At 36.4% G+C, this 105,663-nt stretch overlaps 1 protein-coding gene across 4 annotated transcripts; it reads right to left on the bottom strand.

The window, feature by feature from the left end:
• Positions 1–37,895: 37,895 nt before the first annotated feature.
• WASHC3 (WASH complex subunit 3) lies at positions 37,896–95,506 on the bottom strand. 4 transcript variants are annotated; one of them, XR_012482814.1, is made up of 8 exons: positions 95,335–95,506; positions 92,532–92,630; positions 83,767–83,832; positions 77,322–77,444; positions 73,401–73,508; positions 52,291–52,355; positions 38,886–40,294; positions 37,896–38,298 (listed from the first exon to the last, which is right to left on the bottom strand). XR_012482814.1 is itself a non-coding variant. In XM_074271399.1 (7 exons), the coding sequence occupies exons 1-7, from the start codon at positions 95,383–95,385 to the stop codon at positions 40,210–40,212; spliced, it is 597 nt and encodes a 198-aa protein (XP_074127500.1). In that variant the 5' UTR covers positions 95,386–95,506; the 3' UTR covers positions 37,896–40,209. The 4 variants fall into 4 exon arrangements, 2 of the variants coding, with proteins under 2 accessions (XP_074127500.1, XP_074127499.1); XR_012482813.1 differs by having other exon boundaries at positions 73,401–73,511; positions 95,335–95,505; XM_074271399.1 differs by having other exon boundaries at positions 37,896–40,294.
• Positions 95,507–105,663: the final 10,157 nt, after the last annotated feature.

A 105,663-nucleotide genomic window follows, 5' to 3' on the forward strand; every position in this document is an offset into this window, starting at 1 on the left:
TGAAACCTTTCCCAAACCTCACAACTGCTAGTGTTCTACTAAGCACTCTGAAATTATCCACTTTGTATTTATTTGTATTTACTAATTTTAGATTTTTTTGCACATACTTATACATGTATTTGTTGCTTTCCCCTCTAGAGTAAAAGATCTTAGAAATTGAGATAGTTTCATTCATTGTTGTAGGACTCATCCATCCATCTATCCATCCATTCATCTATCTATCTACCTACCTATTTATCCATCCACCCACACATTCACCCATCTACCCATCCAAGCATCCATCCAAGCATCCATCCGTCTATCTATCTATCTATCTATCTATCTATCTATCTATCTATCTATCTATCTATCTATCTATCTTTAAAACTCTCTCCTTTGGAGCTAGGAGCAATGTCCTAACCATGTCCCCCTTCAAGTTAGGCTAGTTTTTCCTTAAACGCCATTCACACCATCCTCCAGACTTAATCGGCTTTTGTTGTTGTGCAGTTGTATCTGACTCTTTATGACCTCATTTTTGGGGTTTTCTTGGCAAAGATAATGGAGAGGTTTTCCATTTCCTTCTCTAGCCCATTCTCGAAATGAAGAAACTGAAGCAAACATGGTTAAGTGATTTGCTTAGGGTCACACAGTTGGTTAAGTCTGGATTTTAACTCATCAAAATGAGTCTTTTTGATTCCAAGCCCAGTACTCAATTCACTGTACCATCTAGCTGCCCTCTTAATTGGCTTAGGGGACTAGATTCTCAAGCCCTAGACAACATTTCCTGGTTGCTGGACTCCAAAATAGTCATGAGTCAAGAGCTTCCTGATACTTGGCTGGTAAACTGCCAAAAATAATTCACAGGCAGGGGGAGGTCTGTTCAACCAAGCTGTGAATCAACTGTGTCCTGTGTCTTCAATACATATTCTTTTGGAATATCATTCCTTTGCTATGGCTAAAATATCTCTTTTTCTGAATTGCTAAATGGCCTTCACAGTATCTCATTTTGCTCCAATCCTGCATAATTTCTGGGAGGGGGGATAGTTTCAAATTCGTTTTTAGAATGGTTAGACCAATTCTACCAACAATGCACAGGTCTAACTGTTTTCTCAGAGCCCCTCAGTTTTCCACTCAATTGTTTTGACCTGGGCATGTCTCAGAATAATAGTTCCTGGCAATTTAAGTATAATTTGGGATGAAATTATATAAGCTCATGTGTATGTACATATATATATATATATATATATATATATATATATATATATATATATATATGTTTCTATATAAGTCTATAAGCTCATCAACAGTTAACAAAAGATTTACTTATATGTAATAGAAGAAGGATATTCAAGAAAGGATGTGCTTGGAGAATATCAATTGATTGTGATGAGCAAAGTTCTGTTGCCTCTGAATTGCCCATCCTACTGTACTCCACTAACCATAAGTGAAACAGCTCCAAGCTGATTTGTACTCAGGTGACTAGGAAATGTTGACAGCAACAATTTTTAAAGTTTTGAGGAAGGTTTTAATAACTTTTTGAAAAATGTTTTAATTTTTCTCTATTACATATAAAAAACAATTCAGATATTTTCATGCCTAATGTTCTTTTAAAAAGGAATTTAATATATTATTTTCCCAATTACATGTAAAAACAATTGTTATTATTTGTTTTTTTTTAATTCTGAGTTCCAAATTCTCTTCCTTCCTCCCTTCATTTTCCTGTTCTTGAGAGTGCAAGCAATTTAATATAACCTATACATGTGCAATTGTGCAAAACATATTTGCACATTAGTTATTGTGTGAAAGAAAACAGATAAAAGAAAACCCCCCAAAAGGAAAATAAAGTTTTACAAAATATGCTTTGATCTACATTCAGACTCTACCAGTTCTTTCTTTGGAGGAGAATAGCATTTTTCATTATAAGGCTTTGGAATTGTCTTGGATCATTGTATTGCTGAGAATAGTTAAGTCATTCATAGTTGTAATATATTGCTGTTACTGTGTATACGTTCTCTTGGTTCTGCTCATTTCACTTAGCGTCAGTTTATGTAATTCTTTATTGAATCACTTATGATTTCTCTTTTATACTTACCTTTTTCTGCTTCTCTTGATTCTTGTATTTGAAAGGAAATTTTTCTATTCAATCAATTCTATTCAATTTTCTATCAAATTCAATTTCAATTCAAGTTTTTTCATCAGGAATACTTGGAAGTACTCTATATTATGGAATATTCATTCTCCCCCCACCCTCAAAGGATCATACTTATGTCTGCTGAGGAGGTGATTCTTGGTTGTAATGCTAGCTCTTCAGAATATCATATATCAAGCCCTCCAATCTTCTAATGTACAAGTAACTAAATATTGTGTTATCCTGACTGTGGCTCCACGAAATTTGATTTGTTTCTTTCTGTCTGCTTGCAATATTTTCTCCTTGACCTGGGAGCTCTGAAATCTGGCTATAATATTCCTTGAAGTTTTCAATTTGGGATCTCTTTCAGAAAGTGGTTGGTTGATCCTTTCAGTTTCTATCTTATCCTCTGATTCTATAGTATCAAGGTAGTTTTCCTTGAAAATTTCTTGAAAGATAATACCTAGACTTCCTTTTTTTTTTGATGATAGTAGTCCAATAATTTTAAAATTATCTATATTGGATCTATTTTCCAGGTTTTTCCAAAGGTGTATTTCACATCATCTATTTCTTTGTTCATTTTCTTGATTTTGCTTCATTGTTTCTTGATGTCTCATGGAGTCGTTAGCTTCCACTTGCCTAATAGTAATTTTTAATGAATTATGACCATTTGACCTATTCTGTTTTTTAAGGTGCTATTTTCTTTAGCAGTTTTTGGGGGCCTCTTTTCCCAAACTGTTGACTCTTTCTTCCATGATTTACTTGTATCACTCTCATTTGTTTTTCCCAATTTTTCCTCTATCTGTCTTATTTGATTTAAAAAATCTTTTTGGAGTTCTTTCTGGAATTCTTTTTGGGCCTAATACCAATGAACCTTTTTTTAAAAAAAGGTGTTAGATGAAGCACTTCTAATTTGTTTTCCTTTTCTGAGTGTGTTTTGATCTTTCATATCACCAAAGTAACTTTCTATGTTCAAAGTATTTTTGTTTGATCATTTTTCTAGTTTATTTCTTGACTCTCAACTTTAAATTACAGAGTTAGGTTTCTAGAGCAGTTGTTTTCAGAGTTATTTTTGTGCAGTCATTTTCTGGGGGTCTATAGATTTTCAGTTCCTCCAAGGTGGTATATTATAAGGAGAGATGCTGGGCTCTGTTCTATAAGTGACTACAAGCACTTTTTTCCTGTAGTCCCTGGTGTGCTAATGTTCCTCCTTGGCCTAGGAATGGGATCCAAAATTGCATATGGGTAATACAGCAGAATCTTGCCCCCAATGCCAGCTAAGGGATCCCTGTAGCCTCTTTCTGACCAATTGCCTGACCCCCCCCCGCCCCCTCTTACCATTTGTGAGGTGAGACCTCTGAAAGATGCTGCTGCTGCTGGCTTTCAGAACATTGCCTATGCTGGTCCAAGATCCCCTTTCATTCCAGTGGGACAGATCTTTCCTGCTGACCTTCTAAGTTGTCTTGTTTCACCCTGTGCTTTTGTTGGTTCTGCTGTTCCATAATTCCTTTTCAGGCATTATTTTAAAGTTGTTTGGAGGGGAATTTGGGAAAACTCCGGCAAGTCCTTGCCTTTTTTCTACCTACTGGCTATGTCTTTCTTTTCTATAATTTGTTTTTTTTATAGCTTTTTATTGACAAAACATATGCATGGTAATTTTCCCACAATGACCCTTGCAAAACCTTCTGTTCCAACTTTTCCCCTCCTTCCCTCCACCCCCTCCTCTAGATGGCAGGTAGTCCAATACATGTTAAATATATTAAAGTATATGTTAAGTACAATATATATATATATATACATATTTATACAGTTCTCTTGCTGCACAAGAAAAATCAGATTTAGAAAGAAGGCAAAAATAACCTGGGCAGAAAAACAAAAATGAAAGCCAACACTCTAAAATGTTTAAGGAAAAACCTAGAGTAACTTACACAGAGGAGGTCAAGGGAGTAGAGTAGGGTAGTGTTTCTAAATTACCTTCTATCCAGTTTCAATTATAAGGGACAACTAGGACTTTTCACCTCCAGTGTGATAATATTAGAGGAGATTGAATGCAAAGTTTACAGAACATTAATAGCACTTACAAGCCTTTGAGACACAGATCCAGCAGTGCTTAGGAGATAGTTAGCAAAGATACAGAAAACCATCCACTCTTCTTCCTTTCTGTCCTAGTCTGCATTTCCATCTATGTAACTGTAGTAGCCTTGGAACCACTCTTTCAGGACCTTTGTGATTTCTCTATGACATTCTTTTCCCCTTCAAATGAAGTCCTGTCTATGCTATTTCTCTGAAGAAGTTATCCTACTCTGACCCTTAGATCTATATCTCTCTCTCACATGTAGGTGCTTGTGTTTTATTTTTTCATTTATTTTTTGTTTTTTCAATTTAATTCAATTCATTTTTTGTTACACTTTAAGTTCTGTACTGCCCTTCCTCACTCTATATTTATAATATATGAAAGCGTCCAGGCCCAGTCCCATAAACTTTATAGGACTCTAATTTTATTTAGGACATTTTTCTTATGACCCTTTCACCAAACCTTGCTAAGAACTATTTGAGAGATCTGGGGCACATTTCTGTTTTTAGGCCATAACTAGCAGTTTTTGGTGGTTCTTTTTCCCAAAGACAGCAATGGAAGGCATCCCAATATCAGGTCACAAGAGGGGAAACCAAAGCTGCACAGGAATATTTGCACTTTTAATATCCCAAATGCAACCTGAGCTTCGGATAAAGATCCAAATACATTACCCTGACATCCTATCAAATCTAATCAGTCTTGTCTTTATTCTAAAAGTTGGTGGTACTCTGACTTAATAAATTGAAGTAAACAATAAATTCCACTGGTCTGTCGAGACTGCGGTTAGGTTCCCTGGCCAGAAATGATTTTGATTATGGAGTTGGCATCTTTAACACTTCCTCCATCCCCCCACCCCAGCATTCCGAAATCAGAGGTTGGCAGCAATGGGATTCCAAAAGAAAGCAGGGAAACAACAACAACAACAACAATAACTATATACAAAATCCTTGCATCTTCAAAGACCTTTCCACGTTAATGGATTCCTTATGGGTAATATATCCAGAACTGTCAACTAGGACAAAGAATGAGAAAGAACCTTCTTTCTTAAAAGAAACAAAAAGGGGGGAAAGGGCTCCACTTGAGGGGAAAAAATCATTTTGAAAAGAGAGCAGGAAAAATCCCAACAGAATGGAACTCTTCAAAATGTGTTTCAGTAACACAACAGGAAACTGGGCTGAACATGGGCTAGGCAAGCACACAAAGCCAGTAGTAAATGCCCGTTCTCACTTGACCCAGCTGACAAAAAACAAGACAACTAGTAGTAAGAGTCCAAATGCCAATTCATACTACGGGGGAAGTGAGGTGGGGAGTGTGTAGAAAGAACATTTAAAGGCTCACAACAACAGGCTGCTCGTATCAAATTCACAAAATCGGGAGAAGGAAGTCTGCTTATGTTGTTGTCCGATTCACCCTAAGTCGTTCAAATTTCCACATCCTGGCCAATGACCCACAAACAATTCTCTTCTTCATAACATTCTCCCTCCATGGTCACTTGAAAAATAAGGAGTGAGTTTCACAGTTTATAAAACCCCCACTTACGTCAGAAGGGCTCGAGAGGTCATACTGGGACATTTCAAGTAATTGGGGGCAAGGTCTGGATTTACCCTTTGGCTCTGGTGCTCTGAATGTGAGATGGCTCTTGATCCCATGAACTGATGGTTGGCTGACATTTTGGAACGAGAGTTTGGAGGAGATTGGGGGTGGGGAGGGGAAGGAGTTCTGATGAAAAAGAGGCACTTAACGGATGGGGGAACAGAGGATTGAAAGTGACAGCTCCTAAGTTTGAGGAAGTTTTATTTTTAGAGGCAGGATTAATGGTAGAAGTTAGAGAAAGATTTCTGAGACCTGGTTTGAGGAACTGACACTGAGATGGTGACATATCCCATCTTAGGCTTTAACGGATCTGATCAACTCAACTGCCACTAAGGATAAATAATAACTGTATACACACAAACACACGTGTAGATACTTCCATGTATAGATTTCTACACACATATATTACCTAAATATAATATAATAATAAATATAATTTCTACACACATATATCTACCTAAATATAATATAAATAAATATAGTAAAGTAAATTACTTACATAAATGTATGTACATATTCTTACACATATATGTAGATGGAATTATAAATATAGATAGCTATAGACGTAGATATATTTTTATCATTTTATCTTTTGTTTTTACGTTATTTATACTCATCCCAATGCTCGAATTTTTTGACTCTCTCCATTCCACATCTGCTCTTCTGCCTGGTTTCAACTCCATGGAACAAGATGCCTCTGGATCTCTCCCCACCCCTGCTTTCCTCCCTCCTTTTCTGCGCTGCTGCCTTTCATTAGATGGTAAGCTCTTCAAGGACTGGGAAAGTCTTTTTATTAACTGTATCCCCAGTACTTAGCACAGTGTCTGGCACATAGGAGGTGCTTAATAAATTGAAAAAAAGAGAGGAACATATTTAGCAAAAATAACCAATATATTGGAAAAATCTGGCATTATATGTGGTGTTCAATACCCATAGAGAAGCAGGGGGTTGCTTTTCATTTCTCTTTTCGGGGACCATTAATTCATCCTAATTTTTGCAGCTTTCAATTTCAATCACTCTATTGTTTTTGCTATTTTGATTTATATTGTAGTTTTTGCGTTATATAGTTTTCCTGGTTCTGTTTCCTTCACCCTGTATCAGTACGTGTAAGTCTTCCTATGCTTCTTATTTTTTATTTATTTATTTTTTGCTGAGGCAATTGGGGTTAAGTGACTTGCCCACACAGCTAGGAAGTGTTAAGTGTCTGAGACCAAATTTGAACTCAGGTCCTCCTGACTTCACAGCTGGTGCTCCATCCACTGCGCCCCCTAGCTGCCCCCCATGCTTCTTAATATTCACCATATTCATCATTTGCATCATTTGGTACAACCCAGTCATCACATGCATGTGCCATAGTTGGGTTAGCCATTTCTCCAATAAATTGCCTGCTTACACATGAAAAAGAATTACATGAGGATGAGGGGGAGTGTTGTCTTGAGGATTGAAGACAATGAAAGAGAGGATAACTGTCATTCAAATAATACATGGTTATTATTTTGGTATAGTGGATACTAGATTAATCTATTTTTCCTACCTGTGGGTTCTTCTATTTGAACGTATCGTATTCTACTTCCTCATCTTATGGTTGGCTTCTAGCCATGTCCCCTGATAAATCCTCCAAGCAGGGGGTTCACAGCTGATAGTATTCTATCATTACTCATAATAATAACATTTTTTATGATACATTAAGGTTTTTAAAAAGGAAAAGGGAGTGGGGTCTACAATCTATCCAGTGGTGAACTTATCTTTAATTCCTGGCAAAATTCTTGCACCTATTACTAAAGGGATGCTTAGTAAAAATCCAGAAAAGGAAGTAGTGATCATTTGGAGCCAAAAAGATTTCATCATGAATAAGTAATGGCAGGCTAGGTCAAAGGAATGACAAAGATATAGTTTACCTAGATTTTAGTAAAGCATCTAACAGTCTCAAATTCTATTCTTGAAGATAAGAGAGAGAGATGGACTGGAGGATGCTATAGTTATTAAAAAAAAACTGCTAGATTCAGATCTGGTTAAATGGGCAGATTCAAAGAGAGTGTCACGTCAGCTGGGAATGTGATGTTCAGTGCAATGCCCCACGGAGCTGTGCTTTGTATACTCTACCAATCGTTATTTTATGGGCAGCTAGGTGGCGCAGTGGATAGAGCACCAGCCCTGAATTCAGGAGGACCAGAGTTCAAATCTGGTCTCAGCCACTTAACACTTCCTAGCTGTGTGACCCTGGGCAAGTCACTTAACCCCAGCCTCAGGGGGGAAAAAAAGGAATAAAAAAAACTAGTCATTATTTTATAAACGACTCAAATAAAAGCGGAGATGCCACATTTGTGAATTGGCACATGACATTAGTTTAGGTGGCAGAGTATGAGTCAGCTATGCTGCCATATTGCCTTAAATATATCTTCATTTTAGTTTATTTCCAACTTAGTTACCAAAGAAATTTTTCTACAGCGCCAATCTATCATCCTATAACTCAATAAATTCCACTGGGTCTCTATGACCTCCAGGATCAAATATAGTCTTTTGGCATTTATTTCTCTTCACAATCTATCTTTCTGGTCTTTCTACTCTATACTCTACTTGTTGATCCTCACACTTGACCCTCCCTCATTCAACTTCATGTATTTGATTGGACATCTCCCTCTCTAGAATTCTCTTCCTGTCCCCTCTGACTCTCAGCTTTCCTGTTTCCCTTCAAGATTCAGCTCAGATCTCACCTTCTTCAGGAGGACTTGCCCAGTTGGCTCTGTGGATCCTTTCTTCTGTCATTGTCTTTCATTTACCCTGTGTAGCTCTTACACATACATAATTGTTAGCACATTATCTCCCTCAGGAGAGTGGAAGCTCCTTGAGAGCGAGGACCACTTCTGGCCTTTCTTTGAGAAGCTCAGCACTTAGAATCGAAGATAATAAAATTTACTACTGTTACTATGACTGCTGCTGCTACTGTTACTACTACTGCTGCTGAGATTACTACTATTACTACTACTATTACTATTGCTCTACTATTACTACTACTACCACTACTATTACTACTACTGCTACTGCTATTACTAATTATTACTACTACCATTGCTATTGCTGTTATTACTATTACTACTACTGCTGCTGCTGCTACTAATACTACTACTGCCACCACTATTACTACTACTACTGCTGCTATTACTAATTATTCCTGCTACTATTACTATTGCTGTTATTACTATTACTACTATTACCACTACTACTGCTGTTGCTACTATTACTAATACTACTACCACTATTATGACTACTATCACCACTGCTGCTGCTATTACTAATTATTACTATTACTACTGTTACTACTATTAATACTACAATTATTACTAGCACTATTACTACTGCTGCTATTACTAATTATTCCTGCTCCTATTACTACTGCTCTTATTACTATTACTACTACTACCACCACTATTACTACTACTGCTGCTGCTATTACTAATTACTACTACTATTGTTACTACTATTAATGCTACAATGACTACTAATATTACTACAGCTGCTGCTACTACTATTATTTTGATGGCAACTACTACTACTATTACTATTAATACTACAATTACTACCACTACTACTGCTGCTGCTATTATTATTACTACTGCTATTACTATTGTTGTTGCTACTATTACTACTACCATTGCTGCTATTACTAATTAGTACTACTATCATTACTATTGCTGTTATTACTATTACTACTATTACCACTACTACTGCTGTTATTACTATTACTAATACTACTACCACTATTATGACTACTATCACCACTGCTGCTGCTATTACTAATTATTCCTGCTACTATTACTACTGCTCCTTATTACTATTACTACTACTACCACCACTATTACTACTACTGTTGCTGCTATTACTAATTACTACAACTCCTGTTACTACTATTAATACTACTATTACTACTACTATTACTATTAACACTACAATTACTACTACCACTACTACTGTTGCTGCTATTACTAAATTACTACAACTCCTGTTACTACTATTAATACTACAATGACTACTACTATTACTACAGCTGCTGCTACTACTATTATTTTGATGGTGACTACTACTACTACTACTATTACTATTAATACTACAGTTACTACTACCACTACTACTGCTGCTGCTTTATTAATTATTACTACTGGATAATTACTAATTGCTGTTACTATTACTACTTACTACTGCTGCTGCTATTACTAATTAGTACTACTACCATTACTATTGCTGTTATTACTATTACTACTACTACTGCTGTCGCTACTGTTATAACTACTATCACCACTGCTGCTGCTATTACTAATTATTACTACTACTACTGTTACTATTAATACTACAATTACTACTAGCACTACTATTACTACTGCTGCTGCTGCCATTACTAATTATTCCTGCTACTATTACTATTGCTCTTATTACTATTACTACTACTACCACCACTATTACTATTACTCCTGCTGCTATTACTAATTACTACTACTATTGTTACTACTATTAATATTACAATGACTACTACTACTATTACTATAGCTGCTGCTACTACTATTACTTTGATGGAGACTACTATTACTACTACTACTACTACTATTAATACAATTACTACTACCACTACTACTGCTGCTGCTATTATTAATTATTACTACTACTACTACTATTACAATTGCTATTATTACTATTACTACTATTACTGCTGCTGCTGTTGCTACTGCTTACTACTATTACTATTAACTACTGCTGTTGCTACTACTACTAATTTGATGGCAACTACTACTACCACTACTATCATTACTACTACTACCAATGATAATGTCAGCTAGCATTTAAAAGGTAATTTAGTGTTTGCTAAACCATTTACAAATATCATCTTGTTTGATCCTCATAACAATCCTGAGAGGCAGGTGCTATTATTAGTTCCATTATACAGATGAGAAAACTAAGGTTGTGGTTCAGTCTGACTCTTTGTGAGCCATTTCAGGTTTTCTTGGCAAAGATGCTAGAGTGGTTGACCATGTCCTTGTCTAACTCATTTTACAGGCAAAGAAGCTGAGACAAAAAAACTAAGTGACTTGCCCAGGGTCATACAGCTAATAAGTGTCAAGCTAGACTTGAACTCAGGTCTTCCTGACTCCAGGCCTGGCACTCTACCTACAATGCTACCTAGCTTCTCCCACAGATAATTGATGTACAGTGAGGTTAAGTGAATTGCCCAGAATCATATAAATAGTAAAATCTCTGAGGCTAGATTTGAACTCAGGTCTTTCTCATTCCAGACTCAGCCCTGTAATACTTTAACTTAAAGATAGAAAAATAAATATGTGAATAAATAAAAATTTTAAAAATTAAAAAAAAATCAACTTCATGTGTACAAAAAGGAAGAGGAGTTGTTAAGGGGTAATTCAGCTAAAAAGATCTGTGGTTTCTAGTGGTCTGTCCGCCCAATGTGAGTGAGTCAAGAGTATGATAAGGCAACCAAAGCTCATGCAGTTTTGAACTAATATTAAGTGATACACTGTCCCGAAATGGAAATATCATATGCCTCCTGAAATCTGCCCTGGTCAGCCCTTGGGCTGTTTTTAGTGTCTGAGCACATTTTAGGAAGCAAATTGATAAACCAGAAAGGGGCCAAAGGAAATCTATGGGGATGATAAAGGCAATGGAGGTCATACTACTTGTGAATTGATTCAAATAATGGAGGATTTCTAGTTTGGGGAAGAGACAACTTGGAATGAAGGTGAGGTAACAGGGGAATTGTCTTCAACTGGCCACACAAAAAAAGATTACAGGAGTGCTGTGTGAGAGGAACAGAGAGACAAGGCCAGTTTGACCGAAACTCAGAGTGTACATGAGCAAATGATACCCTGAAAAGTGGGTTGGGGATCAGGTGGTAAAGGACTTCAAAAGCTAAAAAGAAGTTTAGAGTTTTTTCTAGATGCAATAGGAACTCACAAGAGTTGATTGAGTAGTCACATGGTCAGATCTATGTTTAAGGAAAATTATTTTGGCAGTAGTGAGAAGGATGGAATGGAGTGTAAGGAAATTGGAAACAGAAATTCAAGTAGGAGATTGTTTCAATAATCTAGGCAAGAGGTAATGAGGGCCTAGACCACGGTGGTGACTTTGGGAGGCTAGAACGGTCTGCTCCAAGAGATGTGGAGGCAGGAATGACAGATCTGGTTGGATATGTGCGGTCAGAGAAAGTTGTGTCTAACACCAAGGTGGGACATCTGGGAGACTGTAAGGATTGGGATGCCAAAGAGAAGTTTGGGATAATGGAGGGCTTTGGATTTCTTAACATAGGGTTCATGAACTTGATTTTTAAAATATGGTTTAACCTCTCAGATTGACTAGATGACAGAAAAAGATAATGATGAATATTGGAGGGAATGTGGGAAAGCTGAATAAGGGAGCTGAAGTTTAAGAAAGAGGTTGGAGCTTCGGAACCAGGAAGAAGCTTGAGATGTCTTAAACATCATATTGGGTTGTTCCTTACCTGGAAAATCACATCCAGACTCTATCCCTAATATTCACATAGATATTTCACAACTTCCTGCTGTGATCAATAAACATAGATGGCATAGTAGATAGGGCGATGGGCCTAGAATCAGCAAGGCTCATCTTCATGAGCTCAAATCTGGGCCTCAGATATTCACTTGTTATGTGAGCCTTGGTAGTCACTTCACCATATTGGCTCAGTTTCCTCATTTTTAAAAGAATCTGGGTAAGGAATATATGAGAAGGAAAAAGCAAACCACTCCAGTATCTCTATCAAGAAAACCCTAAATGGGGTCATGAAGGACTTTCCTATGGATTAACTGTCCTTTCCCATGGATTAATTCTCCCTTCCCACATGAATGCAATGAATAAACAATGACAACAACAATAACAATAACAAATCAATAAATGTCCAGGGATGCCCTGAAGCCAGTTCAAACTAACTAAAAAAAAAAACCACTTGTAGAATTTTCATTCATCTTTCGAAAATTAGAAATGCTACAGATCAGAGCTTGATTTTTGTTATATTTATCCAAATATAAAAACACTGATAACATGGCATCAATTTAAAAATGTATATTCAGTGTTTTGGAAAGTCGGTTGTTAAACATTTACCAGGACTTCTCTGTGTATGTTTCACCTCTCATACATGATAACTGCGACTCTGAGTAAGTTACACAATCTTTCTGTGTGCTAGGCAACTCTCTAAGATGCAGAGAAAGGACATCCTGTTTTGGTCTAGTTTCCTGTCCTGGAATATCAAGAAAATCACAGCTCCAGGCCTATCCTGATTTACGTGGAACAACAAAGGATCCTATTTTGGAGTCTTGGAGGTGGGAAGGGACAGTTAATCCGTGGGAAGTTAAAAATGATTTTTTAGAAAGAGAAAAAAACATTAATTACACACGTACACAGAAAAAGTGAAGAAAGTGAAAAGAAAAGGCTCCAAGAGAGAGGCTTTGGGGTCACCCAAGAATAGGAAACAGGAGATATTTATTGGACCAACCAGCAAAGGAGAGATTAAGAAGATTTAGTCAGACAGGTAGGAAGCTAAACAGAGTAGCTGTGCTTACAAGAACTAATCTCCTATCTTCTGGTGATGGAGTCTTCATGAATTTATCTAGGCTGATCCTCTGATGAAGAGCACTCGGTCTTTCCAGCTTGGAAACACTAGTCAGGACTTGGGATTCTCTACCCTATCTTTGCAGTATCTAAAGTGACCTTCATATAGAATTATAGATTTAGAGCTAGAAGTGATGTTAGAGATCATGGAACTGAGGTAAGTCACTTCATTCTGTTTCCTTATCTATAAAGGAGATAGGAGAAGGAAATGGCAGTATCTTTGCCATGAACTCACCAAATGAGGACACAGAAAATCAAAAACATTTAAAACAACTAAACAATACAATTGCAGACTGAGAGGTGATTTGTTCATTTGTACAGTTAGTAAGTGACTGAAATGAGATTCAGATCCATCTTACTGATTCTAAATCCATTATTCATAGGGTCATAGGTTTAGAACTAGAAGGAATAAAAGGCTAAAGATACAGAGAAAATGAAATCAAGTGACTTATTCTGAGTTGAATATTTAGTAAGTATCTGAGATAAGATTTGAATGCTAGTCTTCCTAACTTTGAATTCAGCCCCAATCCAACTTTACCATCTATGACCTCAATCTAAGACGTGATGCGAGTTCGAGAGATTCATAGCAAGAATAATGTGATAGGCTATTTTCACATGCATTCAGATGAGACATTGGGAATGTTCCAAGATCTTACAAATATTTATTTTTGGAAGATTTTTTCATCGAGAGTTGAGCGCTTTCTCAGTTTTCTGTTGTGTTATTCCTAGTAGTCTGCATAAGGAAAAACATCTGCTTTTATTTCTCTCCTTTGACAAGGATTCTAAATATTTGTACATTAGAGGAAATGATGATAATTGTAAGAGGTTTTGGATGTGAAGGAAAAAAGAAGAGGTTTTGCAAGCTAGCCTGATAATAGTTATTGTGTAGGGAAACAACTTTTAAAAAAAACCAGAAAACAAGAATGGGGGAGATTTTAGGGATCAGCTAGTCAAAGCCCTCATTTTACAAATGAGTAAATTGAGACCCAGGGAAGTGAAGGCACTTGTGATTGTTTTCATTGTGGCAGTCACAATTTGTATCCCAGTCTAGTGGGATAATTAAAAAAAATCACAACCATCTTTTAAAATATTTTAATAATCTTTTAGAAATTATGTAATATTTTGTTTCCCCCCATCACATTTAACTGTTTTTTAATTCTTATAATCGTCAACAAAAATCAAATAAGTACGTGAACACACCAAACATGGACTTACATCTTCATGGTATTTAACAAAATGGAACCCAGAAATGAATAGGCAACAAGTAAAAGCAGCATCTGCTGATTTTCCCTTCTGGGTTGGTCTGGGAAGCCAGAGAATGAAGCATACTTTCTTCATTTTGGCACACAAACAAATACAAGGGAAGAAGGATTTTGATGTTGCTGGATGTAAATGCTGTATTGTTTGGGAATAGTTGATTTTCCTTGGGGCACCTCCCCCTAACTCAGGGGGGTGGGACCCCCAGAGAATAATTACACTTGTAGGGTTGGAGGGATATTCTGTAACACCTATAAGATGGGAGATTGGCCTAAATGGCTTATAAAGTCCCTTCCAGTGCTAAATCTATGTTCCTATGATCCTATGATTGACCATGTCTGATAGTTGCATGCATGATTCCATATCCATACTTCCCCATTTTAGCAAACAAAGGAGGAAAGTGCATTTTCTCAATTTTCCCCCAGGGCCAAGCTTTGTCATAAAATTCTGTAGATTCTTTAAATATACAAATAGACATTACTATGTGCTATACATTGCTCTGGGAAAGATAAAAAAGAGAATTACATGGATCTAATGACTCTCTTGGATCTTATTTGGATCTTAAAATTCAATAACTGATGAGAAATAATTTTATAGATCAGAGGTTACTATATGGGCTACTCAATCTAGTAGTCTACCTCTGACAAGAGCACAGAGGAATGTTTTGTGAGAAAAAAAGTTTATCTTCAAAAATTAGGGATATATCCCAAAATATTCCTCATACTTCTTAAACACATGTGATGGATCTGCCATCCATATCTAAACCCTCCTTGATCCTAGTTCCATTTTTGTTCTGGACCATCCCTCAAAATAATTGAATACTTTATAATATACAAATAAAACAAATATAAGTAAAGAAACAAAAGAAATGTGATAAAATAAATAATTGTATGATAATTTATAACATTTAATAAATAATAGAATAAGTTAAAGCAATAATATTCAGTAATTAAAATAAAAACAATTATCATATACATACATGTATATATGTAATATATATTGAGGCAGCTTTAAAGTTTGCAAAATGTTTTTTATTATCAAATTTTTATCATTACAACAACCTTCAGAGGTAGGTGCTACAATTTTCTCCAATTTCCAAATGAAGAAACTGAGACAGAGAGAAGTGAAGTTACTTGTCAAGGCTTACCCTTAACGACTAGTGAGTGTCCTATAGCAGGGTTCAAACTCAGCTCTTCTTGACTCCTGATTTAGAACTCTATTCATTGCACTGTCTAGCTGCCCCTTTCAGAATTAGAAAGGACCTTGAAGTCCATCTAGGCTAACTCATCTGTGAAGAAGAATCTCCTGTACAACATAGTCAAAAAGTCAGTCTTTATCCTTTGCTCAGAAACTTATAAGCAGGGAGAAAACAACTACTCCCCAAGATAGCCCTTCAAATTCCTGGATGCATCTGCATTTACTCCTTAGATCTTCTATTTACTAGGCTAAATATCCCTAGTTGAAGGGCATTCTAGCAATACAGATGAGTAAGACATTTGTAAAAGCTCATTCACCACCTCAAAACAGCTAGAAATGTGCCAAAAAAACTAAAAGAAAAAAACAACTAAAAAAGAGGAAGTCAAATAAATTCCCAATAGACAAAAATAGCAGAGTGATGGAAGACATAAGTGAGCAAAGCCAAAAACAAAAAGGTCTCAATACAATGAAGAAATACCATGGGATGTAAGAATGCCAGTTCTCCAGTAGAATACAATAATTTTGCAATAACTAGTTCTAGAACCTAAAAAAGAAAAAGGACTGGCTATAAGAACTTTTTAGCAAGATTAGAAGACCCAATAAAAGAATCTAAGGAAGAGTTATGGAGTGCAATGAGAGCTCCTGATGAAAAAACTCAAAAGGAAAATAAACATTTTAGAACAGAAGCTGAAAAACCCTAGCAAAGTAGTGAAAAGCACGAAAGGAAAAATAACAGAGAAGCTGTAAATCAAAGATGCAATGATACAAGAAGAATCTTTAGCATAAAATTGGAAGAATATATATTTACTATCAAAACCTATTTGCCTGGAAAACAGGGCTGCTAAGGAAAACCTACAGCCTCCAAAAAAAGCTTGTTATAAAAAACAAAAACTTGAATACCATATTATAGGAAATCATAAAAGAAAATTGTCCAGAAATATTGGAACCAGAGGGCCAAACATGGAAAGTCTGGTACAGAGGAAGCAATACTTGTGCTTGGAATCAGATGATTTTCATTCACCTTTATGACTTGAGCAAATTCTTTCCATTTCTAGAGATTTTAATTTGCATTTATAAAATGAGGGGTTTGGACCAGATGATTTGTAAGATTTTTCCCAGTTCTAAATCTATGATTCTAGGGTCCAGTCATCTAATCCATATGATGCTACCCCAGAGGAATCCCAGTAGATTAGGATTAGAATGTTAGAAGCAATATAAATTATATAAATATAAATATATATATATATATATATATGCATATATAAATACAATTATCTAGTACAGGTTTAATTTTTCAAAAGGGGAAAAAAGAAATATAACAAGATTTAATGGATTAAGCAAACTTAATAGTTATAATCATGAAATCAAGTGGTTTAAACTTGCCTATAAAATGGAAGAAAGTGGCAGAATGAATGGATTGGTATGCGGAACCCCATAGTTTGCTACAGATGGACTAGAAATATATTTAAAACATCAAGATTCAAACTTCCAATTCATAAAAATTCAAACTTCAAACTCAACTTATGGTCACCAACTATCTCTATCATATCATAGGGACTGACACATTTTACCCTTGAAAGCCAATACAACTCAAATATTATGAAACAAACAACAACAAAACTCAAATCTTCATGTCTTCCCCCATTCGTTTTTTTAACCCAAGTTTATTTATCAAAAGGATTTCTTGGAGGGAGCAAGCATCCCATACAGCAGCAGTTCTCAAAGGCTATGTATGGCATGAGCTCTCACCAGGTGTCCCATAAATCTCATGGAATATACTCTTAAAGTCCCCGTGTTTTGAATCTCTTGACCCTCCTGTAATATGCCTCAGTTCTCCATGGCAAAGAATAACAATTTCCTGAGGGGGAAAATGTTTTAGAACCATTGCTGTGTAGTATCACTGGAGGCAGAGGTCAGTGATTGCATCAGAGCTCACCCCCATTGTTTCTTCCAAAAGAGATGCTGGTAATTGCATGGGTAACTTTGCCTAGATTTTCAGTGCTTTGATGTCATTTCTTGTCTTTTCTCAGAAGATCTGGGGGTCTGTGGGTAAACTAAATGAATTTGCCTCCAGTCACACACATGCTTGTGTTCTTCCAAGCCAGGAAGAGGGATCAGGGCCAGTGGATGAAGCAAGGGTAGGAAGGGTCAAAAGGTTATTGTTAATGGGGAGGGGAACTGCTAATAATTTGGCTATCTTTGCATATTTTCTTGAGGATATTTCTGAGGCTGGACTCTCTCTATATAAACCCACCAAGAGTATGCACATACCCCAACCATCATAACAGACCTGTTAGAAATAGGGTCATTTCTCTAGAACTTTGTATGTCAGCCATAAAATTTATTGTGCAATATAGTTTATCCATCTGTTTAAACCATCCTGTTGTAAGCCCCTGGACACACTCCTTGGGAATAGAAAACATACTCAACTAATTTTCAGTTTCACATAAATTCTATGAAAACAAATAAAAGAATGAAATCTCAGAATTTCTCTATTCTTTTCTGCCACATGTGTTTCTTTGAGGTTTAATAATATTATAAATAAAGCAGCTTCAAGAGGGAACACAAAACAGTGAATACCGATTTAAAAGAATCTGGAAACAGTGAACTTTCTCCATATACCACTGTGCGGGGGATGGTAAACAGAGCAAAGATTCTTATTAGTTGTATAGAGAAACCAGAAATACTGGCTTGGCATTAAAATAACCTCTTTACAGCTGTACATTGGCATTCAAATATTTTTTTTAATTCTTAAATTCCCAAGGAAATGAAAAAAGTGAATTCCAGTCATATATACTTATATACAAATCTGCTCTACCTTATTCCAAACATTTCCTAAACCCTTTATGAAACAAGTTTTTCTCTTGACTCCTCTCCTGTTCTTTCCTCTCCTTTCCTCTTCTCTTCTCTCTTCTTTTCTTTTGTTTTTCCTTTTTTCTCCTCTCTCTCCTATTTATTTTCCTATTTCCACTTAAAATAAAAATTTCAGTCTATTCATTTCACCAATATAAACATTTGAACAACTTCCTACACCTTTATTTGGACAATCTATTTTCTGACTTCTTTAGATGTGTCAAATATGTTTTAGCATTCCTTTCGATGAGATTTTCATAATTTTGAAAGACATTTCACAGTGGGATACTGGAATGCTGGGGACACTCGCAAATATTGTCTTATAGTTTTCTAAGTAGTTTTCTGGCTTATCTCAACCTTTCTGACTTAAGGGCAGGTACTAGTTTCTGTGATCATGTTAAACACCTCCTTTAGCCCTAGAAGTTTGGACATGATTTACATACTCACTCTTCTAATCTTGGATTCTGTGATATATTATGGAATAAGGTCTTTAAATGAATCCTTGATATTATTGTGCTGTAAGAAATGATAAATAGGAAGAATTCAGAAAAACATACAAAGATTTGTAAGAATTATGCACTGTGTACATTCCCTGTATACAAGGAGAAAAATAAAACACAATATTTCTTTTTAGGGATAGGGCTCAGGACTGTGATTTCATTGGTGTAGGGAACTTTTGATGTGGAAATTCTCTCCAGCAATGCATAGCAATAATTTTCTATAACTTAAAGTCTTAAAAGTGATTGGTACAGGGAGAAACAGATAGTATATATGGGACTTAGACCCAGGTCTCTCTGATTTAGAGATCAGTTCTCTGTTCATTACACAATATTCCTTTTGATAATACAGATGAAGAGAATATTAAAATGAAGCCAGGAACCACATAACTGTAATGAGGTATCCTGGCTCTGGAGAGGAGATGAAAAAGTAACTTTCTCCTTTTGGTAATGAGATTATAGGATCACAGGATTATGGGGAGAGGGTGTGCTCCATATTATCATCCCAATTATTCCAGAAAGAATGGGAATTTCCATTGACTCACTCAATCCAAACTGCAAATTAGGAGAAATCCAGACCTTAATCAATTTAGGAAGAATTAAGTACTTTTGAATTACAAAGGAAATAATGGTACCCATGCACAGAAAATGTATTGGGATTGGTTGGAGAACTCAACAACACTTCTCAGAGAATGTATTAAAAAAAGAATTCAAATAGGGAAGAAGTCAAGATTTAGGAATGCTCTGAAGAGGCAGATTCCTTGGGCTGATAAGAGAGGGAATGAAGGACAAGGGAAGCAAGCTCAAAAGAAGTGGTACATTTCTTTACTCCCCTCATTTGATCAGAGGATGAATTTGGAAGTTTTGAAAGGTCAGAAGATTTGAAGGATTGGTAATAGTATTTTCTGACCAACAGAGGCTGATGGTAGCACCTGCATTAGTACTAAGAGACATGCTGATCATACTAGACCAAGAATCCTTGACCTTAAGTCTGCGATTTTTAAAAAATTATTTTGATAGCTTAAAAATGTTTTAGGTCATAAAATTAAAGCTATTCTGAGATACCTCTCACACTATTAGATTGGCTAAAATGATAGAAGAATATGATGCATTTTGTATGGGATATAGAAAAATTGGAACACTGATATACTGTTGGTGGAATTGTGAACTGACCCAATCATTTTGGAGAACAACTTGGAATTATGCCCAGAGTTATAAAATTGTGCATGCCCTTTGACCCAGCAATACAACTATTAAGTCTGTTTCCCTAGGTGATCAAGGAAAAGAGAAAACAACCCATACATTCAAAAATATTTATAGCAGCTCTTTGTAGTGTCAAAGAATTAGAAATTAAGAGGATGGCTGAAACAAGTTTTGGTATGTGATTGTGATGGAAAACTGCTGTTCTGTAAGAAATGATGAACGGATTGGTTTTAGAAAAACATGAAAAAACTTGTATGAAATAATGAAAAGTGAAATGAACAGAACAAAGAGAATGTTGTAGACAGTATTTTGTATTATTTGAAGAGAAATGGTTAAGGACTAAGCTATTCTGAGTAATATAATCATTCAAATCAACTACAAAGGACTTGTGAAGGGAAATACTATTCACTTTCAGAAAAAGAACTGATATATGGAAGTTTGTATTGTACATACATCAATCAAATGATGACCTTTTCTAATGTGGGGAAGGGTAGATAACTTAGAACTCAAAATGTAACAAAAATCAATAAAAATATTTTGATAACTGCACTTTAATTAGTTTCCTTCTATTACTATTTTATTTTATTCATTTAAAAACATTCTGAGAAGATGTCAATAAGTTTCACTAAATAGTTAAAGGAGTCCATGATACAAAAAATGTATTTTGGTTTTGGTCCTGAAGGTGATAGGAAGCCACTGGAGTTTATTGAATAGTGTCCTTGGACTAGACACTTGGAAGACAGGTAAGTTCAGGATTCTGCCAGGGCACTGACTTTCAGAACCCCACAAAGAGTTAAACCTTAGAGGAATTTCATGAGGATTCCACAAATGACTTCCAGTGATCAAAAAGATTTCCAATAATCAAGAACTGTGAGAGTTTACCCTTCGGCTACATGAACTTTGTTCATGTATTTTCCTTCTTAAGGGAATGTGTATACAAGGAACCACATGGCTTTGGTTTGGAGGTAATGGTAACAACTGTCCTTAACTATATTTGTATCATGAATAGCTCTTTGTAAAAACTAATTAAGTCTGTCAGGTAGAGTGGTCATCAATAAAGACTCTGCTGTGGCTTATGAACAATTGTGATATGTACATATGCATATATGTATACATATACATACACACATATACACCCATACACATGTGTATATATGTGTTTAAATATAATGTAAATTTTATTTATAATTTATATACATACTATATATGTGTACATACACACATACACACATACACACACACACACACACATAATCCCAACCCCACAAGGTTCATTTTAGAATCTGAGGGGAAAGTAGTCAGTTGTTTCAGGGAACAATCACAGAGTTAGAGTTGGAAAAGTGATCTCAGATTGAGTGCTGCAGAATTTTAAATTTGCAACTGGAAATAACCTTAGAGGTCATCTAGTCCACCCTTCCCATTTTACAAATTAAGAAAATGAGGTGCAGAAAAGTGATTTGCATATGATCACATAGCCAGTAAGTGACACAGCTGCTACTCACTAAGTTAGTTGGGTTCATAAAAATATCTTTTTGTCACAAGACAGGACTTATTTGTTTGGGCATGGGATGGGATCCTCATCTAGAAATAAATGGAAAGACAAAAGTTAGCAATAAAACATTTTCTCTTTTTTCTTAAGAAGAAAAAGAAGAAAGCATCTCAGTCAAAAAGAAAGAATACATCATCTACCTTTTTTTGCATGAAAATTGTAAAAAGTTTTATCCCCCCCCCAAATCCATTGAATAAATACAGTTGAACAAAAACAAAGCCAAAAAGAAAACAAAATGCCATAAAAATTAAGATCCCATAATAAATGCCCCTTTTGGTTACTCCTTGATTCATAGTATTCATAAGGTCTTCTACCTCAATCAGAAACTTCAACTGATCCAAGTCAGAATAAAATAAAAGATAGAGATAAATAAAGCAAAGGGCATGTTCTTAAAACAGAATGCAAGATAAATAACTGAGAGAAAAATCTCCCCTCACATTTCAAGTGGTACAAAATCTTGCAGAGTTCACATTTCTAGGCTTGTATCCATGAAGGGGCACCTCTCCTCCCCTGAGGCTACTTCCTTGAAGAGCTGTTGATGTCATTTGCTGGGCTGCTTCCTCCACTGAGCTTGAAGTTGCTGATATCATATATCGGGCTACATTATCCAAGGAGATGCTACTATCATTTATGGCTTTCCCACTGAATCTTAGCTTTACAGTTCCCTCCCCCCCCCAATAAAAGTTTTTATAGCTCTCAGGGATGTCTCTCAGACCCATGCCAAAAAAACACAGCAAAACACTTTATGTCAAGTCTGTCTTTTTTAGTGATTTTCCTTTCTTGGGAAGAATTCTCCATCCCTGCTTAATATTTCTGTTGGGATCAGTAGATTCCTATCTATAACATCATGCCCCTGGCATCTACTACCAGATATGCCCCTAAGGGACACAAACATCTTTTTTTCAGGGCTCCTGCTATAAAAATAATGTGATTAAAATATATTGCAAAATTCATAGGCCTACTTGAGGTATACTGATTTATCAATAAAGATTTAGAGGAATGAGGAGAGAAGAAAGACTTACATATTTGTTTATTGTCCAATTTGTGTATGTGAAGATTTTTTTTTTTATATATATATTCCAAGCACCATCTCTTTTGATTCAGGTCTAGGAACTATTTCTCCATGTTCTTTATTATCAAATTCACCACTCCTGTCAAATTTCACATCTTTCACAGCTTAAGAAAAAGACAAGAACACATTAATTATGGTTCTTTTCATAAGAAATAATAAGATTTAAAACACTGAACTATATAGAGCCAAAATGGCTATCAAAATTTGAAATATTATTATTCACTCAACCACTTACATTACTGTGCATCCTGTGTAACTGCTGAGGTTTAAAGAGTGGATGAATGTCCTCACCCATCTTCCTGGCCAGTCAAAACATTATTCATTAGATATTCCAAGAAAATAGCTTACAGACTGAAAGTTTACCACATTTTCATGTTGTAATTTGAAGTGACTTGTGATATCAATGAATGATAAATCTAGATGTACTTAAATGATTTAATGAAATCTGGGACAAATGGAAGTATTGCTTATGGAGAGGTAGGCAAACACAGAACATTTTCTGTGACTACCATACAGGTATCTGTGATTATTGGAATCCAGAAAAAAACGTCCTCTGGGTTCTTGGCCTTTTCATTTAAGTATGGGGAGTAGAGTCTCTGACCTTAGGAGTTTCAAAGTTTAGGAGAATAAATCACAGGAATCCAGAAAAGGTATTGTAGTCAGTCCATCACTAAGCAATCATGAAATTATTCCCATTTTGCCAATGAGGAAACGAGGCACAAATTTTCCCAGGGTCACACAGTTGGGATAGTGAACTAGGGTTTTCCTGACTCAAACTACATTTTATTCTCTGTGCTATCTAACTGCCTAGAAGTTATTGCCCATTTTTGAGCATATTGTTTCCAGTGAAATACTTTGGTACAGATTGGGCCTTTCTTATTATTATAATTACCTCAGGACATAAGCTTAATAGAAAGAACATTGTGTCAAAGGGCATGGACATTATGGTGACTTTTCTTTTATGATTTCATACATGTTTCCAAAATGATAAGAATCATTCCATTGCTAATATTTTTGGGTTTTATTTCAGTACTAGATGAACTTTGTCTTTGGGGGTGATTTTGTATATTTTACCAGCAAGATATAATTTATCATTGTCCGTGTAGTCTAGTGTTTTGTTCATTTCATCTCAACACCTGCCAAAATTTGGAACAACATAGGATGTTTTCTGCACAGAAACCTGATGTGATGGTCTTTGAGAATGAAGATAAACAATAACAAGTTGATGTATTTAATAATAACTAAGGGAATAATGTGATATAGTGAGCTAACAGCATGAAGAAGTGGATTCTAATCTCAATTTTGCTTATTTTGACAAATCACTTTTCGTCTTTGTATCCTTGACTTTGTGTTGGATTAATTCAAGAATCTCCAGGAACTCTTCTATCTCAAATTCGGTAAGTTTACATGTATATGATGATTTCACATTTGCATATCATCTCATCATCAGCATAAATTTGTGAAGTACAAAAATATGACGAGCTGCAAAGTTTGGGAAGCCACTCCGAATGTTCGGGAACTATTTGTGTCCAACTGGTCTGATCAGCTACGGTTGGATACACTTGATTCTAACATAGTGATATTATTTTGGTCCTCTTCCAGAACAAAGAGCAATAGCCACCACCAACACTAACCACTAAACAGGGTGGTAACTGAGGATTTGGGCAGTACCACGACTCTCCTGCTCAAGTAACTTCAATGCCTTTTTTTTTTTTTTTTTTTTTTTGTAAACATACTCTCTTCAACTTGTCATTTAAAGCCCTTCTCAATCTGACTCACAGCTACCCTTCTAGACTTAGTACATATTACTTTCTTTAACTCACGCAACATTACTTCCCCCCTGTCATTTTATTTTTAATAGATTTTATTTTTAAAATATATGTAAAGATAGTTTTCAACATTCACCCTTGCAAAATCTTGTGTTGCACATTTTTCTCCCTTCCTTCTGCCCACTTCCTCTCCTCGACAGCAAGTAATCCAATATATGTTAAACATGTGCAATTCTTCCATACATATTTCCACATTTATCATCAACATTACTTTCTTTCACACACTCAACAGGCAAGTCGGTCTGACCCACTGGTCATTTCCTGTTTAATATTCCTTCTATGGATCTTTGCAAACGCATTCCTTCCTAACTTCTACTCTTAGGCTCAGCTCAGGGGGCTTCTCCTATAAGATATTTTCCCCACATCCCTTCCCCAAATTTCTCTCACCTCCTCAAATCATTAGATATATAGACTTAGCAGTTGATTTGTTGTAACCCCAAAAGAATACACCTACCTTGATGTCAGCTACAGTTTTCCATTTTAATTTTCTATATCTATCATCTATCACAGTACACGTCAAGTGCTTATAAATCAATGGACAAATGCTGATTGGGGATCACATGTAAAACCCTGTGGCAGTCAAAGCTCTTTTGTTCTAGTCTTCTTCCACCTTATACTCCTTCATAACTCTTTGATGAAGCTGACCTCTTGGATGTTCCTTAAATATGATTCCACGTCTTGAGATAGATGTGCCATTTTTATTGGCAGGCTCCCACACCTGGAATGCTCTCATTCCTTCCTTCTGTCTTGCAGCTTTTGTGGCTCTCTTCAAGTCTCAGCTAAAACCCTTCAAGAAGATATTTCTTGGTTCCCTTAATACTTCTATCTTCTGGGGGATTCTAATTTATCTTGTTCCTAGATTGTTTAAGTAGTTGTCTTCTTATTTGACTCTGAATCCTTTGACTATTTTTGCCATTCTTTGTATCTTTAGGGCTTATCAGTGTTCCTGGCACACAATACGTGCTTAATCAATGCTTGGGTTATTATTATTATTTTTTAGTTTATTTTTAATACACATTGTTTTATGAATTATGTTGGGAGAGAAAAATCAGAGCAAACGAGAAAAACCATGGGAGAGATAAAAAACAGAAAAAAGAAATGAATATAGCACGTGTTGATTTACATTCAGTCTCCTTAGTTCTTTTTCTGGATGCACATGATATTTTCTGTCCAAAGTCTATTGGGATTGCTTTGAACCACTGAGAAGAACCAAGGCTTTCATAATTGATCATTACACAATTTTGCTGTTATTTTGTACAGTGTATTCCTGGTTCTGCTTGTTTCATTCAGCATCAGTTCACCTAAATCTTTCCAGGACTTTCTAAAATCAGCTTGTTCATCATTTTTTATAGAACAATAATATTCCATTATTAAAACATGCTTGTTAACTGACTTACTAAGTTCTTATTACATGTCAGGTATTGTGCTCAACAGCACAGTAAAATAAAATAAACAAACAACAGTCTCTGTCCCAAGAAGCTTGCCTCCTAAAGGGGATGACAACTTATATGTTAAGTATGATATATATAATATATAAGATATAATATATATAAGTGACCTTAGGGGAGGAGGCACTAATAATTAAGGGGACCAGGAAAGGGGACCTTCTACTCCCTGCATTTGAGCTGAATCATATTGAAAAGCAGGGATTCCAAGGGAGAAGAAGTGTGAGAGATCCTCAGTATAAAAGTGCAGAGATGAAAGATGAAGTGCTGTTTGTGAGAATAAACCAATACAGTTAGACTATAAAGTTGGGAGGTAGAGGATGGATCAGATTGTTGTTGTTCAGTTGTGTTCAATTCTTCATGACCCCATTTGGGGTTTTCTTGGCAGAGATACCGGAATGGTTTGCCATTTCCTTCTCCAGCTCATTTTACAGATGAGGAAACTGAGGCACCCAGGATGAAGTGACTTGCTAGAGTCATACAGGTAGGAAGTATCTGAGGTTGAATTTGAATTTAGGTCTTCTTGATTCTAAACCTTGCACTCTCTCCACTGCAGCACCTACTAGTTTCTATCTTTGAGGTAATAGTGAGCTACTATATCTTATTTAATGGAATTGAAGTTGTCCAAAGTTAATCCCTAGTACCTGGCAGAACCTGGAGCTTTCTGACTACAGGTCTGGGGGGGTGGGGTGGAGAGAGTCTTTCCACTCTGCCAGGAAACCTCTTAAAGGCTAAAACTTTCTTCTCTTTATGGGATTGACCTGGAGAGATACTGCCTCAAACCCTGTTGTTTTGCAAATCATTTATTCTTCTCATGGACACATTATGGGATTCTTCTGTGATTGTACAAAAATAAGTAAATAAGCCCAAAGGGTCTCCTTGTTTTAATAGGGACAGAAGCATCCCGTGCCTGGATCAGGAATTGTTTGAACTGGAGTAGGGGGCAGAGGGGAGCTTAGCAAAACATCCATCCTGAAACCACCAGAACTGAGTGACCTTTAGGAATAGACTTTGTACGGAAAGTCCTAAGCAAACACTATATTGGAGATTTATTTTGTCTCTGCCTCACTGGTGGCTTTTCTCTTGTTTAAATAGCTTTACACATCCACAGCTAGGCCTCCTTAGGTATGATTAAGTTTGATCTTTTAAAGAACAACATCAGTTTATTTTCAAATTCAGGCTCTGGTCTTTGGAGACCAATATCCTTTTCCTTCTCCATATTTTGCCACTGAGAGGCCTGGGGTTCTGCCAAAGAAATGTATTAATAAATTAAAGCTTGCGATGTTCGTTGTCATGTGAACCAGAAATTGGCTCTCAATGAGATGAAGCCGCCAATTTAACAGGGCATGTACGTGTATTGGATTAATAATGAGCATGTCTCCAATAGAATGACTGAGCAATCTGGGGTTTTGTGGTTTGTTTTTAATTTGTAAAAAAGTATGATCTACCAGGCAGAAGGCACTCAGCCGACTCAGGGTGGGTTTATTTGGAAAAATACATGATTTTACTTTTATCAGATGTAGAGAATTTATTTGACAAGGACCCTTGGTTTAACGCTGTAAGGGAGTGTTGAGGGAGTTCCCTGATTGATCTGATGAGCTTTCAGAGGGGTAGATTTTATAGGGAAGTTTGATGGTCTTCTTCCTATGTGGGGAACAGGCCTGACCTTTGGCACCTCTGGGAGAATGGGTTTTAGTAATTAAGGAATGGATTTATTGGCTCAGATAGTTAAGGGAGAAGCCACTGTTTTGTGGGGGATGCATAAAAGGAAGTTTTCAATTGCATTTTCATCTTTTTCCCTCCCCCAAACCCCGCTTTGTGGAATAGGATAGAGTGCAGCAGAATTAAAAACACGACAGTGGACTGGGACAATTGGTAGCTCTACCTGTAATTTGTATCCCAATCCAGGAGTAGCTTGCTACAGGAGAGCCACAGGTAATTTCAGGAGCAGAATTCCTGATCCTCAGCTCGTGTAGTAGAAGGTAAAATTCATGAATGACTGAATCTTCAAGTAAAGAAAGGGGAATTTTTTTTTTTTTTTTTTGCCAGCTTGCGGCCTTGGGATTACCTCACTAGAAGCCCCATGTTATCAGAGACCCTATATTCTATTCCACAGAAAATGCAAAAATTACATAAAAGAGTCAAAAACAGATCTCTTTTTTCTTTCTTTCTCTCCATATATAGTACAACCCTATACAGGGTCATATAACTGAATGTGGGGGTTGCAAAATCATGATTTATTAGCAGTGAATGTTTGATTTGCATACCTATTTTATAATCTATATACCCAGGATTGTGTAAAATTTCTCAGGCAAAAAGGGGTCCTGAGTGGAAAAAAGGAAATCCTGGTATTATACACACACACACACACACACACACAAACACATATATATATGCATATGTAGTTTATAATAGATGTAGTAGATAATATATATATTTATGTTATATATATATAGATATATATACAGAGTAGATATAGTATAATATAGAGCAGATAGTTTTAGTATATATAGGCATATAGATAGAAGCATAAATATCTAAAATAAGAATATTGCATTTGTATTAAAATAAAGTAAAGGTATTATAGAGCGATATAAATATATAAAACCAGAAGGGCCATACAAAGCTCTGGAGCACTTTTCTTAAACATTCCCTCAGGTAAAGTAGCTTAAGGAGGCAAGGTCAAATATCAAGTCATTCAGAACCCCCAGAAAAAGGTTGTTCTATGTAACCAAGTGGGATGGAGCTTTTTCTACAATTTTTTAAGCATTCCCATGCCCTCTAACACAGTGTATATAAACATCATTTAAGCTGCTCTAGATGACTAAGGGTCACTGATCCAAGAATAAACCATAGCCTGGTGCTTTAATGTCTTCAGGGTGTGTGGAGGTATTTGGGGCAATTTATCCCAGACTACTTTGCTTTTGTTCTTATTCTGTCTTATTTTTATAGTTGCTCTGTCTCCTCTTTTGCTGTCAGGTATTCCCACTTATTGGCACTTATCACTCCTTTCAGTGTGCCCACTCATAAGACCCTCTTCATTTTTTTTCTATTCTACTGTGCAAATATTCATGGTTATTATGTACAATGGATCAATAAGCTCCCTACACACAGGTCTATTCATGTTACTCTTGTACTCAAAACCCTCCAACATCTTATTGGTAATTCAATCAATCATAATTTATATGCTGCTTTCGGGTTTGCATATATTATCTCATTTGATCCTCACAGCAATCCTACCTGGTAGGTGAGTATTATCAATCTCATTTTACAGATGAAGAAACTGAGGCAGAGAGGTGAAGTTCAGAATCACATGGCTAAGAAGTGTCTGAGGCAGGAATTAAATCAATCCCCATCCCTCTACAGCTATATTATAATGAAAGTCACTTATTCTTCCGATTGAGCAGTTATCCATTGAACATTTAAGTAAGTGTATATTAGTTTCTCTTGTCAGTTGGAAAATAATGTATCAGAGAGATGTGAATACCAGTGACCAGTGTCTAATGATTGGGACTTGCTCATAACAACAGCAATTTTCTCTCATAACTATTTGCAAAAATAAAATTAAAAAAACTTTCAAAATCATATGGAATGATTTTCCTTGTGCAGCAAGATAACTATATAAATATGTACACATATATTGGATTTAATATATATTTTAACATGTATTAGATTACCTGCCCCCCGAGGGGAGGGGATGGGGGATAGAGGGGAAAATGTGAAACACAAGGTTTTGCAAGGGCCAATGGTGAGAAATTACCCATGCATATGTTTTGTAAATAAAAAGGTTTAATGATAAAAAAAGAATAAGACTCTACTCAATTCTACAAAAAAAAAAATCATATGGAATCATATTTTTATCATTAAATTACACCAGTCAAGGCTGTGTTTGAGACAGTCACCCTTAACTAAGATCCTTGAACTAAGATTTGTAACACAGAATTGTGGCTTTTTCACCTTTCACTTTTCAAAATTGTGCAGATCCTCTAACAAGGAGAAAAACTAGGGCAAAGGTCCTTAATTTTTTTTGTTGTCTTGGATCCTAACCCATTTCTCAGAATTATGTTTTTCAATGCATAAAATATAACGGGGTTACAAAAAAATCAATTATCCTGAAAGTTATCAAAATATATTAAAAACAAGTCTGGATACCTCAAGTGAAGAACTCCTGGAGAGAGACAAAACAATCAGGAGAAAATAAAAGGTACATCGCAACCTAGTCTGTGAATAAAGACCAAGAGCTGAAATCATTCCAAGCCTTCTGGTTTTTCTGGAGGCTGCTGGTATTACAACTCCCCTTTCTCTAGAGCTCACAAATAAAGTCCTGCCTGTCCCTGTGGAGAGACAGAAGTCCAGGGAAGAGGCAAGAGTCTTGGCTCCATGATAGCCACCGGTCTGAGTGCAAGTGTTTGTCTCACTCAGAGAGGTTCAATGTCATCCTGAGGTTGGGGTCCAGGTACAGAGTGTTCCCTTGTGGCTGATCGGTTCAGCATGAGCTCCAAAGGCTCCACCACAGGTCAGGCACAAGTGGTCCACTGGAGCTTTTGGGATGGAGGATTCTCAAGGTTTGTGCATCTCGTGTTCCCTTTGTGTTTTGCACGTGGGGCACAGTGCCCTCTTTGACATGGGCACGCCATGCTGGACAATTCTGTGCCAGGACTTCCCATATCTCACAAGCACAGTCCTTCAGAGTGACTGTGAGAGAGTCCTTGAAGGCGTTTCTTGCATGAGTTCTCCATCAAATGGTCTTCTAGGGAAGTGGTATTTGGGCTATGTGTCAGCCACAGGACTTAGGCTCTCTGCAGTAGAATGTGAATGCCGGCTTCATTGCAGCTTGAGGGCTTCAGTTTCCGGGATCTTATCTTGCCAGGTTATCTTGGGTGCCTTTCTCAGACAATTCTGATGGAAGCAGCTCGATTTTCTGGCCCGATGCTGACAAACTCTCTAGGTTTCACAGGCGTACAACACTGAAGTCAGCATGGCAGCTTTGCAGAGCGTCAGTTTGGTATGTGACCTACTTCCACTTCCTTCCTACACTTTCTTTTGGAGTTTCCCAAATGCTGAGCTAGCTCCGGCAGTGTGCCCATCAACCTCATCCTCCATGTGGACATACTGGGAACACACCGCCAAAGTAAATGCACTCATCCGTAGCATTTGAAATGTCTCCATTTGCTGTACAAGTGGACAGTGTGGTGCCGCCTGGGGTAGAACGTCTACTTTCTTGGTATTGGCTGTTAGGTCAAAGCCAACACAATAGGTAGAGAACTGATGCACACTTTATTGTACCTCACCTCGGGGGCTGCACCAACTGCACAATCATCAGCTCTCCTTCCCTTTTAATGTTGGCTTGCAGCAGTGTGTCAGCTGACCTTGATGCCATTTTTTTGGTCCTATTTGAAGGCACCTAACAACATCATGGAAAACATCATGCTAAAAAAGCATGGGAACAAGCACACAGCCCTGCTTTTCTCCATCGATGACTGGAAACGCACGGGAGCATCCTTGTTTGTCCAGAACCTATGCAAGTATGTCAAGAGGAAACTTCAAGGCTGATGAACTTCTCTGGGCAACCAAACTTTGCTGTGATCCTCCCCAAGCTCTTATAACTGACAGCATCAAAGGCTTTGGGCAGGTCAATGTACCCTGTGTACAGAACTCTGTTCTACTCCTGGCATTTCCCCTGGAATCACCAGGCAGTAAACACCATGCTCTCATTCCTCAGCCCTTTCTGAAGTCACACTGGCTCTTGGGTAGATGGCCATCTTCCAGGAGGAGCAACCAATAAGGAAGACTTGGGCAAGAATCTTACCAGCAATGACAGAGAGAGCGAGAGAGTGTTCTGTGATTGTCACAGGAACAACCTATTTCCTTTTTCTCTAAAGAGATGGACAGTGGAGGTCATCTTGATCTCCTGGGGATGATGTCATTTTGCCATCTTTTGTATGAGCAGTGTGGACTTCTTGACTTGTCGATACCTGTTGGGATGCTTTGCTGTAAGAGAGGAGCCTAATGGCATTCAGTACCTCTTTTTCAGTTGGAAATTCAGCTTGAGAGGGATTTCAACTAGAGGTATGGTCATGGCTAAAGCATTGGTTGATGATGGCGTTAAGATCACTATGAATCATGGGAGAGACTCCAAAACAGGGAATATTTAGACAAAAATATATAGATTTATAGCTCTCCATGAATTTGTGATCCCCTGGAGGATGGCACCTTGAAGATAGATGGTAACCCCACTCATGTCTTCTCCTTCTGTGTGATTCTTTCCCCTTCATCCTGAAATATTTTTATGGAAAATAAATACACTGGTAGCCTTCCTCACTGAATGATGTCAGGAGATACCAAAATAGACTCTTCTGACAAAATGTAGAAATATGGTGAATATGAAGTAAACCACTGTTCTATCTTGTGACTTGATTTGAACTATAGCTGAGAGGTTTGAGTCCAGTTGGGGACCCTTTTAGGAAAAGCATTCTAAGACACGCAGGGGAAGGTAAAGGGGATGATGTTGGGACTGGAAGCCTCAGTGTATGGGTGTGTATGATTTATGGCAGAGAAATGTCTGGCCTGTAGGTAGGGGATGAAGAGAGATCAGAGCTCCAGGCAGCACTGGCTCTACCTCATTGTGTGACTTCCCAGAAGTCACTCTTCTCTAGATTGCAGTTTCATTATTTTTAAGAGGACAAACTACATGTTCTTGAAACCCCTTCTATCTCTCAGGTTCTGTGGTCCAAGGACTGGCTCTCTCTGGCTGGAGCCCATAGTTTAACACTTCTGTGGTCCAGCAAGACACTACTCCTTTGGGGAATTTCAACTCCAAACTAATGAAGTGCACGGAGAACTGACCTTGAAATTGGGACAATCCACGTCCAAGTTCTGACCGACTATGTGGTCTTGATCAAGTCAGGCCCCAGGTCCTGTGAGGACGTCCGTTGCAGAGAAGGTGCTGACTGTGCTTTTGGGTTCTCTGCAACCATGAAATCACAAATCCAGTCCTTATCCCTTCCTTATATAGGCTTGGAACAACTGGGGGCCTTGACCAGAATTCTAACCTTGAACACATTACAGTATAGTTCTTTTGCAGGCTTTAAGCCATTCATTCTTTAAGGAGTGAGGGGAGATTTATGTATTTTATAAGATCAGGAGACAGTGTAAATGGGGTCACTGATGAGTTGGGGGAGGCATTTAAGGTTTTTCTCTACTGTGCATGAACCAATGGAGAGTCCAGGGTTTTTATCTCAAAAAAGGATGGAGCGGCTCTATTTTCTCTATTTTTTGAAATATTTCCCAGTCGATACCTTGCCAACACTTTCTACTTGCAGAGAGGGGAAAAAAATAACTGTAATAAACAGGTTAAAGTTTGCTCGGCTATTGCCTGGGATTGTTTATCTACATTCCATTGTTTCTATGGTGATGACTGAAACTGAAGGCTTGTTTTAATGGCCTGTCCTGCACGGTTTGCATATTATAAAAATCAATAAAACAAAAAATAAAAAGTTCCATTATTTGGGGCCATTAAGTGGGGGGAATGGAGGAGAGCCCATTATAGTATGCCTGATCTTAGAGGAATATGCATTCTGACATGCCCAGATAAGCTGGAACCCTTTTCAAAAGAGGAGAATATTACAAAATATCCTTCTTCCAGAATGAGCTTGGAGCCAGCCTCTCTTTGTTAGAACATCAAATAATGACTGAGAATTCTTTAAAAACCAGAGCAGTTGAAAGATCATTTTCCTTTCAAATTGGAATTGTTCTGAAAGACAGGGAATTCCTGGATACAAGGGCTATTCATGTTTTTTCTTATAAGCTCATGGAAAGGATGTGTTTGAATGTATGACTGACCTCGATTTTAATTGCTCTCATTTTACAGATCCTCCCTTCTTCACACCAACAGTCCACTTTTACAAACCACCAAATTTGGTGCTAGCTAGCGCTGAACCGAATATGAAATAGCCTCGAGGATTCCGCAACCAAATGGAACTGATTATACAATGAAAAATAAACTTGAACAGGGCTCTGGGACATCATGTAATGTATTTTACTATGTTTTGCGAAGTTATATGCATTTGGAAGCAAGAAAATTTGTTTTCAAGTACAGTCCCCTTCCGTTAGAAAACCAAAACACAATGCCTGTTTTGGAAGAGAAAAAGAGCAAATAAATGAGAAGATCATTATTCAGAAACTAACCATTTGTTATTAACTATGAAATAAATCTAAAGGGGAGAGTTTGAATCAGAGCATGGCCTACCACACAAAGCGTGTGCTTAGCTTCAAAGTGGTTCTGATCTGTTTAACTATGTGGAAAGAGACATTCTGATAGCACTCAGCAGACTGTGAACCTTTTGGAGGGGACAGACAGTTCTTAAATACCTGTCATCAGTATTACATCGTAGACACACTAAGATGGAACAGAAAGATTCTCATGTCAAGCCTTCACTATTACTACAACACAAATGACTTCATCTGTGCAATTAGTGAACAGGCTGTTCCCGCTTGGGAAACAGTTCCAGAAGGAGAAGCTTATTTGGGGTTTGATTTGTCCATTTTTTCTGCTGTGAATGTTGCAACTTTAGGCCGACTCAATCTCTCAACTTAATGCTTGCTGCCAAAATGAGAAAGCTCTGCCCTTAAATGATTAAGACAAATAAAAAAGAGGGAAAAGTAAATTAAACACAGTCCTTCTATTCCCAAACTACAGATTATATCTACCTACACCTTATTATCTCTGTGGTCAAAATGTTTTAGCACTTTTACATCTGTAAAGTCAAATTAAATGGATTTCTACTTAATAAATTGGCTTTTTCCAAAGCCATATTTTGCTACTATTATCATTACCTTATTGAGCTGTTTTGGCAACTAATTTTCAAAAGCTGAAACTAATTAAATTCTTTTACTTAAAGGAAATCAAAAGCAAAGGAAAGAGAACCTTTTCTTTCTCTATCCAGTTTCTACTATCTGCAGAGAGTAGGCTGTAATTAAAGGCAGATCTTTGGAGATTTAGAATTACTATGATGGTAGCAGAAATGAGAAATATCTCCTTTAATGGTCGTGTCTTAAGCTTCTAATAAAATAAAAAGGTCACATTATTTACACATTCAAAAAAAAAAAATTAAAGAAAACCCCCACACCAGAAAATGGAGGTGTAGAGATTGCTTTCTTAATTTTTGACTCAACAGTGAGATTAAATAAGTATTCCCAAAGCCCTACTTAATAAAGGGGAAAAAAAACCCTAAAAGGAGTTTCCTGTTTTTTCATATAGGCCCTTCTTCCAATCCTAATATATCCTACATGTTGGCAGACACTGGGGACTATCAGCAAGTTATAAAAGAGATACCAGTTTCTTCCATTAGCAAGTAAAAAGTGAATGTGGTTGGTAGAACAATAGATCATGGAGTGTTCCCATTAAAAAGTTATTTATGCTGTTGTTTGACTGGTGACCTTATTATGTATTACATCCTCATCCCATTTGAGAATTTGGGGGAATGTATTTTCTAAGCAAATAATTTTCACTTAAAAAAAAAAAAAGCCATTTCATTCAATTCCAGACCTGATTTTAAAAGAGAACAAAAGCTATTATTTTATAACTAAGACACTTGTATTGTACAGTTTGTCTTCTGTCATGTTGTAAAAAGAAAGTTTAAAAAAAAAAATCAAAAATGTTCATAGATATGAATCAAAGCCAGGATGTATCAATGCTATGATGGGACTATGCAATCACGCCTGTTATCTGCTTGAGATGGAGTTTAATGAACTTGATTTCAATGTACAATCCACAATACGCAATATGTTCTTTTAAACACTGGGAGAAAGCAAACTGGGGAGATATGTGTGCCCAACCATAACTGTGTAAGACATTCGAGAAAGTGGTGTGAGAGTTCAAAGGAAGGAGGGATGGTTTCTAGTAGGGGCAGCTGGGAAGATCATTAAGTGACTTGGGTCTAAAAAGTGGATTTTCTCCAGAGTGAAAGAAATGGCAGGAATGGATACTTTCAAAGATTTGCTGGGACTTGATATCACACAAAGGCATTCTCCAGCAGAGGCAGCAGGATGGAAGACAAATGTTCCAGCACTGGCCAATTTCAGGTACTTTCCAGGTTTTTTGTTGTTAATGCTAGCTCTGGACTTAAGCCAGATATCATTAATTTGGAATATTGAAGACATGAAAATGCATTTAAAAAATGTACCTGATTCCAAAGCTGTTCAGTGGGTTACAAATTGATCAGAAATCTTATAGATGCCCGAGTTATTATCAGTGAGTTGTTGCGCATGGAACATAAGTGTTTCTCAGGACTAGGTTTGTTAAATATTTTCATTAAATGTGGGTAATTCTCCCATAAAACCTTTCCAGACTACAGAAATGAGACTCTTCCCTGAAATCAGAGCCTTCATTATCTACTTTCCTTTGACAACGAGTCAGATATCTTGCAACATTTTTTTCCCTTGTCATCCATTGTTTGATGTTTATATTATTAAACATAATTTTAAAAATTTTTGATTTTGTCTCCTATTTGGGATTCTCTGAGAACTTCCTTTTCACAGAGTAAAGCCTCAATATGTATTTGATTAATTTCAAGATGAAATTTCAGAAATGAAATCCCAGAATTTACATCAAACACAGAGGAAATCATATCTCTACTGGCTATATCCCTTTGTAGCACTTAAGAATGTGTAAGGTTACACATCGTCACCCAGTTATGAAAAGGTCAGATGCTCACATACCTACGAAGGATCAACTCATGTAAGTAGGGGTTGTTGAATCCATGAACCCTCTTTTTCTCTACTTGTCTGGAGCCACAATATATTAGGTGATGGAAAAGGAATAGTGGATTTTTTTTTTCCACCTCAACTGAGAAGGAAAAAAATGGGCTTAAGCTAAAGCATGAGGGGAATCATATTAAACACAATGCCTTTCTATTCTAAAATATTTCTGAAAGGTCATTTAACACTGGAACAAGGAAGGGATACTGGGCAACCTTCTTAGAAGCCTTCAACAGGGCATAGCATTTTACCAGAGGAGTTCTGAATATGATAATTTACCTCTAAAGGAACTTACCCACAACATAATCAAATGTTTAAAGGAACTCACCCACACTGTAATTAAATGTTTTTAGAGCCTTTCAAGTTTTTATTCTTCTTTAAATTGCCAAGATGTTCCTGGAATGGGTTATGTCACCTTGATTAATAATCACTGCATTGGCTTATATCTTGGCTTAGCCGACTGTCTCATAACAGAAATGATAAGTCCTTTCTTGTTTGTTCTTTTTTTAAGGGTCCATCTAATCAGGACAAACTTTTCAAGGAGATTTCCAAAAAAAGAACGAAAGCTTAGCAAAGAATGATCAATGTTGCCAGAAACTTTCTTACCACCTGAACAAAAAGGAGGCAAAAAACCCTCAAAAGGTGTTTAGGCAGTCCACTCCTGTTTTTAACGATTGCTTTTGGAGAAACAATTGGTTACTACAACAACACGGCATCACACAATTTTTGTTTAAGTGAGAAAGTGAAAGAGAGAAGCGAAACAGATGTTAGACTATCCTTAAGAGAATTCTGAAAATAACTTGACTCAACTTTTCATCTCAAAGGAATCAATGCGTAGTTTATAAAAGGCGAGTTTAATAAGATTATTAAAATCTACTTTTTAAATTCTTACAAAGGACTAGTATTTTAATACATAAGAATATTATGGTCAAAGTAAGCATTTCTCATTGACATAAATGAAATTATTTTTAATTTCTTAAGCAAGTCACGTTAATTAACCTTTCTTGGCATTTACTGCTTCACCTGTTAAGACAAGGAAACTGGGCGAGATGATGTCCATGTACTAAAATTATTTTTATTCTTATTTGTGAAGATTGTTTATTGCTGAAAATGTACTAATAAGATTAACCATGTAGCAAAAATATGTATTCTATCTAAATCCTATGATTTAGAGCTAAAGTGACCTCAGTAATCATCTCATCATCAGGTTCAACTCTTTCTCTTTATGAATGAGCAAACTCAGGCTCAAAGAAGTCAGCTGACTTGCCCAAGATCACAAAGACAGTAAGAAACAGAGCTGGGATTTTGAACCCATTTTACAGTAAATTGTAAGATGTGATATTTGTCAGCCAAATTTTAGTTTTCTTAGCTGTTCACTTTGAAGTGTTTAACAAGCTCTAGAGAAATACCATTAATACAAGGTCAATTTAATTTCATCCATACTTATTAGCTGCTGACTATGTGTGGACTCATTACCAAGATTTCAATGGCAAAAAAAAAAAAAAAGATGGCCTATCCAAGCTTTAAAGACTGAGGTAGCCATAGCTGTGTCACTCATTTAAGAAAAAAGAGGCTAAATAAAATTTTTTAAATGACTGCCATATTGGCAATACTGTAACATTTGCTACATTACAAAATGAAGATTTTGGAATTTCCATACCCTGTGAGCTGAACTCTTGGAGATGGAATTGGTGATTTTGAGCAAATTGCTCAGAAACAAAGTAGTTTTACTACTCAGTGCTGCCTGAGCAATGCTTCATAAGAGTACAGGGACACCATTCATCCTTTAACAGAAGCCATGTTCTACTTACAGATATGAGCAAACTCAGTGGGTTGTGTGTCAAAGGAAACATTCAGAATTTATACCATAATTACAACATACTATAAAGATATAGACTTATTTACTGTAAATGCTTGATTCATTTTTGGTAGATTTTTAAAAAATAAATTTTTAAATAGAAAAAATCTGGACATCTTAAGTATGGCTTAGCATCAAATCTTGTTTCAGCTTGAAGGAGAAATAGAACAATTCTATAAATCTAGGGTAAAACAATAAATCTAGGTCAATTCAATGATTAGGAAATAGCACCATTCAATAATGTCCTCGATTTCTCCATGTAACAAATGTTTTCAATACTTCTTAAGTTATTTCCTATTGTTCACCATTATTTACGGAGGATTATCTCTAAATTTGAGAGGCTCCTACAATATGTGCAAATTAATTGCTCTTTTTGAATAGCTACTCAGAAAGGGGTAACACAAATGCTTCACTAACTCTTTCAGAGAGGACGTTGTATAAACGGCCCACATTGACCATTACATCTGACCAGGGTAATGTATAATGACCAAGGGCTGAAAGATGCTTTCTTAGGAAGAGAACCATCTTCACAACCACCCCTTAGAGTCTCCATAGGTAATTTGGTAACTTTGAACTATATATATTTTTTGGCCAGAAAACTATTCAGTAAATGTTTTAGAAGTGAACTCATATGAATTTTCTCAGACTAAAAAGATTAGTACAAATAGTCTCAACAATTTAACCAAGTTCACTGTTTGGGTAAAACCAATTAGGAAGTATATTACTGGCTAGCAAATTCAAAGTAAATGGGTTTTTGTCTTTCAATTTACATTGCATCATTCAAATTTCAAAGCTTAGTGCTTGTATTAGCATTATGCTTTATTATAATCAGGCTATTCACTTTTTTTACTTATTCAAGTATACTGGGGTTATAGATATTTCCACATGGTAATAAGATGCACGCTGTCAAAAGTGGCTCATCTACCATGATAATAAAAATTCCTTTGCGTTTTTAAAACACAGAAATAATTTTTGGCTGTCTATGTGGCTGGTTATTAATTTTTTTATGGGTCAGAAAAAATTCAAGTTAGTTATTATAGAAAACTTTCATAAATTGAGATGATTCCTAGATATTTTTTTGACTGATGATCAGAAACCATTATGAAGAGCTGAAAAATCTTAGTCTAGTAAATATTTTGTAGGAGAGGTGATCTCTGAAAGTTGTCAGCCTCCAATATAATTGAAATGGATTTCACCTCCGGTCTAATGTATATAAGCTGTAAAAACAACCTTCTTCCTATGCAGGTATATATTATGTAGATATATAAATTCAATAAAGTCAACATGGAGTTCAGTCACTAAAAGAAGATTCACTATCTGAACTTTCTTCGGCATTTGCTTCACCTTCCCCATCAGGCACTGGAGCATCTGGCCTCCTGAAAGAGAAAAAGGGAAAAATTTTCAAAACGTTTTTTCCAGTTGAGCAAAGAACTTGCTAACTATAAATGAAATTCATCTTAAAATACAATATTTCTAGTACCAAGACTGCCAAGTCTGCCGGGCTTAATTGTGGGAGTCTCCCCCTCTACACCACAGAGCTGTCCTCTCTGGCACCTCTAGCATCTCAGGGATTAAGTGCAATTCCTCTAGAGCCCACGCATTCGACTTTCTTTCGCCAGTCCTTCCATAGTTTGCTGCTTCAGCACTTTCTGCCTCTCATTGCCATGGAGACTGGGTTGCAGACAGAGATGGGAGCTTGTAGGGGGAGCAGGCAGGGCAAGTGCTCGATGCCAGCAGGCTCCAAGTGAGGGAGAGGTACCAGAAAAGGGAAGGAAAGGAGGGATGTTCAGGAAAGATGGAGAGAGGCTGGAGAGCAAATTCAAAGAAGCCTCAAGGAGCCATGGATAACAAAGATGCTGATTACGGAAGGGAAAATAAAACCCTCAAGGCAGAGCATGGAAAAGAAAGTTCATGGGGACCCATGATATTTCCTAGGAGTGCTAGAAAGACACTGCAGAGGAGCTTCATCAGTTATGATATTTTTAAAAGGTCACTGTAACAGCAGTAAGGAGGCTTAGAGCCTGGCCTTGTGATGGCACAGTCTATCATTTTCATCAGGCCAGTAAAATTCCAAGAGCAGAGGAGAACAGGAGTGAGGGGGGTCAGCAAGAAGGGTGGAAAGGGTTTAACACACAATTACCACTTTTTAAAAGTCAAAAAGAACCCTCCCAATTTTCATTTCTTTCCTCAAAGTTTCTTCAAAATCCCTGACTTTTGGAGACTTAGTGTCTCCAGTAAATTCACCTCTTTCCTTGGGTGAGCTCACAGGAGCCTGGATTTCTTTAGAAAATCTTATCTACGCTGTACACTTCAATGCTGTATGAAGAGGTATTCTGATGGAAGTGGATATCTTCAACATAAAGAAGATCCAACTCACTTCCAGTTGATCAATGATGGACAGAAATAACTACACCCAGAGAAGGAACACTGGGAAGTGAATGTAAATTGTTAGCACTACTGTCTATCTACCCAGTTACTTATACCTTCGGAATCTAATACTTAATGTGCAACAAGAAAATGGTATTTACACACATATATTGTATCTAGGTTATATTGTAACACATGTAAAATGTATGGGATTCCCTGTCATTGGGGGGAGGGAGTAGAAGGAGGGAGGAGATAATTTGGAAAAATGATTACAAGGGATAATGTTTAAAAAAAAATTACTCATGCATATATACTGTCAAAAAAATTATAAATAAAATTAAAAAAAAAAGAAATAACTAACAACTGGTTGGGGGAAGAAAGTACAACAGGAAAAAAAAGAAGTTACATCTAGTTGTAAAATATTTTTATTTACACTTATATCTTAAATGATCTTTACTTATTGTCAAACTTTATCAATAAATATCATATAAATCTGAAAAAAAAAATCTTATCTAGATGCCCTCCTTTCTAGCAAAGGCATTCTTGAAGACCTAATTAAAATCCCACCTCCTACAGGAAGCATTTCTCAACCCCTCTTTCCTTTCTGCATGTAATTATTTCCTATTTATGCTTTAGGTAGACTCTAGCCACGTCTCCTCCTTTATGCTATAAGATTCTCCTTGAGGGCAGACAGTAGGTACTTTTTATTATTTTTTTTTTAATTTTAATAGTTTTTATTTACCAGATATATGCATGGGTAAATTTTACAACATTGACAATTGCCAAATCTTTTGTTCTAATTTTTCCTCTCCTTCCTCCCCACCCCATGGCAGGTTGACCAATACATGTAAAATATGATAGAGAATAAATTAAATACAATATATGTATACATGTCCAAACAGTTGTTTTGCTGTACAAAAAGAATCGGACTTTGAAATAGTGTACAATTACTTAGACTATATTGTAACACATGTAAAATGTATGGTATTGCCTGTCGTCGGGGGGAGGGAATAGAGGGAGGGGGGGTAATTTGGAAAAATGAATACAAGGGATAATATTATAAAATATATATATATATATATATATAATAAAAAAAAAAAAAAAAAAAAAAAAAAGAAATAGTGTACAATTAGCCTGTGAAGGAAATCCAAAATGCAGGCAGACAAAAATAGAGGGATTCTTACCCCCAACTTTTGGAGAAAAGAAGATCTTGTAAGATTTGAAGGGGCTGGAGAAGACTTGATACCAACATCTCCCTACAAATCTGGGATATTCTCTCCTGCCATTAGACAGTAGGTACTTAATAAATGTTTACTCACTGGCTGAGTGCACAATATGCCAGGTAGATATGTCAGTACGGGCTCTCCCAGAGTGCTCTCTGCTCCCCAGCCCCTGCTACTCATTCTAGGCAGCTTCTTCTCTTGTGCTGTTCACTCCATTCAATGACATCATCTTCTTCAGTTTCTTGCTGCTTTCTTCTTTTGTCCAAGATAATTTTCCTTCCTTTCTTAAGGCATTTAATGACTGGCTTATGGCATTCTCTTTGGTCCCAGCTTTTACACGTCTATTCATGACTGTCAAAAATTGAGCTGATGTTTCCCCTAACACCCTGGCCTTCCAGATCATGGGTCCCTTTAACTTCTATGGTATCTCTATATCCCTCAGCTTAATCATTAGCCCAGATTGTTCCATCTCTGTGATGTTGAACTCTGAAATTCCCCTTTCTGATGAGAAATTTCTATTTTACTGCCTCATGCCTCTGACCACCATTTGTTCTCCCTGCCACAACATTCACTCCCTTCACATCTCCCTGTTCTCTGGGTCCAGCACCTCCCATCCTGGTTTCATCTTCCTCCAACTCAGCAGCTAGTGAGTTCACTTACACACCATCTTTGAGCTTCAAATCCTTTGCCCCTTCTTCTTCTGCCTTTCACACCCGGCCAATTCTTGATCTTGGATTCCGCCAAGATGCTCTAGATATTATTGAAGGAAGTTCTGTAACTCTAAACTGGTTCCTTCATGTTAAATTCATGTTAAAATAATACCATCTGACATGACCCTCATATAGTGCTTAAGATTTGTAAAACACTTGAACAAATTTGATTTTCAGGGCAACCATCTGTGTGTGATGTTAAAAGTCACAGAATTTCAGTGCTGAAAGGAACCTTGGAGATGAGCTAGCCTAACAGGGACCTCAACAGTAATCCAGCACAGCCCCAGCAAATAGTTTTCAAGCCCAGACCTGAAGACCTAAGCCAAAAGGGAACCAGCTACCCTCATGTGACAGTCCACTTCACGCTTAGAAAGGAGCTTGTAGGAGAACAGAATCTACATGAGCCATTTTCCCAGGTTCTAATCTCCGTTCCTTTTGCACAAGATATGAGCCATCAGCTAGAATCATCCACAACTTTATGACTGGATTCTAAGGTAATATAGCAGTAGGCATATTTTCTCTCCTGGTTCTCCTTAAATGATATAGATATTTTCTTACTGATTACAATTGGAAAAAAAAAAAAAAAAAAGATAAATTCCTGGCAAAAAAGCAAAGATACTAGAATATTCCATTTTTCAATTATGGGCCACATCAAAATTAAATGACTACTTAGGACAATCCAAACAAATAGAAATCAACATGTTTCAAAATAATTTTAAAATAATATAAAGTCTAAAATGATTAAGAGCTTGAAATTAGGAGAAAAAGAACATTAAACACAAAGGGCAGGAAACCAAGGAATGGAAGAACTTCCTTCAATCTACATACACACCTCTAAGTAAGGGTCAGTCAGGTTGCCCTGCCTAAGTCTTAAGTTTTAACCCATTTGCTTACTTTGGGGATTAAAAAAAAAAAAAGGGCATTTTCTAAGCATACTTCTGTTATTTAATGGCATTCCCTCCTACATACTCAGGGCAGAAAGGAACCTTGCTTTTAAAATTTCAGGATGATGCACATATTGGAAAATTTAATATATGTTGAATCAAGAATCATATTCTATACCTTAATCCTGAGTCAATTGAATCAATGTTACATTTAAAACTTATTTTAATAAGATAAAAATATTTTGGGGGCAGCTAGGTGGCACAGTGATTAGAGCACCAGCCTTGAATTAGGGAGGACCCAAGTTCAAAATCTGGTCTCAGACACTTAACACTTCCTAGCTGTGTGATCCTGGACAAGTCACTTAACCCCAGCCTCAGAAAAAAAGATAAAAATATTTTAAAAGATGTTTGTTGTGTTGATAAAGTAAAGTTCCCCCTCCTATGGTTTAAAAGACTATTTTTAATTCAGATTAAAAAAATTAAACAAACCACAACACTTTACGTAAACATGTTTAAGTGTCTTATATTTTAAAATATGTGAATGACATGCATCAAGAGGAACAAATCTCAACTTTAAGTTTAGTTACAGAATTTTAAAAATTTAGCTTGACAATTTGGAACTATGCCCAAAAAGTTATCAAACTGTGCATACCCTTTGATCCAGCATTGCTGCTATTGGGCTTATATCCCAAAGAAATACTAAAGAGGGGAAAGGGACTTGTATGTGCCAAAATGTTTGTGGCAGCCCTTTTCATAGTGGCTAGAAACTGGAAGATGAATGGGTGTCCATCAATGGGAGAATGGTTGGGTAAATTATGGTATATGAAGGTTATGGAATATTATTGTTCTGTAAGAAATGACCAGCAGGAGGAATACAGAAAGGTTTGGAGAGACTGACATCAACTGATGCTGAGTAAAACGAGCAGAACCAGAAGATCGCTGTACACTTCAACAACAATACTGTGTGAAGGTATATTCTGAGGGAAGTGGAAATCTTCAACATAAAGAAGATCCAACTCACTTCCAGTTGATCAATGATGGACAGAAACAACTACACCCAGAGAAGGAACACTGGGAAGTGAATGTAAATTGTTAGCACTACTGTCTATCTACCCAGATACCTTTGGGATCTAATACTTAATGTGCAACAAGAAAATTGGATTTACACACATATATTGTATCTAGGTTATACTGTAACACATGTAAAATGTATGGAATTGCCTATCATCTAGGGGAGGGAGTAGAGAGAGGAAGGGGAAAATTTGAAAAAATGAATACAAGGGATAATGTTATAAAAAAAAATTACTCATACATATATACTGTCAAAACAAATTTTATAATTATAAAATTAAAAAAAATAAACCTATAATCACACACACACACACACACACACACACACACACACACACACACACACACAAATTAGCTTGATACATCCTATATTTGGCAAGCAGCTATTATCATCACCAGAATCTAACCTACATGTAAATAAATTCTCAGAGTAAACTAAAAAGATAACTTTTAAGTCTGAATCTTTTAGTGAGGCTAAATTTTCTAAAATTAATTTTCAAAGAAGGAACTGATTATGTACTTGATTGAACAGGAAAAGACACAAAAAGAGCACTTTGGCTACATGAAATATAACTTCTCTGATTTGTTAAACAAGACAACATCTTCCTTGTTATATTTAAATGGAAAGCTTCAATCATTTTTAAGGGCATGGAAAGCATCTGATCCATTCTTAGTAAGAAAACATATTTATGTATGTAGACACAAGTTAAGAAAAGTTCCTGTCTGTTTTTTAACTCAAAACAGTTGAACAGCCTGTTCTAGCTCCATAAAAAAGTAGTTTTAAAATCATTTGGGGGCTCAGGCTAAGTAGACTAAGTATGAACATAATTTTTTAGGATATCGTAAGTAATATGTGATAGGGCTATCATGAAAGATCCTTTTCAAACTACATATCAAACCTATTATACATTTTAGAATAGCAATAAAAGAGTAAGACAGCAATAAGAGCAAACACATCCCACTTCATTTGATATGTTATGACTGAACTGTCCAAGTTCTCAACATAAACCTTTGAGCAGCACTGAGAACTTATAGAAAGTTAGAAAGCTGACCAGGGAAATGGGAAACAGAAACCACATGAAATCCTCATTTCACGTATAGTGGCATTCCATCCAAGCTCCATTCAGACTCAATAGGTGGTCTTGAAGAAAGATCAAACCACCAAAACTGCTGCACTCAGTTTGCATTGGCTATCTGATGATCTACTGGGAGCCCAGAGCCATTAATTTCTATTCTCATATCAATGGAGTTGGTTTTGATGAAAGGTTTAAACTAAGGCAATTATTGAAATGTGTAGTAATAATAATTCAATTATAGTTCTACTTTGGCCATTCCAATACGCTACAAAACAACCCAGATTAAAAAGTTCTGCCAAATTTCAATTTCAGAAATCCATTCTTACAAAAGCAGACAAAATATGCTATTTTTCTCAATAGTTTAATAAAGTATAAAAGCATAAGGAAAAAAAGACTTATTTTAAATAGCAATATCTTCAGTAATGACAAAGATAGATACTATATTTCTGAATGAATTAAAATCAAGTGAAGTTTTGGATAAGATCCACTGTAAATGTTCCATTGTCTCTTTTCCTTCTTACTGTCAGTTTAATATCCACTAACATAGACTTCCATATTCCTTTATATATTAGAGTCATTGGGGACTAGGTTTTACCTGGAACATTAAATCAATTTCACATTATGGAAAAACAGATAATTTTGCTTAAATAAACCAACACAACACAAGCCTGAGATTTTTGCAAAAGTCTATCTTCACTCAAAAATGTCCCCGAAAACCCAATTAAGCAAATGAAATCGTATGGTACTATGACAATTTTTTTTTTTTTTTTTAAAGAAAAAAGCCAGCTCTCTTTTCTACTGTCATGCTGACTTTGTTTTCAGGCTGAAATTCAACACTATCACCTGATTTTCAGTAGTTCTTTCTTTACAACTGAATCAAACAGAATTCTTGGACCACATTTATTATTATTGTAAACCTTAGTTTTGTCCTTTTGTTTCTTCATGTGGGTGGAGCAGCACCAGGAGTCATATGAATCTATAGAGATACACTTCCCACCTAAAGCTATAAAAACTTTTGTATTTGAACTTTTAAAGACAAAATACAAACAAAACAATCTCTACCCAGCACCAGGAGTCATATGAATCTATAGAGATACACTTCCCACCTAAAGCTATAAAAACTTTTGTATTTGAACTTTTAAAGACAAAATACAAACAAAACAATCTCTACCCAAGTTCTTGGCTGAGGCTGTACAAAGGAGTCTAAAGGAGAGATGAGAAGGAGACTTTCTTCAGTTAGCACATGATGCTGACCCTTCATCATTACTTCTGTGCCAAAAGCAAAGTCTTTAACTTTTATGTAAAAATGATTTACCAATTGTCAGAGCAGCTCCATCTATCTAACGTTTTAGTCTATTTATCATCACATTTAGCTATGCAATGTACTTTAAGTGACTTTTCTAATAGTGACTAGATACACCGAACTATCCACATTCTCTCACCCAAATCCCCTTGTGACAAATGGCATGCGTTTGAGAGAGAGCTAGCCAGGACTGAGGTTGTCCATTGTGGTTGAATAACAGTTTTTCCTCTATGCAAAGCTAAATGGTTACTGGAATTAGACCCTAAAACCTTGGCAATCATCTTCCCACCCAATATTTCCCAACTTTCTCAGTCATTGACATGCCTATGAATACACCAAGGGGAGGATTTTTTTTCCTGGCTTGGAATCCATGGGTTAAACCGACTGCCACACTATTAAAAGCATTTATAGATGTAGATAGCACATTATCCAAATATTCTTGTTCCCTTCTCTTCAATGTTTCCTACCATCATAATTCACCTAATCTTGATCAAAAACCAGGAAAACTGGCAAAAAACAAAAAAAGAGTCGGGAAATCAGAAACATCATGACACATCGATTCCAGTCACATTTAATACAAAAAAAAAAAAAAAAAAAAAAACACACACACAAAAAACAAAAAAACCAACCCTAGTCAAAAGGCATACTAAAAACTAAGAACTAAACTAATTCAGAGCATTTTCCTTCCAATGATATTTAAATTTATCTGCATGGTGCATAGTTTCAAAATGTTTTTTAAATGCATTATCTCATTTGATTCTCACAATAATATAATTTGTGTGGGAATTGGAGTCAAACTTATTTTTTGTAAAGATATTTTTGTACCATTTATCTAGTATTCAACATGTCTAAAGAACAATTCATTTCCCCCCCCCCCCAAACACACCTTTTTTCCCAATCTCTGGCAACGACAATGCCACTTTTCCCATATTCCAGGGTCATAACCATAATATTCTCTTTGACTCCTTCATTACCCTCAATTCACACAGCCAATGAGTGTCAACTCTTGCTCTTCTTCCCTTCACAATATTTCTTGCTACCGATCCTTTCTCCCTCCTCACATAGATATAATTGGAGTCCAGAATCTCTAGATTACTTTGATGGCTTCCTAAAGGATTTCCCTGCTTCAGAATCTCCCCACTCCATTCTATTCACCATACAGCTATCAGAGGGATTTTCCTTAAGCATAGATCTGCCTATATAACCCCCTATTCAATGCACTCCAATGATTCTCTGTTGCTTCTAAGTTAAAAATACTGCACTCTAGGGTTTTCAATATGAACTCTTCTGCAACATCTTTAAAGTTCTCCACGACTTGTAGTCAACCTGTATTTCTGTTCTCACTCTATGTTACTCCTTTTTGTGAACTCTATGTCCAGTCAAATTGACCTTCTCTTTGTTCTCTCTCCTCAGTCTTCATGTCTTTGTGCTGGCCACCCTTATGCCTAGGAGGCACTCTCTCTTTTCTTCATTCTCATGGAATCTCTCTCTTCCTTCAAGATGCTCAAGCAACATCTTCCCACAAAGCCTTTCCTTATTCTAGTTGCAAGCATCTTTCCTTCTGTCCTAACTACATTTATCCTGCAAAGATTTATGTATGTGTATATGTTGTCTCCCTTGCTAGAATTTAAGATCCTTCAGAGCAGGATCATTTCAGTTTTGTCTTTGTGTCTAATGCCCAGCAGATAGCAGACATCTAATAGATGCTTGCTGGCTGACTTGGGTATAAAGCAAGTTTCCCCCAAAATTGTAAGCTCTCAAAGAGAATATGAAAACATGTTCCAAATTAGTAACAATACAAACGCAAATTAAGTTAACTTTGAGGTTTTCACTTTAAACTTGGCAAATAGGCAAATGTGAGAACACTAGAACCCTAATTCCAAAAGTTGTAGGAAGGCAAATACATTGATACACCACTAGTGGTATTTCAAGAAGTCCTGTATTGGAAAACAACTTAGTCATGCAGGAAGAGTTAAGTAAATTCTTCAAATTCAGGGTTCAATTCCTTCCTTTCTTGTTTTAGGATTTAATGAATACAGGTTGCTCAAATGTATGATATGGCGGAGAGCAAACATGGAGTCATTCGATATTAGTAGTAGTTAGTTCTACAGAAGAAACTTCTCATTTTGATGCGAAAGCTTCTCAGTGATAAAATTATTAAGATAACACTCAGTGATCCTGAGAAATTAGTCAAGCTTGCCCTCATTGAGTTTAATATATTATATATTAACAATTATATATTCAGAACTTTCATTAATTTAAACGGATTTCCCCTTTCCTTAATCAAAATACAACAGATTTTAGCTAAGCTTCTTGAAGATAGGAATCCTGACTGATTTCCCTTTGCATCTCCGTTAGCATATAGGAGAGTACATTGTACACAGCGGGCACTTTATGCAAATCTGATACAAGGATTAATAAATAAAAACTGGTGAAGTTTGCCTAAACTGCAGCTTGCTAACACATAACAAATTCAAATACACAAAAACCTTACTTTAAAGAAATTTGCATGAAATAGGTTACACTCAAATAATTTCTGAATGAAAGAATTTATAGGAGAAATAAAAGTATTACTGATATTTATATTATCATCTATTAGTACATTATTATTACTATTTGCACAGATCAACCTTAAAAAACATGTATAATGTCACTGTTAATGAGAACCACTGTGTAATAGAGGTTAAACACTGGAAGGCATGGTCATTACTGAATATAGAATACTATTATTATGTATATTACATATCATATTTTCATGATTACCAACTAGAAGTTGGACATATTCAACTCTTATTAAATATACATATGAATCCAGTATAGGGAAGGGAATAAAGGTGTTATGAATTACCTACTATGTGCTTTTCAATTTTTTTACATGTAATATCTCACTACAACCCAGGGAGGCAGGTGCTATTATTATTCCCATTTTACAGTTGAGGAAATTGAGGATGACACAACTAGCTAAATGTTCTGAGACTAAATGTTTTTGACTCCAGGCCTGGTTCTCTGGCCATTATGCCTTAAGCTGCCTTTAAAAATGTACATCAGATACAGATCCAAGAACAGATGTTACATATTGTATTGATGCTTCAGTGGAGATACGGAATTAGTTTGAATTACTGAATTACTGAACATATGCCAGTGTTTGAACTGTGTGTTATCTGGAAAATATTGTGATTATGGAGCCAAACATGTGGCCTTTTTTTTTCTGAGTCTTCCATTTTGCATTTTGGTGGATAGAAATAACAGAGAATTTAGAATTTGACACATGCACTCCCCATTCCTAATAAAGTTGAGAGCCACGCAAAATTCTAAGGTCTAACAGCGACAACAGAATATAAGACATGAACAATGACTATGAAAAAGTCCAGAATATCAGGGTGAATCAACACTCAAACCTAGAAAGCCTTTCCTTAAGAATTCAGAGCAGCCTTTTTGTTGTAGCTAGAAACTGGAAGTTGAATGGATGTCCATCAATTGGAGAATGGTTGGGTAAATTGTGGTATATGAAGGTTATGGAATATTATTGCTCTGTAAGAAATGACCAGCAGGAGGAATACAGAGAGGCTTGGAGAGACTTACATCAACTGTTGCTGAGTGAAATGAGCAGAACCAGAAGATCACTATACACTTCAACAACAATACTGTATGAGGATGTATTCTGATGGAAGTGGAAATCTTCAACATAAAGAAGATCCAACTCACTTCCAGTTGATCAATGATGGACAGAAATAACTACACCCAGAGAAGAAACACTGGGAAGCGAATGTAAATTGTTAGCACTACTGTCTATCTACCCAGGTTACTTATACCATCGGAAGCTAATAATTAATGTGCAACAAGAAAATGGTATTTACACACATATATTGTATCTAGGTTATATTGTAACACATGTAAAATGTATGGGATTACCTGCCATCGGGGGGAGGGAGTAGAGGGAGGGAGGGGATAATTTGGAAAAATGAATAAAATAAAAAAATAAAAAAAAAAAAAAGAATTCAGAGCAGCTCTGAAGTGGCCAATGAGTTATACAGGCCTAAGGATGAGAAGCTGCCAGATTCCTTTGAACAGAACAGACTCTATGAGGGTAGGGACTGTCCTTTATCTTTCTTAATATCCCTAGTGCTTAGTACAATGCCTGGTACATAGTGGGCACTCATTAAGCGTTTGACTGGCTGACTAGAAGAGAATCTTATTAAAATTTTTAAACCACACATTTTCACATCTCTACAAACAAATACATATGTTTTATAAAATCCATACAAACTAATACCTGGTTTCTGTTTGTTAATCACTGTTTTGGAGACCCAATAAAACCAACCCTATTATTTCTTAATTTCGTTCGACCAAAGATTTGGTAAAATTCACATTTTCTGCACTCTAAGGTTTTCAATAAGACATTTCTAAATATTACAAAGATTAAAAGAAAGGAAGCTGAGGAAAAAAAAATAGCTTCCTCTTCTACACTACCTTCTCCTTCATGTGTTTTATCTTTGGAAAATCCATTGGCTGTCGACAGCTATATTTATCAAGGAAATTCCTAAAATTCTTCTCTAGATGATCAAAATTGGTTTAACCAATTATTTAACTTGTCCTACAAAACCACAAGGGACAATTTATAAAAGAAGCTTCTTTATCCATAACAACCAACAAAGAAATGAAACACTTTTCATTGCCTATGATAAATTTACTTCGTAAATAACGATCTAATTAGCATTGTATAGGAAGAATTACTTACTCAAGAAGATCTGGGTCCAATCCTTCAGATATCATTTTGTTTCTTATTGCCATTACAGGAACACCCTGAACCAAAGAAACATGGAGAGAATAAAAATATCAGAAATGTCTATTTATATAATTTATACCTCACTTTAGCTACCCACTCCATATGTGACCTGCAGGTCTACTCTTTGTTAAAAATAAACTATATAAAACTAGGGGAACCATGAAATACCTTTTTAAAAAAAAATTATAATAACTATATTTCAATACAATTGATTTGTAATCCTATATTTTTAAATACATTTAAAAATCTAATTTTGAGAAGAGCTCCATTTGGTTAGCCTGCCAAAAAGAATCAAAATTCTAAAAAAATTAAGCACTCTTTTGTAATTAAATGCCTTCTGAGATATTTATGACTCATTTTCCACCTTGTTCTTATAAAGTTTGGGTTCTTCCTGAAGCCACTGTTGGATGAACAATTCACCTTATTAAATCACAGAGTACCAAATGTTGACTTGAACTGAAATTGAAAATGTCCAGGTGGATAATCATTAAAAGTGATTTTTCTGTTTATTTTTTCTTTTAACTAGACTTGTGATTTTATCTACATAGGGAGTTTCAATAAGGAACCTGATTTACTAATGCGGACTTCAGTGTTTAGGATATTGGAGGAGGAAAGTGACTTGCTTAGGGTCATAGAACCAGTAAGTGTCAGACTTACTCGAACTGTTTTTCTGAACTCTAAGCCTTGCTTTCTATCCACTGAGCTCTGCTTTTCCACAATGAGTTCAAAAGAAATCTAAGTCAAGAAGAAATAAAAAAGCTGTCTGCTGAGGATGTTTTATATTGTCACTTCAATTTTAGTCCTGATGACAAAGAACCTGGATCATTACCAACTTCTAACTACTAATGCTTAGGTTTATCACTGTGATTTTAAAAAATAATTTATTTTTTAAATAGGATTTTATTTTCCCAAATACATGCAAAGATAGTTTTCAATGTCACCTTTGCAAAATCCTGTGTTTCAATTTTTCCTCCTCTTTCTTTTCCTCCCCTTCCTCCAGACAGTAAACAATCTGATGTGGGTTAAAGATGCATCACTGTGATTTTAATGATCCATGATCAATAGGGGACAGTAGATTACTTGAGGGATGGTATCAACAGTGCACCAAGGTCACTGGCCATCACACAGCTATTCTGTGAATGAAAGCACTTGGTCTCTGGCACCTTGAAAATGCCAAACTTAATTTTGAAATGTATTAGTAGGAATACTGGAGAGCTTACAGAGGAACTGTAAGTTAATGCCATATTTTGAAAAAGAGACCTCTCAGCATCTTTAACCTTGGCCTGATGAGAGAAGGGCTTTCTACAAATCCAATTGCTAGCATTAACTTGACTTTAGCATATTCCACAGACTATCACTGGAAAGGTTATACAAACAAGGTACAAGTCCAAGAAAACAGAAAGGGAGGGGGAAGGAGAAAAAGGGAAAGAATGTTTCCTAAAACATGGCAAAGAGAATGAAAGGAGAGATACGGATTGACAGATTAAGGAGCTTGGATTCATAAGCACCTTATATTAACATGTTTCCCAAAAATGGTGAAAAGCCAGTTCAGTAGAGATGTGTTTGGATGACGGAAGAATTTGGTCCAAATCTGATATAGTCATGGTTATAGGAGAAAAAATCCAACCAAATAAGCCACTTTTTTAAGCTTTTATGCTAGGGACTTCATTATGATTGCCACTTTGACATAATGTACAATCCATAAGAATACCTATGGATTATCTGCCTTTTGAAAGGACATTTTGAACTGTCACTAATGTTGCCCAGAAAATTTGTTCTTGTGCCTTATTCTGCTTCAGAGGTTGAAAAACACTACCTGGCTTGCTAAATACCTAAAAGAAAAGAGTCCCATTTCTGATTTCCAAAGGACGGAGCTACTGGTGGCCTAAGGAGGACAGGAGAGACCTCAAAACACAAGTATACCGAGCTGTGGGATTTTTTTTGGCATGGAACAACTGTAGCAGTTCCAAGGTAAGTAAAGAGGGGGAGAGAAGGCAGCCATAGGGCCGATGTTCCAGAAAATCCCATCTGCACTTGCGTCACTGGAGAAATTGTATAAAGAAGCCAGGCTACTGAGATTATGATTGCAGCATCAAGAGTTAAATATAAGTGCTTTATTGCATCACAAAAACTTTTGTTTGGGAGTTTCAAATTTGCCAAGACATACGGTGATTTGTTATTAAATGTTAATAGGAAGTACCCTGCTAAATCCCTTTACACTCTGTTGAAGTTTTCCTAAAAGTTTAACCTCAGAGTAGTATTAGAGGGGAAATTTTGTAGGACTTTTATCTGCTTTAAGATAGAGAGAAATTGTTTTTTTCACAGTATCACCACACAGAAAAAAGCAAAATCACAGACTTGAAAGGGATTATAAGTATTTCAATCAGCACCAATGAATGATGATCTAACCACTGCTTAAAGACTAGCAAAAAGGGCATCTTTTTCCCCCCTCAATAGTATTTTATTTTTTCAAACACATATAAAGATATTTTTTGACTTTCATTTTGTGTTTCAAATTTTTTCTTCTTCCTCTCTTACTTCCCCTCTCCCCAAGATAGCAAGCAATCTGATACAGGGCATCTTCTGAAGGCTGCCCATTCCACTTCAAAACAACTCTTAATTGTTAGGAAATGTTTTTTTATTTGGAGCAACTTCTACCCATTAGTACTGGTCTTGCTGCCCAGGGCCAACCCTTCCAGCACACAATAACCCTCCAGATACTTGGAAGCCTGCTACTCCCTCCTCCAGGCCAAACATCTGAAAGTTCCCTCAGTTGTTCTTCCTATGGCATGGTCTCCTTGCCCTTACCATGCACGAATGGGCGTACTTGAGCTTGGCAATGTCTCCTTCAAATGCAGTGCCCAGAACTGAACACATACTTCAGATGTGGTGGGACCAGAGTAGAGTGCAGTGGGAGGATCAGCTCTTTTAGTGTGCACAAAATGCCCCTCTTAATGCAATTTAAGAAATTGGCAATTATTCTGGCAGTCATGTCACATTGGTAACTCATGTTGAATTAAGACCGTCTTCTGCAACCCCTGGGTCTTGTGCCCAGGACCTATTGTCTAACCATGCTTCTCCTTCTCTCTCTTCATGTAGTTGATTTTTTTAACTCAAGCATGCAGTACATTTTGTGATTTTTCTTCTAGATTTGTGAACTTAAATGACAACAATTTAATTAACAAATAAAGAATGGAAAATCTGAAGACTATTTACCCTATTATGTTAACAAAAGAAGAAACAGCTTGCTAAATTGATGGGCAGGATTTTGCAGCCCATCTTTTGAGGGCGCTGGGAACTCAGCACTATATCCTGATGCTAGAACATAAGTTCTATGCTTATAAAGCATAAAGGTTATTGAGTAATTACGGCTGTCCTGACTTATCTTTTGTTCTGGTTCTATACATGCTAACAATCTAGTCATAGTGAGATGGTGCCTGAGTATTATGAAATGTTGTAGTAGCTTTTCATCAAGACTGAAGATTTTTATATAAAATATTCTACATAATAGAAAGGAAATCCTTTATTGACCAAATCATGATATGCTGGCACAAGCTAGTTTGACAACTTTCGTTGGCTGGATAAAAAGTTTAAAGCTTCAAAATAAAATACTCTTCAGACACAAACCACTCAGACACAGTTTTCTAAGTTAGTTATCTAGAAGAGTGATGTTTAAATAACAAGTAAATATTAGTCTCAGGGCAGTGAGGTGGCACCATAGAGTATAATGTGCTGGGCCTGAAGTCAGAAGACTCACCTCCCCAAGTCCAAATTTTACTTCACTTACTAGCTATGTGACTCTGGGTAAGTCACTTAACCCTATCTGCCTCAGTTTCCTCATCTGTAAAACAAGCTGGAGAAGGAAACGGCAAACCATTCTGGGATCTTTGCCAAGAAAACTCTAAATGAGGCCATGAAGAGTCAGATGTGACTGACATATGATTGAACAACAACAACAAAAAATTTACCCATCATGATCAACCTATTATTTGTCTAATACCAAAGACTCAGATATTTGACTTGAAACTAACATCAGAGTATGGAGGAAAAGGGGAAACTTATAACAGAGTAGTTGCTGCAATTGAACCAAGGGCAGGCTCCTAAATAGTTCAGTTCTCAATGGCTTGATCTAACTTTAAAAATTACATTCATGTATAGGTGAAAAACTTAGAATTTAGAACAATAGGGTTTGGGTACCGATAAAAGATGGGTTTGTGGAGATTTTCAAATTCTACCTACTGATTTAATATGCTATTTATTCCTTTGCTAACATAATATGGCAAATAGTCTTCGGATGTTCCATTCTTTATTATTTAAATATCTGACACTTTTTTTTTGCAAGGTAATTGAGATTAAAGTGACTTGCCCAGGCTTACACAGTGGTTAAATATCTGAACTCAGGTCCTCTTACCTACAGGATCGGTGATCTGTTCACTAATCTGTGACACTTTTACTAATTATATGATCAAAAACAAATGCCTAAATCTCAGCCTGTTTTCTCATCTATAAAATGGGATAAATATGTGTAGGATCTACTTCATGGGGATTGGAAAGCTTTAATGAGAATCTCTAAAGCATTTGCTATATTCTCAACATCATCAAATATGTGTGATGAAATGCAAAGGTGAGGGCCAAGTAACCATGAAACTGGTCAGTCTATTATTGTGAGCTTATTTTTGCAGAACAAAAACTGATACCAGATTAGCAGTCTAACCAAATAATTTTAAAGACCAAGAACTGAAGTACTAGGCTCAGCTAATACATGAGAAGTTTGCTTTTATTCTGAACTCTTTTAAGAAATAATGTCATGTAACAGGGATAAACTGGAATCATTCCCAATAAGATCAGGAATGAAACAAGGTTGCCCATTATCACCATTACTATTCAATATTGTATTAGAAATGCTAGCCTCGGCAATAAGAGTAGAGAAAGAGATTAAAGGAATAAGAGTAGGTAATGAGGAAATCAAACTGTCACTCTTTGCAGATGATATGATGGCATACTTAGAAAACCTCAGAGATTCTAATAAAAAGTTATTAGAAATAATCCACAACTTTAACAAAGTTGCTGGATACAAAATAAATCTACATAAATCCTCAGCATTTTTATACATCACCAACAAAATGTTACAGCAAGAGATACAAAGAGAAATTCCATTCCAAACAAATGTCGAGAGTATAAAATATTTGGGAATCCATCTACCAAAGAAAAGTCAGGAATTATATGAGCAAAATTACAAAACACTTGCCACAAAAATAAAGTCAGATTTAAATAATTGGAAAGACATTCAGTGCTCATGGATAGGCCGAGTGAATATAATAAAGATGAAAATACTCCCCAAACTAATCTATTTATTTAGTGCTATACCAATCAGACTCCCAAGAAACTATTTTAATGACCTAGAAAAAATAATAACAAAATTCATATGGAAGAATAAAAGGTCGAGAATTTCAAGGGAATTAATGAAAAAAAAAAGTCAGATGAAGGTGGTCTAGGCGTACCTGATCTAAAGCTATATTATATAGCAGCAGTCACCAAAACCATTTGGTATTGGCTAAGAAATAGACCAGTTGATGGAAGTTGAATGGATGCCCATCAATTGGAGAATGGTTGGGTAAATTATGGTATATGAAGGTTATGGAATATTACTGCTCTGTAAGAAATGACCAGCAGGAGGAATACAGAGAGGCTTGGAGAGACTTACATCAACTGATGCTGAGTGAAATGAACAGAACCAATAGATCGCTGTACACTTCAATGCTGTATGAAGAGGTATTCTGATGGAAGTGGATATCTTCAACATAAAGAAGATCCAACTCACTTCCAGTTGATCAATGATGGACAGAAATAACTACACCCAGAGAAGGAACACTGGGAAGTGAATGTAAATTGTTAGCACTGTCTATCTACCCAGGTTACTTATACCATCGGAAGCTAATACTTAATGTGCAACAAGAAAATGGTATTTACACACATATATTGTATCTAGGTTATATTGTAACACATGTAAAATGTATGGGATTACCTGTCATCTAGGGGAGGGAGCAGAAGAAGGGCGGGGAAAATTTGGAAAAATGAATACAAGGGATAATGTTATAAAAAAAATTACTCATACATATATACTGTCAAAAAATTTTATAATTATAAAATTAAAAAAATAATAATGTCATGTAATAGGGATAAACTGGAATCATTCCCAGTAAGATCAGGGATGAAACAAGGTTGCCCACTATCACCATTACTATTCAATATTGTATTAGAAATGCTAGCCTCGGCAATAAGAGAAGAAAAAGAGATTAAAGGAATTAGAGTAGGTAATGAGGAAACCAAATTATCACTCTTTACAGATGATATGGTGGTATACTTAGGGAACCCAAGAGAATCAACTAAAAAAACTATTAGAAGTAATCCACAACTTTAGCAAAGTTTCAGGATACAAAATAAATCCACATAAATCGTCAGCACTTTTATACATCATTAACAAAATCCAACAGCAAGAGATACATAGAGAAATTCCATTTAAAATAACTGTTGATAGATAAAACATTTGGGAATCTATCTGCCAAGAGAAAGCAGAAACTATATGAGCAAAACAACAAACACTTTTCACACACATAAAGTCAGATCTAAACAAATGGAAAAATATCAAGAAATAATGTGAACTAAAAAGTTCAGTGCAGAATATATGTAACCTGGCAACTTGAATGATTACTGTGACAGTTTTATTTTGTGGTTCAATTTTTAGGGTAAAGTACACATTGCACAAAAATGTAGAAAAGTACACATTGCACAAACCTTCAAGTGTTAAAATTTGGACAAAAAGACACAGCCCTCAGCCCATAGGCAAGTTCTCAGTATTTGATTTGAGGGAGTGTAGTACACCGGAAAAAATATAACACACTGGAACAAAAGGCCAAGTTCAGATTCTGCGGGTTCTTGGATAAATCATTTTTATGCATTTGTTCCTCATCTGTAAAATGGGTACAAATAATGTTTAAACTATTTACCTCACAATATTATGAGAAGCCTGAAAACTGCCTGAAACAAACTGCCTGAAAACTGATCAGCAAACCTTAATATGCTATAGAAGTAGTTATTACTTGAAGAAAATGGGCTTGGGCCTGTTGAAGACAATTTTTCTCCCTTATAAGACGTATGAATTATGGCCTGGTAAATAAGAAGACTGCATTTTTGAAAAAGCACAATTTTGTTTTGTTTCTTTCTTACAGCATTCCTTATAGTTTTAAAAAAAATTGTTCCTGAAAAGCTGTATATAGATTAAAGTGTTGTAAACTGATTTTGGACACTTTGAGGGAGTTGATTATTTAATGGAACTTTGTGGAGATTCTTTTGTGATGAAAATACTCTCCCACTGAATTAGACATTGTGTAAATTCTGTGCTTCTCATATCAGGTTTTCTTTAAAGAAGGGTTCACTTGTCCAACAGGTAAGGACCTGTTCCTATATCTTACTCTTTGAAAGGATCTGAAAGAAACACCACACAGTTCTGTAGTAAGAACTATGATGAATGCACAATTGTTCTCTTCGGAAGGTAATCCTATTCCACAGCACACCATTCACTTTGAATTGCTTTTCAAAGAATATTTCGATTCTCTCACTCCAAGCCTTTGGTAAGCAGTGGGCCCTTTTATGGACAACTACCTGGAGAAAGATGCAGCTATGGTCATGGGATAGAGAACAGCTTGCTGACCCATATGGAAAATGAATTTATTGCATCATCCATACATATTCTCTGCACAATGGAGTTAATAGCAGGCCAATATTATCAGGTAGGAAAAAAGCAACCAAGAAAAGTAAGCATCTATCACTAAATCATATAAAATGTTACTCATTAAATTCTACTTGATATGAGCACCTGAAAGCATTAAAACAAGAACAGGGAGGTATTAAGATTTGGGCAGCTTATGATAGTCATGGGCAACTTCTCAATTGGTGACATTGACCTCACATCAATCAAAAACATTGTATCTCAAAAACTATAATTACTTTAACAAGCATCTTTCCTTTAACATAATAATTTCTGTTAGATTACTACAAGAAAAGGAAATTGTTAATGAAGATCTTTAAACATATCTTTTGTTGATGTGGTTCAATCAAGACAAACTGGCTTATACTTCATTGTGGCTGTCTGCGCACCATGTCATGAAATTTTCTAGTAACAAGAATCCTGGCTAGAGAAAATGGGTTCACACCAGATGGGAGTGGGGGGGGGGGGGAGAAGGAATAGATGGGAATATCTTCACTATCAGGGCTCCTGAATTCACTATTTGAAACCTATTTTCCTTTGATTGTTCCTCCTATCACCACTTCCTCTTAACCTGAACCTCTGACAAACTGATAGACTCATTATTGTTACTGTTTTTTTTATTAATTATAACTTTTTATATAAAAAGCATATGCATGGGTAATTTTTCAACATTGACCTTTGCAGAATGTCTGTGGCAGCCCTCTTTGTAGTGGCCAGAAACTGTAAACTGAGTGGATGCCCATCAATTGGAGAATGGCTGAATAAATTGTGGTATATGAATATTATGGAATATTATTGTTCTGTAAGAAATGACCAACAGGAGGATTTCAGAAAGGCCTGGAGAGACTTACATGAACTGATGCTGAATGAAATGAGCAGAACCAAGAGATCATTATATACTTCAACAACAATACAATATGATGATCAATTCTGATGGACGTGGCCATCTTCAACAATGAGATGAACAAATCAGTTCCTATAGAGCAGTAATGAATTGAACCAGCTACACCCAGCGAAAGAACTCTGAGAGATGACTATGAACCACTACATAAAATTCCTAATCCCTCTGTTTTTGTCCACCTGTTTGGATTTCCTTCACAGGCTAATTGTACATTATTTCAAAGTCCGATTCTTCTTGTACAGCAAAATAACTGTTTGGACATGCATACATATATTGTATTTAATTTATACTTTAACATATGTAACATATGCCATCTGGGGGAGGGGGGTGGGGGAAAGGAGGGAAAAAGTTGGAACAAAAGGTTTTGCAATTGTCAATGCTGAAAAATTACCTATGCATATGTTTTGTAAATAAAAAGCTATAATAAAAAATTAAAAAAAAAAAAAAAGAAACTTTAAAAAACCCCAAAACATTGACCTTTGTAAAACCTTCTATTCCAAATTTTTCCCTCCTTCCCCCTCCCTTCTCCCTTAGATGGCAGGTAATCCAATACATGTTGAATATGTTAATGTATATATCAAATCCAATATATGTATACATATTTATTCAGTTATCTTGCTGCACAAGAAAGATCAGCTCTAGAAAGAAAGGAAAAAGCCTGAGAAGTAAAACAAGAATGCAAGCAAACAATAACAGAAAGAATGGAAATGCTATATTGTGGTCCACATTCATTTCTCATAGTTCTCTCTCTGGGTTACTTCATTACTGAACAATTGGAATTGGTTTGAATCATCTCACTATTGAAGAGAGCCATGTGATAGACTCATTGTTAAGAAAATATTTAAAGGTATGATCAATATAGTGGAGTAGCAGAAAAACATGCAACCGAGCTCTTTCCCAATACCCTCAACTCCTTCATACAGATCTAGAAAATATATCAGATTTAAGTCCTGATTAGGAAGTCCAAGGGGGAAAAAAAAAATCACTGTGAATCATTTCTAGTCCATGCTGGTAACAGGGAGAAAAAGGAGTCTACAGAGGTTAGGGAAAGGATGGATGGGATCAAGCCAGAACAGACCCGAGCATTTCAGAGCACAAATACAAGAAGTGCTCCCATATGCATAGGCATGGGTAATTTTCCTAACTTTGTGCAAGGTACAGGAAGAATGTCAACCTGGCAGCTCAGCTATTCATTTCATCCTTCTGGATCACAGGCGTGTGAGGAGAAGGAGGACATTTCAGATGAAAAGCAGTTGCAGGATCTAAGCTGAATACTGAGAAATGACAGAAGCAAGCCGCAGCTGTGTGGTCAGGACCCCTGAAGCTGAGCAAGGTTTCAGTTCTACCTTCCAGCCTCCTCCAGGGACAGAATCAAGGCAAAACTCCCAGACCAGAGGGTCACTCTGAATCAACAGAGCTTTCTGCTAAGAGTGGATGAGTCCAACATAAGACAGTTAAATCTACAGGTGTGCTGATCGGACCCAAAGTTGGGTTCAGAATCTGCAGAGTGCAGGAAGCAACCAGAAACTACCCTGGATCAAATCACTTTGAGAATATTGAAAACTTTCAAGTCCCTAGTCTGAATTGTCCCTGAGAATAGTAGAACACTTAATACCCTAAGAGAGCAGTAGCAAGACCAATCCAGACATTTTCTTCAGAAGTACATGAAATCTGGCCTTAACATAGTCTTAAGTTAGGGAGTAGGCTGGAAAAATAAGCAAACAAAAAAAAAATAATCCCACAATAAAAAAGCTATTATGGTGACAGCAACATTTTAAGACATAATCCAGAAGAAGAGAATGACTCCAAAATATCTATAAGCAAGGGCCTCAAAGAAAAACAGAGCTTAGGCACAAGTTCAACTTGAACTTCTGGAAGAGCTAAAGCAGGACTTAAAAAAAAAAGAGCTAAAATGTTTTTATAAATGAAATGATAGCGCTAGAGGAAAAAATTGGAAAAGAAATGTGAGTCATGGAAGAAAAAATTGGAAAGAGGAATTAACAGGCTGGCACAAGAGGTACAAACCTTTGCCCAAGCAGCAAACTCCTTGAAAATTAGAATGTTCCAAAAAGTAGCCAAAGACTCCATGAAGGGGAAAAAAAGAGAGAGAGAAATTGTCCAAAAGTCTTAGTGCAGCTTTAATGAGTTGCCTTTTCCGTTCCTGGTATAAACTTAAAATTATGCTAAGACTTTGGGGCACCCTGGATTAAAACAATGTCAAAAGACTGGAGTTGGGAAAGTGGAAGGTATCTCCTAGTCAAATAACTGTTCTGGAAAACAAAATAACTTAAGAAAGCATTAGACTACCTGAAAGCTATGAGTAGAAAAAGAGCTTAAAACATGTTATTTCAAGAGATCGTTAAAGAAAAGAGCTCATATTTCTTAGAACTAAAGGGCAAAGACAGAAAGAATCCACTGGTCATGTCTTAAAAGAAATCTGAAAATGAAAACTTTCAGAAACATAATAACCCAAACCCAGAACTTCCAGGTCAAAGAAATAATAGTGCAACCAATCAGAAAGGTTTTTAAGTCCCAGGAAACCATTGTCAGGATCTGTAGAGGGCTGAAATTCTGAAAAAGGTATGCCTGAATCAGACAACAGAGCACTTAAGGCTAATTACCTTTTGGATATGAAACAATGACTATGTTAGCATATGTTTGGATAAATGGCTCTTCTCACAGTTGATGCTGACTCAATGTTTGATATTAAGATAATTGTAGGTAAGGATCAGAGGGGTGAGGGACAGAGGCCAGACTGACTTTACAGCAGGATGAAGAGGAGAGAAGTTGGTGACTGGACTCGAGAATCAAGGATCCATCTTTGGTAAGCCTGTGGCAGTTTGGCTGCTTCTTTCACTTCTCCCCCTAAAGGCCAAGGACTTTTACTTATCCTGACTCTGGCTGATCCTGAGGCCTCCAGGGAGCTAGCCTGGACTTCACAAAGATCCTGTGTGATTGAGCAACCACCACTATAAAGGAGCAGAAAGTTTGGCACACAATATTCCAGGTGGCAAAGGATATAGAATATATTATCCAGAAAAAGTGAGTATACAGGAGGGGAAAAAAAAATGTGCCTTATGAAATAGAAACATTCCTGATGAAAAGATCCAAGCCATTGTAGAAGGTTAAAAATACAACTACGGGAGTAAGAGAAACGAATAAAAAAAAGGTGAATGAGTGATCACAAAGAACTAAATAAGAATAAACATTCAAATAAGGGAGAAAATAATGTTTTCCTTCAGAAGCCTTCATCAAGGATCACAGAGAAAGTCTGAGTGGATTTAGTGGGTCCGATATCAATGATCTTAAATGAAGAATGGAAAAGGAAGGGAAGAAGAGAGAAAGGTAGAAAGAGGATTGAGAAAATTATCTTCTATAATTATGGTATATTAGCAGAAGTCCATATAGACAATGACAAAGTGATAGATGAAAAGTTATCATAACTGAAATACAGTCATTTGAACTGGTCAAAGAAGAATACACAAATACATGTACAGAAATATATGTCACTCAACAGGGAAGCAAGAAGTAAAGGGAAAGGTAAGAATGAAAGAGAGGGTAGATTATTGAAGGGATTAGTTATAAGCAAAACAAGCCTTAAGGATTAACAAAAATGTTCATAGCAGGTTTTTTTTTTTTTTTTTTTTTTTTGTGGTGATAAAGAATTGGAAATTAAGGAGATGTCCACGAATTGGGAAATAGATGAATAAATTATGGTATATACATGTGATAGAATACTATTGTGGTGTAAGAAATGATGGAGATAGTTTAAGTTTAAGTGAAAGCTGGGAAGATGTGTATGAACTGCTATAGAGTGAAGTTTGCAGAATCATGAGAATAATTTATACAATGACAACAATATTGTTAAGAACAAATAACTTTAAAAGACTTAGGAATTCTGATCAAAACAATGACTATCACTCCAGAGAACTCATGATGAAACATCCTCCAGAACTGAAAGCCTCAGAATGCAGACTGAAGTCTTTTTTTTTTTTTTTTTTTTTTGGAATAGTTAATGTGTTTCTCATGTGTTACTATATATATTTGCAATGAAGGTTATGCTTTTTTCTTTCTAAAGGGAGGACATGAAGGGGATGGGGAGAGAAAGACAAGGTACATTTTTGCTGATTAAAAAAAAAAAAAAAGTAATTTAAGGGAACTTTTAATGAGGAGCTCCAATGAGCCAGGCACTTTATCTAATACTGTGCACCTAGTATTTCTGATATGGGTGAATACAAATAAAGACGTTATCACCTTATCCTCAAGATAAAAATTCCATGTGTTTGCTTTTTCTTAAGCAAGGGCAAGATCAAGGGAAAGAAATCAGAAGGGAGTTAGATTAAAAGTTTGAGAACTACTAAACAAGAGTATAGTTGTTAAAAGAAAAAAAAAAAACCCAGAATATGTCATTTAACTCTATTTTTAAAAAAAGAACATTATGGTACAACTTCAAAGGGACTCCTTAGTAGCTATGAGAGCACAACTTTGTACTGATGCTACCAACAAAAGAATGGCAACTGAGAATTTTTTTTTAAAGGGGCAAATGCAAAAGGTGTGTAATTAGAGTTATCTTTTTCTGTCAAATCCTATTCTCATTGCTAGTTGTGACTTTTTATGATATTCAGAGTAAATCAAAGTGAAATTTAAAAACTACTTTTTACACCACTCTCCTGCTCAAAGGCCATCATCTAAACTGCTTAAAAAAAAAAAAAGTCTAAAGTTAGCTCATAAAGAAGTTGAAATAAATTGTGTTAAAGCTTGGCAATCTCCTCCCCCACCCAAAGATACACAAACTAAGAAAGAAGTTACAGCATGAGGAATATTTCTGCCAAAACTTGTCTGAATACATACATATAATATTCACTGTCCTTTCCCTTAACCCATTACCTTTATTAATATCATTGATACAAAAATGTTAATTATTTCAGAAACATATGTTCTCTTATGCTTACTTAGTTTTATTCTTAAGAAAACATTGAGTGCTTTGGATATATAAAAATATATCAGTACATTCACTTCTCATTGTGTGTAGGTGTGTGTATGTATGTGTGTATATATATATATATATATATATATATATATATATATATATATATATATGTATATATATATATACATATATATATATATATTTAATAGTTTGTGTTTTAAAAATTATTTTTAAGTGCTGAGAGAGGGGGCTCATACCTATAATCATTGCTGGGGATGGGTGAGTGGTAGATTGTAGTGGGTCACAGATAGTAAGGAAACTTTGGGTGAGGTATAAGACCCTTCAGCCCAGAGGGAATCTGCTGACAATGTGTGGTTTGGCTCCCCATTTCCCTTTAGTGTTCTCACCATTCCAGAGAAGGCAAGGAGGGTGTGACCACATGTGTTCTACTTGAAGCAAGGGACACTTACTGTAAAGAGGCATTTACATATCAACAGCAGGGTGCTTATAGTTAGCACTTGGGTGGTGTGCTATGGAGTTGGCACATGCTCAGTGTGCTGTAGTGATGTAATCCTACTAAGGTATTTAGGGGCTGAGAGGACTTGAAATAAAGGACTCCATCTTTGACAATCCTCATGGGTTGTCTTACCCGCCTTCTTCACTCCTTCACTAAAACCAAGGACGTGGGCTGGTCCCAAGATCCTCCAGAGAGCCAGTCCGGATGGTATATTTTGGTACTCCAGTGTGGAGGCTCTAGAAAGCACACTGCAGTAGATCACTTGAGCTTGGGAGTTCTGAACTGAAGCCTGGCTTAAGCTATTCAGGTATCTACACTAAATGCATCATCAATATGCTAAGTGCCAACTCCACTAGGCTGCCTAAGCAGAGGCAAAGTGGTCCAGGGCAGAAAGGGACCAATGGCATCAACCTGGGAGTAGCCGTATATCTGTAGCCTGGGTGAAACAGGGAAATACAATCTCCCCTTCTACCCTTCTTTCCATTCCCCTTCTAAAATCTATCATTGTTCTATAACAAATTTTTCTATGAATGTTTACTTAATCTCCTTATCAGATAAGCTAATATATTATATTATGAAAGCAAAGAATTTTAGAGAGAAGTACCTTGAAATTCTTCTGTAGCTTTAGTAGGGACTGGTATTTCTCATACCATGTTGCTGGTATGTGACTATTTTTTGTAATATAAAAAAAAATTTTTGGGTCCTCTTGAATTCTATAAACCAAAAAAATCATAAATATTTTTTCATAGATTGAAAGTACTTTGTTTAAAATAAAATGAAAAACAATAATCTTGACCTAATTAATGTACAACTACTCTTAAGAGTTTATCTATTAAAGGACAATTAACTCTTAAATATTGCATAAATGCCTTTTAAAAAAGAGCTTTTTTTTTATAGTGAAAAAAAAATAAAATATAGCAAAATTCTATCCTATCCACAGGGCATTAGTTTTAGATTCAAACAAATGAAGACAGAGAAAGCTCCTGAGAGCCATCTCTTAGTATCATCTGCCCCAGCCATGATTCTACTCTTGATTTTACTCTCCTTCCCACCCTAATGTCTTCTTCCCAATTCTCCCTTCTTCTAACAATCATTAATTCATTCTAGGTATGAGATAAAAATAAAACAAAATTCATAGTCTTAGCAATTTAATTGCTAAGAGATGTGCTTCTATTTAAGATGAGAACCTGAATGTTTCTAAAATTCACCATTAATGTAAGAAAAAATAAATGGGTAAGATGAGCATTAAAAGGTCCAAGATTCCTAAAACTCTGAGCTGTTCACTGTCAAACTATGTGTAATAGATATCTGCATCTGGAAGGCAGATATTTTTTTTTTTTGCTGAGACATTTGAGGTTAAGTGACTTGCCTAGGGTCACACAGTTAGGAACGTATCTAGCCACCTACCTGTTCACCTCCCCTTCCCCCCCCCCTTTTTTTGGAGTGCTTAACTTTCGAGGACACACCTTGGACAGTATTCAAATGGCAGCCACAAATGTGACTGAATATAGCTGGAAATTAACCTCTGTAAAATGGGTATAAGAAAAAGCTATTTAAAGGTATCAGATTTTCATCATTCTTTTCACTTATATGCACAAGAAACCCAAGCCATAAGAAATTACAATTCTTAAGTGATCTACTACAGAGATTCTGTGAAATTAAAAAACATCCTGAGAACTTGCTAGGAAAATCCATTTAAAATAAAACAAGAACATTTCATATTTATATAGCATGTTACAGTTTTTGGATTTAGAAATCTCTAGATCAGGGGTTCTCAAACTATGGCCCCACGGGCCAGATGTGGCCCACTGGGTTATGGCAAATGGGCTGAGGGGCAGAGACAGAGTGTGAAGTTTTGTTTTTACTACAGTCCGGCCCTCCAACCGTCTGAGGGACAGTGAACTGGCCCCCTATTTAAAAAGTTTGAGGACTACTGCTCCAGATGCTTTGAAATAGGTGAACACATTAAGGTAATGAAGACAAGTGTATATTAAAGAAAATCCCTGTTATTATTAAATTAAAATTAAGTTAACAAAAATTTTTCATAGTTTCTATCATTATTCCTCAAGGCTACTCATGCCATCTTAAAATCTTCTGACCAAAGTGGGATTCTTACAACAGATCTGCTGCATTATGGGATCAAAGGGTAATTGTAATTGTGTCCTATGCCACTAAAAGTCATAGAAGGATGATCAATTAGAAATATTAACTAAAGTCAATGGCCTTTCTTAATTAGTTGGTTTTAGTTTAAAATTTTTCCCCACTTCAAGGTTCTGGAATTTCCTCACTTGGGTTGGGAGTAGGGCCTGGACTTGCAGGTTCATTGGTGTAAGGGTCTCTCAGATGACACAAATGATAAAGACAATACAGATGAATGTCTTCTTTGCAGTTTATAATTAGAGAGTTCATTTGTCCAAGGGCACACAGGTTTAAAATAAGGTCTTTGGGAGCCAGCTTTTTATCACCTCCATCACCTCTCTGATCAATTCTGTTCTTTTTGAATAAGAGCAGTCCTTCTGTACCATCTTTTAGCCACGAGTTTCAACACACTAGTCTTAGCTACAGCTTTATGGCTAAATTTGCCTTTCTGCATTTTCTAGTTTTTCAGGTTAATTTACCATAATTTGTATTCCTGTGTTATAGATACATGAGGCCTGGGCTTCCTCCTGATTCTATTTTTGGATACTTTTACCTCTGAATCACAGGCAGGTCATTTCTTTTTCTATTCTTCCTATGTTGTACATGCTGAATCCCTCTATGGTATGTGGCTGCTGACAAACCTATCTTACGCCTTCATTTTCAGTTTAGAAGCTTCTTGGTCAACTCTACTGGACTCTAGGCAATTACATTTTCTATACCTTAATAAGTATATTCTGCACTTCCCTAAAGGTCTGTCATCTTTGTCTTCAATTTCTTACTCAGAAACCTTACAATGTTAGCAAACTGGCTTCCTTTTGATGATATCCTTTGTGAACCAAAGGAAGTGGGAGGTGTTCCATCACATCCAAGACAATGAACTCTAATGTCAGGCTGAAAGTTTGTTCAAGACTCCTCAGCAATGAGTCACCAATGACCACTTTCATTTCATCTATTGCTATCCTTTCTTCACAAGGTACCTTTGAGAGGGGAACCCTGAAACTGTCCTGCCCGTGGGGGGGGGGGAGAGAAATATTCCTCTATTATAGCCCCATCTCAAAGAATCAAGTTAAATGCTTTCATTCTGTTATCTTGGTGGGACTAGCTGTCCCTCTATTGAATTGAGTCCAGGACCACTTCTACTGAGCCTGAACTTAAATGGTCTCATTTAACTGGAGATCTAGACTTGATATTTCTATGCATCTCTATTGAGCTGAAAATTGGCTCAGGACCACTCCCAGTAAGTGGTTTCATTCAACTGGAAATCTAGGCCTGGGAACAGTGACAGCATTAAGGGAATCTCCTTCAATTGAAACTTAAGTCTCAGATTTCCTTATAAAAACATGCAATTTTGGGCTCATTTCTTTGCAGAAATCCAAAAGTAGTACTACGCCTTGTCAAGGAACCCTTCTCTCCTTGGCATAGTTGCCTTCGAGGACCCCCTGCTCGCTGAGAAGAATTCTTCTCAGCATTAACCCTTCTTTATCTCTCTTTGCCAGGATTTCTCTGTTAGACCTTTACTTCTCTGTCAGGACCTTGCCACTGAGGAAGTCAGCCTCCTAGCAAAAGCTGACTTCTCAGTAATAAACTTCTTTTTGCTAGCCTAACTTTTCAGGTTCGTGAATTCTTTCATGTTGGACCTGTGCCAACCAGAAGGGGTTCCCACAACTCTCTGCCCTGAGCCAACACCTTCTTTCCTAATAATATCTATGAATCTATATCACCATTCCCTGGACCATAAGAAATTATTTCTTACTCAAAGTTCAGTCCTTTTTCTGTGGGAAGAGCCTCATGCCAGTTAGTCTAAATATCTCTATCTATCTATCTATCTATCTATCTATCTATCTATCTATCTATCTATCTATCTATCAATCAAATGGCTTGACCAAAAAAAGCTTTCTTAATGGGAAGAACAGTAAATAATGCTTTGCTCTTGTGACTATGGACCCCGGTACCTTTCCATCAGACTGGGAGTAAAAACTTCTTCCAATGTGTAACCTTACCCCATAAGAATGTGAGCTTCTGGAGGAGGAATGAGCTGTTTTTTGTTGTTGTTGTTTGTTTGCATGCTCAGGGTTCAGGACAGCATTTTGATGTAAATAAAGGCATTTCCATTCATTTGGGCCTCCTCTTCCTTGAGGCATGTCTTCATTTTTTTCCTCCCAAAAAAGAATTACTTTCTTCTGATAACATGAAGAGTATGGATGCAAATGAGGCTTTCATGGCTATGATGTCACATGACTATTATAGAAACGCCAGTGATGATGCCATTCTGCATCTCTTGGTAATAAACTTGTTCTTCACACCCATGAGACCCAAGATCTGGAGCCCCACTATGGCCAGGAGCTGTGTTGCCTACCAGTCCCTCTCCTTGATCAGCTGCCTTTGAAGGGCAATTAGTTCTCTCCTGGCAAGTCCACTGGGAAACAGGTTGTTCTTCTGAACAAGGTGAAAAACAAGTATCACAAAAATAAAGATTGAATAGAAATGAAAATGCTAGAGATTGTCCTGAAAAACAATGGGAGATGGAGTTTGAGAATGGCTAAACAAATTGTGCTACAGGAATGTAATGGAATATTATTGTACCATAAGAAAAAATGAGGATGAAGAATTATAGAAGCACAAGAATGAGAATGAAGAATTATAGAAACACAATTAGATTTATAAGATGTAGCTATAGAGTAGAATTAAGAAAGCAATATACATAATAAGTACTAACACTAAAAATAGAAAGATGAATAGGGATACTATTTAATTACAGAGCAGCTAAGTGGCGCAATGGATGGAGCACTAGGCATGAAGTCAGAAAAACATGTTCCCAAGTTCAAATCTGGCCTCAAATAACTTGCTAAGAAAACCCCAAATGGATCAAAAAGTCAGATATGACTGAAATGACTGAATGACAAATGTAATTATAGTCAATCCTAGATCCAAAGATATGATAAAGTATACTTCCCCTCACTTCTTTGGCAGGCATTGGGGGGAAGGGCAAGGGAAACAGAAGACTACATACATTGCAAGAAATGGTTCGTTTTCAAAACATTTTTAAAAATATTTTTTGTTTCTGAAATACCTTCAACTCCCAAAAATGCCCTTTCCTTAACCTCACAAGAGAGCCATCCCTTTTAGCAAAGAATAGAAGAGAAAAAAACCACAGTTCAGTAAAACAAGAACATCAACTAAGTTCAACAGTAAAGGCAGGCTTCCCTTCCTAAATCCCTCCATCTCAATAAGGAAGGAGAAAGGGGCTTGGTTAGTTTTGCTGGATCCACCCCTTCCTTTTTTGTTACAATGAATGGTGTACAAAATAGGAGAATGGGAGAGACACTCAGAAATGAAAAACATGTACACAAACAAAAAACAAACAGAAAAAAATAATAACAATTATCCTGTTAAAAAAAATAATTATCCTGTTAATAGGGAAAAAAAATAACAGAGACTACAACAGGATAATTGGAAAATATCTGGTGAAAATTTGTCAAAGTAATGAGAATAAAAACAAAACTCAATTTTCTTCTGTTGCTCCTTGACAGAAGGAATTGTCTTTCACTTGTCTTTGTATTTCCAGTGGTTAGCACATTGCCTTGGACACAGTAGGAGCTTAATAAATGCTTATTTATCACCTGAGTACATCTAAGCTGAAGTAAAAACATAAAAAAATACCCCCCCAAACCCAGAAAATTTTAGATGTTCTTGGCAAATGTGAGGTAACTGGGTTAACGTCATAGGATCATAGATTTGAAGCTGAAGGGACCACTGTTGTTATCTGGTCCAAATCCTTCATTTTAGTTAATACGACCTGAATCCATCCATGAAAGATTATATCACACTTCTGGGTATCTCTCCACAGGTTTCATACTCTGGTACACACCATCAGAATTTGTGGGTAACAATGTTTTCAATATTACCTTATTTATATGAAAAATCTCTTATTTTTCTACAAATGCTGATAGAGGAGCAGGAAGATGAAAGAAAAATAATCATCACCAAAATAAAGGATATGATTCTTAGCAGCACATGGAAAATTTAGCAATGAATTCCATACAATTCTCTACATACTAATTTTCCTTATTTGATTACCTTCCATCTATCTAAAACCACTCGCTTAACCAGTTTGAAGAAAAAGGGGTGGGTGGGGAAGTTTTATAAAATTTTTTCTTTAAGCCCCAACTAAAATCCTATTTTCTATAGAAAGTTCTTCCTAATGTCTCTTAATTCTATTGTTTCTCCTTTGTTAATTTTGTTCTGTGTATCTTGTATATAGCTTATTTGTATATATTTGTTTGCATGTTGTCCCTGCCATTTGATGTAAGCTACCTGAAAGCAAAAAGTGACTTTTGCCCTTTTTTGTACCCAGTGCTTAGCATAGTGCCTAACTCACAGCAGTCGCTTAATAAATCCTTATTGATTGTTAATTCTTCCCTTGAGAAATAAAAAGCTGACATAAAAATCTACTAGGAACTTGGCGGTTAATATGAAAGATTTGAATCTTGAGGGTTCAATAATTTTTTGAGTGTAGGTACTCCTATTGACATAAAAATATCCAACTAAGTCCAAGAGTATAAGGAGCCTTCTCTTCCTATGTTGCTCCATCTCAACAAAAAAGGAAAAAGGGGCTTGGTTGGTTAGTTTGAGAATTATTCTGAATCATAAAACAGAGAATTAATTAAATAAAAGTTGGGAAATGGGAGATTGGAAAACCTGGCCATTCAATTTAGCAGTTTTTCTAGATAGCAAACAAACAACCAAAAAAATCTGAAAATTTTCAAAAGCTGCTGCTAGAGAGAGAAGACAGACTAAATAGGCTTACCACTTGAACCATTTTGAGATATCTGGCATATCTTGGATCCTTGGCTACAGTTAAGATATTTTCTGCTGCCGCTTCACATTTCTGTGGTCCAGTGTCTTGTATACTGTTCTGCTGTAGAAAGTATTGTGTATAAATCTTTATATAATTCATAAAAGGGGACCATCATTTTATTCACAAAGGATGCTTCTTTTTTGTAATTCTAAAGCATTTAACAAACTCTAATCCCTGGAAGTAAAAAACAATTAATTCAAGATTTGGCTTAAGAATAAACTTAGGCATATCTCAAAATATTTATGCATATCCAAATAACATTTCAAAAGAGGCCAATTCAAAGTTTGATGTACTGTTTTTGGAAAGAGAAACTTATTTGCAATAAGAAAACTTTTCAAAATTGGAAAATTCTCATTATTGTTAGTGGATAGGTCTTATATATGAAAAATAAAAAGACACCATTTTAATGACATTTTATCATTTCTTTAATTATCAAGCTAATTGAAATTGTTGTAGGGGCAGTCAATGACATCCATAAGTATCTAAAGTTGGCTCATTTGAATCCCTTATTAAATATTTCCATTTAATTATTTAAAGATATTTCCACTTCTTAGAAAATGTACTGGGAACATCATTGTATGGTAAGCAGAAAACTATCTCAGATGAAATTCTCCAATTTTTAACATTTCACATATATTTCTAACTTAGGGAAAAAATTTAAAATATGTGTCTATGTGATTTCAGCAGTAGGGAATCACTCCCAATGTATAAATTCCTTACACCATTATAGTCTAGTTAATGTCATTTATAATCTTAGCAAGCTGAAAGGTTAAGTCACTTGCTTATGGTTATAGGGTCAGTATGTATCAGAGGAGGAAAATGACCCAGGTCTTTATCATATTAAGGTTGGTTTTCCTTCCATTATGTCATGGTACCTCTCTGTAAGAGTCATACCAATTATCTCAATATTTGCTGTATTTCACACTGATATAAGACCTTTAAAATTTATATATACTTTAATTTTCCAGTACATTGAATCCTTCCGCTCAAGTGAACATTTCAGATAAAGTTAATGATTAGGAATTTAAGCCAGTATCGATAGTCTCTGTTCAATTCGCTAAAGCAAATTTAGGCAAATTGAAAAAGGACCATGTGGGGAGTCGCTGACTCTTGAAGGTCTAGTTCTATTCAGGCACAGTATGCTTGCCTTCTGCTCCCTGAGAGTCCAATATTTGTTTCAGATAGTATATGGAAATATAAACTATAAATCAATACAATTTAAACCAGAGCCAAGTCTGACCAAAACCCCAAGTTGAGCTAACAATAAATGTCCCCAAATCCCCTGAAGTCTCAAACTGAAATGTTTAATAGTTCTATATGCAGTCCTAAAAAATTCATGCACATTTCATATTTTCTCCACATGGAGATGTACACGTTGAGTTGAAACCACTAAATTTAATTTTTAAAAAATTCAAACAAGCTCCCAAGAATATATTTTTATTTATGGACAATAGATTTGCACAACAAAATGGAGCAATTTCAGTGAATACACTTGCTCAATAATTTCAATTTATAATTCTTAACTCATATGGTAACCAAGACTTCAATATAGATATATAACATTTTGCATTTTTGCTATTTAAACAACTGTCTTGGATCACCTACCATATCTCTCAACTGATCCTAATTTTATTTCAAAATTCACCTCAATCTGCATGAGTTAACTACGGCTCCTGTAACAAATGGTAATCTCTGATCTATGAAACAAAGGTTGCCAAAAGTCAGTGTGACATTTTAATTTAATGCTTCATAGCTCCAAATCATGAATTAGTCTTATATTTAGGCCACAGGTTGAGAGGTATGGATCATGAACACAATGTACATGATTACTCATCACTGCAAAGTTTTCCAAACAAATTTGGAGATGTCTTATTTTAGAAAAATACAGATTTATTAATTCAGTTAATGATGGAATCAATGGAAAATGAAAATGTGTTCATCAGCATATCAGTACTATGACACTTTACATATGTACATCTATTTCAAGATTATGTTGAAGAGATTTTTAAAAATTAACCCAACAAACATGCAATATTATTACAGTCTTGTAATACATGCAATGGATGGGCATACTTTATACACATTCCAACTGAACTGATGCATTTTTTATATAAAATGGCAATACATTGTATATTCACTTTATTATAGATACATCTTTTGGTCATCACCCTGAGTATGCAAAACATGTTAGAAATCTGGCTGAGAGTAGTGCTGATCAGTGTTTTTGCTAAGCAAAAAAGAAAACAACAATAAAAACTCAATTTTTAATATGCTAGGACTCTATTAATTTTTCAAATACATTTTGTAGATAACATTCCATAGCAGTACTAAAAAGGCCTAAGCCACATTTCATCCCTGTGTTGTTTTTAAGTTTGTAGGTAGAAACAGTGTAACAGGACCAGGTATACCCTGCCTAATGATAAATTTTTCCATGAAGCCACAACTTTCAACAAGATAGAAAGTAGTCAGTTGCTATAGAAATAATGCTATGAAAGTGAAGGACACTCTCTGGGGGTTGGACAGGGAGGGGACATAATGGTCCTGGTCTAAAGCCTTGAACACTGGGTAAAAAAAGCTAAGCCCTAGACACTCTGGACTTCAGGACGGCTGAAATGAGTAGAAGGTTTGAGATGATCTAAATATAGTATAGGAGGAAGGCTTTAGCAGGGGAGAAACGAGTGGGCAGAGATTTATGTGTGGGGGAACACTGATCCAGAGTCTGCCACAAGATTTCAGTTCTTAGAAGTTGGGATGGGTTCAGGTTTATACTAGAACAACTAGGTTCACCCAAGATGATGGGGTTGAGCAAGGCTGACCAAGGAGAGCTAGATTGTGGAATTTTCTACTATTCATGTTGGTTAGGGCAAATTTAGTATAATATGTCTATACAACTAAAGATAATTACTAGGTAGAGCATAAAGGAGACAAATGTAAAGATTTCAGAAATCTCATTCAAGGAATAAGAAAAATTTAGTTTGGTTTATAGAACAAATAATCTTCTAAGGAAATAAAAATTCCTGTCCAACAACTATAATTTCTAAAGTTTTATCCTATATGTATTTTTTGGAGGCCTTTACAATAGATGGGACTAATACACTGTATACTAAATGAATATAAAATTACTCAATTGCAGGAAGTTGCTTTTCTAATCTGTATCCAAAATTCATATCTGAAAATATACATCACAGTAAATACTTTGTTCACAATAAGTGCAAATAAATGTATGATTAAATATATTTAAATAAAAGCCTTAAAAAACTACAAAAAAAAATACATCATTCCATAGAGGTGAATGGATATTACTATTTTGTTATCACAAAAAACTTTTCAGAAGATTATAAAAGTAATCTTGCTTATTACTTGTTGAACTAAATACCTTGCTAAAATAAGTATCTGAAGACAGTCCTTATCTCAAATTGTCCTAATTTGAGTGGTTAAAAAAAAAAAAAAAAAAACAACCAACCAATCTGAGTAACAGCTTAAATTAAATTCACAAAAATCTTTTGAAAAATTCACTATAAGAAGTGAAGGGTAGAATAATATTCGAGATTTTTTTCCCCCTAAAATTCAATACTTCATGTTTTCCCTTTTAATAGTTTTAAGAAAAAGATGAAAAAGCTCAACTTTAAAACTAATCTCTGAAAGGAACACCTTCAAAAAGCAGGCCAGTTGAACAAGTACAGTAAACAGAGGATGACAATATTTTTACACTTCATATTTTATCTCATTTGAAATCTAGAATTTGACTCAAATGTTTCCATTTTTCTTTTTTTTTTCTTCTTTCCACCCTAGTTGCTCTTCCATCAGGTTCAACCATGAAGACACTTTCTTTGGGAAGTAGACATTAGTCCTTGGTACTTAAATACTTACCTCAGACTGAGGAGACAAAGATGACTGTTGACCTGAGGGAGCTTCAGGACCATTTGTAACACCATTAACATTTGCAGTTGATATTTCAAATTTGACATCTTCCAGACCCGGAATAGATGATAGCTGAATATTAAAAAATAAGTTCCAACATATGAGGATAATGCTAAAAGCACATCAAGAGCTAGCTATTATTTTTATAACTGCTTTATCAAGAAAGTACTTAGGCCAAGCGTTTTGTACTATGCACCCTTTGGGTAATGCGAATCCCTTTTCAGAATAATGGTTTTAAGAGCATAAAATAAAGTACATGGGCTTATAAATGGAAACCAATTACACTAAAATGAAGTTATAAAATTAAAAAACAATAACAACAACAAAAACATTTTTTAACTAAGTTATGATCTATCTAGACTATAGAAATCTACGGATATAAAAATAAATTTAATTTCTTAGAATTTTTATAAGTAGAAAAATATACTAAAATATATTTGCAATTGGATTTAACATCCTGTCTTATTCTGTTTATAATTTGATTTCCTTTCCATTAATGGTAAACATATTCCAAGCTGTATGTACATACACAAGACACATTTCAAACTTACAAAATGGTCACAGTGAGGTAAAAATATGGTCATTATTAGAAGATATGGATTTAAAAACATTTTTAGGCCACAAATTGAGATAGTGATGAGTTCTGAGGAAAAGACCAGCTTCTCAGGAGAGGGCCTAGTGCAAGGCCAGTCAGTTTGAGAGTCAGTAGCAGAGCCTATTGAGTCCCCAAGATTCCACCCAGAGGCAGTGGTTGAGTGGCTACCAACATTCCTCACTGATTTGTAGAAGTCAAGCTGTATAGTGAGCTATATAGCTGTGTAGTGAGGAAAGATCTATTTTCAGGGAAGAAAGGAAGCCACTGGAAAGTGACACTGATATAAAAAAGGAAATGAACTTCAATAAAATATATATATATTTTCCCCCCACCCACCCCCAGAGTCACACAGCTAGGAATTGTTAAGTGTCTGAGAGCAGATTTGAACTCGGGGCTTCCTGAATTCAGGGCTGGTGCTCTATCCACTTTGCCACCTAGCTGCCCCCTCAATAATATACTTTAAAATAAAAAAAGTAAAATGGAATTCAAGGTCAAGTGGGATAAATAACCTGAAGTTCAGTATTATGTAAATATACCCATTCTAATTATTAGAAGATAGTGGTAATTCCAAATGAGAGCATAATCAACTAAGTAAGAACTGAGAAAAGAAATCATCTTTATGAGAAAACTAATGAAATTAGACCCCAAGTCTATCTACATAGAAAGGGAAATAGCGAATAGACAAGTGATTATATGATGAACTCTAAACCTAGTTTCACGTTAACTGAAGTGTTTGGGAATTTTTGGCCTAATCTTATCTAGTTCAATTTAATTTCATATGTATAAACTCTTCTAATATCCATCACAAGATATTGCTGATATAGTAAAAAAAAAAAAAAAAAAAAAAAAAAAAAGTTATGGAAAATTAAGTAACTCATGAGAATGAAAAATTTAAGAAAAAATTTAAAACTATAATCTTCATTTCATAGGCTGTAACAATTATGTTGTAGATTTGATCGTCACCGATCAGAGTTCCGTGTTGACCAAATTCTGCCCGAATAAGGAGGCTTAGGGCAGTGCCAATCATGCCTGCCCAAGTACCAAATAATAAATAGTCTAGAGAGAAAAATGGAGCTGCTTTCAATAGGTTAAATTTGGTTGATTTTAGATCAAACTGCTTTTTATTAGCATTTTGCAAATGCCGTTTTATAGGATGTTAAAAATATTATTATGAGAAATGACTAGTGACATTTCTCTAAATACTGAATATAAAAAATTTTACATGTACATACACACATGCACATATAAATAAAACACATGTGTGACAAATTTTTTATTTAAAAAGAAGCATAATTTCATCTCTTATGTCCCCAAACTACCCTGACTGGTTTATTTTACGCCAGCTATCCAAAATCATTGCCATATCTTCTTTCTCCCTCTATAATTTCTCTCACATCCTTTCTTTTTCTCTCCTCAAATGGCTGCCCCTCTAGGAAGACCCTCATTCTCTCTTTTTTGGATGACTACAATAGCTTTCTAAATGGTCTCCTAGTCAAATGTCTCTCCTCTCCATGTAGTTACCAAAGTGACTTCCCTTAAGTGCAGATCTGATCATGTCACTTCCCTATCCAATAAAGTATACTGGCTTCCTCTTTCCTCCAGGCTCAAATAAATACTCCTCTGTTCAGCTTTTAAAGTCTTTCAGAACCTTGCCCACCCATCATACTTGTATAACCTTATTATACGCTCTAATATTGGGGTATGTCAAAGAGGCTGGGATACCAGGGTATGGGGCATGGCATAGGCTCTGAAAGAATTCGGCTCAAAGCGTCTCCAAATTAAGCAAGGCATTTATGCCCAAGAATTTACTTAGAGTAATGGGGGATGCACCTCTTCCTGTGGACCTCTTCCTGAAGGGAGAGGGCACCACAGCAGTGTAAAGTGAGGGATTTTATAGAGAAGGGATAGTAAGAAAGAACAAGGAAATTGGGCAAAGCAGAGAAACTGGGACAATCTCAAAGGAAAAAAATCCCTGTGATTCGATGTATCTAGATAGGAGATGCATGGGAAAAGTTCTTTTGTTCTAGAGCAAATCAGGGCATATGAGATAGATATGCAAGGTGAAAGGTGCTTTTGAAGAATCAGGATATTGGGGGCTGGGAGAAGCTAAGAGTCCATCATCCATGCAGCCCACACTACAATTCAGCCAAACTGGCCCAGTAGTTCCTTACAAATGATAACACCCCCTCTAGTTCCCATTTCTTTGTGCTGCAAATGCTTGGGAAGTAGTTTTGCTTTATACTTAGAATCTCTCATTTCCTCCAGAATTCTGCTCAAGGGACACCTAGTTAAAGATTTTCCAGAACTCCCAAGATGACTGGTGATAATGCTTCCCTCCACAAAAACAAAACCCAAAACAAAACAAAACAAAAATTAGTTTTCCTCACTTGAACCTAAACTCCTAAAGAACATTTTTGTCTTCTTGATCCAGTCCCTAACATTGTACAGCACAAATCATCACCCTAGTGATGCCATTGGGCCTCTTCAAGAAGGAAGAAAATAACCACATGCCAAAAGCATGACGCCTTAAGGGCAGCAGGCATTCAGTCAATGTTTGCAGACTGACTGATGTGTCCATATCCCATTCCCCAAGAACTACCAGTCTAGCTCTTCTGGGTTCAGTCAATCTGTCTCAAGTTACCAAATGCTCTGTGGTCAAATAACCTGAGGAGATATTATTCTTTTTACTCTTCCCTGCTCCCTTGTTGCAATCACTGGCACACACATGAGACATGTTTGCCTTGGTTTAGAAAGATGGCCAGGACTAAGTAACAGAGTTTCATATCAATTCTCTATTGTGTCTTTTCCAAACATTCTCACTGCCTTTCAAAGACCTCCTTGCTTTTGACACAACTGAGATTCAGGATCCTAGATGGGAGCATCTTCAATTCCCTCTTTTTTTTCCCCTGAAAATTCAGTATCATCATCCATTCTCTCCTTCCATTGGGTCTCAGAGGAAGAAGTAAAATCTGTTCCTCGTAAATATGGATTCTCTGCCTGTGTCTCTGGCCCCCTATTCTATGGCCTTGCTAGCATAATTGTCCTTCTCTAAAGCACCTTTATCTTTATTGCTTGAGATGATTCCTTCCCATTTTACCTGCTACAGTGACAGCCCCATTTATATCTTTCCCTTTACTGAAGCCAGTACAGCACTAGACTTGGGGCCTGGAAGACAAACATTCAAATTCCACATGTGAAATGATTACTATGCAATGTTCATGGATAAGTCACTTGGTAGGTCTCATTTTCTCCCATGAAAATTGGTAGAAATAATCCTACAGTCCGAACCTCACAGAGTTGTAGGACTTACAGGACATAATAGAAACACAATGCTTTTGCAAATGTTAACATGTTACGGTCACTGTAAGCCATTAGTATTATTCACCATCAAATTACATCTGGGGGCCCTACTTTTTTTATGACGGTCTGCACTCTCTTAACAAACCCTAGCCATTGGCTTTCATTTCACCCCCGTTCTCTGGGAAGTCACCAAGGACCATCCAGTCTCAGAATCTCAAGGCCTTTTTCTAGTCTTCATCCTCTTTAACCAGTTTGGAGCTGACTTCTCCACAATCTTCCTCATATTTATCCATCCTCTCTGTTCCCTTCGTCTTGACGCCATCATCACATTAGGACCTGCCTCTCCTCCTAGCACTATCTCGTACAAGTTCTTTCCCATCTCAATTCTCCATCTTGCTCCAAACCACTTGTAAGCTGATGCCAGACTTAGCTTCCTCATGCAGAGGCTTAATCCCTATCCTTACTACTCAACATCTTTCACTGGCTCCTGCTGAAAGCCCAGATTTCTTCGTCTGGCATTCAAGGCCCACATACCTGCCTCTCCAGCTGACCAGTGTCCTACTTTCCTTTCTAAAATCTGCTCTACAGCAGGGCTTCTTAAACTTTTTCTACTCATAACCCCTTTTCACTGGAGAAATTTTTACGTGACAGTGGGTATAGAGATATATAAAATAGGTATACAAATCACACATTTACTGATAATAAATCACAATCTCATGATCCCACATTCAGTTACCTGACCTCATGTGGGGTTGGACCCATAGTTTAAGAAGCTTTGCTCTAGAGAACATGGGATATTTTCTATATTCTGAATATACTTGAATACACGCTTTCCTGATTGAATTCCTACGAATACTTTAAAAGCTGATTCAACAATACTTCCCCCAACCTTCCCTGATATCCTAGTTCTGAAGGACTTGTTACACTTCCTACTATATTTGTTTTCATCTCTCTATGGCCATTTATTTATACACGAGTTGTGGGTAAGCTTCATGAGACCAGAAGCCACTCCTCCTTGAGGTTTCCATTTCTCTCCTATATACAATAAACACTCTAAAAACCAAGAAAGAATTTAAAGCTCTTCAATTGTGGAACTGAATTGATTTCAATGGACTTAAGGAGATCAAACCTAAGTAAGTCTCTGCCTTCAATCAAGGAATCAGATATTTATTGAACCCCAACTATGCCATGATGTACAAGGCACCTTGTATTTTTTATACAAGGACAAAATGAAAAATCCCTACCCTCAAGAAGTTTGCATTCTATTTTTGGAAATGTATACTTATAATATAAGATCACTGGAGAGAATTATTAGGAAGCGTAAGAGGAGAAATGGAACCGAGTTTCTGAGAGGCACTAGGGATACTGAGAAGTGAAGCTCAGTAGTGAACACATTTCAGGTGTGGGGAGTTACAAGGAAGAATGTTCTATTCAAGAAAAAGTAAGTTGACCTTATGGCTGGATTATAAAGGAAATGGAATAATACGTAATAGCATGGATCGGAGAGCTGGGGTCAAGTTGAAACAGTTTTTGAGTGCTGAACATTCAATCTTGGTAAAAGGGAGCCACTAGAACTTTTCTGAAGAGGCAGTAACACTGCCAGACCTGAATTTAGGAATATCACTTTGGCAGCTATGTGGAAGATGGTCCAAAGAGGGAAAGGACTTAATAGAGAGAGGCTAACACTTGAATATTCTTAGTGTGCTAAAACAAAGACCAATTCCATTAATGAAACAACCAAATCTCAAGAATATACAATGATTATTTGTCATTAATTAAGGCAGAGGGACTGATTCCCAGGTAGCCTTAAGTGTGTTATAAAACTGAGGGCACAATAAGGAAATTTTCAATATTCATATATTCATTCAATATTCATATTCTTTTATTTCCCTAACTGTGGAATCAGCCTGCTCTTACTGCTTCTTTGAATCTGAAAGGGGAAAGAAAGACCATAAATTTCATCATCAAAGGGTACTTTTTCCAGCAGGGAAGATACCAATCTACACACACTTTTCATTTTCTGCAACCATAAATGGGGGGGTGATTGTAGAGACAAGGTCCATTCAAAGACTGTACATAGCACCCCCCCCTTAATTTTGAAAAGATGTTGGCCAAAGCAATGATATAAAAGATATGTTTATATATATTTTATCCTGTTACATTTGGTCATTATTTTAAAATTTTTATTTTCATCTAGTAGTTTAATTTGACAAATGTGTCACTTATCACTAAGATTCTGAATATTTTAAAGAAATAAATATTTTAAAATGGTTACTGAAATAGTATTTTACATTTTATCATAATGAAAATAATGAAGTTTAGAACAAATCTCATTTCTCCTCCAATTTCAGCTTTTGAAAACCAATATTGTTGTAAAATGTTAGCTGTTTTACTATACATAAACAAAAGCTAACCTGATTCATCTTGAACTATGACCAAAATAGTGTCACTTAAAAGTTTTAGGACACTGAAAAAGATAAATTGTGTAGAAAGACAAACCTTTGCATCCAAAATATTGAGAGTTGTTTCAATTTGTTGAATCCGAAGAGAAAGAGCTGACAGCTTCTAGAAAAGAAAGAGTTGAGACATGAGAATGAAATTTACTGACAACAATGGAAGACCAAAGGGATGCTGAATCAGTGTAGGAATGAGGGGAAAAAAAAAAAAAAGGCATTCCCCCATGCAACAAGTGTGACAATCATTTATATGACTTAGCAGAGGCAGGAAAACTATGTGTGCTGCTCATGTATATGTATGTATGTATATATATTTGTAAATAAGAAATGTTTTTCGTCTTAATAGAATTTCTTTAACAAATAATTCACAATAGAATACACATATTAAAAAAAACCCCAAAAAAACAAAAAACAAAAACAAGGGTAAGTAATATAAACCAGCTATCTAGAATTCATTTGGAATAAGACCCTGTTCTATTTCCTCAATATGTAAGCTTATATTACTGGCTCTCACCTTGACTTTCAAGATTCAGAAGTCAAAGGGTAAAATGAGCATGTTGGGAAATGGACAATTCTTGTTGGGAAGAATTAAGGACGAAGGAGGAAAAAAAAATCAGAACATGATGAAAAAACAAAAGGAAGCACTCTACCATTAAAATTGAAGATAAACCAGAACTAAGAATTCACCATGCTCTAATTATTCTGCACAATTAAATTATATATACATACATAAACAAACAACAGTATCATCATCATAAAATTTGATCCATAAGAACATTTTTTTAAAACCCTAACCCTAAACATTACCATATCCAGTCAGACAGTCCAAGACGAGTTGGCCAGGTTGCTTATTGGCAAGTATTTCACATTCTGACTGCTTTCTGGCACCTTATCAGGATTCTGACTGGCTTATAAGCCTAACTTTAACACCCTGAGAAATGGTCAATCTGCCAATTTTATAGAGAAATTTTAAAAAATGAATATACAACCACAATGCAGTTAGTTCTCTTACAGAAGACAGTTATTTTTAAGATGAGATTCTTGAAGTCTAGAAGGACATTACTTGGAAAAAATCAAAGACATCAGAATGTGATTTTAACTGACTAGAGCCAAGAAAGAAATTCAATGTCAACAAGAAAAGCAAGTTGAACCTTAACCTGCTAGGATTTGTTCACTTCAGTTATTCTGATTGTAACAAATTTAGAGCATTTTCAACAAATTCAAGGTAATAAAAACAATCTGTTGAGATTTATCAGGTCAGTGACTCAATGTCCAAGCTTACACAAAAATGTAAATGTTTTTTGCAAAATACAAATAAGTGTGCATTTCTTTTAACACAAAAGGTTTGTTAAAATCTTAAAACTCTAATGGTGATCAATGAAACTGTACTATATAACAAAACGCAATATTTAAATAAACCCTATGATGAATCATTATACAAAATATAGCTATGAAATACCTAATATGTTAATTCTCTAAATAGAGATGTTCATCTGATGGGTCAGACCAAGGTAAATCTGCAAAAATGCACCTCAGAATCTATCTTACAAACAAAACTGAATTTAATCTGATGCTCATCGTTTGATTGTAATTCAACTTTGTCTTTAATATAAAATTCTGTCGACATTTTATGGGTTCCTTAAATATATGAACAAAACAATCAAGAAGTAGATATTTGTGTACCCACAATGTGCTAGGCATAAGATAAAGCAAAAATAAAACTCTAATCTGTCTGTAAGGAACTCAGATTCAGTTGTAATGCACTAGCTTGACCTAAAACTATATCACTTTTGAAAGTTTATTTTCTTTTTAAGTTAGATTTTTGACACTAAGATTAGAGAGAAAATTTCTAGTATATTGTCATACAGGTATCCCTATTATAATGCAATATCTAAATTAAATTCATCTGCCCCAAATGGCAAGTAAATACTGAAGTCATAATGAGGTCAACTTTTTAATAATACTAATAAACCTCTAGGAAAACTAACTTTTTACATTTTGGCAATTTAAAGCCTTTTAGGCTTAACTCAATCCATAAGGATTAATCCATTTAATACAAGAAACATTTATTAACAATTATCATTTATTAACAGTCCCTCCTTTACAAAGTCACTCAATGTCAGCCAGTCAGCTTTTTTTCTTTCTTTTATTAAATATTTTCCAATTACATGAAAAATAAATTTTAACAATCATTTAAAAAAAATTTTTGAGTTCCAAAAAACCAAAAATAGGCCAAAAAAATTTTGAGTTGCAAATTCTCTTCTTCCCTTCTGCCCCTTCTTCTTCCTTGAAAAGGCAAGCATTCATGAACTGATGCTAAGTGAAATGAGCAGAACCAAGAACCATTGTACACAGCCACAAAAAGATTATATGATTGATGGACATGGCTGTCATCAACAATGAGGTGATTCAGCAGTTCCAATAGTCTTGTGTTGGAGAGAGCCATCTATACCCAGAGAGAAGACTGGGAACTGAGTGTGGTTCCCCACACAACATTTTCACTCTTTTTGTTGTTTGCTTGCAATTTATTTTCTTTCTTATTTTTTTTTTTTCTTATTTGATTTGATTTTTCCTATGCAGCAAGATAATGTATGCATATACTGAATTTAATAATTTCTACCATGTTAAACATATACTGAACTACTTGCTATCTGGGGGACAGAGTGGTGGTGGGGAAACTGGAACACAGGCTTTTGCAAGGGTTAATTTTGAATTTTCCATGCACATATTTTGAAAAGTAAAAAGGTTTATAAAGAAAAAAAAGACAAGCACATTGACTTCAATTATACATGTAAAGTCATGCCAAATGCATTTCCACATTAGCTATGTTGCGAAAGAAAATAGAAACAAAATGGAACAATGAAAATAAAAGTTTGCTTCAATTTGCACTTAGAGATCATCTAGAACCTCCCTGAGAATGGATAGCATTTTTCATCATGGAATTTTCTTGAATTATTGTCTTGATTAAAGTAGCTAAGTCTTTCATAGTCGATCATTCTTACAATATTACTGGTACTGCGTACAATATTCTCCTGGTTCTGCTAACTTCATTTTGTATCACTTTATATAAGTTTTTCCAGATTTTTCCAAAATTGGCTTGTTCATTATTTCTTATGGCTGTTACAATCACATACCCCAACTTGTTCAGCCATTCTTCAATATATGGGTATCCCCTCAATTTCTAATTTTTTTACCACCATGAAAACAGCTTCTACAAATATTTTTGTATGTACAGATCTTTTCCCTTTTCTTTAATCTCTTTGGGATACAGACCTAGCAGTGGTCTTGTTGCTCTCTTTGGGCACAGTTGTAAATTGATCTCTAGAATGGTTGATGGACCAGGTCAGATGATGGTCACAATTTCACCAACAATGCATTAGTACCTCAAATTTTCCAATCTTCCTTCTCTCCCCTTGCCCCAGCATTTGTCCTCTTCTTTCTCTGTCATACAGCCAATCTGATAGACACAGAGTGGGTACATCAGGCTTGTTTTAATTTGCATTACTCTAATCAGAAATAATTTAGAGCATTCTTTATGTGGCGATTGACAGCTTTGATTACTTCTTTTGAAAACTGCCTGTTCATATCCTTTTTCCATTTATCAACTGGGAAATCAGCCAGACAATTCTTAACAGATACAGGGTTATGGAATGAAAAAGATAGTTTTTGTCCTTGGCTTTGCTGGTGGGGAATGCAGAAAACAAACAAGTAGTTCTCCCCATGTTTTCAGATGGTAGATTTTAGTAGAAGTGTCTGAGTAACCTACCTCACTCACTCTAATATGCTACTAGAAAGAAAAACAATTTACATTAATATTGAAGGCCCAAGGCTTTTCCTGTTATCTCATGACTCTTACAACAATTGTGAGGTCAGTGTTACTATTGTTCCCATTTTCCCTATGAGGAAAGTGAGACTTTCAAGTTGTCATCATAGCTCGTAAATACTGGGATTTGAACTCAGGGTTTCCTGACTCTGAATTCATCCCTATATACATTATACACTACACTGCTTCACAAACTAATGCTTTAGCATTAACAGACTTACATGAATGAATTACTCATGTCATCGAGGGGAAAAAAAGATTATAAATTCATATGAGAGAACAGACCACTGACTGACTACTAATGATCAGTGAACAGTTAAAAACTATTTTTCTAGACATAGCTATAGACAACAACTTGAATCTGTTATGGTCGTCTTCCGCCCACTAGTCAGTTAATGTGGCAAAAGAATAAAAGTTTTGGGAACCATGAATTGTTTAAATAAACTCAGCCTTAAATTCTAAATCTTATACCTTTCTTTTTGATAAAACATATGTACACACATGATAAACTGTATTGTAACAAATTGCTAAGTTATCATTTTTGTAGAAAAACAACCTTAAGTGATTCAAATATTTATGCATATGCATTTGTAATGGGATACTGAAAGAAGAGAATACTTTACGATTTAAATAATGTGCTGACAATAGGGAACGACAAAGAATTTAGAAAATGATCCAGTTGTTAGTCCACAAAGTCTGGGAAAGAATTCTGGTTTTGTTAACCAGTGCTTTTCATAGACGACATTGGACCCTAGCAGAATCACATAAAAACCTCATCCTTCCAAAATGATTATCATTTAGAAGTTCTAAGTAATAGGATTTCAACTCTTGTAGGACAGGAATAATAACACAAGAACAAGCGGTTAATTTAGACAGAAATAATGTAAATGCTTATCAAATGGCCAATGAGGATCATTCTTTGATAACCAAATTCTCTTCATAGAATCACCTGGTGCAATCAATGGTGTGACTATCAGTGGGTTTTTGTTGTTGCTTTTCTGCAATCTGCATCCATATAAATATGTATATATTTATATGAATAGATCTCACTGGATAATTCATTGCTGACTTTCTAGTGGCAAGATGGCAATACCACTAGGCTTCTGTTCTGTATGAATCCTCAAAACGTAATCCCGTAATGCTTTTGCAATTTTTTGCAGCCCTCATGAACTATTCTTTAAATGTTGCTGTGGGATGCTTGAATGGATATGATGTCTGTTGCTGAAGTTTTGATAGAAGACGAGGATGGTAAATGTTAAATTTTATATAGTACTTATTTTGTACTAGGCATTGTATTAAGGACTTTATAATTATCATCTCATTGGATCCTCACAACAACCTTGAGAAGCAAGTGCTATTATCCCCATTTTACAGAGGAGGAAACCAAGGCAATCAGAGATGAAATGATCTGCCCCGTATCACACAGTTAGGAAGTGTCTGAGGATGGATTTGAATTCAGGTCTTCCTGACTCCGGGTCAGATGTTCTATCTGCTAAGAAGATCTCAGGCTCCTTCTCCAGTGGTAGTCTTCTTCCTCCCCGACTCCAACAAGGATGCAGTAGTAAGGCCATAAGTGACAGCAACATCAATGAGGGGGCTGAATCCCTTGCAGATCTATTGTCTCTGGAGCCTCTGAAATATGTTACTGGGGGCACCACCCAGCACTGAAGAGCAGTTCTTTTCACTCTCCTTTTCTTTTCCCCATCAAGTACTGGATTGAAGATTTGGAGATTCATCTCCCAACCATTTCACATTATTTTGATTGAGTGAATAAGTAACTAGAATTTGAACTCAGGTTCATCATCTCTAAATCTAGTGTGCTTTCTGCCATATCTGCCAAATTAGCTATCAAAACAGTAAATATGCTAAAAAATGCAACTGGAAATATTGACATTCTTTTGACGTGCTTTTCAATTTGTTCTTTCTTTCTCTGTGCTTAGGCTACTTTAAAAACCTTATTAATTACACCTTTCTCTCAACTTTTATTTTTTCTTCAAATGTATGATTTTTAGATTTATGAATTAGGTCAATGAAATTCTGGTCTGGAAAAATCTAAACATTCATAGAATTCAGTTTAGCCAAAATTGACCCACAAAGACAACAAAAAAGGTACTAAAAAAGGACCACACAGTACAGCCCAGGAATTGTAAGGAAAAAAATAATCAGTTCAAGAATCTAAACTATAATAAAGAATATACCTCTAAATAAAGACCCATAAAATCAATTTTTCATCTCTAATCTAATGATCTTCCTTATAACTATAGATGTAAAGTGACATTTTAGCAGAACATTATTCATGGCTCTACTGAAAATGAAGTATAATTTTTTTTTAAACATTTTTTAGGAGGCAAGTACAGTGTTATAATATTATAATACGTAATAATGTGTTCATCTTACCTCCACTGTCGCTGCTTGGGTTCTAGGCCTACTCATGCATTTAAACAGTGAGAGTAATTCCTCTCCTTTTTAGAAGTGGCTTTTTCAGAACAATACTGACAAGGGACTAGAGTGAGTTCACATGGTACCTGAAATTCTCTCTCTCTCTCTCTCTTTTTTTTTTTAAAGAATTGTAATCTTCAGTATCAACCAATACATTTTTTTAATGCAACACAATAAAGGACAAAACTTTACAGGACAAAAGGAGAAATACTTTATGGCTGAACATATTATACAATACCAAAATGTTGTGGCTTTGGGTACTGTAAAGTATCCATTGCTTACACATTCCGTATTCTAAAAGAGAAACACCACTTAAAAAATGGGTCTGCTAAGGCCCCCCCAAAAAAACTTGGTTAAGTCAATGGACATATTTAAGTTTACATTTAAGTGGATCCTTTTGAAATACGATGCCTTCTAAGATAATGAGAATGATGTGGAAAGTGCAGGGCTTTGCTAGTCAGAAATCCAATGTATTTGAAGATTATCAGCAAAAATATATATTGTGAGGGCAACAAGAGTTAAAACGCAATAATATTCTATTTTATGTCTAAAAAGAGATCATAACAATATTTCTTTAATTAGTGATCTTTGGGGGAAAAAAATAATTAGTGAACTTTGAATGGTTCTGGTGATGAAGGAAAAAAAAAAATGATTTTTTTCCCCTCTCTAATTCAATTCCAGTTTTGGTTTAGTTTAACTGAATTTGTTATAGTTTGGTTTGGGTTCAAAATAGTTCACATGGAAAAACAGAACTTTTTTCTTTTTTTCATCTGAGTCCCACTTCAAAAAATAGCAACTAAGGTTCATTTTTCATTTGAGGGGGGAAAAAAGCTGTTTGAACTTTGTTTGATGGTTCTCCTGAAAAAAGAATCAATACATTCTTTAAAAGTGCAAGTAATACATTTAAGAGTTTCAGGTAACCAAGCCAAACACTCTCCAGGTTGGAAGAGAAATTACTCCATATGTTCTGTGTACACATAATCTTTCTGAGGACAATGACTATCCGATTTCTTAGTTAAAAAGACATTATGTGCATACCTAAGTATGTATATTTGTACATATAATATACATGTGTACACATACATATTCATATACATGAGAGAAAATGAAAAATAAGTATGGCTCAAATGACTCCATTTGTTGCTCCATTAGTCAATGGAGCACCCTGTATTCTCTTACATGAAAACAACTTAAAATGCTTCTTAATTCACTCAGCTGCTATCTTGCAGATATCCAGCCTGGTAATAACCAAGACATTCTACTAGCAGCAGAATGACCTGTAAATATGACTTGGGATCATTGTCTAGACTAGTGGAGATATGGAATATATCAAATTTTCTGTCAATGCTCAAATTTCATTTTTGTTTAGTCAATAATTGCAAGCATATCCTATCAAAAAATGTTGGCAGTAAGAAACCTCTGGGGGGAAAAAAATCGAAAGTAGAGAAGAGAAAGAAATCATGGGACTTAGAAAATTCATGATGCTTTTAAACCAATTTTTGACTAATTAGAAGATAATTGTAGCTGCCTTCAGTGTACTTGTTAGATACTTTCTTTTTTTTTTTTCTGGCTGTACATAGAGATTAATTTTTTAAATACACATTTCTTTATGAAGCATGTTGGGCGAGAAAAGGGAAAAGCCATGAGAGGAAAAAAAAACAAAGAAAAAAAAAGTGATCACAGCATGCATGTATTGATTTATATTCAATCTCCAGATTGGATACTTTCAAAAGTGATGAGTGAAGGTTAGGGAGACTTACTAGTGGGCTAATCAACAAAAGTATTTTTGTATATAAAGTAGTAGAAAGTTTCTGTAATATAGTAGGAAGATAGGAATTCTTTTTTCCTAGTCCTAGGGCTTTCTCATAGTAGCTTCTTCATCCATTCCAGAAAGATGGATTTTGCTACTTCCACCTGTCATGGAAAGTCTGACTAAAATTACTTGAGCATTGCTTAAAAAAAAATCTAACTCTAAAATAAGCAGCAGGAAACAAGATCACCATTCCTCTTGGGGGAATTTCAGTTTTCTTGCGTGTTAAATGAGAAGTTTGGGGCAACTTACTTCTTAGATCCCTTCCCACAAATTCTGGGAGAGATATCGTCAAGTATTTAAAGGGTTAATAAATGGAAAAGGAATTCTACTTTCTTGAACTGGTCTGGGAAATCAAATGAGGGGCAAAATGTAAATGTAGATCTTGGTTCCATAGAAGAGGGTGCTTCCTAATAATGAGAGACATTCAGCAGTGGAATGTTTGCCTCAAAAGGTACACAGCGTCATTTCATTAGTGAAAAGAACCTTAAAGATATCCCAGTCCAATCCCCTCAATTTACATTAAAAAAAAAAAAATCCCAAACTCTAAAATAAGCAGGAGGAAACAAGATCATGTAAAATGTTTAGAAAATTACAATTTATGACAATCAAATTCAGGTGATTCTAGGTGTATAAGAACAAAGATGTCAGAACAAAACATTTTTCGGGGGGGGGGGGGGGGGGGGGGGGGGGAAATCACACCAGTTTCTCTGCCATTCTGAGAACGAACACCTACCTCTTCACAAACTGTAGAAAATCGGTTGAGGAATTGTACTGTGTGTACCACAAACTGGTTTAGAAATGCAACAGTTCTTTTCTGTTGAATTGCTGGCACCTGTATTAAATAAAAACACAACATAATTCAAACAAAAGGCTTCTGATGAATGCTATATGTGGTTCAGTACTTTGTGTGAGATCCAGGACACTGCCAATGGTGGAAAGAATGCTCATTCTGGACTCAGAGGGCCTGGCTTCCGGTCTGAGTTTTACAACTCACTATCTGTGTCATTTCTGGCAACATCACCATCCCTCTCGGGGGAATCTCTGTCTTCTCATGTGTGAAATGAGAATTGAAAGAGATTACTTCTTAGATTCTTTCCCACAAATCCTGGGAGTGCTATCTTCAAGTATTTAAAGGGTTAATGGAAATGGAATTCTACTTTCTTGGATAGGTCGGAAAACCAAATGAGAGGCAAAGTGTAAATATAGATCTTGGTTCAATAAAGGAGGCACTTCCTAATAATTATACATTCAGCAGTGGAATGGGATGTCTCAAAAGGTGCAGAGTCAAATCATTAGTGGAAGAAATCAAAGATATTCCAGTCTAATCCCCTCATTTTAGATGATAGAAGGATCAAACCCTGAATCCAATGTTTCTTCCATTGCACTAATCTGAAGCTGACCAAGAGACAAGCTTCTCTTAAAGAGAAAGCTAAAATGGGGTACGAAGGGAGACTGGACTAAGTATGAACAACCTTTACCATCAGTCTCTGCACTTCACAGAAATAGGGAATTCTGGGAAAGAATTACTTTTCTGGGAGTCATCTGAGGACAGACATGATTTTTTTTTTTTTTTTTAATCCCATGCAGGAGCTTGATTATTTATAATTTAAAGGGGTCACTTTGGGATTGGTTATACTTTGTGGTATTTTGTTGCCATGAAAAAAGCCTGGACCTGGGCTTCAATAATCAATAAACACTTATTAAGCCCCCTCTATGTGCCTGGCATTGTGCTAGTGCCAAGGATACAGAGAGGCAAAGGTAGTCACTGCACTCAAAGAATTTACAAGAGAGAACATGTAAGCAAATTTCTACAAAGCAGCCTATATATGGCGGGGTAGATAGGAATTAAGAGGGATGGTAAAGACTCCATATTGGATGTAACATATATTGGATTACTTGCTATCTAGGAAAGGGGATGGGGGGGAAGAAGAGGAAAATCTGAAACACAGGGGTCAATGCTAAAAAATTATCCGTGCATATGTTCTGAAAATAAAAGCTTAAAAACTGGTTTTCCTGCAATAAGGGAAGGAGGGGAGACAGCCAAAGAAAATGCCCAGAGCTGTGAGCTGGAGGTGGTGAAAGTTCTATATCAAACAGGGGCAGGGGTCGGTTTCAGTCTTCGGACTGCTCCTGTGCAAACCCGGGTTAGTCACTTCTCTGGATTTAGTTTCCACACCAGTTAAATGAGAGCGTTCAATTAAACTTCACAAGCACTGAGAAACAATCAAATAAAATGGACAAGTAAAGTTTTCCCCAAATTTCTAGGCTTTAAGCAGGAAAAAACACACCAAGGAGCAACCCATCAAAAGCAAAGACAAGACTATGTTCGCTGTCTCCTTCTAGGCCCGTCCCAAGTACTGGCGCCATATTTGTGAAGCTGGACATTGGGGCCTGACTCAGGGCCTTTCTGCTTCTGGAGGCTGCTCCCACTGCGGGAAATAGCTGTTTGTATTCTAAATGGTGAGAGGGGCGCATGAATAGCGACTTAACGCAGAGGAAGGGTACAATTCTATCACCGGAAGTGACTGAAGTGATTCCTGGTCACGGAAAGCAGGTGGCGTCTGAGACTCAAGAGGGCCACGAGACCTTTGTGGGCTTCAGCTTCCTCCCCGGTAAAACCCGGAGGGCGGGGCTACATGTCCTCCAAAGAGTCTCCACCTCGGAGCTGTGACTCCTGATCACTGAGGGGCAACAGTCTGGTAACCACTGCTCGCACTCCAGCTAGCTGGCTTGTTTTTTCTGGAAGTCTTTTTTCTTATCAAGAAAGGGTTCTTCTAGATCTCGGATGAAAGCGGGCTTGGGGATCAGAGCTTCAGAGGCATCTAGTCATTATACAGATGGGGAAACTGAGCCACAGAGGGATCACAGAGAGCTGGAACCTCTTCATTATACAGATGGGGAAACTGAGGCACAGAAGGATCACAGATTTAGAGCTCAAAGAGACCTCTGAGATATCTAGTCCAAATTCCTCATTGTACAGATGGGGAAACTGAGGCACAGAGGGATCACAGACAGCTGGGATCTCAGGGGCATCTAGTCCAACCTCTTCATTATATAGATGGGGAAACTGAGGCACAGAGGGATCACAGATTTAGAGCTCAAAGAGACCTCTGAGATATCTATTCCAAATTCCTCATTGTACAGATGGGGAAACTGAGGCACAGAGGGATCACAGACTGACAGCTGGGACCTCAGGGGCTTCTAGTCCACCTCATTATACATGGAGAAACTGAGGCACGGGGGGACTCTGTGGACAAGTATCTAGTGCGACCCCCTCCTTATACTGATGGGGAAAGCGAGATTCAGAGAGCAGCAGGTACTTGTCTTAAGGTCCCTCAGATACTAAGTGCTCTTCCTGGGCCTCAGTCAGGGTGGGACTAGAAGCTTCGGAAATCCCTTCCAGCGCCAGGTCTGGGATCCTAAGGTAAAGAACGTTCCCCGCCCCCTCCCTGAGCCTCAGTTTCCTCCTCCGTCAAACGAGAGGGCGGGTCTCCGTGACCTCCGCGAGCGACCCTCCAGCTCCCTCCCCTACCAACCTTGGTCAGGTCTATGCCCGACCCCATCAGAGGCAGCCCGTCCTCGTCCATGGCCCCGGCGAGCGGGTCCCACGCCCCCTGCTTTCCCAGCCGGACCCCGGGAGCGGCTCCCGACCGGCCCCCTCAGTCAGAGATCCCACAGCCCTTTCCTCCCGGAAGTGGACACAGCGACCAGCTGGGGCCTCTGCGCCTGCGGGAAAGACAAATACAGTCCTTCCCGCAAGGCCTTTCGGGAGTTGTAGTTTTGCTCTAGAGCTTTCCATTGGCTCTGAGCCCACGGAAGAAACCAACCTCTCCGGGCCCTTCCCCACGGCCTTCTGGGAACTGTAGTTTTTCCTCTACTCTCCCACCGGGGAAGTGGAGAGGGCATGTGCAGAGTAGTACTGGATAAATTAAGAGCAATCAAAGTTGGATGAAATTTAGAGCTAGAAAGTGAGCTCACGTGGTCAGTTAAGTAAGCACACGTGAACTTAGGGTCATGACCCCAGAGATGAGAAGTGACCTCAGGTGGTCAAGTGATCGCACCTGTGCTTAATTAAGATCCACCGGGCGCTCAGGTGGCCAGGTGAGAGAGAGAGAGAGAGCTCGAGACAGAGAGACAGAGACAGAAACAGAGACAGAGAAAGAGAGAGAGACAGAGAGCAAGACAGAGACAGAGAGAGACAGAGACAGAAACAGAGAGACAGAGACAGAGAGAGAGAGAGACAGAGACAGAGTGGGAGACAGAAAGAGCGCGAGACAGAGAGAGCGAGAGAGAGACAGAGACAGACAGAGAGAGACAGAGACATAGAGAGCGAGACAGAGAGGGAGAGACAGAGACAGAGAGGGAGGGAAGAGAGAGACAGAGACAGAGTGGGAGACAGAAAGAGCGCGAGACAGAGAGAGAGAGAGAGACAGAGATAGAGAGAGCGAGAGAGAGACAGAGACAGACAGAGAGAGACAGAGACATAGAGAGCGAGACAGAGAGGGAGAGACAGAGACAGAGAGGGAGGGAAGAGAGAGACAGAGACAGAAAAGAGAGACAGAGACAGAGACAGAGCACGAGACATAGAGAGACAGAGAGAGAACATAAGCAGTAACTACCATGCAGTAGTTAGAATACAGCTACTGTTGTTCAGTCACATCCAATTCTTCGTCACTCCTTTAGGGGTTTTCTTGGCAGAGATACTGGAGTGATTCACCATTTCCCTCTCTAGCTCCTTTTACAGAGGAGGAAACTGAGGTGAACAGGGTGAAGTGACTTGCCCAGGGTCACACAGCTGCTAAATGTCTTGGGACCACGTTCCTAATTCCAAGTTCGGTGCTCTGTCCACTGTAGATATGCTGTCCATGCAACTAGTGAAGGACGCCAAAAATTGGTAGATGAATAGAATGGTTTTTCCTCATAGCCAATTTTCAATGCATTCAACTGGATTAATGTTATTAGGTTGGAAATAAGTTTTATATTTATGTTACAAATCTCTGGAATTGCTGTGTTAGTATTAAGGTGGTAAATTATAGGGTTTTTTTTTAATTATGACTTTGGAAATCATATAGAAGTTGTTTTTTTTTAATTTTGGAATGATATTCAGAAGTATGATTTCTTTGTAATAGTAGGATAGATCTTCCTTGGCAAAAAAATGAATAATTAGTACTGTAACTTTACTAGTGGTAAAGAAAGGGTCCTCTTAAGTATTGAAATATGTATATTTTGGTTTGTCAAAGAGTTGATCTGCATTTGCTACAGTGTGCAGCAGCCTTTGGGAAGTTGTGATGGAATATGAAGGTAGCAGAGACAACTGTCTGGCAGACTGCTTCTCTGGGATACGAAACAACATTTCATTGTTGGAAGTAACTGGAGGCCCTGCTTAAACTCCTCTTTGAATGAACATTAACCTGTTCATAAGAAAACTGGGAGGGACAAACACAAACAAACTTTAGCATCTTTGATCTGAAGTAACCATCCTGAGAATAGAATGGCAATTGGAAAAAAAAAGGAGATAGGCAACTAAAACAGAGCAGTGGATGGAGCACCAGCCCTGAATTCAGGAGGACCCGAGTTCAAATCTGGTCTCAGACACTTAACACTTCCTAACTGTGGGACCCTGGGCAAGTCACTTAACCCCGATTACCTGGCCAATTAAAAAAAAAAAAGAAAGAGAGAGATCTAGGCCGACTTCATAGGGCAGCTGGGTAGTGTAATGGATGTAATCCTGGATTTATAAAAAGGGATACCTGAGTTTTATGTCTGCCACAGATACATTTTCGTTATGTGATCTTTGGAGTTTCATTACTCTCAGCTTCAGTTTGCTACTTTTGAAATGTGAATCAGAGTACATTTGTTTTATGGGGCTGTTGTGAGACCTTGTGAACTGTCAAGTGCTTTCTAAAACTATTAAGAGAAGAGCAACATGTTTTACATATATGCATGTTTTTTCTTTTGGTGTCATATGGATTAATTCTATTCAAATGATGAAATACTATAGTGATGAACATATTCTTGGGATAGTATGGGTGTTATGATGAATTGAAGTTGACTCTAGTGTGTAGGTAGATTTCAAAGCAGCCATGAGGGAAACTGCCCAAAGGTTTTCTTTTGTTTGCTTGTTTGATTTTTGGTGAGCCAATGAATGACCAGAGGATAGCTGGAAGCTGAGATCTTTGCTCCCCGGAGGATATGTACCACTTCCAAATATGTACCAACTTCCAAAAGAGAAAGGATGGGGGAATTGTGCTCCTAACTTCTCGCCTGTCCAGAGATGAAGATGTATCCTTTCAAACCAAAGATCTGTGGTTTCATGTGCTACAGTATCTATGAAATCCAGGACAAAAGACTCTAATTAGGTCTTGATAAATTCCTTTTTGGAAATAAGCACAAAAGCTCAAACTAGAAATGTGAGATGTTTTATGTTGAGTAATCACCTTCAGTGACTGTCTCAGTGACCAGAAATGTTCTTTGTAAAAAGGTATTTGTTAAATCTGCATATTGGGATGCAGCTATCTGTGATGTCTGATGTCCTGATGTTGCCATTGATGATACTGCATTTTGTAAAATGATTCCATGGTACTGATGACTTGAGAATTGGGATTGACATGTTCTCTAATTATAGGATCTAAAATAGTGAATGATGATATATGATTTAAATTTTACACTTAGGATTTATGAAGCAATCCTATATCAACCTGTTATTTTCCAATATTCTTATTGTGCTAATCCTGGGTGGATTAGATTGGATATCTGGGGATCAGGTTAACTAACACTGACAATTTCAGTCTGGAACGTACATAAAGACTTAGAGAACAGACCTCGAAATGGACATCTGTAGAAGAACAGCCCTATAGGTCATCATTAACCCTATTTTATAGATGAAGAAAAAGAGGTGAAAATGAGTTGCCTGAGAGATCCTAGTTTCAGAGATTTTCAGCATAGAGTTTTTCTCACACTCACTCTTCCCCAAACTATAACTGGTAAGTACAATGCAATAAATGCTGTAAGAGATAGGAAGCAAAATACTGGAATCAAAGAGTAAAATAAGGTATCACTTTTACTAAATGGTGCTATAGTGCCTGGAGCACCAGGTCTAAAGATCAGGAAGGTCAGGGAAACGAGTTCAAATTCAGCCTCAGACACTTACTGGTTGTGTGATCCTGTTTGGCTTACTTTCTTCAACTGAAAAATGAGGATAACAATGGTCCTTATCTCCCAGGATTATTATGAAGAACAAATGAGGTAATATTTGTAAAGTATTTAGCACAGTGTCTGCCACATAGTAATCACTATATAAATTTGAGCAATTTTTGTTAGCTGGGGAATTCTAAAAGAAGGCTTCATGGAAAAAGTATTTATTTGAGATAAACCTTTTGGATGAGTAGTATTGAAAGTGGACTTTGGGGAGAACATAAGTGACTCCATTTTGATCAGTTTTTGCCATTTTTCTTTCTGTGTGATGCTTCTTTGATAGTACTATCTCCACAGAAATTGGGATGTTGTTGCAGTAACCCAGAAGAGATTTGGTGATGGTCCGAGCTAGAATGTTGGCTGTGTGAATGAAACAAACAGGACAGATGGGAAAAATGTGGACATATAATTGAAAAGATTTGGCTTCAGACTGGCTGTGTGGGGAAGGCGGGGTGGAGTAAAATCCCAGATCTGGACTGAAAAGATTAAACCTGAACTTGTTCACAGCTAATCACTTGATGGAGGACATGCTCCAAGTTCTCTTGGATCTCTTTTTGTCTAATATAATGCTAGCAGCTCTAGTTCTCACGGTGGGGAAACACTTGATATTTCTTTGCCTACTGGATGCCCAACTACTACTGCTCATCAATCTTACATCATTATAACCCCAGCTTTATATAATCACTGAACTCCTAAGCCCACTAAAATGGATTTGTACAGCAAGTACTCATTAAAAGAATAGTCACAGGAATTCCAAAGAAACTACTCATTGTGCATGTGTACCTCTTAAAACCTGTAGACATATGTTTTATTACTTCATTTGTTGGAGTGATCTAGGAGGCTCTGATTTTACTTACCGGGGATTATAGAGATTGGTCTTGCTTATTTCCATTCAAGATATCTTTTCTAATCTCCATATTTCAAAATGGATGGATCCATGATCTTGTCACTGTTGCTATTCCTTTCAGGTTGGATTGCAATCTATCTCTCTCTTCCCTTCAACTACGAGTTCCTTGGCCTTTGCATTCTTAAGAACTCAGCCCACTGCCCTACACAGAGCTAGTGCTTAATGAATGCTTGTGGATTCATTGGTTCTTTTAACCTTATCTGTCTTTTATCCATATCCTACCATAAGTCCACCAGAGGGGATCTGTTCCACATGCTAATGATTTTCCTCAAGGTCTTTCAGTGTCATATAAGGGATGGGAATAGCTTTGCACTATCAAGTGGTCACTCCTTGAAATAAAATTAAAACAACTCTGAAGTTGCAACTCATACCTATCAGACGGACTAATCTGACAGAAAATGAAAATGATAAATGTTTGAGAAGATGTGAGAAAACTAGGACCCTAATGCACTATTGGAGAAGCTGTGAACTGATCCAGCCACTCTGGAAAGCAATTTAGAACTTCAAATTATGCATACTTTTTGATCCACCAATACCACTAGTTCTGTATCCCAAAGGGAAAAGGACCCACATGAACAAAAATATTGATAGCTGCTCTGAGGTGGCAAAAAATTGAAAACTGAGGGGATGCCCATCAGTTGGGGAATGGCTGAACAAGTTGTGGAATATGAATGTAATGAAATATTATTGTGCTATAAGCAATGATGAGCAGAATGATTTCAGAAAAGCCAGGTTTACTGCATATCCATTGTTTCATGAGGCATTTGCTTTTCTATTCACTTTGTGACTTTATGTACATATTTTGTTACCTTTGGGCTTCAGTTTCTTCATCTTTAGATGAAAAGATTAGACCTATCTGATGGCCTCAGAATTCTCCTCCATCACTAAACTTGTGATCTTGTATTACAATGATCAGGATAAACATTTACAAAAAGATCACTTGAAAATAATTGCAAATTGCTCATCACTATCCATGGCAGGGGGTGAGGAGACTGAGAAATTCTATTACGAACCAGATGAAATAAAACCCTCAAATTAACATATATTTTGAGGTTCAGTGACTTCAATGTAAGGATGGACATAGGCAGGAATGGTAATAAACTATGCTGGAAAATATGCCTAACTGAAAGTGAAGAATCTTCAAGTTTGCAAATTACACTGAAGTCCCAAGCATCCATAACATGATTCTACAGTCCCCACTGTTTGAAAGCCAAGTTTGTTATATTTTCTCCCAGAGTTCTCTGATACCTTTTTATTCTTTACCATTGGTTCAAATCCCCACTGATTGTGTTCTCCAAATTTTAAGGGTCCAAGCACCTCAGCTCTAATTAATCAGTGAACGGTTGGGTTAATTTTTATAAAGGATAATTTACTTCAAAGGCATAAAAAGAAGAAACATCCTTTCTAAAAATGAGGGGGAGGGGACATTATTTATTACCTCCGGTCTTTGAGGAGAGAAGGAGAATTATTAAGTTCATGGCTTAACTCAGTTTCTATAAAGCATTAGTCCCACAAAGTTCCAAATCCAAAGGCCCCTGGGCTTCCATCTCAGAACCCTGGCTTCTCAGAGCTTTCTTGCTGGGCTGGCTGCAACATCTGCAATATGGCTCCCAAATTGCCACAGCTCAATCTCCCTGCATTTAGAACTGAAGATGAATGAAACAAGATCAAAACCCAAAGCCTGTTTTTGTAGTCCATAGGCCTAAAAGGAAGGAGAAGATGGCTCTTTCCCCACTCAGCTTAGTGCATTGCAACCCTATTGTGGGTTTATAAGACCGTCACATCCGAATGCTACTGGAAAGAGAGGCTATCCTGGTTTGGTAAATGTAGTTCTGGCTGCGCAGCCAAGCAAAGAGGCAGGTCCCATTCATATCATACTGGACTGAAGCATATTTTTCTCTCAAGAAGCATCTCCCACATGGATGCTTCCATCCACATGCCTAAATCCCATTACCCTGCTGTATCCTGAATATGAATATGAATGCTTTCTTCAGTAAAATGGCTGGGATGTGCTCTAGACTATAGGGTGCATACCAAATGACACTAAAAACAAAACAAAACAACCTGAATATTTAAACACACAGGCAATGACTCATTAGGATTGTGGAAGTTATTCCCTAACTAGATATGTATGTTCTATTTTATTACATTATATTTATATTCCGATAATTTATTAGATAAAAGATCAAAATTAGTATGAAACTAGAAAAAATGGCTTGCAATTAAAACAACTTCATGCTTAGAATGTTCTTCTTCCTCACATTCCAATCTCTTAGTTTTCCTTCTTTCACGACTTGATTTGAGCCCTACTGTCTGTAGAAAGTCTTTCCTTATCCCCATTCCCTAAACCCCCAGTTGTTAGAGGCGTCCCCTCCAAGGTTACTCTATCTATCAAGGTTACTTTGTGGTTATCTTGTATATACCCACACATATACATGTATGTCCATGTATATGTGTCTACTTTATAGATATCTTATATATACCTTATACAATACACACGTACATGTTGTAAATACGTACAGGGGGGGCGGCTAGGTGGCATAGTGGATAGAGCCTTGAAGTCAGGAGGACCTGAGTTCAAATCTGGCCTCAGACACTTAACACTTCCTAGCTGTGTGACCCTAGGCAAGTCACTTAACCCCAACTGCCTCAGCAAAACATAAATAAATAAATACATACATACAGGATGTAGACTTCTGGAGGTAGGGATAGTTTTTGCTTTTTCTTTTTATCTCCAATGTTTAGCACAGTACTTGGCATATAATAAGCACTTAATACACTTACTTGATGGAATGAACCTGACCTCTTTATTTTTATCCATCCATGTATAAGTTTTATACATTTATATACATAAATTTTATACATCCATGGTCTCATGGTTGTAGGTACTCTCTCCAATCCTTCTCTGGTTTCTTGGTTTGTGAGATTCTAAACAGCTTTTCCTCATAAATTCTTCAGAAAGTCTCTCCAATGGATTACAATCCAATGGACTTTTTTTTATTCTTTTAATGACCACTTAGGTTGTCCAACTGTTGTTTCTTATTCTCTCTCTGTGCTGAATTCATTCCTTCTTTCAGTTACCCATATCCTTGCTTCTAAAAATTTAACTACTTAAAAACCTATGTAGTTAACTTGTTTTTTATTAGTTAGTACAAGACCACATCTACTACAGGGAGGAAACATACAATAAGTGAAAATAGTCCTTCAAAATTAACGGATTACTTATGTCTGATTTTAAATGCATAGCAAATACAAGGGCAAAATTATTTGATTAAAGCTTACGCAAAGGAAGCTTGTTTAAGTGATAAACCCAAGCCATTTAAAGGAGAAAACATCTTTGTTTCCTTATCACTGTTGTATAATTTACCACCAGTGGCCTTTGGCTTGTTTGGGCAGTCATTGTTGTCCTTGACTGTGTGTGTGTGTGTGTGTGTGTGTGTGTGTGTGTGTGTGTGTGTGTGTGTGTGTGTGTATGTGTGCGTGAGGCAAAACTACCTCTCCAGAGTTTTGCCAACAGCTTTCAGAGAGCTCTTACTTCAATTGACTTCAAAAATTAGCCTTACTTCTGGTAAAAGGCTAACCTTAAGTGGGGTTGGCTCAATCAGAAATAAGACAGCTGTGTTTATAAAAAAAAAAGATCAAAGTTTTATGTGTACCACCATTGGGAGCAAAGATACCAGTAGGATTTACTGTCTTTTACTACAAAGCAAAGAAAGAGCTGAATAGCTCAACGACAGTAAATGAAGTTGAGAGGAATGCTTAAATTACACAAAAGTGGAACAGAGAGTCTACTGGGGAGTTAAATGCCAGTAATTGAGATTGTTTGTATAGGCCAAGGAAACTGGCAGATACTTCTTACTTGCAATTGTTTGTATGGATTTTATAAGCTTCTCTAAGTGTTATAATTCCCCAGGTAGACTATTCTGTTAATAATCAGTGGAGAAGTCAAACAGCAATACAAGATGGGGTAAGTTAAACAGAAATCTGCTGACCCAAGGAAATTTCCAGACATGTTGTCACCTGATCCTCCACAAGGGCAACACTTGTTTTTACGGAGGTGGTCCAAAGAACAGCCGAAAGAGTCACAAAGTGGATTGAATTCTTTTGATTTTCCATGAAGCCTAAGTCCATACATGGAGAGGGAATATGGTTATATTGTGTCTGTGTCGTGGATTATATCCACTAAAAGGCTTTCCACCTCTACTTCTATAAAATGACAAGAGTCTTCAATCTGACACTCTAATCAGTTTATTATATTAATATATTGTATGTTGGGAAAGTATTTTTTGGCAAATGAAAATTCTGTGGATTTAAACAAAATAACCAACAACCTCTTCCTCCTTCTATAATTTTAAGGTTCATTTCTTTTAAAATACATAATTCTACTTTGAGTGTTTTCTATGTTATTTCTCTATTAGAAACCCGGCAATAGTTTTGCTGATGGTCTAAAACGCAGCATGATTTAGGACTGTTGAAACAAAAGTCAGGATATCACAAACATTGGCTATTTTGAAATTCCTTTGACATAGCTTTTAAGAAAAAAAAGGTTTTTAAATCATCAAGGTGTCAAAAAAACCAATTCTCTTCTTTATTACTGAAGATACTGGCAACTAGGTCAAGGTACATGCAAATAGATTGGCTTCCCTGAGGACTTGACCATACTTTCATAAGGGATGTAAGAGAAGAGGCCATGATAATAGTCGTTATTTGGTTTCTTTTTTTTTCTGCTGCTTTTAAACTTTTGAATGTAAGGTCATATTTGGACTCAGCACTGGGACTGTTGGTATGATATTAAATTGGGTTAAACAGAGTTTAACTTTGGGAGCTATAGAAAAATATGAGAAATACCCTGGAGCAGCTGCTCTTCTCCCTTCAGAACTATTAACATTAAAAGTCTTGGGCACGAGAATATCTCATAACTTCCCAATCAGTATTTCTGGGACAAAGTCAGATTTTGGACAATTACAAAAATCCAGACACAAATGTGCAAACCAGATTCCAATTTCTCCTCTTGACATGAGATTTAAAACAGCACCAGGAACATTTCTAGGTCAGTGTCAACATGTAGTCACAAATTACCAGAGTAAGAAACAAATTGGAGTGCATGGGTGTGCGAGTTTGTGTTTTGGCAAGGGAGCAACATTGAAATACTCAAAGTGTACAAGCCAAATCATAAAAATAAAATGGGATTTATGATCCCATCCTTTTTGAAAGAGTAGGACTTAGTCCTGACATCTTGCAGATTTGTGATATCCTGACTTTTGTTTCAACAGTCCTAAATCATGCTGCGTTTTAGACCATCAGCAAAACTATTGCCGGGTTTCTGAATAGAGAAATAACATAGAAAACACACAAAGTAGCTTTGAATGCAAAAGAAAGCTGATCTACCTTAGTTATTGACGAACAAAGAAAATGTTATTCAACTCAACAAGAATATTTAACTTCTGATGATGTATTAAAAATGAATGGGTTGGGTTGGGCATTTCTTAGTCTGAAATGACTTCAGACTGAAACGTTTGAATTGTGTATTCCTCTTTATGATCCCATTTGGGATATTGGAGTGATTTGCTATTTCCTTCTCTAGCTCATTTTATAGTTAAGGAGACTGAGGCAGATAGGGTCATAATCTAGTAAGAGTCTAATATCAGATTTAAATTCGGGTCTTTCTGGCTTTAGGCCTAGCACAATAGAGCTGTTCCCTGGAGACAAAAAGACAAAAGCAAAAAAGTCCCTGCTCTCAAGGAGCTTACATTTACTGATTGTA

Source organism: Sminthopsis crassicaudata, chromosome 5 (genome assembly GCF_048593235.1).
Source record: "Sminthopsis crassicaudata isolate SCR6 chromosome 5, ASM4859323v1, whole genome shotgun sequence".
Taxonomy (NCBI): domain Eukaryota; kingdom Metazoa; phylum Chordata; class Mammalia; order Dasyuromorphia; family Dasyuridae; genus Sminthopsis; species Sminthopsis crassicaudata.

What these genes read in the sequence shown, in the direction of transcription:
- WASHC3 (XM_074271398.1), bottom strand. Translation starts at nt 95,385, where the DNA reads ATGGACGAGGACGGGCTGCCTCTGATGGGGTCGGGCATAGACCTGACC. An exon ending in TCAATATTTTGGATGCAAAG is followed by an intron (nt 77,445 to 83,766) that starts GTTTGTCTTTCT and finishes TTTAATATTCAG; the next exon opens with CTATCATCTATTCCGGGTCT. An exon ending in ATCTCAAAATGGTTCAAGTG is followed by an intron (nt 52,356 to 73,400) that starts GTAAGCCTATTT and finishes TCTTTGGTTCAG; the next exon opens with GGTGTTCCTGTAATGGCAAT.